The 121,896-nt window shown below is 38.5% G+C and overlaps 2 protein-coding genes and 1 non-coding gene across 11 annotated transcripts; 1 reads left to right on the top strand and 2 right to left on the bottom strand.

Annotated features, from left to right (window-relative positions):
- The first annotated feature begins 377 nt into the window (after window positions 1-377).
- gucd1 (guanylyl cyclase domain containing 1) lies at window positions 378-11,121 on the top strand. 7 transcript variants are annotated; one of them, XR_009204548.1, is made up of 6 exons: window positions 378-518; window positions 1,078-1,195; window positions 1,296-1,461; window positions 1,741-1,832; window positions 8,382-9,380; window positions 9,617-11,121. XR_009204548.1 is itself a non-coding variant. In XM_058389016.1 (6 exons), the coding sequence occupies exons 1-6, from the start codon at window positions 482-484 to the stop codon at window positions 9,706-9,708; spliced, it is 747 nt and encodes a 248-aa protein (XP_058244999.1). In that variant the 5' UTR covers window positions 380-481; the 3' UTR covers window positions 9,709-11,121. The 7 variants fall into 7 exon arrangements, 6 of the variants coding, with proteins under 6 accessions (XP_058244999.1, XP_058245001.1, XP_058245002.1 ...); XM_058389016.1 differs by having other exon boundaries at window positions 380-518; window positions 8,382-8,623; XM_058389018.1 differs by having other exon boundaries at window positions 399-518; window positions 1,114-1,195; window positions 8,382-8,623.
- A 254-nt stretch (window positions 11,122-11,375) lies between these two features.
- On the bottom strand, window positions 11,376-48,345 carry upb1 (ureidopropionase, beta). 3 transcript variants are annotated; one of them, XM_058389013.1, is made up of 10 exons: window positions 48,152-48,341; window positions 42,603-42,774; window positions 42,324-42,411; window positions 40,033-40,127; window positions 37,253-37,414; window positions 31,668-31,837; window positions 31,494-31,575; window positions 25,659-25,701; window positions 11,752-11,906; window positions 11,376-11,607 (listed from the first exon to the last, which is right to left on the bottom strand). In XM_058389013.1, the coding sequence occupies exons 1-10, from the start codon at window positions 48,253-48,255 to the stop codon at window positions 11,524-11,526; spliced, it is 1,155 nt and encodes a 384-aa protein (XP_058244996.1). In that variant the 5' UTR covers window positions 48,256-48,341; the 3' UTR covers window positions 11,376-11,523. The 3 variants fall into 3 exon arrangements, 2 of the variants coding, with proteins under 2 accessions (XP_058244996.1, XP_058244997.1); XR_009204547.1 differs by lacking the exon at window positions 11,376-11,607 and adding an exon at window positions 12,150-12,304 and having other exon boundaries at window positions 11,786-11,906; window positions 48,152-48,344; XM_058389014.1 differs by lacking the exons at window positions 40,033-40,127; window positions 42,324-42,411 and having other exon boundaries at window positions 48,152-48,345.
- Window positions 48,346-59,868: 11,523 nt separating this feature from the next.
- LOC131353621 (U5 spliceosomal RNA) lies at window positions 59,869-59,979 on the bottom strand. Its single transcript, XR_009204643.1, has one exon. It is a non-coding gene; the product is annotated as a U5 spliceosomal RNA (small nuclear RNA).
- Window positions 59,980-121,896: the final 61,917 nt, after the last annotated feature.

Genomic DNA, 121,896 nt, shown 5'->3' with positions numbered 1-121,896 from the left:
GAAAGAGAAGGATGAGTGTGATCTGCCTGTAATTTCAAATGGCAGATCCTGGTGCACCCAAGTGAATCCACGTCAATAGACAAAACGGGATGGAAAAACAGTTTAGCAGGGGAGAACAGGTGGATATTTCCAAAATACAAGGTGTAAACAAGCACATTTCAGTCAGACTGGGCATATCAGAGTTGGTTTTGTGTCAATATTGGATATGTGCAGAGTAGTAGTAGTAGTAGTAATAATAATATGATGATGATGATCTGGGAACAATTAGTGTGTTTCGCATCACAGAATAAAAACATGCTATGATAGCCAATAACCAGTCTGTCCTTTTTCACCATCCATAATGCTTGAAGTTATAAAGACGATGCAATTAAAAGCTCAAAACTCGAAAAAGATGCCCCAAACGACTCCTGCCCTCAGCGTCGCGCCACAGACCGTCCCTTCCTCCGAGGCGAGCCACAGGTGAACCTCTCCAAGGTCGGAAATGACATCATTCCAAGCGCCGAATTCCCACTTCCTAGGTAAGCTGAATGTAGCATTACTCGTAAGTAGAGAACCCACAAATTTCTGTGAGTTTATGCTTAATGCCTCCACTTTGTAAGGTCTTAACTACATTCTTTACGTTGGAATGCACCGATGGAATGAAGAATACACTCGTTTTCGCACGCAATAATTCATCCGATCAAACAGCAACAACAGTTTGTTCATCGCATTTGTCTCTGAAACGAACATCCGTTAAACTACTGCTGTGGTAGCTAACTGGCTAATGCTATTGGAGATATTAACAATGTTGAGCATAAATAAACTGTAAACAGTCGAATGGACTAGATATTTAGCTGGGGAATTTAAAACTACACAATGACGGGTGGGTTATGTTAAATATCTCGAGTACATATAAACTGAAATGTAAAATAATGCATTTTTGTATTATTTGCATTTTTGTATTTGTAATAGCTGGCAGACATAATGACTCAAGTTTTTATATTCGCCTTTTTGTGAGGATACAAATTATGTTAGTGAATTCTTACATAGTCATTTATTAATTTTAAAGTTACTTTAACACGTCTATTTTTTATTAAGGTAAAATGTCAAATGACCTGTCCCCCCACCCAACAGACGTCGTTCTCCTAAACGTACCCATTATCCGGCAGTTGTACCACTGGGACTGCGGTTTGGCGTGCTCGAGAATGGTATTAAAGTAAGTGCTATTTCGTAATATTTTAAGTCAACTTAAATAAGACGTGTATTTCACATGGTTCACTATTCATCACTCTGATAATATTTCCCAAATTTCCCAGATATCTACATCCAGTGAGTGAAGATGAGTTCCAGAGAGCTTGCTGCGAACTGAAATTGACAGAAAGCGTGTGGACTATTGACCTCGCTTATCTCATGTGCCAGCTAGGCGTAAAACACTGTTTCTGCACACAAACATTGGGTGTAGACAAGGGCTTTAAAAACCAGGTATACCAAAATTTATTTGACATAAATGCAGATTACTGAATTGGTCACGTTGCATGAGACATAGTTTTTAATTATATTATAATATATTTTATGCTGTACGAAAAGATGGGAGGGAAGGACAGGCCAATATGGCCGATGTGTTGTCAAGAAAGAGCATTTTGTTTTGATTTTCTATGCATATACAGTGTAAAGGGATCCTTTAACACCATGGCAAAAGCTTTTAAAATTTTAGTGTGACCAAAGCTTAACCAAACATGCATTTGTTTCTTTCTATTGTAGTCTTTCTACAAAAAGCATTTTGATTCTGAAGAGGACAGAGTAAATGAACTCTTTTTGAAAGCAGAGAGCAGAGGCATAGTGGTAAAGAAATGGTAATTAACTTGTTCTTCAGTATATATTATATATAGGATATATATATATATATATATATATATATATATATATATATATATATATATATAGGATATATATATATATATATATATATATATATGTGTTGTTGCATGGTTGTACCAGTTCTATTGTAGGCCCCAGCACATAAATCAGGATTCCCACTGAATCTGGAAAATGGAAGGTTAAGTGTGGTTTTAAACTGCACTAGTTGTAATTTCTTTGGAGTACCAATTTCTAAGTCATCACCTTGTGACTATGACCCCCACATGGCTAGTCAATAAAGATTCATGTTATGTAAATTTTTTCTTATGGCTATTTACAACAACATGAATGACAGGTAATTGGCAGTTAGTCATAGAACTGTGGGTTGTGTACTTTTGACCTAGAGCATTCTGCATATGAAATTTGTGCATTTCTTACATGTCCTATAGTGCACCTCAAAACCTGATTGCACTCATTAAAAGTGCTGATACCATACTTTGCTGAGGTTTACAGTAGCTCAAACTGTTGACATTGAGTGTACTGAGAATAACATTAATGAATCTGCTTCGAAGCAACATTAAGTAAATTATGGCGAAGTTGGAGAGCAAGCTGTAAGTTGCCACAGCAGTGTCTGCAAGTGTTTGTTTCTTTTTTGAACTTTTAGTCTTCTTTAGTTGTTCCTACAGGCATCTGTAATGTGACTGTTGTGGCCAAATACACTATATTGCCAAAAGTATTCGCTCACCCATCCAAATAATCAGAATCAGGTGTTCCAATCACTTCCATGGCCACAGGTGTATAAAATCAAGCACTTAGGCATGCAGACTGTTTTTACAAACATTTGTGAAAGAATGGGTCGCTCTCAGGAGCTCAGTGAATTCCAGCGTGGAACTGTGATAGGATGCCGCCTGTGCAACAAATCCAGTCGTGAAATTTCCTCGCTCCTAAATATTCCACAGTCAACTGTCAGCTGTATTATAAGAATGTGGAAGTGTTTGGGAATGACAGCAACTCAGCCACGAAGTGGTAGGCCACGTAAACTGACAGAGCGGGGTCAGCGGATGCTGAGGTGCATAGTGCGAAGAGGTCGCCAACTTTCAATCGCTACCTCCAAACTTCATGTGGCCTTCAGATTAGCTCAAGAACAGTGCGCAGAGAGCTTCATGGAATGAGTTTCCATGGCCGAGCAGCTGCATCCAAGCCATACATCACCAAGTGCAATGCAAAGCGTTGGATGCAGTGGTGTAAAGCACACCACCACTGGACTCTAGAGCAGTGACTGGAGTGACGAATCATGCTTCTCCAACTGGCAATCTGATGGACGAGTCTGGGTTTGGCGGTTGCCAGGAGAACGGTACTTGTCTGACTGCATTGTGCCAAGTGTAAAGTTTGGTGGAGGGGGGATTATGGTGTGGGGTTGTTTTTCAGGAGCTGGGCTTGGCCCCTTAGTTCCAGTGAAAGGAACTCTGAATGCTTCATCATACCAAGACATTTTGGACAATTCCATGCTCCCAACTTTGTGGGAACAGTTTGGAGCTGGCCCCTTCCTCTTCCAACATGACTGTGCACCAGTGCATAAAGCAAGGTCCATAAAGACATGGATGACAGAGTCTGATATGGATGAACTTGACTGGCCTGCACAGAGTCCTGACCTCAACCCGATAGAACACCTTTGGGATGAATTAGAGCGGAGACTGAGAGCCAGGCCTTCTCGTCCAACATCAGTGTGTGACCTCACAAATGCGCTTCCGGAAGAATGGTCAAAAATTCCCATAAACACACTCCTAAACCTTGTGGACAGCCTTCCCAGAAGAGTTGAAGCTGTTATAGCTGCAAAGGGTGGACCGACGTCATATTGAACCCTATGGATTAGGAATGGGATGTCACTTAAGTTCATATGCGAGTCAAGGCAGGTGAGCGAATACTTTTGGCAATATAGTGTATGTTGCCAGCTCAAAAGAGAATTAATCTAGTGCCCTCTTGGTGGTTAATATAAAAGTCCACACGTCCATACTAGTAACAATATTGCAACGCTACTCAAGCAACTGTCATTACAAGGACTTTCATTTATTGTTATTGGGCAAAATGAGGAATGCTCCACTACTGCTGAAGAAAACCATCCTTGTGGTCCAGAAATTTAGAAAAAAAAATTCAGTTGTGTATATGTTGTATATACACTCACCTTCCACCATGTTCATTCATGCAGTTATTTATTTATGCAATTGTAGCACAATGCATAAAATCGTATAACTACAGGTTAACAGGTATCAGATATAGGCACCAGTTAATGTTAACGTCAAACATGAGAAGTGGGGAAAAATTGACTTTAACTGTGGCATGGTTCTTTCTAGAATTTTACACAGACACATGCAAAAAAAAATGAAGTGCACAAAATGTTACCTTGCAACACATTCAAATGTGAGACATTTATGCTTATTTTCAGCTGGACCAGCATCTGTTTGCCGCAGTGGCCTCAACATATTCCTCATTGTCTCGTTTAGGCTGATCAGAATCACTTGCTGTTTAGAAGAAACTTTTAAGGGTTGACAGTTTCAAATTTGTCTGTTCAGCCATGGGACTGTATAGTGATTTTGCTGGTAGGACTCAGTATCAGCATTGAATTCCACAAAGAAAGAGAACTTTGGATTGAGCAATTTAGTACCTCACTTGAATAGTGTAAACATAAAGAAATTTTTATTCTGTAATTGGTTAGGTAAGATGTGTACTTTTCTAGGTGTCTAATTTTCTCAGATAAAAATGTCAATTTTTTTCTACTCAAGCTATGAAGCTGTGATTTGCTAGAAAATAGTGGATATATGAAATCCAGCAGCAGGTAATAAGGTCCAAGTTATTGATAACCAGTAGCTGTCCAATTTTGAAACCTAGTTGCGCCCCTGAAAGTCGTTACACAGTCTGAAACTTCTGTTGGGCTTTGGGACCACCAGGTCCAGGTGTGTCATTCTTGCAGTTGTCCAGAACACAAATGTGAATTGGTCTACAAACTCTATCAGGTGTTTTAATTTGAAAGCAGTTCATCGTTGTAAGTTGGGTGCTTACTAGGTTCTAGGTGGTAGTTCATTGGGCCCATCCATATGATGAATGTGAAAGGGCCCTGCCAGTGGGCCAGGAACTTGTAGGTTGCCGTTGGGAGCAGGCTGAGCATGCAGTCACCTGTTTGGAACTCACAACGTTGGATCAATTGTTTGTGGACCCGGCTCTGTTCAGTTTATGCTTCCTTCATGTCCTGGATGTATTCAATGATGGTGCCAAATTAGGAAATTTGATGTATGTTCTAAAATGTTTCATAGTTGCTGTTATAAGAACACTTGCTATGCATTATATTACATGTTAAATGATCAAAGCATAATAATGAACTTGCATTTATAGGATGCTACATAAGCAGGACAAAATGCTTTGAAGTTGTACAAACCATAATAAATAATTTTCAGTCATTTTCCTTTTAGGAGCTGTAAAGTAATCTGATGTATGAATCATGCAAGCAGCAGCAATTAACAGGTTTCACAGTGTCTGTGAGTGAGGGTCCATGGTTTAAATGACTCCTGTGGCAAAAGAATTCCTGTCCAGAGCTTTGTTCCTGGAATGTTTTTTTTTTTTTTTTTAATTTCTGTTTGCGTGTTCAGAATCCTACAGGAAGGCCAGGTTCATCAGGAGGTCAGCCTTGGTAGAACCTTCACTAGAAGGTTGCAGGCTTGGTCCCATAGATCTGTGTGGAAGTACAGGTGTCTGCCCTGGATAAGGAAGTAGGACACAGTTAATTCTAGGTTTGGTTGCTGGTTCTCTCCCTGTATTTGTAACACCTGGCCAGCAGTGGGTAGGAGAGGTATTCCCTCCTCTCCCTTTGGCTGATTGTCAGCATGTCTGGGGGTCACCGGGGTAGGTCATGCCAATGGATTTATACCTTTTGGCTGTGAACACTTGTGAATTGACCGAAGCAGACCAGGGGACTCGAAAGTAGTGTTCAGCAGGAATGTTTTGTTGTAGGTCAGAACACACTGCAGTGGAACTGTAGTCACCGAGTCCAGTGAAAAGGAACATGAGTTACAGTTTTAAAGGGCTTGAGTGGGCAGACCTTGACGGTGTGACAATACAAAAGCTTTAAGGTGATACTCCCCTAAGGGGAGGTAGACCTCACAGGTGTCAACTCCCTGGTATGCTAATGCAAAAGCTTAGAGATACTCTTAAACAAAGCATTGAATGGGAGAAAGGTCTCCAGAGTTTACTTCCCAACTGTAGGCTAGTTCAGTTCTGGTGGTGAGAGCTGGGTTATGTAAATTATTATTCAATAAGAAATATGTTACAGTAGATATCAAAATATGTTTTCCTACAATCCCCCCTTTAAGAGTTATAAATAACTCTCACAATTAATAAACTTAGCATTTTTACAGCTTGTTAGGTTATACTCTCATAATAGGTCTTATCATTCAAGGGGTGTAGTTCTTGACCTGATCTATTGCCATGTATTTGTGCTGAAGATTAGTAGTCTGTTATCAATATTAATATAATGAAACAGACTAAAACATCTATTTCGCTAAACCTTGACCATGACTGGCAAAAAAGGCTTCCAAACAATGATGAATTTTCCATGGTAATATACAGTTTTATAGATATAGTGCTAAAATCCTTTTGCAGTTGGTCTAGTCCCTTGACTGGGTCAGCCAGACCTGTGTAACATTCATGGCCAACAACTATGCAGGCACCACGTTGTGAATCAAGAATATAATCCAGTGCTGCTCTGTTCTTCAGTATCTTCCATTAGTCCAGGCAGCATTAAGTTCTCCAGATGGTTCTCTATAAATGTAGATGGTTCAGCTAGCAGGTGCTGCAGTGATGAGTTCATGAAACTGTGCATGGCTACCTGCAAACAAAAGAGGCAAAAATAAGAAGACAAAAAAAAAAAAACAAGCAAGACAAAACAAACAGGACAAAAATGTATGGGGTTTTCGTTTTTCTTTCTTTCTTTTTTTAAATGCTAGGTTAAACTTCATTTGATCGTATAGTGGTTTAATTTGTTGGTGTATTTCCTTGCCCTAATCTACAAATACTGACACCTATGGACCAGTGAGATAGGGATGAACTTAAAAGGGGAAACCTATGTGGAAGTCTTCGCCCTTGGGTTGGCCCCCAAGGCCTATTGCACATCGGTTCTTCCTTGGGCTCCTCACTGGTCTGTGTGTCCTAGTCTGTCCCTATAGGTGGTGGAACTACTTTGCAATGTGAGACCTGAGTCCACGTCTTTTTTTCCATAGCAAAGCAAAAATCTTCCTTTCCGAAGAAGAGGATAAACCAATTTTTTCTTATTAACACAGAGGATAAAGCAAAATTGTTAACCTTCCCTGCCGAAACAGAGGGTAACAAATATTAGCATGTTATGCTAACCTTCATCTCTAAAAATACATTTTTAGAGGATAACCAAACCCTACTCCCCCAACTGTAGGCTAGTTCACAGTTCCTGATCACTGTCTGATTTGATCACCATTTGGTGGTGAGAGCTGGGTTATGTAATTTATTATACAGAAAGGAATGTATTTTACAGTAGATATCAAAATATGTTTTCCTACAACACATAATCATCACAGTATATCACCAAAAAGGGAATTGTTTTGCAGTTGGTGCCACAGACAGTTTTCATGACTGGTTTGTCTCCTGATTTGTTGACTGGTCCTTGTCACTATTTGTGGCATGAGGCAGTGCCTCCAGGATGGCACATCCATATATGCCGTTGCAAGGAGGTTTGGTGTGTCTCCTAACGGGAAACGGACTGTTACACAAGGAGAGCTGGACGGACCTGTAGAAGGAAAACGACCCAGTAGCAGGATGGGCATCAGGTCCTTTGTGCAAGGAAGAGCACTGCCAGAGTCCTACCCAATTCCACACAACCAATTGTGTGAATTGTTTCCCTGAGCCAATCATATGGCAGCAGTGCAATGAGTTTTGTGGTCTTCCTGGCCTTTTGACATTTTTGAGCTCACCAGTGCATTGTTTCCTTTTATGACTAAAGATTGTTCTATCTGTTTAATAGATCTTGGTTTTGTTTGTTCAGCCTAATGATGGCCTCCTTTACTTGCATCAGTGCCTCTTTGGACCACATATTGAGAGTTTCCATGAACAGTTATCAAATGCAAGTTTCAACAGTTGTCAATTCCAGAACTTTGCTTCCTTAATTCGGCATAAGATAACATGGAGTAGGCCACATTTGGCCGTAAAACTGCTTATGAGTCAATTGTCCAATTACTTTTGGGGCTGTAAATATGGTGGAGCTATGAAAAAACAGCTGTATTTGCTAAACAGTTAATGCAGTATTTTTTGTTAAAATCTAGACTTCAGTCACATGTTTATTGCTTCATTTTAAATCAATTGTGGTCATCTACAGAGGCAAAAACAATGAGAGCTGTGTCACTGTCCAAATACTTATGGATCTGACTGAATTTATATTGTATGTATTGTGTTTGGGTGACAGTAGTTAAGCCAAAAATGGTGATACAAATATCTGTTCCATTATCCTGACCAGTTTTTTTTATCTGTAGCTCTGTGACTGTTCAGGAGATCCAGGCTCATCTGAACCATGGACATGTGGCCATTGTGCTGGTAAATGCTGTAGTGTTAGTGTGTGAACTCTGCTCGACTTCAGTCAAGTACTGCTGCTTTCTACCTGTGAATCAGAAGTGTTTCTGCAGTGCACCTGATTACCAAGGTCACTTTGTGGTAGTGTGTGGATTTAATCGTACCGCTGGGTGCATCTTCTATAATAACCCTGCTTATTCTGACCGTAAGTACTGCACATACAACTGATAGAAATATTAAACCATTAACAAAAGATATACTATCAAGTAAAACATTTACCAGTCTAGTGACATCCTTTGTGAATTGCAGTTTTTTTTATGAAATATTTTATATGGGTACATTCAAATCCATTTGTTTGCCAAGACCAAATGTGTGTGAAAAATCATAATTTATATTTATTTACTGTTTGGTTTAGTTTCTTAATTATTCTTGATGAAGTAAAAATTGCTGCGAGGTGTGTGAAGCTGGAAACATAATCCTGAAACACTTAATTCATTGGTCTAATATATAATGATAGAAGAAGTTAATTATTCCTTGACCAAGTCCACACTAGACTAGTTAATTATGCAGATAAATATTTTAAAACATTTGTGTAGCACATTAGCTTTTATTTTCTTTTATTTCTTGTTGACAGAATCACTATAACACATTGCATTTCTGCAGCAATAAAGCCCTGGCCTTTGAATAAGTTTAACATCTTACTCAAGCAATGCCACCCACAATCCAAAACACTTCCTACAGATGCTTTTTTGAACTGTTTTCTCCTGCAGTTCAGAAGATCAAATGAAACATTTACATTTCTGACATTTGGTTGAGACATTTTTTATCTCATTTTATATACCCGAGCAATTGGGGCCTTGCTCAAGGGCCCAGCAGTGGCAGCTTGGTGGACCTGGGATTTTACTAAGCTACCACTTCCCACACCTCCTGTTCATTTGAGTTTGTGGTCTGGCCCAGATAAAGTAATACAACATTTTTTTTACTTTTATTCTTTTTGCTGTTTTAAAACTTGACAAGTTCAATTGTCCTTTATGTAATTTATGTATCATGTTTGCATTTCTTTATAAGCTTAGTATAATATGGTTTACAGCAATATTGTTGATAGACAGATATTTTTATTAATAAAGGGATACTTTGATCCTGTCAATATCGATTTTCATTTGGAAACGCTCAGTGACTAAGACATTTCTTTGAACAGGTGTCTGCTGTACAAGCATTAGCAATTTTGAAGAAGCAAGAATGAGCTATGGTACAGATGAGGACATTCTTTTCATCTTCAAGGAAAGCTGATCACTAGATGGAACTTTTTCTTTTGTTTCATGGTTAGGGCTGTTTTGTAGACATTTAAAATATATAAATATGATTATAATTAATAAACAAATAAGTGCGGAGACCTCCAGAAGCTAGCAAATGTATATAGCCCACATTCATGAGCACACACCTTGACTTCTGAATGAACAAACAAAAAGGCTGAAACTTGGAATCACCTAATGCAAATAGAACAGGTATGGCTGTAATGTGACTTTAGTATTAAGGTAAACCATAATAAAACATAAAAGTGTTAATGCACAAATATATAAGCAGTATAGACCCACATTGTTCTACAGAAAATGGTAAATAAGGTGCACAATAATTAATGCTACAACTACATGCATATACAACTACTGAGCAGCAGTAAGTGGTTAATGGGAGAGAGAAGAATGACCAGACTGATTCTTAAATAAAATAAAAATTTTATAAGATAAAAATGATTGTTCCGGAAAGAGCTTCATGAATTAGAACTGACCGGAAGGCTTTGGTAACTCTAACCATTCTTTACAACTGTTGTAAGCAAAAACGCAGTCCAATATGCGCATGCTGAACCTTGGAGTGGATAGGATATAACCCATCAAGTGGATAATTGAATAAGTGTTCGGGTTGTAACACACAGATATGAGTGGCCTGTCGTGTTCCTGAATAGCAAAAAGTTCTGCCATTTTCTTGTAAGCGTTATTTTATGTTGATTTAATATTCAGTGCCTAAATTGATACAAATTACTGCATTATTTGTAAAAATGTGTTGTGATCATCTGAAACTATATAATTATACACTTGCCATTTACGTCTTTGTGGACTGTTAGGTACTGTATATTTGTGCATTTTATGCTTGTATGTCATTTTGTTACAGTTTACAATTAGATTCAGCCTGTGAGATGAGTTCTGTTCACAGTTTTATTCACTATTTCACAAAATCGTTTCTACAAAATGTATGGCCTGTTTTATAAAATCAGTACACATTTTCCATTTGCCACACTTTATGTAACATCTTGTAACATCTTGCTGAATCAAATCTCTAGAATTAATAATTCCATTAACCATAATTTATGGCCAGTTAGAGCCCCAGTATATATCACTGTTTTTAAGGCATTGTGTTTATCTGCTTGAAATCAGCTCATTTAATCTCTCACAATTTGTAAGTTAAGAAATTAGTACACTCTGAGCAAGTGTTGTTTCTGTGATGTTTACCTGAACAACCAACAAACATCATTGTCTTATTTACTTTAGAAAGCTTTTTGTTTAAAAACAATGCATTAAGCATTATAACAATATATCATTAAGCATTGTATGTCTGCAACTGTTGAATCTGTAAATTTTTTGTTTTTACTTTTTGTGTATTGTGTATTTGTCTTTATTTTTTTCACTAATTAAAAGATGTCTTTGTTAATTGTATTCAGGTACATTAATAATTGTAAAGTGGAGTCAGATATTTATGACTCAAATAAAAAACACATTCAACCTCATATGAGTGCAGCAAACTAAGATAATACCATTTCATATTTTAGTCTTATATCTTTTTTAACATTTCAGCAGATGGTATATTGTGTTTTAAATGTAGTCGTTGAAAAACAGTTAATTTCATCCAGAAACTTTTGATTAAATTAGATTACATTAGATATTTATCCAATCTGTAATACAAAATTCTAAACAGGTATAATTAGATATTTATTTTTTTGTTTAGTTCAAGTGCAGACAATATTTATTTCTGGCTAAAATGAAAATTGTCCTCCACTGAATTTAGGTGCAAAAAGAGAAAAGATTTGTTTCCAGTGGAAGAAAGTAGACGTCTTTACTCCTTGACAATATTGGGCTTGAAGTCATGCTGGACCGCTTGTGCAAGCTCCTTAGCATACAACTCGTATCTTCCTGTCATCTGCAGAAAAACAAAAAACAGCATTTTTATATTTTTCTTTAAACTGTTTTCTCAATTTTAAAAGAAAAATGTATGCATTAGAAATACATTAGGTCTGCAGTTATAGTTCATGTCTATGGAATATTTCATAACCTTATTTCTCACCTTGAAATTCCACTTGTCTGCACTTTGTTGGTTTAGGTTCAAGTCTAGTTCTGCTATTAGTAACCCATCTTGGGTTCTGGATAGACCTGGTGACCGACTGCCATCAGGTGCAGCCACATAGCTGGAGCCATAAAAGTAACCAAAGTCATGATGGGCTGTTTTTTAAAAAAAAAAAAAAGAAAAGAAATGGAAAGTACAATATTTATAATAAATTTTGCATCGATAGAACTTCACACCACCTGTTAATCTCAAAGCCCTTTCCAATTGTAGAAGAAACAGAACTATCGGTATGTTCCCTAGCAGTGTTATCAGTCATATAATGTTTTATAACAATATAATGTATATTTGTAAATTATAACAAAATTTTACAGTCCCCTTCAAACCCCACTGGGCTTCACCCTTCATGAGGTCTTCTCTTCATGAGGTGAAATGCATGCTCATTGGGTAAAGGTCTGGTAATTGAATTGACCAGTCTAAAACTTGAAGTCCTTTGTTGTGTTTTGGGTCACCCATCGCCTCATTCATCTTTTGAGCTCAAACCCAGATGCCTTCACTGTATAGCAAAAACACAAATGTTTAATCAGTTGACCTTGGCTTTCAAAAATGGTAAGGTGTGGCTTCTGCATAGTTGGAATGAAAACCCACACTGGCCCTTTCTGGATAAGACTGGACACCCTGCCTCAACCCAATTAAATATGCAGTTCTCTAAAGAGGAGATTAAAGGGAAAACCCCCCAGTACAAATAGCAACTTCAAGAACAAGACTGAAAAACATTATAAAAGAAGAAATAAATATGTAAATATTGGTAAATGAAAGCTGATATTCTTTTCTATTGATTCATTGTCATTTTCAGTAGTCCAAACTTTAACAGTAGGAGCGCACACATAAAACAGTGGGGTTTTATATCTCAGTCAGTGATCTAGCTAGCTAATGCTCAAAGCCCAATTAGGGAGCTTGGGTTGGTAGCTATCATCATCATGTTTGACATGTTACATTTTGAAAAGCAAACTTGTGTTTAAATGTGAATAATATTATCATTCGTTTTTAGGAACATGAGACACATTAGAAGTCCTGCTTTGACTGATATCCCTGCTGTTATTCAGAATTTGTCTGTTTAGTATTTGAACAAATGAGGGCTTGAAATAGAGATAAGGCATACGGTTGTAAAAAGTGTGGTGAGCAATCAAAAAGTGATGAGCAGAAAAAGATGCATGTTACCCCATTTGGTTGAAATGAGCACTTGATATATCTCATGCTGTGACAGAATACAAATGTCAGTAATTTATTGTAGTTTGCAAACTGTTAATCAATTAAGCCTAGCTAAGAAAGGGTTTTGCAGTACTGTTGATTAAAATGCTGCAAAAACAAATAGTTTTAAAACATTTTGCATTTTATACATTTTATATATTTTATTGTTGCACATGCTAATATTGCACTACTCTGTACACACAATAACACTCACTGTACATCTTCTCTGTACATCTTTGTGTGTGCACTGCACTGTCACTTCACTCCCTGTTAAACTGGACATTATATTTTGCCTCATATACACTTCTACAATATATTTATATATTTATCTTACATATGCGCAATGTACATACTATACTCTTGCAACACCATTCAATGTTGACCATTTTATCTACATATATTCATATACTGTATCTTCTGTACATTATAGAGTCTACACATATATTTATTTATATTGTTTTATTCTTCACATATACTATACATATACTATATTGTACTATATATATACATATATATTTTTTGTTTTTATATTTTTACACTTTTATATTTGTTATATATACATACATAGACATATATTTGCATATGCATATCTGACAGTTGATTTTCAAGTTTACCATTTTAACCTTTTTTTTCCCCCTATTTTTCCCTATACTTCTTAACTATATCCCCTATCTTTTCATGTCCACACATTTTCTTTTTTTACTCTTTCCTCTTTCATGTAAGACAGTCGTAAAAAGCATTTCACTACATGTCGTACTGTGTATGATTTCGTATGTGAATTTGAATTTGACCACCTATGCACCTGCTTCTTATATGTCACTGCCTCTTGGGTTAGGATATTGCCTCCAGGATATTGGATATTGGCGTTGGTATTGGCATTCCCATAGCTTCAGCCATAATGCAGTTTCGAGTTCCTGCTAAAGGGAACAGTGACGAGTTTGCTCAAAAGGGTTCCCTGAGAACTTCCATCAGACAAGTAGAAGGTTCCTTCAGACAAGTAGAAGCTGGAGTAATATGATGTAGATGCTCTTTTATAGTCTAATATACCATAGATTGGCACAATTTGACACAGAGCCTTAGACACAACTTCTGCAAGGAGCATTCCCATAGTGTCAGCCATGATGCAGCATCTCATTCCCTTACATACGTAAACTGGTGTAGTATCCAAAGTTCAGTGTTCTTTAGTGGCCTTACCAGACACTGGATCTGAATCCAGTTGAACTTGGGATGTTGTTTTGGGTTGTTGAAGAATGGGAGCTTTCCAGCATGAAAGTCCACCTGAAATTTCTGCAGTACTTGTGTGATGCAATCAGGTCAACAGTGACACCAACAGTGGAGTGCAAAATGGGGACCTGCCCAGAATTAGTTTAGTGTTCCTCTTCCATGCTCAATGATAAGCAGATGGCAGAGAGGCCTCATGATAGGGTTTTATCTGACTAACGACTGTTTACATTTGTTGGGTTGGACTGTTACAGTCATCTTCATCTTTCTGAACATAAGAGTTGTTCACATTGAAATTGGAACTTCATTAGACAGAATAATTTGTTTATGCATTAAGGTATTTAAGACTCAGGCTGAGGAATCTAAAGGTTAAGATATGAATAAGTTATTAGAGTTCTGACTTTGCTGACTTTTTTGACATTAACTTAGACTTGCCAAGACTGTCAGTTTGACTAATATGTTGACTTTTCTGATCAGATTATGAACTTTTTTTTTTTTGGAGGGAAAAACAAAATTGTATTTTCCTTGCTTACTTTACTCAAATGTTTGTTCTTTCAGCTATTTTTTGCTCGTAATTTAATTGTCACTTTACCGCTTCCATTTTGTTGCTTGTTTGCAAGTTGCATGTTTGCAATTCCAAAAATCACAAGTAGAGTTTTATGCAGATTAGGGGTAGGATAAAAGTCTCCATTGGTCCACTGGTCCTTAACTGACCAAACCCTTTTTCTGTTAGTAAACATAGATTTTCCTGACCACTTCACAAGCGGTAGTTATCAAGTTTTATTAGTTTGTTTTTAAACAATGACTGGTCAAAATCCGAATTTATCTGACTATGTTAGGTCACACTGTCCAGGACCGTGAATGTTATTTGAAAAAATTAACTTTAACGAACGGATGCAAATTGGCCGACCCGTACCAATGTTTTTATGAGTGAGAGAGCGAAGGAATTAATTTAAAAAAAAATAAATAAAAAAAATAAATATATATTTTGTTTGTTTCTTAGATGCAGACATTTGTTAAAGTATGCTGAAATAAGTAGAACAGTTAAGTAGAACATGAAGGAATTAATTCATTTATGAATAAATAAATTCATTTATGAATAAATAAGTATCTTGTGTGTTTCTTAAATGCAGACATTTTTTTAAAGTATGCCAGAATAAGTAGAACATCTTTAGAAAATTTAATTTTGAATGGAAAACACATTTACACTTACACATCTGTATTACCCAAATGAAGTCCAGCAAATGTAAAATATTCCATGTAATTTTTTCATTTATTTAATTTTATTTAATCAATTTAAATTGCCAATTTCAGTTTCAAATCATAAAATGCCATAAATCGTTTCAGCATACTTCACACAGGAAGTAGACGCATTTCCGTGTATGCGCAGTGCAAATTGTGTTTCTGGTACGGATTGAGTGGTGATAGTGATACCTGTGGAAATGTGCGCTTATTCTACCACAGTGAGAATGGGCAATGATTTTCTTATGTCATGTTAACAACAATTATGCTGCCAACTTTGTGGTACCAGCTTTGTGGCACCAACCATACATAAAGTATATAATTGGTACTACAAATCAATATCATCATAACTAGCAGAACAGATTTGATTTTGGAATTGATCCAAATAGGGTCAAGGTCACAGCAACGTAAAATATCTGAAATTTCTCAGTGTTTTTCTCAGTAGTGTTGGATTACAAATTTATAAAATGTTAAATCTAGGTTCCAACGTAATAGTATATAAACTGAAAAAGTTATGTACATTGGGTTTTACATTTTGAGGTAAAGATGATGACAAGAAGATCAAGTCTGGCAGCCCAGGTGTCTGAGACATTAACCTTTTGTCTGTATGTACTTCCTGACCACCGGGCAGGGTCCCAGGTTAAATGTGAATGCTAATCTCAAGCCCAGGCTGTGCCTTTGTCTCTATGATAATGTGAAGGTCTGGGTGATACTGTCAGGCTGATTGGATTAGCACCTGTGCATTTGAATGACACTGTTATGCTGATGAGATCAGGGCTGGGGAAATTCCATTACCGGGCTGATTCCTGTACTGCAGTTGCATGCTTTGTTTAGATTGTCTCCACCTCTATGTATCCCTCCCCCTGGAAAAGTATAAATTCTACAGTGCTGAAACTATAGTCAGACTTGGATGACTACAGCGACGCACAGCAAGTTCTCAATAAAGAGTAACTTCTGCTTGAAAGATATCGCAACATCTCCTGGTCTCTGCTTCGACAAGGAAAAAGTTGCCAACAGTTTGGTGCCATGACCCGGATAAAGCTCCTCACCTGAATTCCGATTGAAACTTCAAGCTGACTTCGTTCCAGACTGAATTTTTCTGTACAACCAAGGATTGGTGAGTGTCACTCTATCCAAAAGAACCGTTAAGACCAGTACAAATTTGGTAGCCTCTGAGCCATCAGAGAAGAGTTAACAGACAGATGTAGGGTTTGGTTAACTAAGTTATCCTCTAAAAATTTCTTTTTTAGAGATGAAGGTTTTCCTCTTTTCAGACAGGGAAGATTAGCATTACGTGCTGATATTTGTGTGTGTTATCCTCTGTTCAGGCAGGGAAGATTAGCATTATGTGCTAATATTTGTGTTTTCCTCTGTTCAGACAGGGAAGATTAGCATTACGTGCTAATATTTGTGTTTTCCTCTGTTCAGGCAGGGAAGATTAGCATTACATGCTAATATTTGTGTTTTCCTCTGTTCAGACAGGGAAGATTAGCATTACGTGCTAATATTTAGGTTTTCCTCTGTTCAGACAGGGAAGATTAGCATTACGTGCTAATATTTAGGTTTCCTCTGTTCAAACAGGGAAGATTAGCATTACGTGCTAATATTTGTGTTTTCCTCTGTTCAAGCAGGGAAGGTTAACAATAGTTTATCTGTGTTAACAAGCGTACCCTCTGTTGATCAGAGAAGTTTTTTTATTTTTTGTTTTTGAGTGTGTGGTAACAAAGAAACTCACAAAATGTTTAGAAAGAATGCTAGACTAATCCCCACTACTGAAAAAGGTGGTCTTGCGACTCCTTTGTGGTCAGATAGCGAATTCAAATCACTGTTAGGAGTGCAAATGAACCTGATAGTCACTGAGAAAGTAAGACAAGAACTAACTCAGAAATATGAGATCCATCCAAACAAGACCTGGTCTGTAGATGAGTGTAAAAAGATACTAGGAGCATGTATTTGCAAGAAAAATGTAAAAGGCATTATCTGCTGCCACAGAGAATTTGGTTTAGCATTAGCTACACAACAGTCTCAGCGTAACTCAGAGCTAGAGGAACAGAACAAAGAGTATCCTCTTTGACTAAGAAATTGAACCGCAACAAAGCTTCAGAAAAAACTGATGTGGAAGAAGTTAGTCAGTCTGATAATGTTTATCCTGACTTGCAAGCTTTCTTTGAAAAAAAAGTAGACATTCAATCAGTAACTGATGTGCCTGTAAATGCAGTGAAGGTATGTGGCGCTAGGAGGAGATCTCAGGGAACTGAGGGAATTGAAAGTGTTCATCCCAACTCTTCTGTTGTCCAAGTACAAACTGTTGCCAAAGTGCTAGGCCCTAGAGATATAGAGAGACTATCCCAAAGCTTACCCTCAGCATGCACAAATTTTTCTGAATTTAGAAGAGCATTGATCAGCAAAATGCGTCTCTACGACATGTTGTTAGCAGAAGTCACACAGCTGATGTCACAAATTCTAACAGAATCTGAATTCAACAGTTTTGAATCTGCTGTTACTTCTGAACTACAACATGCCAGTAAAGGCGATTTGCGAGAAGGAGTTTTGAAAATTCTAAAGAATATCATGGGACCCATGATAGACTGGTCCAAAATCACTAACTGTGTGCAAAGGAAAGAAGAAACTGTGAATGGTTTTGAACACTGAAAGGTTTTGTCAGTCAGTTGTAGCTTACAGTGGAATAGTTGATGATCCTGAAAGTGTGCTAGATGACAAGGGACCCCTAGTCCGCATCTGGTCAGATGGCCTTGTAGCCGAGTACAGAAAAGCATTGCCATTCCTAGATCTAACTTGGTCTAACGGGACTCTCAGAAGTAACCTAGACAGGTTAGCTACATGGGAAAGAGATGCTGATGTTAAGGCAAAAGTGAGAGTAGCAGCAGCTACATTTAGCACAACAAATCAAGACCATAGATGGCCTAAAAGAGAAAGCAAATGTAACTACTGTGGAAAATTGGGACATTGGGAGAAAGCGTGTAGGAAGAACTTGCAAGATAGTAAAAGAAATACTATGCATAATTCTGCTTCTTCTCAGCCCGCCTACAACCCTGAAGTAGTTCCGCCATTGTCTACCGAAACTTTAGGACAGCTAGCTCAGGCTCTTCTAAGAGCACAACAAGAACAGGAAAAAAAACTAATTGTTGGGGCTGTGAGTAGCTACCTTTCCCCTATAATCCATCACAATGACAAAAGAATCTTTGTGAAAGGTAGCATACAAGAGAAAGAGACTGACTTTTTGCTTGATATAGGTACAGAAATTACAGTAATTCCTATAAAATTGGCTAAAGATTTAAACATCCCGTACAAGAAAACTAAACTTTAACTGTTGTAATAGGTGAAGATTCTGTTTTGTATGAAACCCCACCCCTAGAGGTACAATTAGGCCGGAAATCTCTGAATACAAAATTGCTATGTGCTCCATTAAATACAGGTGCAATTCTAGGCATGGATCTACTGAGACAAGTACATCTAACTTTAGACATGTCTTCAGAATCTGCTAGCATAAAAATTTCCTCAGCACAAGTTTCTACCAATAATGCAACCACTCCCGAGTATGCTTTCTTGCAGAATCATCCAATTTGGGCTAAAGCCAAGGATGATTGCGGGCTTCTGACAGGTGTAGAACTAGTCAAATTGACAGGAACTCCACCTCCTGTTACCAAACAATATCCGATCAGTAAGGAAGCTATACAGGGAGTCAAACCTATTGTAGAAAAATTGCTGAAGCAAGGAGTGCTAGCCCATCAAGAAAGCCAATGGAACATGGAGACTCACCATAGACTACAGAGTAGCCAATAAACATATTGATAAAATCACCCTCCTAGTAGCAGATCCATCTACAATTTGTAATGGCTTACCATTAGATTGTAAGGTTTTTTCAGTGATTGATATGTCTAATGGATTCTTTTCTGTACCCTTGCATTCTGACAGCCAGGCATGGTTAGCTTTCACAGTTGACTATAAGCAATACCAGTGGACACGGTTGCCACAGGGATATCAAAATTCTCTGACCATATACCATCAGGCTGTCAGACGTGATTTGTGTGACCCAGAATGTCCAGTCAAACAGTCCACTATGATTCAATATGTCGATGATATTTTGATTGCCTCAACAGATCACAAGGTACATCAAACTGAATTGGCAGCACTGTTAGACTATTTGCATAAAAAAGGACACAAATGCAGCTTTCACAAAGCTCAAATTGGCAAAAACCAAGTCACGTTTCTGGGTCAAACAATTGGTACAGGACATAGATCCATTACACAGGATCGAACCGCTTCTGTCAAAGCAATACCTCCGCCTACGACCATTAAAACACTCCGATCATTTTTAGGAACAGCAGGTTACTGTAGACCTTGGATTGAAGACTATGCCTTGATTGCTCAACCGCTCTATGACTTGTTGAAAAGCCGGAATAAAGATTCTGATACTCTTTGTATGGAAGAAATTCATCTCAAAGCTTTCAATGCTTTGAAGAGAGCACTATGTCAAGCACCAGCATTAGGAACTGCACAATCTGATAGGCCCTTTGTGCTTTATGTTCATGAACACTTAGGCTTTATGACTGCATGTTTAATGCAAGATCATGGGGGCAGTTTATGCCCAATTCATTACTCTTCTGGTAAACTTGACATAGCTGCTCAAGGTATGGGCCCATGTCTTAGAGCAGTGCAGGCAGTTCATCTAGCGCTACAGGCTTCATCACGAACGGTGTTAGGACAGACTGTAAATGTAAGATGCCCTCATGCAGTGTCTGCATTAATGAATCAAGCAAAAGTCACTTGTCACCTCCTCTCGTTGGGGAAATTGGTCAATGACCCTCACAGTCCCGAACATTGTTTTACACCGTGTGTCAGTCACAAACCCATCCTCATGTATGATGTCTGCAATGACTGAAGTTGGGTTAGAGGATGAAGGAGAAATGACTCACGACTGTGTTACGCTTACATACGCACCTATGAGTGAAGTAGCAGAAACTCCCATAGAGAATGCAGAATTGGAGTTGTTTGTTGATGGTTCAGCTCAAGTCATTGAATGCAACAAACGAGCAGGTTATGCAGTAACTTCCATCACTGAAGTGGTCGCTTCAGGTCATCTTCCAGATCATTTTTCAGCTCAAGCTGCAGAACTAGTAGCCTTAAATAGAGCATGCACGCTAGCTTCAGGATCGGTTGCAAATATCTACACTGATTCCAGGTATGCTTTTGGAGTAATTCATGATTTTTGTGTCATTTGGCAAAGTAGACAGTTTCTAACTTCTGCTGAATCCCCCACTAAGCATGCTGGATTAGTGAAAGATCTAATGTTTGCCATGAAACTTCCAAAGAAATTAGCTGTGATCAAAGTGAGAGCACATCTCACAACTAATACTATGGAAGCTAAAGGTAATGCTCTTGCTGATGTAGCTGCTAAACAGGCTTGCTCCTATGCAACTGTACAAGTGTGTTCAGGTAGAACAGCACAGGAGACAATTCTGCCTCCTGAATCAATCATTGATCTGTACAAAGACGTCCTTCTATATGAAGTATGGACATGGTTAGACAAGGGAGCCACCGTGGATTCATCCGGCTGCTGGACCAAAAGGGGAAAGTATGTTGCTCCCAAATCAATGTTGCCATATTTGGCTCAAATCCACAATTTGGGTCACAGTGGTCCAGCAACGATGAATCACAGGTTCTCAAATCAATGGTGGAATCCAAAATTCAGAAATGTAGCCATCGAAACAGTCAAGAGATGCGTTACATGTCAGAAAAATAATGATGTGCCAGCAGCAACTACAGCAGCAACACATACCCCAGCTCCACCAGGACCATTTCGTCACCTGCAAGTTGATTACATATCGTTGCCTCCTTGTAAAGGAAAAACTGACGTTTTGGTAGTAATAGACAAATTCTCAAGATGGATAGAAGCTTATCCAACAGGATGTGCTACAGCTGCTCATACTGCTAAATGTCTTGTCACTGATTTCATTCCCAGATGGGGATTACCAGATTACATTGACTCAGATCAAGGAACACACTTCACAGGACAGGTAGTCAAGGAAGTGTCTAGAATGTTGAAGATTAAGTGGAATCTTCACTGCCCATACAGGCCACAAGCATCAGGACAGGTGGAACGAGCAAACAGAACAATCAAAACCAGGCTAAGCAAAATGCACCAGGAAGGAGTACCATGGGTCGAAGCTCTGCCAGCGGTACTGTGTAGTATGAGAGCATCACCTAATAGATCAGTGGGACTGAGCCCTCATGAGATTATTACTGGACACCCAATGCAGATGCCAGGTGTGATTGATCTTAGAAATGCTGATGTACACATTGCCTCAGATGCCCTGATCACTTACTGTGAAAACCTCACAAAGGCAGTACAAAGTGCCAGAGAGAGAGTTGAGTCATGTTGGCAGACTCCACAATCATCCCGGGTCAGTGGGTCATGATAAAGTCATTTAGAAACAAGCCATTAGAGCCTAAGTGGCATGGACCACATCAAGTGATGTTGATAACAGCAGCTGCAGTGTTGTGTCAGGGAAGGAAAACCTGGACTTATGTGTCACACTGTAAAGTTGTTCCCCCACCTACAGGGATTGGATAGGACACACGGATCAGTGAGGAGCCCAGGGAAGAACTGAAAGCAACAGGCTTCGGGGGCCAACCCTGCGGTGAAGACTCCCTCATAGGCCTTCCCCATCCACTAGTCCATCCTTACCTCACTGTTCTTTAGGTGTCACGGGAATTAAGAAATAGGGAAAGAAGGAACAACAATAGCAGACTCAGATTGAACAGAGGATACAACCCTAGTGTTTGCAGTCTTTTACAACAGATACTGCCCTGTCGTCTTTTATTTTCTTTCTTACTCTGTGCAGATACCACTTGATGGCTGTTCCGAGACCCATAAGCACCGACCTCCTCATCTGCGGATGAAGCCACAACCTCTAGAAAGACAACTAGACCCACTGCCGAGCCAACTGTCACAGAAGATTAAAAAAATACACAACGCAGAGAATCACATATGAGAACTTCAGTCATCCATCAACATGATCAAGATTGCCGTACTAGTAATCATCATGGACATCGCACAAGCTGTAGACTCCAGAACTGCATTCCAGGACTCACTTGTGCACAAACATGGTGGTCAAGAACTCTTGGAGCATTAATTCCGTCTTATGGTGTCATATAGGCCCTTGCTCAAGTCAGAAGTTTATCAAATTCTGTACAGAAACTGGCTAATGATACGGCTTTGGCCCTGGGTAACGTTACAGACACTCTCGCTTCGCAGAAGATAATGATCTTACAGAACAGAGAGGCCTTGGATTACATTCTTGCAACGCAAGGGGGAGCCTGCACCATTATCGGCCCTGAGTGCTGCACCGGGTTAATGGATCCAACAGAGGACTTGAACAAAATCCAACAAGATATTCTTGATCTTTCAACAAAATTACACCAGATGACTGAAGATAATTCTTCATGGTTCGGAAACCTGTTAGGGAAACCCTAGCTGTGGATCAAAGAAATAGCAATTCTGCTGTTGTTTTTCCTACTGGTGTACTATCTATGCGTCCACAGTATCAAGTGTTTCATTCAACAAATAACCCACACCCATCAAGAGGAAATGACAGCTCCAACCAGAAAAGACTATTACCTGTAAGAACTTCACAGACTCTAGCTACATATTTGTTTATATGTCAGCATGCCATTCGTCACTACAGACAGTCAACAACAGAACAAGTGCTATGTGCCTGTAACAATCACAAGTTACAAGAATGAAGTGTTTAAATTTGTTTTTTGTGAGATTTATTAGAATTCTCAAAGGGGGAACTGTTGGATTACAAATTTATAAAATGTTAAATCTAGGTTCCAACGTAATAGTATATAAACTGAAAAAGTTATGTACATTGGGTTTTACATTTTGAGGTAAAGATGATGACATTCTAAGAAGATCAAGTCTGGCAGCCCAGGTGTCTGAGACATCTGAGACTTCCTGACCACCGGGCAGGGTCCCAGGTTAAATGTGAATGCTAATCTCAAGCCCAGGCTGTGCCTTTGTCTCTATGATAATGTGAAGGTCTGGGTGATACTGTCAGACTGATTGGATTAGCACCTATGCATTTGAATGACACTGTTATGCTGATGAGATCAGGGCTGGGGAAATTCCATTACCGGGCTGATTCCTGTACTGCAGTTGCATGCTTTGTTTAGATTGTCTCCACCTCTATGTATCCCACCCCCTGGAAAAGTATAAATTCTACAGTGCTGAAACTGTAGACTTGGATGACTACAGCGATGCACAGTGAGTTCTCAATAAAGAGTAACTTCTGCTTGAAAGATATCCCAACGTCTCCTGGTCTCTGCTTCGACAAGGAAAAAGTTTCCAACAGTAGCTTCTTTCTTATCTAAATTTAAAGTGTATTTGAGTCACACAAATTAGTAACAAAAAGAACCTAGCTTAAATACATCAGATTAATAAAGCTGAAGAATGTGTAAATTACATTAGACACTGGATGCTTTTTAACTTCCTTCTGTTTAATTCTGATAAGATAGAAGTGCCTGTACTAGGACAGCATACAACTAAATGCAGTGCAGCAATAAAAGACCTTGGTGTGATTATTGACTTCAGTCTCTAATTTCAAGATCATGTAGATAACATGACTAAGATCACCTTCTTTTAATATCAGAAATATTGATAAGTTAAGAAATAATATCACTAAACAATGCAGAAAACTATAGAATTACCTATAGACTAGATTATTGTCCAGAATGCAACACCTACAGTCTTTACTAGATACAGAAAACCACACTATCCCCTATCTTATCCAGAGTTTTCTCTCACAAAGCTCCAGTTATTGAATATCCTTCCAATTAGAGTTTGGGACTCAGACACAGTCTCAAGTCTAGGCTGAAAACATATATTTTTTAAAGCCTTTTGAGAACAGTTTTTTAAAAGGTAGCAATTCTGGAGGGTTCACAGCTATAGAATGTTTTGGTGAAATGGATGCTGTTTGGATGCTATTGCCCCCTGACTCTCACCTGTTCACTCAGGTTTGTAGACAGTGGAGTGGCTGGCCGATTTATGTCCCAGGGCAGCCTCATGACTTTTTTACCTAGCGGCTCTCCCATTTAGTTATGATTTCATAGCTTGTCTTGCCAGAGTTTCTTCTTGGAGTTTGCATAACATTATGGGCAGTGGTGGGTTCAAGAGGTTAAAACTCTGAATTGTTGATTGGAAGATTGGGACTCAAGCCCCAGCACCCCAGCAACATAAAGCATCCATTGTTAGGCCCTTGAGCAAGACCCCAAACTCCAAAGCTTGTTCCATAACTTGTGAGGTTTCTTCAGATGCAATTTTGCATGTCATGCTGCATCTTTGAAGACAAAGGGACACATACCTGAGTATTCCAGAACACCAAACTGCCAAATGTTCTGCTTAAACTTAATTAAAATAATTAATTAATCTTATGCATTTCATTAGTAACATCTGGCTGTTAATTAATCTCTTAATGACTGTGAAAATAGGAAGGGTGGACATATTTTTCCAACCTTTCTCTGAATGCTAGGTGTGTGTAATAATTACCACTGTTCTGTGAAGCCCTCAGAGGTTTGTTAGAGAACATTAGTGAACAACCAGCATCATGAATCCCAAGAAAAACACCAGACAGGTTTGGGACAAAGTTGTGGAGAAGTTTAAAGAAGGGTTAGGTTATAAAAAAAATCCCAAGCTTTGAACATCTCATGGAGCACTGTTCAATCCATCATCCGAAAATGGATAGAGTATGGCACAACTGCAAACCTACCGGGCAAACCGACAGGCCGGGCAAGGAGAGCACTGAAATTGGTCTGATTGTGACTCCAAACAATTTAATAATATTAAAATACACTTTCTTCAATAGTTCTAATATTAAATTTAATAATAGCATTATTTAATAACAAGATAGATAAGATAATTGAATGATACAAAAGAGAAAATTGTGAATTTATCTTGTGAACCTCTCTGTAAATCAAGCACCCCCGGTTTAGGAACCCCTGGTCATATTACAATATGATAAATCAAAAGACTACTGAAAAAGTTGATTTGAGCAAAAGAAATATGAGGTGAATGCAAACTGAACAATTATTATTTATGTATCTGAACAGATAGACACGAACTTTAAACAAGAAACACTGACAGACAAAGCACAAAAGTTACTATAGAAAAATACCTTTCTTCCCATCTCCAGATGTGAATTCATTTTTGAAATATTCCTAGGTGGAAACACAAATAACATAATTAGTATATTATTTTATGTATTACATTAGTCTATAGATTAAGATTGAAACAATTTGTTTATATTTGGATGTAATTCCTGTTTTTGAATTGCTTGCCATGAGTTTCTTGGCTGTGTCGCTGTTTAAAATATACCATTTTATTTTCCTTTTTTGTCAATAATTTTTGGTTTGCCACCTGTCTTTTTCAGTTTTTCACTTCCCATTGCAGATAATATTTTCAGAGAACACGTTTGTTTTCTGTCTAAAGACATCAAGCTCAGGAAATCCACATCAGATCTTTTTAATATTCAGCTCATATTCAGCCAAAGGTATAGTCCATCAGGAAAGCATTCACAGCGCTTCACTTTTTCCACATCTTGATCTGTTCTGCCTTATTCCAAAATGGATTAAATTCATTCTTTTCCTCAAAATTCTACAAACAATACTCCATAATGACAACGCCTGTATAGTAGAGTGGCAGGACGGAAGCCACTCCTCAGTAAAAGGCACATGACAGCCCGCCTGGCGTTTGCCGAAAATCACCTGAAGGACTCTCAGACCATAAGAAACAAAATTCTCTGGTCTGATGAAACAAAAATTGAACTCTTTTGCCTGAATGGCAAGCTTCATGTCTGGAGGAAACCAGGCACCACTCATCACCTGGCCAATACCATTCCTACAGTAATACATGGTGGTGACAGCATCATGCTGTGGGGATGTTTACCTATGGCCAGATCTGGTGCACCAACATGAACAGAGGGTGCAAACACAAACTGCCCTAATGATTGATGAAAGGGGCCACCAAAAGTAGCCCCTGAGTTTCAGGAGTAAGTGTTTCAACAATAGAAACACAGCTGCCATCTTCAGCCAATCTGTGTCTGTGCCATGGGCAGGTCGGCCATCTAGGACCACTCCCAAAACTCGTGGAGGGGGGTTCATCGAAAGAATCTTGCGATGATGACTCTCCCTAAGAGTGGAACCCAAGGTTGAAAACTGGGGTCTGTCCACAAAAGAAGGGTACAAAGCTCGTGATATAACCCTTGTGAACCTGAAAAGGGTGTCTGCAGGGCTTAAAGTCAAGTCAAAGTCAAAGAAGCTTTATTGTCACTTCAACCATATATAGGAGATGCAGTACACAGTGAAGTGAAACAACGTTCCTCCTAGACCAGAGGTGCTACAAATAACACAGACAAAGTACAATGACACAGACAAACATAGAGCTATAACAGAGATAAAAAATTAAACTATAATTTAAAAATTAAAATTAAACCAAAAAAATTAAACTATACTTGGTGCAGTCTTTACTAGACATACAACATACAACTAGACATACAACAGAAGTGCACAGGAAGACAAGACAAGACAAGACAGTGCAGACAAACAACATATAGGCCGACTTTGTGCAATGAACAAGACAATGTGCATAGAACAGTGTATACAGTGATTGCAGATATTAAAGCGACACATGTAAACAGGATTAATATAAATATATATAAATGTAAAGTGGCATGTGCGTGCAAACAGGACAATTTAGTGCGTGTGTGTGTCTGACTATGTCCAGCACAGTTCAGTTCTTTTTTGTACGTGTGTGTTATGTATGTGTGTCTGTGTCCGTGTCCAGCACAAGTTCAGTTCTCCTCTGAGATCAGATCTTGGTTGTACGTGTGTGTGTGTGTGCATGTGTGTGTGTGCATGTGTCCAGCTCAGCTCAGTTCTCTGTTGAGATGCCTGATTGCCTGAGGGAAGAAACTGTTTAACAGTCTGGTGTGCGGGTCCGAATGCTTCGGTACCTCTTACCGGATGGCAGAAGGGTGAAGAGTGTGTGTGAGGGGTGTGTGGGATCATCCATAATGCTGTTAGCTTTGCGGATACAGTGTGTGGAGTAAATGTCTGTGATAGAGGGAGGAGAGACTCCGATAATCTTCTCAGCTGTCCTCACTATCCCCTGAAGGGTCTTGCAATCCGAGACGGTGTAATTGCCAAACCAGGCAGTGATGCAGCTGTTCAGGATGCTCTCGATGGTCCCTCTGTAGAAGGTGGTCAGGATGGGAGGTGGAAGATGAGCCTTCCTCAGCCTTTGCAGGAAGTAGAGACACTGCTGGGCTTTCCTGGTGATGGAGCTGGTGTTGCGTGACCAGGTGAGGTCCTCCGCCAGGTGAACACCAAGGAATTTGGTGCTCTTGACGATCTCCACGATGGACCCATCGATGTTCAGTGGAGAATGGTCACTCTTTGCTCTCCTGAAGTCAACAACCATCTCTTTAATCTTGTCAACGTTCAGAGGCAGGTTATTGACTTTACACCAGACTGCTAGTTGTGGCACCTCCTCTCTATATGCTGACTCATCGTTCTTACTAATGAGACCCACCATGGTTGTGCCATCGGCGAAGTTGATGATATGATTAGAGCTGCACAGTCATGAGTCAGCAGAGTGAACAGCAGTGGACTGAGCACACAGCCCTGAGGAGCTCCAGTGTTCAGTGTGGTGGTGCTGGAGATGCTGTTCCCAATCCGGACTGACTGAGGTCTCCCAGTCAGGAAATCCAGGATCTAATTGCAGAGGGAGGTGTTGATGCCTAGCAGACTCAGCTTCTCGATCAGGTGCTGAGGAATGATCGTGTTGAATGCTGAACTGAAGTCAATGAACAGCATTCGTAGGTAAGTGTCTTTATTGTCCAGATGTGTGAGGGCCAGATGGAGGGTTGTGGTGATGGCATTGTCTGTGAAGCGATTTGGACGATACGCAAACTGTATGGGGTCAAGTGAAGGTGGCAGCAGGTTCTTGATGTGCCTCATGACGAGCCTCTCGAAGCACTTCATGATGATGGGTGTGAGTGCAATGGGACGGTAGTCATTGAGACAGGATACTGGAGACTTCTTCGGCACGGGGATGATGGTGGTAGACTTTAGGCACGTTGGGACGATGGCGCTGCTCAGGGAGATGTTGAAGATGTCTGTGAAGACATCCGCTAACTGTTCTGCACACTCCCTGAGTACTCTGCCAGGAATGTTGTCTGGTCCAGCAGCTTTCCGTGGGTTAACTCTGCATAGAGTTTTCCTCACGTCAGCCGTGGTGAGACAGAGCACCTCATCCTCTGAAGAAGGGATGGTCTCCTCCCTGTCACGTCGTTACGTGCCTCAAACCGAGCGTAGAAGCTGTTCAGCACATCTGGAAGGGAGGCATCATTGTCACAGGCTGGTGGAGCTGGCCTGTAGTTGGTGATGGACTGGATGCCTTGCCACATGCGCTGAGTGTCACCGCTGCTCTGGAAGTGGCTGTGAATTCTCTGGGAACGTGCACACTTTGCGTCTCTAATGGCTCGAGACAGTTTAGCCCGTGCTGTTCTTAGGGCGTCCTTGTCTCCAGCTCTGAAGGCAGAGTCTCTGGATCTTAGCAGCGCACACACCTTTGCGGTCATCCACGGCTTCTGGTTGGAGCGTATGGTGATGGACTTGGAGACGGTCACGTCATCAATGCACTTCCCGATGTAGCCGGACACTGATGCCTTGTACTCCTCCAAGTCAATAGAGTCGCCGTTGGTTGCAGCCTCCCTAAACATGTCCCAGTCAGTGCACTCAAAACAGTCCTGAAGAGCAGAGATGGCTCCTGCTGGCCAGGTTTTAACTTGTTTCAGAACCTGTTTTTAAAACCTCTGCTCCTGAACCAGAGTTGAAAAGGTAACAGACCCAAAGGCTATATACAGGGGTTGGACAATGAAACTGAAAGGCCTGGTTTTAGACCACAATAATTCATTAGTATGGTGTAGGGCCTCCTTTTGCAGCCAATACAGCATCAATTTGTCTTGGGAATGACAGATACAAGTCCTGCACAGTGGCCAGAGGGATTTTGAGCCATTCTTCTTGCAGAATAGTGGCCAGGTAACTACGTGATGCTGGTGGAGGAAAACGTTTCCTGACTCGCTCCTCTAAAACACCTCAAAGTGGCTCAATAATATTTAGATCTGGTGACTGTGCAGGCCATGGGAGATGTTCAACTTCACTTTCATGTTCATCAAACCACTCTGTCACCAGTCTTGCTGTGTGTATTGGTGCATTATCATCCTGATACACAGCACCGCCTTCAGGATACAATGTTTGAACCATTGGGTGCACATGGTCCTCCAGAATGGTTCGGTACCCTGGATACCGTGGCTCTTGATTCATCACAAAGACTTGCTGTCTTAGTCACAGATGTGCCAGCGAGACGTGCACCAACGATTTGTCCTCTTTTGAACTCTGATATGTCACCCATAATGTTGTGTGCATTGCAATATTATCAGCAAAACTGTGCTATTACTCTGCTAATTAAACCTTCACAATCTGCTCTTACTGGTGGAATGTGCAATCAATGAAGACTGGCCACCAGGCTGGTCAAATTTAGCCATGAAACCTCCAACACTAAATTGGCCAGTGTTTCAGTTTCATTGTCCAACCCCTGTAGCTTAGGCTGCTACAGTCATGAGCCAAGCACCCTCTAAGCCTGGGTGGCAGAGACGCATTGGCCTAGTTAGATGTCCTTTACTGCAGAAAGGATGGAATCCCCCCAAGCAGGAGACAGGCATGCCTACATCGTGGCTGAATACCAAACTATCCCCAAGAAGGTGGTTCTCAGAGAGAATCCTCCATCCTAGGTTCTCAGAAAGCAAACACTTCACTGGGTTGAGGCCTAAGGACCTCATGTGGGCAAGCACAGCATCTCAATGCCTGGCTGCCGCTTCCCTTGACTGAGCCAAGAGAGGCAAGTCATCTGCATAATTGAGTACCCAGATGCCCCGGGGTGCATTTGATGCCAGAGAAGCCTCCATGCACTTTGTGAGGGTTAGGAGGTTTAGCATTAGGTTTCCAGCTTACCTGGTGGAGATGACCCTGCCCCTGCCCCTGCCCCTATATGCTGCAACTGTAGAGCACTCTAATGTTGCATTTGAGGCAAAGTTGCAACTTGCAATTCCCTGCCTACAATTTGAATGGGATAGTATTAAAAAAAAAACATTTTTCATATCTTTGGGGTGAAATATGGTGCCAAATTATTATATGATTGTTTGTATATTCAAATGCAAAATTTCATAACATGGGCTGGAGAGGTGAAATGCATTATAAAACCACTTAACAAATAAAACCACCTTTACACCATTTTTTATCACTTAGTCAGGTTTCCTATCATGCCTGTGTGTGCTCTTCAAGTCTTTGAATGTCTCTGCTTAGTGTGAATCTGTCTGAACATCTCTAGAGACACAAAAACCATCAGTATGGCAACAATCCCCATTCAACCTAAAATGATTTAAGAAATTAAATGTAGTATTGACACTGGCACTGTAAATTCATCTATATATAATTTCTGTATATTTCTTATTCCGCACATTCATATATATCTGTAAATTTACAATTATTCTGTACATTAATTTATATATTCTATGCACAATATCCTTGCTCACTTTATACTGTATATATATATATATATATATATATATATATATATATATATATGTATATATATGTTCATATTGCACTGCTAACTTGCACTTCTGGTTAGATGCTAACTGCATTTCGTTGCCTTGTAACTATGTGCAATGACAAAGTTGAATCTAATCTAATCTAATATAAAGCTTAACTTCCACTTTCAGTTCATTACATTCCTTGGTTTTCATTAAAGTCCTTGGTTTACTTTCAGTAAAAATATACAATTTTTACTGACTGTGATTAATTATTATTAATCATAGCATAAATCACTGACATGTTTATGGAAATATTTATGCTTCATCCTTTAAAAAAACTTTAATTAATCCTCATACCATGCCCACACGGTTGATGGCACAAGTAAAGCAGTGGTTAGCAATGGCAGCATTTCTAGCTTCAATTGACCACAACGGTTCACTGAAACACAAAGCCACAAAAACATGTGTGAGAAATATTAAAATTAGATAATTTTAATTAATGATGTATAAGAAGAGAAAGGTGCATCTAACCTGAGAGCTCCTACTGTAGCTGAGGGGTTGAAGATAATTTCAGCTCCATGCATGCTGTACATTAACCAGTTAAGTGGGTGGTGGCGGCCATAACAGATGTTCACAGCTATCTTTCCAAACTGTGTCTGAAAGACTCTGTGGTCAGTGTTGCCCTCCATATAGTATGTAGACTAGTTTGCAGAAAGTAGAAAACATTAGATTTGCAAATGACTATGGAGTTAAATGATGGAATGCCAGCTTTATGTCAAATGTACAGTGGAAAAAATCAAGGGTGTTTTTAAAAGGGTCTAACTTAAATAAGGGTCTCCCATTATTACCCATTATTTAATAATAAATTAGGTACAGGGGTTGGACAATGAACCTTAAACACTGGCCAATTTAGTGTTGGAGGTTTAATTAGCAGAGTAATTGCACAGTTTTGCTTAAAATATTGCAATGCACACAACATTATGGGTGACATATCGGAGTTCAAAAGAGGACAAATTGTTGGTGCACGTCTCGCTGGCACATCTGTGACTAAGACAGCAAGTCTTTGTGATGTATCAAGAGCCACGGTATCCAGGGTAATGTCAGCATACCACCAAGTAGGACGAACCACATCCAACAGGGGTAACTGTGGACGCAAGAGGAAGCTGTCTGAAAGGGATGTCCAGGTGCTAACCAGGATTGTATCCAAAAAACATAAAACCACAGCTGCCCAACTCACTGCACAATTAAATGTGCACCTCAACTCTCCTGTTTCCACCAAAACTGTCCGTCGGGAGCTCCACAGGGTCAATGTACATGGCCGGGTTGCTATAGCCAAACCTTTGGTCACTCGTGCCAATGCCAAACGTCAGTTTCAATGGTGCCAGCAGTGAAAATCTTGGGCTGTGGACAATGTGAAACATGTATTGTTCTCTGATGAGTCCACCTTCACTGTCTTTCCCACATTCGGGAGAGTTACGGTGTGGAGAAGCCCCAAAGAAGCGTACCACCCAGACTGTGCATGCCCAGAGTGAAGCATGGGGGTGGATCAGTGATGGTTTGGGCTGCAATATCATGGCATTCCCTAGGCCCAATACTTGTGCTAGATGGGCGCGTCACTGCCAAGGACTACCGAACCATTCTGGAGGACCATGTGCACCCAATGGTTCAAACATTGTATCCTGAAGGCGGTGCCGTGTATCAGGATGATAATGCACCAATACACACAGCAAGACTGGTGACAGAGTGGTTTGATGAACATGAAAGTGAAGTTGAACATCTCCCATGGCCTGCACAGTCACCAGATCTAAATATTATTGAGCCACTTTGGGGTGTTTTGGAGGAGCGAGTCAGGAAACGTTTTCCTCCACCAGCATCACGTAGTGACCTGGCCACTATTCTGCAAGAAGAATGGCTCAAAATCCCTCTGGCCACTGTGCAGGACTTGTATCTGTCATTCCCAAGACGAATTGATGCTGTATTGGCCACAAAAGGAGGCCCTACACCAATGAATTATTGTGGTCTAAAACCAGGCCTTTCAGTTTCATTGTCCAACCCCTGTATATATGTAACCGAACAACTGACTATAAATTGCACCAAGCCTTTGAAGCATGTTAGAATATCCCAAACCTATAACCTTAGCAAGAACAAGAACTGAAGAAACCAAGGCAGAGAATAAACCAAAAATATTTTCAATCATGAAAACTGTTAAACAGCTTAAAAGCACTGTCCAAAATGTTCAAATGTGGCCACCCCTCAAAATCATAAATTTAAGTTTTACATCAAACTGTCAGACTGATTCTGCAAATTGCTCAAGCCAAAATGCATGTAAGACACTCACACTTGAATAGGGGTTAAAATCATAGTTAGGTCAGCGACAGTACAGTATATCACGAGATCCAATCTTATCTGGAAAGGGCCAGTGTGGGTGCAGATTTTCATTCCAACTAAGCAGAAACCACAATCTCTTCAACCTAAGTAAAGATAAAAAATAATTCTACATTTTTTAATACTGTAGCAAACTTAACTAGGAATAAAACCACTGTAGGAAAATGCAAACTTTTGTACTATAGCCCTATCACACCGGCACCAACAAATGTCCAAAAATTGCTACTCACTCAACTCCTGCTGGTGTGCTGAAACAGCACTGTTTCAGTACCATAACCTCAGACATCAACCAGCCAGGCGGCGGCAGAGTGGGCCGTGGATAGTGTAAAGGGTATGGAAAGTGCACTGTTTCATAGCCTAAATGTATAATGTTTAGAATTGCATAAAATGTCCAATTGTATACCTGATGTTCTTGTATGTATTGTGAATAAGATGGGTCACATTGTAAAAAAACTGCTTTATCTTTAATCAGGTATGTTGGTTGTTTCTTTCATTGCTTGAACGTTTCCCTTTCTGCATTATGTCAGGTACCACCTCGACTGCTCTCCGACACCTGCTCTCAAAACTGCCAAAGGACAATGATGTCAAAGCCTATCTTTATATGTTTGAATTCATAGCCCTCAGAGAAAGGTGAGAAAAGAAAGAGTGGGTCTGAATCATCACTCTATTTCTCCCTGGGGGAGGCCCAACTGGCCTACTATGGCCTCCCTCAAGAGGAAGCTGCATACTGTGAGATTCTGGTCTGCTGTGGACAACCCATGTCCACCCTCCTGGATTCTGGAAGTACAGTCTTCTTTGCCCAGCCCGCGGGCCCTGAGACCATGCTGGTGGGGACCTTATCAGTGTCATGTGTTCATGGTGACATCCGTGAAATTCCTGCTGCACAGGTATGGATCTGAAGCCAAAGACAGTGAGCTGCCACTCACTCTGAGTCATCTCTATGTACCCATTCTGCTAGGGAGAGTTTGGCTGGGATTCCCTGCAACACTGGGCAAGTAAGATCCAGGATCTATGACAGAAACCTAGCAGAAACTAGCAGTTATCAAAACCCTGATTAAAAACCTGACACCGGCCCTGTCAGCTGTCCAATTATAGGCCAATATTAAATCTCCCCTTTATCTCCAAGATCCTAGAAAGCACAGCAGTTATGCTCATCCCTACATAGGAAAAACATTCATGAAATGTATCAGCCAGGATTTAGGCCTCATTATAGCACAGAGAAAGCATTTTTAAAGTGGTAAAATATCTACTACTGGCCTCTGATCAGGGTTGTGTATTGATGCTGAAGGTGTTTGACCTTAGTGCAGCTTTTGACACTATTGATCATATTGAAAATATTGTTGTAGTTAAGGAAACAGCTCTCCTGGCTCAGGTCTTATTTGACTGATCTATATCAGTTTGTAGATGTAAATGGTGACTTCTCTATGCATACTAAGGTTAGGTTCTGTGTTCCACAACATTCTGTTTTAGGCTCCCTTTTGGTACAATTATTCATAAACATGGTATTAGCTTCCATAATAATAAAATCAAAGTATAGCAAAGCAGAAGTGTTTGTCTAGGACCACATGCAGCTAATATTTTCTCTCTCTCTCTCTCTTGCTTTGTCGAGCTACACACGCAACCCTGAGCTCCCAGTGTTTAGAGTTTTTATACCCAGAACTGGGTCTGGGAACTCTGAGTGGGAGCCACAGTTGTGCCACTGAGCTCCCATTTATGGAAACTTCTGCCATTGGGTTTCAATGGGGTCTGTATATCTAGTACCCAAAAAGGACAGGGGGCTGTGTGTGCTGAAACACTCTGAAAATGTACAAGTTTAAATTCTGATGTTCAAAACTCAGATCCAAGGATTAATTTGTGACAATAGAGCTTAAGGACACATATTTTAACAAAAGCACCTGGCCAGAACACAGGAGGATTCTCAGGTTATTTTTTGGGTGCGAAGTGAACCAGTATCACATTCTCCCATTTGGCCTAGCTTTGTCTCAATGCAGTTTCAAAAAGTCCTGGCTCCTCTGCATCTCAAGGCCATCCATGTACTTAATTATATATATGACTGGCTTATTTTAGCAGATTTAAAAGATATTGCAGCCAGAAACTGAGATGTTGTGCTTGCCCACATGAGGTACTTGGAAGTCAAATTCAACCCAAAGAAGAGTGTGTTTTCTCCTCCTCAAAGAACCTCTCCACTGGGGGTGATTTGGGATTTAACCACAATACTTTCTGTTGTGAAAGACATCCATCTAGGTCATCAAAACTCTACTGCTCAGGCACAGAGGTTATTGAGGCTCATGGCAGCAGAAGCCAACATCATTACTCTGGGTCTGCTGCACATGAAAGACTTGGGGAGGTCCCCCTGGTCTCTTGATTTCCCCATTTCGTGTTTCCCCTCTTAGGATCTCTTAGTAGTTTGTTAGAAGCCCCCTTGGAGCCCTTGCAGACTTACAGGCCCTGTCAGCCACCCCCTCCTGTTCTGAGTTTCCTCTGGGTATGGTTAAAGGCTATTTTGCATCCCAGGGCAGGGTACGTCCCCAAGGTGTTCACCCCAGGGTCCCATATCCTACAGGGCTAGTTGATGTTCTGCTTCCGGAGATCCCCATGCTGATCTCATGACCCTGCAGGACAGACATCTCCCTACATGTGGTGGTGTTGGTATTGATGTTCCCATAGCATTAAGCCATGACACAGCATTGAGCCTGCAATTTCAGCAGGGATGTGTAGACATTTGTATCCACTGAATGTTGCAGGAAATTAGAGCAATCTCTTTCCAGTTTTTAACAAAGAGGTAAAAAATACTAAAAGCTTACATCCCACAAATTTAATTTGATGTAGAGTGGTAGAGGAGATCTAGCTAGTAGATGTGAGTTGGCAAATGAACAAACTCGGTGTTAAGTAGATAGCATAAGTAGAAAGACATTAAGTAGTAAAAAAAAATAAACAGAAAAAAACAATTTATTTCAAAAGTTTATGATGATCAATTAATTAACTATTATATAAGAACCACTACAAACTATATAGCCTATATAGGCTGAGTTATGAGTGATCTTTTGCATTAATAAGAGCCCTGCAGGGACTTATGCAGATAACCACTTAAAACAAATATTCTGTATAGATTAAATAATATTAAATAATAACCATTTTGTAGGCATGAAGCAGTCTGGATAATTTTGAATCAATTCTGATCTAATTTTACATGAATACCCCAAATAACTTGATGAAATTAATAGATCATTCCCCATTTAAAAGAAAATAAGTAGGCAGAAACAACTAATAATCACACTTTAAAATGCTTTAAAACAGCGAAACTTCTTTGGAAATAAGAAAATTGCTCATTATAGGTTAAAGATTTTAAATAAGAATAGGAGGAGACTATACTATTCTAGTTAGCAATACATAACAATAGTTGTCTTCTTTTGTAGAGGACTGACTTACACCAGACTTAACCCTGGAAGAAACAATATTATCTACTGGTACAATCTATTATTGCAATCATAGTGCCCAAATATAATGCAATATCACCGAAGATGAGTTGTCAGATGATTTGTGATCATTAATGTCACAGAGATGTCACATTATTAGTGTTCTCAGACAGTGGCCAGATGGCTATTGAAGGCACATTATCAAATCAATGAATGGTGCATTGTGCTTCTTCACAGGAATCCCACAAGTATACACCTTTGTCTTTGTGCAACAGGCATTGTGTGACTGAAGGAACAAATGAGAGCCAGACTGACCTCATTGAAGTCTCCCACACGAGGAATATGATTTTTCCGGCTTTTTCCCAGGACAGTCCCTGTATTCGAGACAACAACTGCCGTGTTCCACAGTGTTCCACCATGGATCTCATCCCTCTCCAGAATGGGAGACACTATCACCATGTTGTATTTTTTTGCCAACTACAAATAAAATGAGAATGTTTAGATCATTTATTGTTTATTAAATAAATGAATAATTCACTTTCTCCAAAATGTTTTTCTGTTCTTTATTCATGTTAAAATAGATCATTTAGCCAATTTAGCCAGTAACACAGCATTGGGACATTATATCAACACAAACTGAGAATTCTTTAGACTGAAAACAAGAGTGAACCATAACTGAGAAGACCTGACTTATGCATGTGTATTTGACAATAACACTGAATAACAGTGACTACTGACATTAATAAAAGTTTTACCTATTGTTAGGCTCACCTATATCTTACCTCAGTTTTCAAAACTTAATATAATGATTTTGTCAGCTATCATAGCACTATGTACCCAGACAGGCCAGTTAGATTTTCCAGTGAATGAGAGCCAGCAGACTTAGCTAGCTGATGTTACAAATTCATGAGACTGGTAATCAAGCTAGTTTACAAGAACAAACATGTTATCCTCTAGTTACCAGCTGGAATAAAAAAACAAAACAAAAAAAAAACACAAAAGTAACAAAATAAATAAATAAATAGAAGAACTTACTGCAAGAGCAATCACACTTTACTGCACACATTATTCTATTGTAAATAATTATGTAAATACTGTACTCACAATTAGGGCTTCAGGACAAAACATTTTACTCAAACAATTTATTTTTAAAATGTTTTATTCTAAAGTCAGGTGCCTGTTGCAGCTGAAATGACAAGGTAATCTCATAAAAAATGCATACAGCCTATTTACAGCACCTTGTAGACAATAAATATCAGAAGCACACAATGTATAATATATCAATATTTTACTAGACCACTCTGTGGGTCATGTTCTGCACCATGGTAACCATGTCTACAACTACACTACTGTCACAAATACCTTCAGAGCATAGTGTTCTTTAAGCGAGCCTTTTTATTTAGACAATCATAATTTTTACATCCAGGGCATCTGGCGTAAAACCTGTGCCAAGTTGATGTGCGGACCAGTTGGTCTGCTGTGGCGACCCCTCACACACGTAGGGAGCAGCCGAAAGATCAACTAACTAACATCAGTACTCGGGGAGGGCTCCCTCTGGCGGCTGGGAGAGGGTGTTGCGGTTCTGGACATTACACCCCTAGTGTGCCTATTCTATAGTTACTCCCCAGTTACATTTTATAGTTATATTTTTTTATTACTGTGGATTTGATTGGATCACCATAGATGATACCATGGCCTATATTAGCACTGTTGAGAAAATGGATGCACTGATAAAAATTCACTGCTAGAACAGAGAGAATTCATTTGTTGCTCATCCTGCTAATAAAGCACTTCATGGATCTCCTAAAATTGTGGCAAAAACATCACAGACGTGCGCATCAAGAGTAAATTAAATAATCAGCCTAACAGTGGCAGTCCATTGGAGAAACCAAATGGAGACTCATTTTGTCAAGCACCTTTGTAGCATGAGAATTAAGGATTTTCTTCTTTAGAGTAGGTGAGACAATTTAACAGATAACATTAACCATTAATCTTCTTTTGCAATTATTCTTACGGGAAAAATTAAGTAATTAAATGTAATGCATAACGTACAATTATGCATTACAGTACACTCACTGTCCACTTTAATAGGAGCACATGTAACATATTCATCCAAACATTCATTCAAGTGAAATCAGCACAGTAATTGAAATCATGCAGATACAGATCAAGGGTGTCATTTAATGTTCACATAAAACATCATAATGAAGACAAACACAGTCTGTGACTTTAAATCGTGGCATGGTTAATCTGGTACCAGACAGGCTTTGTGTACTTCAGAAACTGATCTTTTGGGATTTTCACAGACAACAGTGTCTAGAGTTTACATAGAATGGTGCAAAACATAGATGGTCTGAAGGCTAAAACACCTTGCTGCTGACACTTTAGGGGAGCTGCGGGTGCCATAGCATCCAAAATTATATTATCATACAGATACAGCTTAAGGACTTCAGGTAATATTCAATATAAAAAATGTGAATGCAGAACAAAATGTGCTCTCAGTGACATTAACCATGACATAGTTTTTGATGCCACACAGGCTGCTTTAATTATTTCAGAAACTGCTGATTTCCTGGGACTTTTCACACAACAGCCACAGAACTGTGCAAAAAAGCCCAGAAAATATCAAATTAGTGGCAGTTACACTGGTGGAAGGATACAGCAACTCAAAACACCCAACCATTTGGAAGGGTTACAACAGCAGAAGACCAAGCTGGGTTTAAGTCCTGTCAGCCAAGAACAGGAATCTATTCAGGCTATGGTGGGCATCACTATATCTGGACAGTTAGTCCAGACAGACTAGTCTTTTCTTTCTACAAACTAAATAAAAGACTGAAAAAGAGTATAGATAAATGAGTGGTTGTCATGTATATATATTAAAAGGCTGTACTATGTTACGTTGCCATATGATTTGGTAAACTGTTCTTGTGACAGAATGCTGATATTCATAATATAGATGGTGCTGCAAATAAGTTGTACTGGAAATTTTCCATAAGTGAGTTGGATAATGTCATAATTCAGTTATTTACATTGGAGGCACAGCACCTGTCAACCTTTTTACCTAAGACTGATAAATATTACAGACACAAATAGACCTTTTGACAGAAGTGAGTGGTGAAACCATCTTCAGCAGACTCAGCAAACTCTGTCCATGGCTCCCTCTCTCTTGTGCAGAAAGCAAAAGGCATTGCTATAGGCAAAAAAAAAGTAATCTTATTGAAGAAGCATCCAGTTCATCACACAGAGGGTACCATATCATATGGCAATAATGTACAGGTTTCTATGGAAGTCCAGAAAGGCCATGCAGTTTTTTTCTTGTGATCAAGATAAGAAAAGTTATTTTCTCAGGATCACAACTTTTTTTCTCATGAAGTGGAAATTTATGATTATACACACACACATCTTCCATGATAACTTTTTTTTTATTATGGAAGAGTGTACTCATTTTAACATTAATCAGTAGACACAAAAGGCAAACTCATACAATGTTATAGCTGCCGTCTTATAGAGCCAAAGTCCTGGACTCAGTTCTGAGCTTGGGTAACTGTCTAAATCTTGGGTAAGTTTGATCTGTACATTTACCAATCACTTGCATTTGCCTTTACTACTAATACCTGACCAAAAGCTAGACATATGCAGTAGGGTTCTTTGAGGTTCAGCAAGCCTTGCAAAAGCCTTGCAATAAAATGACTAATATAGGAACAACATCAGCTTTGCTGAGGACTCTGCTTACTACTTACCACTCTCTAGTTGCTCAGTTTTACTGATTGTGGATTAGTTGGATGCTTTATGTCCAGGAAGCCCTCATGTCACCTTCTGGCTCTCCCATTTAATTATGCTGTCATAGCTATCTTGCTGTACGTTTTCTTTAAACATTACATGATAACAAGCATATCTAATAATTCTCTCTCTCTCTCTCTCTCTCTCTCTCTCTCACACTCTTTGTTCTCTCACTTTGTTCTCTCACTCTCTCTCTCTCACTCAGACCCATGGGACTACATGCTCCTTGTCATCGATATAGTTAACATTAAGTGAGGGAAGAAACACTAATAGAAATCTTTCGTGTTACAGACATGGATAGAACCACTTGTAGACTATCATCTTTGAACTGCTGTTGTGACGGTCATTTTTGTGTTGGGGTCTTTATCATTGAACATTTGACTTTGGCAGGAAGGAATTAATGTTAAGTCTATAATGAACTCAGAAATTAAGCTAACCTATTAATTGCTCAGGAGCTCTTGGTTGCATAATTTCTCTTGACTATGAACAGTTAAACAGAAAGGACATGACTATAAATAGAAAGGACATTATTTACATTTATTTGGCCCATTTATCCCAGTACAAGGAAAGAGAATGTTGAATACAGAGACTTAGTAATGCACCTGACTGATGCTCTTAACCAAGCTTTTCCAGTAAGAATGGACATGACTAAAATCTCTATGTGCAGACAAGAAGACGATGAAACAGTCTCCAGATATCCTGCAAGATTAACAGAAGTGCATGATGCTCACAGTGGCCTCGAGCGCCCAGCGGACTTGGCCGCAGCGGATATTACACCCTATGAGGCACACTTGAGAAACAGTTTCATGAATGGATTCAAAGAGGACATTGCAAGAAAAGTCAAACAAACATGCATTACTTGGGACACTATAAAGTTATCTCTTATTGAACAACATACTGTGCACGCAGAAAAGTTGTGGAATGCTGAAAGACAAAAAGGGAAAGAAAAAAGAACAGAAATGAAACACCGTCTCACTATGGTTCAATTATCTGAGGCTCAAGGAGATTTTTAGGTAGAGCTGGAGGACGGGGCAAGCCTGGGTTCCAGAGTGGATGTTTCCTGTGTGGAAAACCATGTGAGACATCTCCTGTGCCAACACCACTCTTCCCAGTAAGGAAAATAAGAGCTCCAGGGGAGCCAGAGGAGTGGAGGTTCGTACAAGATTTGAAAGTGGTTAATGATGCTGTGATCCAACAAGCACCTAATGTTCCAAACCCATGATGTACTTTATTGATCCACAAGGGGATATATGTAAATACTTAAGCACATTTAATCTAAACACATTCACTCACATTCACACACTCACAACTTAAACTTAACACTTTCACCCAAGATCAGAATGACACTTAGGACATAGGCATTATAAGGTGGCCTTATTCAATTTAATTCAATAAAATTTTAGCCTCAAAAGCAGGCATTTCAAGTTGATAGTATTTATTCATTTTACATATTAAAATACTTTTAATGTTAAAAGTATTTTAATGTGTAAAATGAATAAATACTATCAACTTGAAATGCCTGCATTTGAGGCTAAAATTTTATTGAATTAAATTATTAAATAATTCTTATAATTACTTTATAAGACGTGTTTGTATATGTACTTACTCCAGGCTTCCTGAAAGCAGACAATATTGACACCACAAATAGCAGCTACTTCGACTATCTCACCCACTCGCTTGTGCAGGGCTATAATCTACAAACAGTAATTTAGGTAATTTTAGATCAGTTAATCGTGTAATGGATAAACTCATAATATGTTCTGGATTTGTAATTGATAGGTAGGCTTTATGTGATGACTGCAGATGCAACACCATGACACTTAATAGATTATTTTGCCAAAGTGAGAGAGTGATACTAAAATATGGTTAAGAACTTCTGTCTTACTTGGTCAAGTACAGGAGCATCAGTTGGAAGAATTATCTTGTTTTGGATGAGTCCCACCCGCACAACCCTAGGTGCCCTTAGCTGCTCTGGTGCTGCCTCAAAGACATAACCCTGCAAAACAAAATCCTTCTCCAATGCAGCATCCAGTGCAGTCTGGGGTAGGGTCAACTTCCTGGGAATAATTTATGCTTTATTAAACAAGTACATTAAATTCATAAAGGATAAAACACATAATACCCTTCTGAAACTACTGGAACAGCAATGCTAATTAATTTTTTTGACATTTAAGTTTCAGATCAAAAGATGTATATGAGAAGCGTGTTTAGGATTTCAGATTTTATTTTCTGGTATTTATTTGTAGATGTGTTAAATGACAGAACATTGCATGTTATTTTCCACAACCCAATATTTAGGCAAGCAAAAACATTGAAACATGATTGAATGGTGTTCCTTGTTACCCAGATGTATCCTAATATCCAGTCATATTAGATTGATGTATTGTATAAACAATAAATAGCTCTGATCATCTACTATTGGATAGGGCCTTCAATTTCACCAAGACTGCATTTGTTAATAGATCAGACAACACAACATGAAGATCATAGAGCTGTCTTTGGGACAAAAACAAGCCATTTTGAAGCTGAGAAAAGACGGAAATCTATCAGCACCATTGCAGAAACACTGGGTATAGCCAGTACAATAATTTGGAATGTCCTGAAAAAGAAAGCAACCATTGGTGTATAGCACAAACAAATTAACTGGCCTTGCCATTCCAGTAGTTCATATGTTTCACATTATGTAAGAAATATTAAAATTACTTTTGCAAATTTTAATATGTTTCTATGTTCATCCATTATCTTGTAAATAATTTACACAAAAGCTGATGTGTTCTCAGTGCTTGCTTTTGTTTTTCCTTACATAGCATTTCCAGGATCTCACACATCAACAACTCAAGTCAAGTCAAGTCAAGAAGCTTTTATTGTCACTTCAACCATATATGGCTGATACAGTACATATTGCAATGAAACAACATTTTTCTCCAGGACCATGGTGCTACATAAAACAACATAGAGCTACATAAGACAACACAGAGCTACAAAGTATTTTGTAGAGCGAAATTGTTTTAACATTGTAATAGATCTTAAATGAAAAGAGACTTCCCTTATATGAAAATAAGTTTCTCTTAACATCAACAGCAATCTACTTATTAAAAAGTAAATCTGAGTCAAAAATAAGTAAATAAGGTTTTTGACATGCTTATGTGTATGAAATGAAAGAGGACCTAACAAGACCTTAAATCTTGTTAGCCTGAAATAATAACTATGTTTTAAATTGTAAGCCGTCCAACACTTAATATCATCAAGACATTTAAGGAGGGTCAAGAGCTTCTGATATTTGACCTAAAATTGGGTAACAAAGGAATAGAACTGTTTAGGAGCACTACAAGGGGCCAGTGTAGAGAAAAAAATTTCCTATGTTTACTAGGTTTCCTAAGTTTACCTACCCTGTCCTATCTTTTAGATGAGAGGCAAACCACTGCAAAGCCAGACCCTGGCTGCCAGCCACTGGCAGGTAATGCATGATGACTCTCACCTTTCTGATAAAACAGATGATTCTCATTTGTATCTTATTATACACACACCCACATGCCATGGAGTTTGAACCTGAACTGTGAAATGGAACAAAAGCTGTGAACTTGTGATGACCACTTTTCAGTTTTGTTTTTAAATTGTTTGATTTAATCAGCTTTGCAAAACAAATAGCATTTCTAAAACAGCAGGAGGTGTATGCAGTGGGGGGTATCTACCAAAAATGGTCCATGGAAGGACAATATAAATATTTTTATAGAACAAAAAGTGTATATTAATCATAATAATAAATTAAATTAAATTAAATATAAAACTAATGCAGGATGTGTTTCAAACAGTGTAAATTGTTATTACTTTGTTCAAAGATCTTATTTTTTCATTTTGTACTACATATGATATTACATGCCTTCATTTTGTACTACATATGATGATTACATGCCTCCAGCTCTGCAGGACCAAAATGATTTTTCTGAAGAGCTGTGGGCAGTTTAACTGCTTTGGACAAACAAGGGACTCATGAAGAACCATTCCAAAACATGAAAACATTGATCATTTTGACATTGATATTGATCATCCAGGTAACAATACACATGTAAACATCCATTATATTAAATAGTTTATTCAGGGCAGAACTAAAAACAAACTGCAATTTATAACATCCCTCTTATTTTTTAGTCCATGACCTAGAGTCCATGAATCAGTATTAATTGATAGAGACTTCAAAGCACTTCTGTAAGTTGCTCTGAAAAATACTGATTTATATATTATATTATATATTATTATTATTACACCTTATTTAATTTGCATATATACTCCTACAATTATCAAGATATCAACACCAAATGAAATATAAATATAGTTTAACCAAGAAAGTGTGCTTGTATAAAGCTCTGGGAAATAATCACCCATTCTCCTGCTACATTCATTTTTTTTTTTTTCCTTTGCTGCCCAAACACTTGATTCTCAAGCTAAGCTACAATGAGGGTCAAACATGGGTGCTTCATGAATTGTCCTGACAAGTTTAAGAATCTATCTTCCCTTTAGTACTGTCCATCGTTTTTTCTTCACCAGATCTATTTCAACATGGGTTTACGTAATGTTGTTCTCTTGTGTTGAGTTTTTTATGGTTACAGCATGGGCACCAGATTCCTTGTACCACTTCTAAACATCTAAACATCTGGAACAACTTTTTATAGACAGATGAGACAAAGATCATTTTGTGCCAGAAGGATGGACATAACACCTAATCATGGGGTGGGCATGACTGTCAATGGAATAGGTTATTATGTATTTATTGATGATGAGACTGCTGGCAGCAAGTCAAATTCTGAAGTGTATAGGGTTATGTTATCTGCTCAGGTCCAACCACATGTTTTAACACACACTGGATGGATTATTAAATTGCAGGCAACTGACTTAACAGCATGTTGTTTGTTAATCCTTTACATGTTTTTATAATGACTTTGTAGTGTAGTCGGATTTCCCAGATGAACTGCTGCATTCAACTGCACGCAAATAACTATTTGTACAAGAAAGCATAGCATATCAATGTTCAAGTAGACTATTCAATTACACACTTCCTAGTCAAATAGCAGTGATAAATAATGGCCTAGTTTATGACTAAGACTGATTTTCAAGGACAAATATTAATGTATTAGCTGTAATTAGCTATATCACCATAGTATTTTGCCTTAGGTAAGCTATCAGACAAAAAAATCCATCAAGATTTAGATAAAGAGCCAACTAACCATTTTCTATAATATACTAATCAGTCCTAACATTAAATCCATATTTTCTGAGCTGGGGCCTCCATGGATTTGACTTGTTTGTCCAGCACATCCCACACATACTCAATTGACTTGATATCTGGGGATCGTTGAGGCAAAGTCAAGAACATGAACTCCTATTTCTTCTTCATGTTCCTCAAGCCATTCTGAAACATTTTTTTTTGGAGTGTGGCAAGGCGACTTGTCCTGCTGAAAGATACCAGTGCCATTAGGGAATACTGTTGCCATAAAAGGGTGGTCTGCAGCAATGATTAGGTAGGTGATACATGTCAAAATAACTCTACAGGAATGCCAGGACCCAAGGATTACCAGCATCACACTACTTCTGCAGATTGTCTTCTTTCCATAGTGCATCCTCAGAATTGAACAAAGTGCTGCGTCAGGGTTTGATGCTATTGGAACTCTTTCCCGAGACCAGTCTCGGAAGCATGTCAGGCTGACAGGATCCCCAGATTCTAATTGTCTCAAGGAAAGCATCAAGAATGCCCGACATATGGCAAGCAGTACAGCATCTTGTTTTATTCTCGGGGAACTGGGTAACATCTATAACCTTTTTAAGGGAACTCAATTCTGCTGCATGGCTTGAGGCTATGAGAATGCCTATACCAACACCTCCACACAAGGAAAAAGGCCTGCCCAATTGAGCCATGTGATTGGCAATGATGACCACTGGGTGTAGATCAACCCCACAGGGCCTGAGACCCTGGGGTCAAAGTCTACACTGTAGAACCTGATAAATGTGTGCAAAGAGGACCAGCCCACTGCAGGACAAACATCATGCAGGGGGGATGTCCCTTGCTAGAGCAACGGATGATGCTACACTCCTAGTGGAGTGGGCCCTGATACCTAGAGGCATTCCACACGCCTCATAGGACCAGATGAGGGCATCTATAACCCAGTCAAGAAGTGTGTGTCAAGCTTAAACCATTTCTTGCTCATTGGACCAATCTAAGTTAAGTTTGACGATCACACATGTCACTGCCTCAAACAGCTCCTCAAATCACTGATATCTTCAGAGCCCGATGAACACAAAACTTCATATGGATCAGAAGCAATTGTGGAGCAAGGTACCAAGTCCAAAATGTTGATTACTGCTCTTTGACTGAGAGAGCACAAGTAGCTTTAAAGATGTAGAGAAACATTGGCCTGTAGACTATTTTGAATTTAGCAATAACTATCGTCTTGTTATGTTAGCTAAATATTATTTTAATAGTTTCCATTATTCTCAACAACAGTAAGGTTATTCACACTAGACTCTGTGTTGTGCCATCTTCTGTTGACAGATGGCCCAAGGGTATTTTTAGTATTTTTGTTGTTGGGTATCTGGATGTTCTGAGGTGGCATGGAGATTTACTGGAATCAAAGATAGATTAGATTAGATGGATGGATGGATGGATGGATGGATGGGTATATAGATAGAAATAGATAGAGTGAAAATATGTAATGATACTGCAGATAAAACAAAGCATGGCCAGTAATGAATTTATTTAATCTTTTAACTAATTAATCAACAAATTAAATATGCATTCACACTTCAACCCTACCAGTGTTATTTCATTTTTAATTAATGTCTTTTTAAACTTACTCTTTGTCTTTTTAAGCAGCCCTCTGAATATCCTGATACAAACAGGTTTCTCAAGAATGAACTTGTTTTTCTTATGTCAACTTGTCCTTGACATGTTACATTTCACATTAAGACATACATTACAAAATGTTGTGCAGAATAAAGTATGTAAAAATATGAACAATAAGAAACAATATCAACTAACAAGCCCTCATGAAATCCAAAATGTGTGACCTTTGGTGACAATTCAGGCTCAGGCTGTTTGGCCAAAGTCCATGAACAATCATTTACACATTATGTCCTGGTTTTAAATACAAGTCTAAAAATACTGGTTTTAAGGTTTTAAGCAGCATAAAATGCATAATCTACATTAAATTTATCGTATTGTATCAGAAATTATACAATAATATATAAAAAGTAATGGCTTTACTTAAGTGTAAAATCATCTATGGGATTTTAGGTCTAATATATTATTAGACTATTATTTACTATAATAGGATACAAGAACGTCAGTCTACTGATTACGTTATGGCAGTGCCTTTGTAAAAATTAGGACAGATTTTTGTCTACCTAACTATTTGTGAAGCCAACATATGGCTGTGCACTTACCTCAGTTCATTTCCATATAAAATGCGTTTAATTTCTCCGAGTTCCGCATCTGGAATATATGTTTCCAACGTATTTTCGAGTGACTCAAATACACATTCAGACATTATGGCTGTGAAGACACTACTTAAAAACTCTCACGTCCTCGAAGCTTCATCGGGCAAATGCTGCACCGTCAGCACTACTGGTTGATTTCAACACTTACTGTTATGCAACACAACATGACCTTTGTTTCCATTAACTTTCCTTACAAATTGCAAGTGACAAGAATTAAATTCACTGGAAATATAAATTTCCAATAAAGATATTCAGCACACCATAAGGCAATGGCACGAGATGCAGTATGCAGATTCATTGGCCTCCCAGTGCTGACATTACTCTCTGTCCTGAATTGTTCTACAAACTATACACCATGCACCATACACTACGGTTTGCACAGGGCTCTTCAATACACTTATATTTGCACAGGACTCGTTGAAAACATACAGTTTTTGCACATACCCGGATTTTGCACATTACCTTATCATTTGTTCCTTTAAATTTCTAGTATTTATTTATTTATTTTTTTATATTAGTATTTATTTATTTTTGTAATAAAAATATTTTTATTTTTATTTTTTTTATTTTATTTTTTGTTTATTACCTTATTACCTACGTTTGTGTATACTGCTGAAAGTATTTCTCACTGGGATGAATAAAGTATCTATCTATACTAGAGAGAGAGAGAGAGAGAGATATATATATTAGGTATGCTTGATATTAGGTATGCTTGTAATCATGTGATGGTTAAAGACAATGTCTTTAACATTAAAATGACGAAAGTTGACTTTATTAAGTGAATTTTGATGGAATATCACTGTTTCCATGTTTCTTATGAATTTTTGCACTTTACTGTAAAAAATCATATTTCACATCAAAGTTCATATTTATTATCACTGTTTCCATGTTTGTGATGAATTTTGGCATTTTAATGTAAACAATCACGTTTCATATCATAGTTCACCCCAAGCATGTGAAAAAAAGTCAGCCTGTTCGATGAAAAATTATGAAAGTTGTAACTTTAATTGGTTTTGACAGCTCAGGTCAAAGGTCAAATATTAATGATGTGTAATAAAAATGATTTATCAAAAAGGTCAAAGATTAATGACTAATGAGTGTTTAATGACTTTCGTATATTGGTCATATAATCACTTAATAATTTGGATTTCCAGCTAAAACGTTGTAGAGGGCCAAAGTCTTTACTTCAATTGGTTTTACAGTCACACACACACACACCAACTCTGGAAGTAAAACCACCCACTCAAATTCCATCAAACCATTAGAGTCTCTGATAGCCATTAGCATTTTAAGGACACACACACAGAGAGACGCACACACACAGACATGTGGACTCTGGAAGTAAACCCCCCCACACTTTATACATGGTGATCAACAGAGTGGCCGAGTGGATTTCCGGCTAAAACGCTGTGGAGGGCGAAAGTCATTACTTAAATTGGTTTTGACAGCCACACACACACGCACACAAAATAAAAAAATACAAAAAATAAAGACACAGCCACCATTTTTCCCTTGAAATACTTTATAATATATAGTAATATATTATATATGTATATATATATAATATTTATAATATATTAAATACTTTATTATATCTCTGCATGTGAAATATTGGTGATTCTTTGAACGCTACTATGGCCACTTGTCCTGATGCACCGAAAAAGTTGAAATCTACTTTGGGGAGATTTTAGAGCATGAAAATATTCACTATTGGTTGTTGTCAAATGGTTGGGCACGCCAACCTCAATCACGCGTATTTAAAGCGCTTACTTGCCGAGGACAGCGGCGAGTATTAAGACTATTTAGTAGTGACATGTGCGTGTTTCAGTTCTGTCTGCCTGCGTCTCTTGTTGCCTAAGTTACGTTTCCTGCATACATATTTGCCTGAGTTTATGTTTGTGTTTCGTTTCTTCCTCTGCAACCTCAATTATTTAAAGAAATAAAAAAAGAAGATTTTGGATTCTCTCTCTGCCTCCCGAGTCTGTGGTTACAGTTGTAGATGGATGACACATATGAAGCCACATACCCTTTCAGTTTTTATACCCTCCAGCGCATCTTCCGATTGGCTGAAACTAAACAAGGAGAGTAGTTATCTCTCTTGCCACACACATTTTATAGCAATAATAACAATAACAACAGCAACAAAAATGACTGAACGAGTCAGTGAACGAATCTGAACTGATCTTTCTAGTAAACAAAAACAAAAGATTCAAGTCACATTTGAGAGAAATCTAAAAAATATAAACATAACAAAGAAGTACTTTTATACACTGCATTTAGTATTTTTTATTACCGGTAGACTGGATTGCATTTATTTGTAAATTATGATGTAGATTCTTTTTTTTAGATTTCTGAAACAAATTTTTATTCACAAATCGCCTTCTGTTTGTTGAGTTTTCCTGTACAGGGTTTGTTTAGCTTAGAGGTTAAAAGTTTGAATCTTGAATTTGGTGGAGATTTTGAACGCACCAGCTAAACTTGCAGTCACTATGTAAAATATAACAAAAATATTTAAAGAAGTAAAACAACTTAAACAACCACATATCATAAATAAAATATTAGTACAGACATTTAAAACAATTATATATATAAATTATGTTAACCCTCCCCCCTCCCTCCTCTCTCCTACATGAAGTGTTATCGCTTATTGGCACACTATGGTATAGCGCGCAATGACTTCACCAGGTTTTTGTTTTAAAATCAGCAAATCTCCTACTGAATTCCACTTTCAGTGTGTTTAATTTGTCATCATACACTTCTGTCAGGATGGTGATTGTGTCGCTGTCTGACTTACAAATAGGAAACAATGCGATGGTTTACTGGTCTGATGAACAGCCAATTTGAGAAGCTGACTCCTCTACAGTAAAGACTAAACAAAAAGATGGAGAAAAGAAAGACGCACACTGGGGAGAAAGCAGTGTGAAGCATTTGGAAAGCACTGTGGATATGGACAGACACTGTAGGACAGACACTGACATCAGAAGCCCAGAGAATTTAGGCAGTTCATATAACGTGAGAGAACAGTACAGTAGTACACATGTCACAAACACAAGTAATGAACCAAAGCAACAAGAAATGACACAAAAAAAACCCTAAAACCTCCAAACCACTTAAAAGGTACTAGATAACGACAACAATTTAAACTAACTCAACAAGGAAGGACAGAAGACGCCTCAACAGACAGTGACACTATTAATAGAAACCTAAACCCCAATTTCCAAATATAAATAAGACCAAACCTGAACTAAATTAAATGAGGAACTTTAGCTTTACAGATAAGGGACCCCTTCAGGAGTTTATTATGTAGTACAAGTGCACAGGGTACATGGATTATACCATACTGCAGAAAACATTAAATAGCAAAGCAAAACAGCACAACCCACAAGATGTGAAATAGCTTTAAAAACCTTCTAAATTAAAGGTTCATCCCCAAACTAAAATACTGGCATATTTATAAAATAAAATATTGATCGATTACACTGTACAGCCAAAGACATTCTACTGACAGACACCAAGCTGATGGAAAGGAGCAATGGTTCCAAATAGAAAGTGAACATAAAAGAGCAGTGAGATCTGGACCAATGTTTCTTTGTGCTGTAAAATGTTTTGTCCTAGTGTTAAAACATTACTTTTTTTAATCTACTGTTTAAAATGATATCAAGAACAACCCTGCAATACATTTTACAGATCATAACAACAAATAAACAAATAAATAAGAATAAAAAATTTAAAGGTTTCACTGTTCAATTTTTCATCAGCTTACCTGGGCAAGTGTCCTGAAAAAAACTGTCATGAACCAAATTTCTACTGTCCCAAACAAATGCATATATTTTAAAGCTCTATTTAAATCTAAACTAATCTCTGTAGTTAATTTATTATTGTTAACGTAAACGCACATTATCAAAATGGAGTTTCTTATACCTTATTTTAACTTTACTGAACTGATGTTTTTTTTTCTTTTAAACTTTATTTATTTACTTCTTCTCAATTCAACATTACATTTCCGTCATATACACATCTGACACTATAAATCTGAATACACTCATACATGGGCACTCATGTATCCACACTCACATTCACATATATGTACATATCTGTATCAGATAACACAGAAGACAAATTTATTCAATAGTTCAACATTTGATCTTCACATTCGCTAATACTGTGTCTCTGGCTTCCTGGAAAACCCGCTCCTGTAGTTAATGGCCTGCCAAAAAGGATTTCAAATGGACTCAGGTTAGCTCTCCCTCTTGGTCATGCTCGCACGTACATCAACACTATTGGGAGGGCTTTGACCCATGACAAACCTGTCTCAGCAGCACAGCATTTTGCCAATTTATTTTTTAATGTGCCATTCTCCCTTTCTACTGTTCCACCACTAGCTGGGTGATAGGCACAGTGCTGTTTCAGGTTGAATCCTAAGTATTCACTGACTTTCTGTAATGCCTAAATCATGAATGGGGTACCATTATCACTACCTGTTCTCTGAGGAATTCCCCACCGTGGAATAATTTCAGTGAGTAGTGCTTCTGCTACTGTACTAGCATCCTGCTTAGATGTAGGAAATGCCTCTACCCATTTAGAGAACATATCTACTATAACCAGACAATACTTCTTACCCTCGCTAGGTGTTAACTCAACTCAAAGTCCATGTGTAAGTGTTCAAATGGCCTTTGTGGTGACGGATATGCACTCTGAGTAATCGGAATGCCTCTCCCAATGTTATTTGTTGCACATATGACACAGCGTTCACAAAATTTTTGGGAGTAGTTAGTAAAGCCTATAACATTCCAGTGTTTCCTTATTTCTGTTACCATCCCTCCTTTTGACACGTGGTCTTTACCATGTGTCAATTTAGCATAAAAAGGAAACAGTTTCTTCGGTAAACACGGTTTTCCTGTGGGTCCGTACCAAACACCTTGTTTTTGGACACATCCCAACTGCCTCCAGCGTTGTTTCTCCTCACGATCAACCATACCCTGTAATTCAGTGAGATTTAGATTAGGAGCAGACAATATAGTCATGATATTTGTATTTCGTTTCTGTTCAGGTTGTTTTGCTGCTGCTTTTGCCGCTGCATCAGCTTTGGCATTACCTGGGAAATAGAGTCATTACAACACGTATGTGCTTCACATTTACATACTGCAATAGCTTTTGGAAGTAGGATTGCATCCAGGAGGTCAGCTATCAGGCCATGGCGCGTGATAAGCTTGCCAGAGGAGGTCAAAAAACCCTATGCTTCCATAATGTTCCAAAATCATGTGTGACGCCAAAGGCGTGTAAATATTGATTGTCTTACCCTCTGCCAATTTGCAGGCCTCTTTGAGGGCGATGAGTTCCGCCACCTGTGCTGAGTAATGAGATGGAAGTTTACCTGAAAGTAGAACTTCATTCTGAGTCACTACTGCAAACCCTATGAAGTTTTGACCAATTTCTGAGCCCCTGTATGCTGATCCGTCCACAAATAGTTCCAGATCAGGGTTGCTCAGTGGTATCTCCTGTAAATCAGGTCTTGGACTACAAACTTCATTAATCACACTCACACAATCATGAGGCTCTCCATCCTGCTCTGTGGGAAGAAGAGTGGCAGGGTTACTGCTGCTACTGGATCTAGCTTTGCAGAGAAGTAAGCCACTGGTTGCAGCCTACCCCCATGCTCTTGAAGTAAAAAAGATGTCATGCACTCCCCTTTTTCGACCACAGTCTGTGTAAATGGTCTCATCAGGTCAGGATTGCCCAATGTGGGTGTGGTCTGTTATGTCTGTTTCAGTCGTTCAAACACAGCGTTTGCAGTCTCAGTCACATCACTTTGCTGTGTGCATTCAGACCTTGTCCGTGAGCAAGAGCGCTCAGCGGTGCCTCTAACACAGCATAATCGGGTATGAACATCTTACAGTATGAACACATACCCAAGAATGACATTACCTTCTGCAGAAATTAAATGTCCTAGGAACTTCACTTCTTGTTGTACAAATTGCAGTTTTGACAGGCTTGCTTTATGTCCTTCTTTAGTGAGGTGACAGAGCAATTTAATGGTGTCTTTTTCACACTGCTCTTTAGTTCATGCGGCCAAAAGAATGTCATCTACATACTGAAGCAACACAGATTTCTCAGTTAGCTGCTAAACTGTTCTTTAATGCTTCAATATAGATTGTAGATGACTCACAATAGCCCTGACATAAGTGTGTGAACGTATAGGCTTTTCCATTAAAGGAAAATGCAAACCAAAATTGACAATCTGGATGTATTGGTACACTAAAGAATTCGTTAGCTATATCGACAACAGAGAACCATGCACTGTCAACTGGAATTTTGGACAACCACTTTCAAAACTTGTATGAATCTCCACTCTTCCGGCTCCCCTGGAGCTCTTATTTTCCTTACTGGGAAGAGTGGTGTTCACACAGAAGACGTCTCACATGGCACTATAACTCCAGATTTTAATAGAGAATTAAACACCGGTGTTATTCCTGCTATAGCTTCTGGTTTTAGGGGATATTGAGCCCTCTTTGGTCTATAATCTGATTTTTGTGTAATGATCACTGGAGGGCAATTTTTAATTAGACCTACATCATTTTACACTCACCCACAATTCCTTGGGCACTTTTCGTAGTCGTACAACTGAAAGTTCCAATTTAGGTAGGGCCAAGTTGGTTTTGTACCATGGGTTGGGATCTGTCCCGTCATCAGGAAGGATCACCATGCCTCTCTCAGCTCTAGCCAGCCAATTTAGTGCTGTGTTATATGCATTTAATTTTGGGCTGTATTTCTCCCAAAGATTCCCACTCGTCATTGACAGATTTGGCTAGAGAGAGATGTAGAGATCCATGATTCATTTGGAATGGGTGTGGATGACCAGCCCGAACTGAAACCCGAGATAAATCTACCTCTACAGCACATTCACATTTGTGTTCATTCCATATCACACGCTTCAATATCAATATGTCTGGCCTATCCAACTTCCTGTACCATTCTTTCTCCTAACTCTCATCTGGTTCGTGCCTGTGTATGTGCGCAGTACAGTGCAGGGTTTTCGGTGTCATGTAGTCTGTGTAAGAAAAGGAGGTGAGAGTTTTTGCTATCTCTACTAGAGAGTGTGTGACATCAGTGATAGAGGAATTACTCAGTTTCCACTCATACACATAGAGCAGGGGTCTGGGATCATATTTTACAAAGCAGAAGTTATCTCCCCATTCTATCTTAAGGCCTAGTGATGTGCTGATCAAATTTAAATTTAGTTTGCACATCAAATCTCGACCCAACAGATTTATTGGGCAACACTCAGAAATTAAAAAAGAGAATTCAAATTGTTTCTGTGTAGTTACTCACATTTGAATGTCTCAATTACTGACATCCCCGATGCTCCTGTAGTACACAGAGAGTGATTGCTCATTCTAGGTGAAATAGAAAATTCACACAATCGTATCACAGAATGTCCTGCTCCTGAGTCAACTAGAAACTGTATCGGTATTTGCTCAACAAGTAATGTAATCACAGGCATTTTCTTAAATTCCGGTTCATGATATTTAGAATAAGTTTCATTCATAGGTGATAGCATCTTCTGATACTTTGCTAGACATTGGATTAGTGACAGGTGGAAATTTAATGGTTAGCTTAAGCTTTTCTTCATTGCATTGCACAAAAAGATCAGACTTACCCTTCCCTGGCTGCTCACCCATCCCTGACCCAACCAAACCTCATGCTTCTGTGCTCCCCCGCGATGTCTCTTCGGACAGTCTCGTATTCAGTGGTCTGTTTTTCCACACAGGAAACATCCACTCTGGAATCCAGGCTTGCCCCTTCCTCGACCTCTACCTCTGCCATGGCCATGGCCACTCCCCCTGTAAAAATCTCCTTGAGCCTCAGATAATTAGTGAGATGATTCATAGTGAGATGATGTTTCATTTCTGTTCTTTTTTCTTTCCCTTTTTGTCTTTCAGCATTCCACAACTTTTCTGCGTGCACAGTATGTTGTTCAATCAGAGATAACTTTCCAGCGTTCCAAGTAATGCATGTTTGTTAGACTTTTCTTGCAATGTCCTCTTTTAATCCATTCATGACACTGTTTCTCAAGTGTGCCTCATAGGGTGTAATATTCGCTGCGGCCAAGTCCGCTGGGCACTCGAGGCCACTGTGAGCATCATACATGTCTGTTAATCTTGCAGGATATCTGGAGACTGTTTTGTCATCTTCTTGTCTGCACATAGAGATTTTAGTCATGTCCATTCTTACTGGAAAAGCTTGGTTAAGAGCATCAGTCAGGTGCATTACTAAGTCTCTGTATTCAGTATTCTCTGCATTATTCCAGTTTACGTGACGAATCTGAATATTTCTCTCTGGCAGGTCAAAATGCAGGCGTGACACATCAACGCTGACTTTTCTCATCATGAGGTGTCGCAGGTGGCTGTGGGTCTGAATTCTCCCTGAATTTTCCCTTTTTTCTTTGAAGCCTCACATTCTTGTAACTTTTCTCTCAACTTTTCTAATTGTCTTTCACTAAAACTACCTTTCTCTGGAAATCCACAATCCATCACCCACATATGATATTGTGATACAGAACCAGGCCCATAATTAGTTTTCATAAGTTGAACATTAGGATGCTTACATGCCCTCAAGAAATCATCACTCTTATCCTTACTTTCCCCAATACCCATTGTCCGTGTTGGGTCCTGTATTCTCTCAACAATCGATCAACAGACAAATGCCTTATTTACCTCTTTTAGCCTGATTTTACCTGCGCAGGTCACTCAGCTGTGCTCGTCAGCACCAGCGACGGCTTTCCTTAAAGTCTGCTGAAAGTAGTTACAACATCAATATATACGACCATAGTATATAGTTAGTTGACAGAACTATTCATGTAACTTTTCCGGTTCCCAGAACCGTTGGCCAAAATCCAAGCTTAAATTCTGCCTACCTGAAGCCGATTATCAGAAGATGGAAAGAGCAAGAGTTTAAATGAATGAAAATCTTACCACCTAATTCCATATCCCTTCGCTGGGGCAGTCTCGTGATTGTCCAGATCTCTCCCCACCAGTAGTCAATTCAGGTTCAATGAAGTAATCGTCTTCGGGTTGATCCGGACCAGGCTGATCAGGGATCAACCCCGAGACTGGCACTCAGACAAGGAATCTCGGTGGGACCTGCAGAAAGTGGGAAGTCTGCACTTTGACTTGAAATAATTAACAAACTACACACGGACACAAGGGTGCAAGTCAAAACAAAGAGATAAGAAAGGAATTTTTATTTTGCGGCGGCAAAAGGCATCTCAAACACAGTGCAGTGAGATTACACAGAATCCTGCGGCATGTGTGAAGGGATCTCGTATTCTACCTTTCCTTTGTGCTTCTGGAAGAATTTGCTTCATTTTTAAAATTTGTATTCATTCTTTGAATTCTGTGTATAATGATAATCTGACTTAATTAATATAAGTATAATTTGATGCTGATCACAATTTAGAGGGTTGACCATTCTTAATTTATTAAGTAGATAGAAAATGATTGAACATAACACTGTTTAAACTTAAACCTGGGTTTCTCCATACAAGTTTAAGTTTCAGTTTGTTCTAATTTAACTTTAAACCGAGGCATTCTCCATTCAAGTTTAAGTCGAGGCTACTCCATTCCAACATAAACCTAGGTTTCTCCATTCCGATTTAAGTTCACAATCTACGATTAAAGAGGTGTATAATAATGATTTTCCATAGGCTCAGAATAAGTCAAAGTTAACAATTTTATTTTGCCAGGCAGGTTCCACTTAAGTCAGTCTATTCAATTAGAAAAATACCAAACACAGTAACAATTAAAAGGATCAGCATAGTAGGAAAAACACAAGTTACAGAGTTAAAGTCATACCTGACAATAGAGACACATAATAATAGTGTAGGAAGTTCTTAATGCAGATGCTTCCCTGAGTCTTTTGCCAATGCACTTTATATACCCAAGAGAGACAAAGGGTCCACAGAAGGCCTGGTTTTGGATGGGTCGTAAGGACACATCTGGCTTTTAGTTTTGGTTCATACCAAATGGGTTGTAAAGGACATAGTTCAGATTGTTGTCTTGTGACCTGCGAGGGGGTTGAATAAGGTCATAAGGACATATCTCCAACAGGAGTACAGACTATGTGTAAACTTTAGTATACTCTGATTTGGAAACTTTCCCTACTTGCTTTATATCAAATATTCTTTCCACTATGCATGTGTTAGTGCTCTTAACTCCAACAACGCTGCTTTCAATCATTCATACATTTCTATATCTCTCTCATTCTCTCTTAATTATAAATTCTCCAGATCTCAGATTTTCAGCCATTTCTGATTGTAGCTCATTTGGTATGGTTAAGAGAGCTAACTGCCACATATCCGTAAGCTCCAGATTATACACTGATGCTTGCAGCATTAAATTATTCCAGTAGGGCTGAAATGGGCCTTTTAGTCTCTAGTTTACAGCCCTCTGTAGAGTACCAGACCAAAGTTGGTCATTAGTCCATGTTAATTCTATTTCTTTTGAGTACAACTGAAAAAGAAGCGGTTTGATTTGTAATGCAAGGGAATCCATTATCTCCTTATCTACACTGCCACTAATATAGTATACTCTGATTTGGAAAGTAGACCTTTTTCACCAATCACACTATAACCTTTAGAATGACATTAAATATCAATAACATCATACAGTAAGTATATCATCAAATTTTGTCAGTATTCCTTGAGATTAGAACCTGTAGGGTAAAAGAATGTACATTCTTGGTGAGATCCCAAAAATAGTCTCTTTTACAAAACATTGCCTCTTGAAGAGGGGAAGGAAAACAGGAAAACCCCCCAAAGTCCCCAACGTTTCTGTTATTGCTTGAAGATATAACGTCATCACACTCAATATTAATTGTTTTTCAGACAAACGCATGTGTGCAGCTGAATGGGGCAGTTTTCTTTGACTTTTTTCACACGTTTGGGGTCAACTATGATATGAAATGTGATTGTTTACATTAAAATGCCAAAATTCATAAGAAACATGGAAACAGTGATATTCCATGAAAATTCACTTAAAAAAGTCAACTTTCATCATTTTTCATCGAACTGGTTCGTTTCCTGCCTCGGCGCAGTGTGCTCTCTGCATTGTGCTTCTCTGGCGCTGAAAATGCGATTCCGCAAGTCTCAGCGCTCTATGAGAAAGGGAAAGCGGTTTTTCAGTCAAACGCGTGTGTGCAGCTGAATGGGGCAGTTTTCTTTGACTTTTTTCACGTTTGGTGTCGACTATGATATGAAATGTGATTGATTACTTTAAAATGCCAGAATTCATAAGAAACATAGGAAAGTGATAAAAATATGAATTTTGGTATTTTTAGTCTGCTCAAGGCCAGACTAAAGATTGTAACGTGAACCCAGACCAAGGCCAAAAAGCCAGACCAGTGAACACAATAGATCCTAGCTAAAAAGCCTGAGAAGCGATCCTACACAAACCCCATTCCATCTATTCTCCTTCTCAAACCCAGTCAAAGCCCAAAAACAGACCAGAGAACACTTGATCTTAGCCAAAAGGCCAAGAAGCAATAAACTTTTATCTCCTCTGCTTAACGGACAGCCTCAGGCCACACCTATACAGGCATGCATAAAGTCACATAAGCAAATAAGACCCAACTCCTGGAAACTACCCATTTAACATTGAAGCATACACAGCTTTGCCAGAGCAAAGCTCATAAAAATACATCAAACTCATTGATGTTCCTCTCCAAGGAAATATTTAGTAAAAAGCAAAAGATTTTTTTTTTTTTATTAAAACCAGTTCGCACAAGAAAAACACACAAAAAAACAAACAAACAAACAAACAAAAATTCAACACATTTCCAATCAGTCCCCAAAAAAAACCCAAAAAAAAGGACAATCCTTCTCTCCATCTCTCCCCACCCCCTCACCAACACCCATACATCCCTACAATAGCAATTGGAACCAAAAAAAACACAGACATTCTATGAAGGAAAAACAAGACATCACACTTACACAATCAGAAACCATACACACACAAAAAAGACAAAAACAAAAAAACAAAAACAAACCCCAAAAAACAAATAAACAGCATAAAGAGAAAATGAAACAGAAAAACAAAACAAAAACAAAAAAAGACCCACCTATCCCGACCCTCCTCCCCCCAACTCCGCTGTCCATCCACCTGGGGCCACCATGGCGCCCCCACCACAGTTACCCCTGAAAACCCTCCCCCCTCTGCTGCCCCGACCCCTGCCCTCACGAAACCTTCCCCCCCTCCTCACTTTCCTGAGTCTGGCCCTAAATACATGTAGCAGGTCAACCTGGTGGACACGTGGAGTTAGACTGCGGATGCACTCGCACCGCGCGCCCCACAGAACACACTTCGCCACCGAGATGGCTTGCCACAAAGGCTTTGCTGTCTCCGGTCCCATGCGCTTCAACCCGCTACCGTACAGCATGAGGTCGCGGTTTATGTCCGCTTCCCCTCCATCCGACCACCACTCCGAGACCCGCCTCCAAAATCGCGCCATGACACGACCAAAGAGCGTGCTTGACCGTCTCCTCGCCCCCGCGTCCGATCGGACACAGGGGCGTGCTGCTTATGCCATGACGGTAGAGGCGCTCCTTGACAGGTAGGTGTCCCCTGGCACTCGGGAGTGGGTCTCACCTGATTGTGCTGCCCAGCAGTCCCTCCATTTCTTATATAGCTTCCGGTGGTCCAGCACGAGGCCATCCACCAGACACCAGGGAACCCCCCTGGGACATCAGATCTTCTGGCCCATGCCCCTGCATACAGGACTGCAGACTTGGCGCGGTTGATGCGAGCCCCAGTGGCCTCAGAAAAGGCTCCCAGGACCCATTCCACCACAACAAAATCCTCGTCCCGGCCAAGGAACAAGGTCGCCTCGTCAGCGTACACTGATACTTTGGCCCTCGTTCCTCCTGCACCTGGGACATGCAGCCCCTGGAATGCAGGTTCCTTTCTCAGCCGCTCAGCCAAAGGCTCCAAGTACAAGACATAGAGTAAAGGCGACAGCGGACAACCCTGTCTCACCCCTCCTCGTTGCTCAATCAGCCCGGAGCAGTGCCCGTTCACGATGACACGGCTGACTGCCCCTGCATACAACAGTCGGACCATAGCAACAAAGACTGGACCAAAACCCATCCGCTCATGAGAAACGCGATCAAAGGCTTTTTCTTGATCCAGGCTCAGCAGTGCCAACGGTACCTGCCGCTGCTCAGCCCACGCCAGCGCGTCTCTGATCAAGGCCAGGTTCATGCCACACATCCTCCTGGGCACCCCACAGGTCTGATCAGGGTGAAGCACCTGGGCCATCACCTCTCTCAGGCGAAGAACCATTACCTTGGCCAAGATCTTATAATCGACTGTCAACAACATGATCAGTCTCCAATTAGCCAAATCAGTCATTTTGCCCTTTTTATATAAGAGGGTGACGTACCCCACCACTGCTGAAGGAGGTAGAGCTCCACCGTCCACGGCTTCCCTGTAGACGGCCAGCAGATCCGGACCTACCAAAGGCCAGAAAGTACGGTACCATTCTACCGGTAAGCCATCTCCACCAGGAACCATACCAGTCTGCAGGGAGAGCATAGCTCTCTCTACCTCCCCTAGGGAGATCTCTCTCTCCAAAGTCGGCGCGCTATCTTTCGGTACCTTGCCGGCGACAGCGTCCAGAAAAGCCCCTGCACTGTCGTCCCTCGTTTCTCTTGCACCGAAGAGATCGCCGTAGAAAGATCTAGCCACTTCTAGCATCTCTTCAGTTGAGGTAACCTCACGAGGGCCCTGTTTCACCTACGCTGGCGGTTCCTCACGCTACTAAAAAAATAGTGTGTCGGACGCTCATCCTGTTCTAGTGCCTCCCTGCAGGCCGTCCGTGGCCTCCCTGAGCTGCCAGTGGTCTCCGTCTTGCCAGGCCTCGTATAAGACCCTGGACCATAATTCAGCCCTCTCCCTCCTCCTCCTCCTCCTCCTCGCCATCTCCTGTCCCCACTAGCGGCACAGGATGGTGATCCTCCTCTTGAGGTCCTCCCACCACTCGATCTGGGTGGTGAACAGGCCTACCCCGGCGTAGAAGTGGCGAAACACTGTACAGAAAGAGGGGTCCTGCAATATGGTTGTATTTAAACACCATAGACCCCTTCCTCTCTGTCCCACCTCGACCTCAATGCAACCGATCACCATACAGTGATCGGAGCCCCAAAAGGGCCTCGACAAGCACGACTGCACCCGAGTCCACTCCGCCACAAAGAGGAAATCGAGCTGCACAGCATCACCCCTGGAGTTCCTCCAGGTATGGCCTGGGGCCAGCGACTTGACGACCCTAAAAACATCTACCAGACCTGCCCCCTCCATGACCTGGGCCAGCTTCCCTCCCCTCTCTGCCTCTATATCTACATTAAAATCCCCTCCCACCAACAGTATCCTGTTAGTGGAGAGGAGCGGCTCCAAGAGTAAAAAAAAACCTCGCCTCTGCCCAACCCTACAAGGTGCATAGACGGCTATGGCTCTGAATTTTGTGCCCCTGAAAGAGCCGTCCACGCAGAACACTCTCCCCGGCACTACCATAACTGCAGCCTCTACGGCCCAGTCAAAGGAGCCAAAAAGAATCCCAACTCCATCTCCCTTCCCATCCCCTACCCCCCAAACTGATGGCCCCAATTTCCAACCCTCATATGGCAAAAACACGCCCCCCCCCTCCTCTGTCCACAGTCGATCTAACCACACACACCCCCCTGTCCACAGTCCATCTACCCCCCCAACCCCCCCCGTCCACAGTCCATCGAACCCCCCCCAGTCCACAGTCCATCTAGCCCACCCACCCGAACGTCCACAGTCCCTCCAACCCCCCCATCCACCCCACCCCCGTCCACAGTCCCTCTAACCCCCCCCATCCAGCCCCCCACCGTCCACAGTCCATCTAACCCCCCCGCCCCACCCCCGTCGACAGTCCATCTAACCCCACCCCACAGTCCATCTAACCCCACCCCCACCCCACCCCACCCCTGTCCACAGTCCATCTAACATAAAAATTCAGTTGACAAGGTCAACTTTCATCATTTTTCATCGAAGTGGCTCTTTTTCCTGCCTCGGCGCAGTGTGCTCTCTGCATTGTGCTTCCCTGGCGCTGAAAATGCGATTCCGCCAGTCTCAGCGCTCTACGAGCAAGGGAAAGCGTTTTTTCAGACAAACTCATTTGTGCAGCTGAATGGGGCAGTTTTCTTTGACTTTTTTCACATGTTTGGGGTCGACTATGATATGAAATGTGGTTGTTTACCTTACATACCAAAATTCATAAGTAACAAAGGAAAGTCATAAAAAATATGAATTTTGATATGAAATATGATTTTTTTCATCAAAGTGCAAAAATTCTTGAGAAACATGGAAAAAGTGATATTTCAAGAAAATTCAGTTGACAAGGTCAACTTTCATCATTTCTCATCGAACTGGCTCTTTTCCTGCCTCGGCGCAGTGTGCTCTCTGCATTGTGCTTCCCTGGCGCTGAAAATGCGATTCCACAAGTATCAGCGATCTTCGAGCAAGGGAAAGCGGTTTTTCAGACAAACTCATTTGTGCAGCTGAATGGGGCAGTTTTCTTTGACGTTGTTCACATGTTTGGGGTCGACTAGGATATGAAATGTGGTTGATTACTTTAAAATCCAAAAATTCATATGAAACATAGGAAATTCATGAAAAATATGAAATTTGATATGAAATATGATTTTTTTCATCAAAGTGCAAAAATTCATAAGAAACATGGAAAACGTGATATTTTATAAAAATTCAGTTGACAAGGTCAACTTTCATCATTTTTCATCGAATTAGCACTTTTCCAGCCTCGGCGCAGTGTGCTCTCTGCATTGTGCTTCTTTGGCGCTGAAAATGCGATTCCGCAAGTCTCAGCGCTCTACGAGCAAGGGAAAGCGGTTTTTCAGACAAACGCATTTGTGCAGCTAAATGGGGCAGTTTTCTTTGACTTTGTTCACATGTTTGGTGTCGACTATAGTATGAATTGTGGTTGTTTACCTTAAAATGCCAAAATTCATAAGAAGCATAGGAAAGTCCTAAAAAATATGAATTTTGATATGAAATATGATTTTTTTCATCAAAGTGCAAAAATTCATAAGAAACAAGGAAAAAGTGATATTTCAAGAAAATTCAGTTGACAAGGTCAACTTTCATCATTTTTCATCGAACTGGCTCTTTTCCTGCCTCGGCGCAGTGTGCTCTCTGCATTGTGCTTCTTGGGCGCTGAAAATGCGATTCCGCAAGTCTCAGCGCTTTACGAACAAGGGAAAGCGGTTTTTCAGACAAACGCATTTGTGCAGCTAAATGGGGCAGTTTTCTTTGACTTTGTTCACATGTTTGGGGTCGTATATGATATGAAATGTGGTTGTTTACTTTAAAATCCCAAAATTCATATGAAACATAGGAAATTCATGAAAAATATGAAATTTGATATGAAATATGATTTTTTTCATCAAAGTGCAAAAATTCATAAGAAACATGCATTAATGTGATATTTCAAGAAAATTCAGTTGACAAGGTCAACTTTCATCATTTTTTATCGAACTGGCTCTTTTCCTGCCTCGGCGCCATGTGCTCTCTGCCTTGTGTTTCTCTGGCGCTGAAAATGCGATTCCGTAAGTCTCAGCGCTCTACGAGCAAGGGAAAGCGGTTTTTCAGAAAAACCTTTTTGTGCAGCTGAATGGGGCAGTTTTCTTTGACTTTGTTCACATATTTGGTGTCGACTATGATATGAAATGTGGTTGTTTACTTTAAAATCCCCAAATTCATAAGAAACATAGGAAAGTTCTAAAAAATTGAATTTTGATATGAAATATTATTTTTTTCATCAAAGTGCAAAAATTCATAAGAAACATGCATAAAGTGATATTTCATAAAAATTCAGTTGACAAGGTCAACTTTCATCATTTTTAATCGAACTGGCTCTTTTCCTCCCTCGGCGCGATGTGCGCTCTGCATTGTGCTTCTCTGGCGCTGAAAATGCGATTCCGCAAGTCTCAGCGCTCTACGAGCAAGGGAAAGCGGTTTTTCAGAAAAACCTTTTTGTGCAGCTGAATGGGGCAGTTTTCTTTGACTTTGTTCACATGTTTGGGGTCGACTATGATATGAAATGTGGTTGTTTACTTTAAAATCCCCAAATTCATAAGAAACATAGGAAAGTTCTAAAAAAATGAATTTTGATATGAAATATGATTTTTTTCATCAAAGTGCAAAAATTCGTAAGAAACTTGGAAAAAGTGATATTTCAATAAAATTCAGTTGACAAGGTCAACTTTCATCATTTTTCATCGAACTGGCTCTTTTCCTGCCTCGGCGCAGTGTGCTCTCTGCATTGTGCTTCTCTGGCGCTGAAAATGCGATTCCGCAAGTCTCAGCGCTCTACGAGCAAGGGAAAGCGGTTTTTCAGACAAAAGCATTTGTGCAGCTAAATGGGGCAGTTTTCTTTGACTTTGTTCACATGTTTGGTGTCGACTATGATATGAAATGTGGTTGTTTACTTTAAAATCCCAAAATTCATAAGAAACATAGGATTGTACTAAAAAATATGAATTTTGATATGAAATATGATTTTTTTCATCAAAGTGCAAAAATTCATAAGAAACAAGGAAAAAGTGATGTTTCAAGAAAATTCAGTTGACAAGGTCAACTTTCATCATTGTTCATCGAACTGGCTCTTTTCCTGCCTCGGCGCAGTGTGCGCTCTGCATTGTGCTTCTCTGGCGCTGAAAATGCGATTCCGCAAGTCTCAGCGCTCTACGAGCAAGGGAAAGCGGTTTTTCAGACAAACGCATTTGTGCAGCTGAATGGGGCAGTTTTCTTTGACTTTGATCACATGTTTGGGGTCGACTATGATATGAAATGTGGTTGTTTACTTTAAAATCCCCAAATTCATAAGAAACATAGGAAAGTTCTAAAAAAATGAATTTTGATATGAAATATGATTTTTTTCATCAAAGTGCAAAAATTCATAAGAAACATGCATAAAGTGATATTTCATAAAAATTCAGTTGACAAGGTCAACTTTCATCATTTTTAATCGAACTGGCTCTTTTCCTCCCTCGGCGCCATGTGCTCTCTGCATTGTGCTTCTCTGGCGCTGAAAATGCGATTCCGCAAGTCTCAGCGCTCTAAGAGCAAGGGACAGCGGTTTTTCAGAAAAACCTTTTTGTGCAGTTGAATGGGCAGTTTTCTTTGACTTTGTTCACATGTTTGGGGTCGACTATGATATGAAATGTGGTTGTTTACTTTAAAATCCACAAATTCATAAGAAACATAGGGAAGTACTAAAAAATATGAATTTTGATATGAAATATGATTTTTTTCATCAAAGTGCAAAAATTCATAGGAAACAAGGAAAAAGTGATATTTCAATAAAATTCAGTTAACAAGGTCAACTTTCATCATTGTTCATCGAACTGGCTCTTTTCTTGCCTCGGCGCAGTGTGCTCTCTGCATTGTGCTTCTCTGGCGCTGAAAATGCGATTCCGCAAGTCTCAGCGCTCTACGAGCAAGGAAAGCGGTTTTTCAGACAAACGCATTTGTGCAGCTCAATGGGGCAGTTTTCTTTGACTTTGTTCACATGTTTGGGGTCGTATATGATATGAAATGTAGTTGTTTACTTAAAATCCCAAAATTCATATGAAACACAGGAAATTCATGAAATATATGAAATTTGATATTAAATATGATTTTTTTTCACCAAAGTGCAAAAATTCATAAGAAACAAGGAAAAAGTGATATTTCAAGAAAATTCAGTTGACAAGGTCAACTTTCATCATTTTTAATCGAACTGGCTCTTTTCCTGCCTCGGCGCAGTGTGCTCTCTGCATTGTGCTTCTTTGGCGCTGAAAATGCGATTCCGCCAGTCTCAGCGCTCTACGAGCAAGGGAAAGCGGTTTTTCAGACAAACGCATTTGTGCAGCTCAATGGGGCAGTTTTCTTTGACTTTGATCACATGTTTGGGGTCGACTATGATATGAAATGTGGTTGTTTACTTTAAAATTCCAAAATTCATAAGAAACATAGGAAAGTCATAAAAAATATGAATTTTGATATGAAATATGATTTTTTTCATCCAAGTGCAAAAATTCATAAGAAACATGGAAAAAGTGATATTTCATAAAAATTCAGTTGATAAGGTCAACTTTCATCATTTTTCATCGAAGTGGCTCTTTTTCCTGCCTCGGCGCAGTGTGCTCTCTGCATTGTGCTTCTTTGGCGCTGAAAATGCGATTCCGCAAGTCTCAGCGCTCTACGAGCAAGGGAAAGCGGTTTTTCAGACAAACGCATTTGTGCAGCCAAATGGGGCAGATTTCTTTGACTTTGTTCACATGTTTGGGGTCGTATATGATATGAAATGTGGTTGTTTACCTTAAACTGCCAAAATTCATAAGAACCATAGGAAAGTCCTAAAAAATATGAATTTTGATATGAAATATGATATTTTTCATTAAAGTGCAAAAATTCATAAGAAACAAGGAAAAAGTGATGTTTCAAGAAAATTTAGTTGACAAGGTCAACTTTCATCATATTTCATCGAACTGGCTCATTTCCTGCCTCGGCACAGTGTGCTCTCTGCATTGTGCTTCTTTGGCGCTGAAAATGCGATTCCGCCAGTCTTAGCGCTCTACGAGCAAGGGAAAGCGGTTTTTCAGATTAACGCATTTGTGCAGCTGAATGGGGCAGTTTTCTTTGACTTTTTTCACATGTTTGGGGTCGACTAAGATATGAAATGTGGTTGTTTACTTTAAAATCCCAAAATTCACAAGAAACATAGGATTTTACTAAAAAATATGAATTTTGATATGAAATATGATTTTTTCATCAAAGTGCAAAAATTCATAAGACACAAGGAAAAAGTGATGTTTCAAGAAAATTCAGTTGACAAGGTCAACTTTCATCATTGTTCATCGAACTGGCTCTTTTCCAGCCTCGGCGCAGTGTGCTCTCTGCATTGTGCTTCTTTGGCGCTGAAAATGCGATTCCGCAAGTCTCAGCGCTCTACGAGCAAGGGAAAGCGGTTTTTCAGACAAACGCATTTGTGCAGCTAAATGGGGCAGTTTTCTTTGACTTTGTTCACATGTTTGGTGTCGACTATAGTATGAAATGTGGTTGTTTACCTTAAAATACCAAAATTCATAAGAAGCATAGGAAAGTCCTAAAAAAATATGAATTTTGATATGAAATATGATTTTTTTCATCAAACTGCAAAAATTCATAAGAAACAAGGAAAAAGTGATATTTCAAGAAAATTCAGTTGACAAGGTCAACTTTCATCATTTTTCATCGAACTGGCTCTTTTCCTGCCTCGGCGCAGTGTGCTCTCTGCATTGTGCTTCTTTGGCGCTGAAAATGCGATTCCGCAAGTCTCAGCGCTTTACGAACAAGGGAAAGCGGTTTTTCAGACAAACGCATTTGTGCAGCTAAATGGAGCAGATTTCTTTGACTTTGTTCACATGTTTGGGGTCGTATATGATATGAAATGTGGTTGTTTACTTTAAAATCCCAAAATTCATATGAAACATAGGAAATTCATGAAAAATATGAAATTTGATATGAAATATGATTTTTTTCATCAAAGTGCAAAAATTCATAAGAAACATGCATTAATGTGATATTTCAAGAAAATTCAGTTGACAAGGTCAACTTTCATCATTTTTTATCGAACTGGCTCTTTTCCTGCCTCGGCGCCATGTGCTCTCTGCCTTGTGTTTCTCTGGCGCTGAAAATGCGATTCAGTAAGTCTCAGCGCTCTACGAGCAAGGGAAAGCGGTTTTTCAGAAAAACCTTTTTGTGCAGCTGAATGGGGCAGTTTTCTTTGACTTTGTTCACATATTTGGTGTCGACTATGATATGAAATGTGGTTGTTTACTTTAAAATCCCCAAATTCATAAGAAACATAGGAAAGTTCTAAAAAATTGAATTTTGATATGAAATATTATTTTTTTCATCAAAGTGCAAAAATTCATAAGAAACATGCATAAAGTGATATTTCATAAAAATTCAGTTGACAAGGTCAACTTTCATCATTTTTAATCGAACTGGCTCTTTTCCTCCCTCGGCGCGATGTGCGCTCTGCATTGTGCTTCTCTGGCGCTGAAAATGCGATTCCGCAAGTCTCAGCGCTCTACGAGCAAGGGAAAGCGGTTTTTCAGAAAAACCTTTTTGTGCAGCTGAATGGGGCAGTTTTCTTTGACTTTGTTCACATGTTTGGGGTCGACTATGATATGAAATGTGGTTGTTTACTTTAAAATCCCAAAATTCATAAGAAACATAGGATTGTACTAAAAAATATGAATTTTGATATGAAATATGATTTTTTTCATCAAAGTGCAAAAATTCATAAGAAACAAGGAAAAAGTGATGTTTCAAGAAAATTCAGTTGACAAGGTCAACTTTCATCATTGTTCATCGAACTGGCTCTTTTCCTGCCTCGGCGCAGTGTGCTCTCTGCATTGTGCTTCTCTGGCGCTGAAAATGCGATTCCGCAAGTCTCAGCGCTCTACGAGCAAGGGAAAGCGGTTTTTCAGACAAACGCATTTGTGCAGCTGAATGGGGCAGTTTTCTTTGACTTTGATCACATGTTTGGGGTCGACTGTGATATGAAATGTGGTTGTTTACTTTAAAATCCCCAAATTCATAAGAAACATAGGAAAGTTCTAAAAAAATGAATTTTGATATGAAATATGATTTTTTTCATCAAAGTGCAAAAATTCATAAGAAACATGCATAAAGTGATATTTCATAAAAATTCAGTTGACAAGGTCAACTTTCATCATTTTTAATCGAACTGGCTCTTTTCCTCCCTCGGCGCAGTGTGCTCTCTGCATTGTGCTTCTCTGGCGCTGAAAATACGATTCCGCAAGTCTCAGCGCTCTAGGAGCCAGGGAAAGCGGTTTTTCAGACAAACGCATTTGTGCAGCTAAATGGGGCAGTTTTCTTTGACTTTGATCACATGTTTGGTGTCGACTATAGTATGAAATGTGGTTGTTTTCCATAAAATGCCAAAATTCATAAGAAGCATAGGAAAGCCCTAAAATACATGAATTTTGATATTAAATATGATTTTGTTCATCAAAGTGCAAAAATTCATAAGAAACAAGGAAAAAGTGATATTTCAAGAAAATTTTGTTGACACGGACAACTTTCATCATTGTTCATCGAACTGGCTCTTTTTCCTGCCTCGGCGCAGTGTGCTCTCTGCATTGTGCTTCTCTGGCGCTGAAAATGCGATTCCGCAAGTCTCAGCGCTCTACGAGCAAGGGAAAGCGGTTTTTCAGACAAAAGCATTTGTGCAGCTAAATGGGGCAGTTTTCTTTGACTTTGTTCACATGTTTGGGGTCGACTATGATATGAAATGTGGTTGTTTACTTTAAAATCCCCAAATTCATATGAAACATAGGAAATTCATGAAAAATATGAATTTTGATATGAAATATGATTTTTTTCATCAAAGTGCAAAAATTCATAAAAAACAAGGAAAAAGTGATGTTTCAAGAAAATTCAGTTGACAAGGTCAACTTTCATCATTTTTCATCGAACTGGCTCTTTTCCTGCCTCGGCGCAGTGTGCTCTCTGCATTGTGCTTCTTTGGCGCTGAAAATGCGATTCCGCCAGTCTCAGCGCTCTACGAGCAAGGGAAAGCGGTTTTTCAGAAAAAACCTTTTTGTGCAACTAAATGGGGCAGTTTTCTTTGACTTTGTTCACATGTTTGGGGTCGAATATGATATGAAATGTGGTTGTTCACTTTAAAATTCCAAAATTCATAAGAAACATAGGAAAGTCATAAAAAATATGAATTTTGATATGAAATATGATTTTTTTCATCCAAGTGCAAAAATTCATAAGAAACATGGAAAAAGTGATATTTCATAAAAATTCAGTTGATAAGGTCAACTTTCATCATTTTTCATCGAAGTGGCTCTTTTTCCTGCCTCGGCGCAGTGTGCTCTCTGCATTGTGCTTCTTTAGCACTGAAAATGCGATTCCGCAAGTCTCAGCGCTCTACGAGCAAGGGAAAGCGGTTTTTCAGACAAACTCATTTGTGCAGCTGAATGGGGCAGTTTTCTTTGACTTTTTTCACATGTTTGGGGTCGACTATGATATGAAATGTGGTTGTTTACTTTAAAATCCCCAAATTCATAAGAAACATAGGAAAGTTCTAAAAAATGAATTTTGATATGAAATATGATTTTTTTTTCATCAAAGTGCAAAAATTCATAAGAAACAAGGACAAAGTGATATTTCAATAAAATTCAGTTGACAAGGTCAACTTTCATCATTTTTAATCGAACTGGCTCTTTTCCTGCCTCGGCGCAGAGTGTTCTCTGCATTGTGCTTCTTTGGCGCTGAAAATGCGATTCCGCCAGTCTCAGCGCTCTACGAGCAAGGGAAAGCGTTTTTTCAGACAAACGCATTTGTGCAGCTGAATGGGGCAGTTTCCTTTGACTTTGATAACATGTTTGGGGTCGACTATGATATGAAATGTGGTTGTTTACTTTAAAATCCCAAAATTCATATGACACATAGGAAAGTCATGAAAAATATTAATTTTGATATGAAATATGGTTTTTTTTCATTAAAGTGCAAAAATTCACAAGAAACATGCATAAATTGATATTTCATAAAAATTCAGTACACAAGGTCAACTTTCATCATTTTTAATCGAAATGGCTCTTTTCCTCCCTCGGCGCCATGTGCTCTCTGCATTGTGCTTCTCTGGCGCTGAAAATGCGATTCCGCAAGTCTCAGCGCTCTACGAGCAAGGGAAAGCGGTTTTTCAGACAAACGCATTTGTGCAGCCAAATGGGGCAGATTTCTTTGACTTTGTTCACATGTTTGGGGTCGACTATAGTATGAAATGTGGTTGTTTACCTTAAAATGCCAAAATTCATAAGAAACATAGGAAAGTCCTAAAAAATACGAATTTTGATATGAAATATGATATTTTTCATCAAAGTGCAAAAATTCATAAGAAACAAGGAAAAAGTGATATTTCAAGAAAATTCAGTTGACAAGGTCAACTTTCATCATTTTTCATCGAACTGGCTCTTTTCCTGCCTCGGCGCAGTGTGCTCTCTGCATTGTGCTTCTTTGGCGCTGAAAATGCGATTCCGCAAGTCTCAGCGCTCTACGAGCAAGGGAAAGCAGTTATTCAGACAAACGCATTTGTGCAGCTGAATGGGGCAGTTTTCTTTGACTTTGATCACATGTTTGGGGTCGACTATGATATGAAATGTGGTTGTTTACTTTAAAATCCCAAAATTCATATGACACATAGGAAAGTCATGAAAAATATGAATTTTGATATGAAATATGATTTTTTTCAACAAAGTGCAAAAATTCATAAGAAACAAGGAAAAAGTGATGTTTCAAGAAAATTCAGTTGACAAGGTCAACTTTCATCATTGTTCATCGAACTGGCTCGTTTCCTGCCTCGGCGCAGTGTGCTCTCTGCATTGTGCTTCTCTGGCGCTGAAAATGCGATTCCGCAAGTCTCAGAGCTCTACGAGCAAGGGAAAGCGGTTTTTCAGACAAACGCATTTGTGCAGCTAAATGGGGCAGTTTTCTTTGACGTTGTTCACATGTTTGGGGTCGTATATGAAATGAAATGTGGTTGTTTACTTTAAAATCCCAAAATTCATATGAAACATAGGAAAGTCATGAAAAATATGAATTTTGATATGAAATATGATTTTTTTCATCAAAGTGCAAAAATTCATAAGAAACAAGGAAAAAGTGATGTTTCAAGAAAATTCAGTTGACAAGGTCAACTTTCATCATTTTTCATCGAACTGGCTCTTTTCCTGCCTCGGCGCAGTGTGCTCTCTGCATTGTGCTTCTTTGGCGCTAAAAATGCGATTCCGCCAGTCTCAGCGCTCTACGAGCAAGGGAATGCGGTTTTTCAGAAAAAACCTTTTTGTGCAGCTGAATGGGGCAGTTTTCTTTGACTTTGTTCACATGTTTGGGGTCGACTATGATATGAAATGTGGTTGTTTACTTTAAAATCCCCAAATTCATAAGAAACATAGGAAAGTTCTAAAAAAATGAATTTTGATATGAAATATGATTTATTTTCATCAAAGTGCAAAAATTCGTAAGAAACTTGGAAAAAGTGATATTTCAATAAAATTAGGTTGACAAGGTCAACTTTCATCATTTTTAATCGAACTGGCTCTTTTCTTGCCTCGGCGCAGTGTGCTCTCTGCATTGTGCTTCTCTGGCGCTGAAAATGCGATTCCGCAAGTCTCAGCGCTCTACGAGCAAGGGAAAGCGGTTTTTCAGACAAACGCATTTGTGCAGCTAAATGGGGCAGTTTTCTTTGACTTTGTTCACATGTTTGGTGTCGACTATGATATGAAATGTGGTTGTTTACTTTAAAATCCCAAAATTCATAAGAAACATAGGATTTTACTAAAAAATATGAATTTTGATATGAAATATGATTTTTTTCATCAAAGTGCAAAAATTCATAAGAAACAAGGAAAAAGTGATATTTCAAGAAAATTCAGTTGACAAGGTCAACTTTCATCATTTTTCATCGAACTGGCTCTTTTCCTGCCTCGGCGCAGTGTGCTCTCTGCATTGTGCTTCTTTGGCGCTGAAAATGCGATTCCGCAAGTCTCAGCGCTCTAAGAGCAAGGGAAAGCGGTTTTTCAGACAAACGCATTTGTGCAGCTAAATGGGGCAGTTTTCTTTGACTTTGATCACATGTTTGGGGTCGACTATGATATGAAATGTGGTTGTTTACTTTAAAATCCCAAAATTCATATGACACATAAGAAAGTCATGAAAAATATGAATTTTGATATGAAATATGATTTTTTTTCATCAAAGTGCAAAAATTCATAAGAAACAAGGAAACAGTGATATTTCATAAAAATTCAGTTGACAAGGTCAACTTTCATCATTGTTCATCGAACTGGCTCTTTCCTGCCTCGGCGCAGTGTGCTCTCTGCATTGTGCTTCTTTGGCGCTGAAAATGCGATTCCGCAAGTCTCAGCGCTCTACGAGCAAGGGAGAGCGGTTTTTCAGACAAACGCATTTGTGCAGCCAAATGGGGCAGATTTCTTTGACATTGTTAACATGTTTGGGGTCGACTATAGTATAAAATGTGGTTGATTACCTTAAAATGCCAAAATTCATAAGAAACATAGGAAAGTCCTAAAAAATATGAATTTTGATATGAAATATGATATTTTTCATTAAAGTGTAAAAATTCATAAGAAACAAGGAAAAAGTGATATTTCAAGAAAATTCAGTTGACAAGGTCAACTTTCATCATTGTTCATCGAACTGGCTCTTTTTCCTGCCTCGGCGAAGTGTGCTCTCTGCATTGTGCTTCTCTGGCGCTGAAAATGCGATTCCGCAAGTCTCAGCGCTCTACGAGCAAGGGAAAGCGGTTTTTCAGACAAACGCAGTTGTGCAGCTGAAAGGGGCAGTTTTCTTTGACTTTGATCACATGTTTGGGGTCGACTATGAAATATGGTTGTTTACATTAAAATCCCAAAATTCATATGAAACATAGGAAATTCATGAAGAATATGAAATTTGATATTAAATATGATTTTTTTCATCAAAGTGCAAAAATTCATAAGAATTAAGGAAAAAGTGATATTTCAAGAAAATTCAGTTGACAAGGTCAACTTTCATCATTTTTAATCGAACTGGCTCTTTTCCTCCCTCGGCGCAGTGTGCTCTCTGCATTGTGCTTCTCTGGCGCTGAAAATACGATTCCGCAAGTCTCAGCGCTCTAGGAGCCAGGGAAAGCGGTTTTTCAGACAAACGCATTTGTGCAGCTAAATGGGGCAGTTTTCTTTGACTTTGATCACATGTTTGGTGTCGACTATAGTATGAAATGTGGTTGTTTTCCATAAAATGCCAAAATTCATAAGAAGCATAGGAAAGCCCTAAAATACATGAATTTTGATATTAAATATGATTTTGTTCATCAAAGTGCAAAAATTCTTAAGAAACAAGGAAAAAGTGATATTTCAAGAAAATTTTGTTGACACGGACAACTTTCATCATTGTTCATCGAACTGGCTCTTTTTCCTGCCTCGGCGCAGTTTGCTCTCTGCACTGTGCTTCTCTGGCGCTGAAAATGCGATTCCGCAAGTCTCAGCGCTCTACGAGCAAGGGAAAGCGGTTTTTCAGACAAAAGCATTTGTGCAGCTAAATGGGGCAGTTTTCTTTGACTTTGTTCACATGTTTGGTGTCGACTATGATATGAAATGTGGTTGTTTACTTTAAAATCCCAAAATTCATAAGAAACATAGGAAATTCATGAAAAATATGAATTTTGATATGAAATATGATTTTTTCATCAAAGTGCAAAAATTCATAAGAAACAAGGAAAAAGTGATGTTTCAAGAAAATTCAGTTGACAAGGTCAACTTTCATCATTTTTCATCGAACTGGCTCTTTTCCTGCCTCGGCGCAGTGTGCTCTCTGCATTGTGCTTCTTTGGCGCTGAAAATGCGATTCCGCCAGTCTCAGCGCTCTACGAGCAAGGGAAAGCGGTTTTTCAGACAAAAACCTTTTGTGCAACTAAATGGGGCAGTTTTCTTTGACTTTGTTCACATGTTTGGGGTCGAATATGATATGAAATGTGGTTGTTCACTTTAAAATTCCAAAATTCATAAGAAACATAGGAAAGTCATAACAAATATGAATTTTGATATGAAATATGATTTTTTCATCCAAGTGCAAAAATTCATAAGAAACATGGAAAAAGTGATATTTCATAAAAATTCAGTTGATAAGGTCAACTTTCATCATTTTTCATCGAAGTGGCTCTTTTTCCTGCCTCGGCGCAGTGTGCTCTCTGCATTGTGCTTCTTTAGCACTGAAAATGCGATTCAAGAAGTCTCAGCGCTCTACGAGCAAGGGAAAGCGGTTTTTCAGACAAACTCATTTGTGCAGCTGAATGGGGCAGTTTTCTTTGACTTTGTTCACATGTTTGGGGTCGACTATGATATGAAATGTGGTTGTTTACTTTAAAATCCCCAAATTCATAAGAAACATAGGAAAGTTCTAAAAATGAATTTTGATATGAAATATGATTTTTTCATCAAAGTGCAAAAATTCATAAGAAACAAGGACAAAGTGATATTTCAATAAAATTCAGTTGACAAGGTCAACTTTCATCATTTTTAATCGAACTGGCTCTTTTCCTGCCTCGGCGCAGAGTGTTCTCTGCATTGTGCTTCTTTGGCGCTGAAAATGCGATTCCGCCAGTCTCAGCGCTCTACGAGCAAGGGAAAGCGTTTTTTCAGACAAACGCATTTGTGCAGTTGAATGGGGCAGTTTCCTTTGACTTTGATAACATGTTTGGGGTCGACTATGATATGAAATGTGGTTGTTTACTTTAAAATCCCAAAATTCATATGACACATAGGAAATTCATGAAAAATATTAATTTTGATATGAAATATGGTTTTTTTCATTAAAGTGCAAAAATTCACAAGAAACATGAATAAAGTGATATTTCATAAAAATTCAGTACACAAGGTCAACTTTCATCATTTTTAATCGAAATGGCTCTTTTCCTCCCTCGGCGCCATGTGCTCTCTGCATTGTGCTTCTCTGGCGCTGAAAATGCGATTCCGCAAGTCTCAGCGCTCTACGAGCAATGGAAAGCGGTTTTTCAGACAAACGCATTTGTGCAGCCAAATGGGGCAGATTTCTTTGACTTTGTTCACATGTTTGGGGTCGACTATAGTATGAAATTTGGTTGTTTACCTTAAAATGCCAAAATTCATAAGAAACATAGGAAAGTCCTAAAAAATACGAATTTTGATATGAAATATGATATTTTTCATCAAATTGCAAAAATTCATAAGAAACAAGGAAAAAGTGATATTTCAAGAAAATTCAGTTGACAAGGTCAACTTTCATCATTTTTCATCGAACTGGCTCTTTTCCTGCCTCGGCGCAGTGTGCTCTCTGCATTGTGCTTCTTTGGCGCTGAAAATGCGATTCCGCAAGTCTCAGAGCTCTACGAGCAAGGGAAAGCGGTTTTTCAGACAAACGCATTTGTGCAGCTAAATGGGGCAGTTTTCTTTGACTTTGTTCACATGTTTGGGGTCGTATATGAAATGAAATGTGGTTGTTTACTTTAAAATCCCAAAATTCATATGAAACATAGGAAAGTCATGAAAAATATGAATTTTGATATGAAATATGATTTTTTTCATCAAAGTGCAAAAATTCATAAGAAACAAGGAAAAAGTGATATTTCAAGAAAATTCAGTTGACAAGGTCAACTTTCATCATTTTTCATCGAACTGGCTCTTTTCCTGCCTCGGCGCAGTGTGCTCTCTGCATTGTGCTTCTCTGGCGCTGAAAATGCGATTCCGCCAGTCTCAGCGCTCTACGAGCAAGGGAAAGCGGTTTTTCAGACAAACGCATTTGTGCAGCTGAATGGGGAAGTTTTCTTTGAATTTGTTCACATGTTTTGGGTCGACTATGATATTTAATTTGGTTGTTTACTTTAAAATCCACAAATTCATAAGAAACATAGGAATGTACTAAAAATACGAATTTTGATAAGAAATATGATTTTTTTCATCAAAGTGCAAAAATTCATAAGAAACAAGGAAAAAGTGATGTTTCAAGAAAATTCAGTTGACAAGGTCAACTTTCATCATTGTTCATCGAACTGGCTCTTTTCCTGCCTCGGCGCAGTGTGCTCTCTGCATTGTGCTTCTCTGGCGCTGAAAATGCGATTCCGCAAGTCTCAGCGCTCTACGAGCAAGGGAAAGCGGTTTTTCAGACAAACGCATTTGTGCAGCTGAATGGGGCAGTTTTCTTTGACTATGATCACATGTTTGGGGTCGACTATGATATGAAATGTGGTTGTTTACTTTAAAATCCCAAAATTCATATGACACATAGTAAAGTCATGAAAAATATGAATTTTGATATGAAATATGATTTTTATCATCAAAGTGCAAAAATTCATAAGAAACATGCATAAAGTGATATTTCATAAAAATTCAGTTGACAAGGTCAACTTTCATCATTTTTAATCGAACTGGCTCTTTTCCTCCCTCGGCGCCATGTGCTCTCTGCATTGTGCTTCTCTGGCGCTGAAAATGCGATTCCGCAAGTCTCAGCGCTCTACGAGCTAGGGAAAGCGGTTTTTCAAACAAACGCATTTGTGCAGCTAAATGGGGCAGTTTTCCTTGACTTTGTTCACATGTTTGGGGTCGACTATGATATGAAATGTGGTTGTTTACTTTAAAATCTAAAAATTCAAAAGAAACATAGGAATGTACTAAAAAATATGAATTTTGATATGAAATATGATTTTTTCATCAAAGTGCAAAAATTCATAAGAAACAAGGAAAAAGTGATGTTTCAAGAAAATTCAGTTGACAAGGTCAACTTTCATCATTCTTCAACGAACTGGCTCTTTTCCTCCCTCGGCGCCATGTGCTCTCTGCATTGTGCTTCTCTGGCGCTGAAAATGCGATTCCGCAAGTCTCAGCGCTCTACGAGCAATGGAAAGCGGTTTTTCAGACAAACGCATTTGTGCAGCTAAATGGGGCAGTTTTCTTTTACTTTGTTCACATGTTTGGTGTCGACTATAGTATGGAATGTGGTTGTTTACCTTAAAATGCCAAAATTCATAAGAAGCATAGGAAAGTCCTAAAATACATGAATTTTGATATTAAATATGATTTTGTTCATCAAAGTGCAAAAATTCATAATAAACAAGGAAAAAGTGATATTTCAAGAAAATTTTGTTGACACGGACAACTTTCATCATTGTTCATCGAACTGGCTCTTTTTCCTGCCTCGGCGCAGTGTGCTCTCTGCATTGTGCTTCTCTGGCGCTGAAAATGCGATTCCGCAAGTCTCAGCGCTCTACGAGCAAGGGATAGCGGTTTTTCAGACAAACGCATTTGTGCAGCTAAATGGGGCAGATTTCTATGACTTTGTTCACATGTTTGGGGTCGACTATAGTATGAAATGTGGTTGTTTACTTTAAAATCCCAAAATTCATAAGAAACATAGGATTGTACTAAAAAATATGAATTTTGATATGAAATATGATTTTTTTCATCAAAGTGCAAAAATTCATAAGAAACAAGGAAAAAGTGATATTTCAAGAAAATTCATTTGACAAGGTCAACTTTCATCATTTTTAATCGAACTGGCTCTTTTCCTGCCTCGGCGCAGTGTGCTCTCTGCATTGTGCTTCTTTGGCGCTGAAAATGCGATTCCGCCAGTCTCAGCGCTCTACGAGCAAGGGAAAGCGGTTTTTCAGACAAATGCATTTGTGCAGCTGAATGGGGCAGTTTTCTTTGACTTTGATCACATGTTTGGGGTCGACTATGATATGAAATGTGGGTGTTTACTTTAAAATCCCAAAATTCATATGACACATAGGAAAGTCATGAAAAATATTAATTTTGATATGAAATATGATTTTTTTCATCAAAGTGTAAAAATTCATAAGAAACAAGGAAAAAGTGATATTTCAAGAAAATTCAGTTGACAAGGTCAACTTTCATCATTGTTCATCGAACTGGCTCTTTTTCCTGCCTCGGCGCAGTGTGCTCTCTGCATTGTGCTTCTCTGGCGCTGAAAATGCGATTCCGCAAGTCTCAGCGCTCTAAGAGCAAGGGAAAGCGGTTTTTCAGACAAACGCATTTGTGCAGCCAAATGGGGCAGATTTCTTTGACTTTGTTCACATGTTTGGGGTCGACTATAGTATGAAATGTGGTTGATTACCTTAAAATGCCAAAATTCATATGAATTTTGATATGAAATATGATATTTTTCATTAAAGTGTAAAAATTCATAAGAAACAAGGAAAAAGTGATATTGCAAGAAAATTCAGTTGACAAGGTCAACTTTCATCATTGTTCATCGAACTGGCTCTTTTTCCTGCCTCGGCGCAGTGTGCTCTCTGCATTGTGCTTCTCTGGCGCTGAAAATGCGATTCCGCAAGTCTCAGCGCTCTAAGAGCAAGGGAAAGCGGTTTTTCAGACAAAAGCATTTGTGCAGCTAAATGGGGCAGTTTTCTTTGACTTTGTTCACATGTTTGGGGTCGACTATGATATGAAATGTGGTTGTTTACTTTAAAATCCCAAAATTCATATAAAACATAGGAAAGTCATGAAAAATATGAATTTTGATTTGAAATATGATTTTTTCATCAAAGTGCAAAAATTCATAAGAAACATTCATAAAGTGATATTTCATAAAAATTCAGTTGACAAGGTCAACTTTCATCATTTTTAATCGAACTAGCTCTTTTCCTCCCTCGGCGCCATGTGCTCTCTGCATTGTGCTTCTCTGGCGCTGAAAATGCGATTCCGCAAGTGTCAGCGCTCTACGAGCAAGGGAAAGCGGTTTTTCAGAAAAACCGTTTTGTGCAGCTGAATGGGGCAGTTTTCTTTGACTTTGTTCACATGTTTGGGGTCGACTATGATATGAAATGTGGTTGTTTACCTTAAAATGCCAAAATTCATAAGAAGCATAGGAAAGTCCTAAAATACATGAATTTTGATATTAAATATGATTTTGTTCATCAAAGTGCAAAAATTCATAATAAACAAGGAAAAAGTGATATTTCAAGAAAATTTTGATGACACGGACAACTTTCATCATTGTTCATCGAACTGGCTCTTTTTCCTGCCTCGGCGCAGTGTGCTCTCTGCATTGTGCTTCTCTGGCGCTGAAAATGCGATTCCGCAAGTCTCAGCGCTCTACGAGCAAGGGAAAGCGGTTTTCAGACAAACGCATTTGTGCAGCTAAATGGGGCAGATTTCTTTGACTTTGTTCACATGTTTGGGGTCGTATATGATATGAAATGTGGTTGTTTACTTTAAAATCCCAAAATTCATATGAAACATAGGAAATTCATGAAAAATATGAAATTTGATATTAAATATGATTTTTTCATCAAAGTGCAAAAATTCATAAGAAACAAGGAAAAAGTGATGTTTCAAGAAAATTCAGTTGACAAGGTAAACTTTCATCATTTTTCATCGAACTGGCTCTTTTCCTGCCTCGGCGCAGTGTGCTCTCTGCATTGTGCTTCTTTGGCGCTGAAAATGCGATTCCGCAAGTCTCAGCGCTCTACGAGCAAGGGAAAGCAGTTATTCAGACAAACGCATTTGTGCAGCTGAATGGGGCAGTTTTCTTTGACTTTGATCACATGTTTGGGGTCGACTATGATATGAAATGTGGTTGTTTACTTTAAAATCCCAAAATTCATATGACATAGGAAAGTCATGAAAAATATGAATTTTGATATGAAATATGATTTTTTTCATCAAAGTGCAAAAATTCATAAGAAACAAGGAAAAAGTGATGTTTCAAGAAAATTCAGTTGACAAGGTCAACTTTCATCATTGTTCATCGAACTGGCTCGTTTCCTGCCTCGGCGCAGTGTGCTCTCTGCATTGTGCTTCTTTGGCGCTGAAAATGCGATTCCGCCAGTCTCAGCGCTCTACGAGCAAGGGAAAGCGGTTTTTCAGACAAACGCATTTGTGCAGCTGAATGGGGAAGTTTTCTTTGAATTTGTTCACATGTTTGGGGTCGACTATGATATTTAATGTGGTTGTTTACTTTAAAATCCACAAATTCATAAGAAACATAGGAATGTACTAAAAATATGAATTTTGATAAGAAATATGATTTTTTTCATCAAAGTGCAAAAATTCATAAGAAACATGGAAAAAGTGATATTTCAAGAAAATTTAGTTGACAAGGTCAACTTTCATCATTTTTAATCGAACTGGCTCTTTTCCTGCCTCGGCGCAGTGTGCTCTCTGCATTGTGCTTCTTTGGCGCTGAAAATGCGATTCCGCCAGTCTCAGCGCTCTACGAGCAAGCGAAAGCGGGTTTTCAGACAAACGCATTTGTGCAGCTAAATGGGGCAGTTTTCTTTGACTTTGTTCACATGTTTGGGGTCGTATATGATATGAAATGTGGTTGTTTACTTTAAAATCCCAAAATTCATATGAAACATAGGAATGTCATGAAAAATATGAATTTTGATATGAAATATGATTTTTTTCATCAAAGTGCAAAAATTCATAAGAAACAAGGAAAAAGTGATATTTCAAGAAAATTTAGTTGACAAGGTCAACTTTCATCATTGTTCATCGAACTGGCTCTTTCCTGCCTCGGCGCAGTGTGCTCTCTGCATTGTGCTTCTTTGGCGCTGAAAATGCGATTCCGCAAGTCTCAGCGCTCTACGAGCAAGGGAAGCGGTTTTCAGACCCACCCATTTGTGCAGCCTCATGGGGCAGATTTCCTGGACTCTGTTCACGTGTCTGTGCTCGACTATAGTATGCAATGTGGTTCTTTACCTCGAAACGCCAAAATGCATAAGAAACATAGGAAAGTCCTAAAAAATATGAATTTTGATATGAAATATGATATTTTTCATTAAAGTGTAAAAATTCATAAGAAACAAGGAAAAATTGATATTTCAAGAAAATTCAGTTGACAAGGTCAACTTTCATCATTGTTCATCGAACTGGCTCTTTTTCCTGCCTCGGCGCAGTGTGCTCTCTGCATTGTGCTTCTCTGGCGCTGAAAATGCGATTACGCAAGTCTCAGCGCTCTAAGAGCAAGGGTAAGCGGTTTTTCAGACAAACGCATTTGTGCAGCCAAATGGGGCAGATTTCTTTGACTTTGTTCACATGTTTGGGGTCGTATATGATATGAAATGTGGTTGTTTACTTTAAAATCCCAAAATTCATATGAAACATAGGAAATTCATGAAAAATATGAAATTTGATATTAAATATGATTTTTTCATCAAAGTGCAAAAATTCATAAGAAACAAGGAAAAAGTGATGTTTCAAGAAAATTCAGTTGACAAGGTCAACTTTCATCATTTTTCATCGAACTGGCTCTTTTCCTGCCTCGGCGCAGTGTGCTCTCTGCATTGTGCTTCTTTGGCGCTGAAAATGCGATTCCGCAAGTCTCAGCGCTCTACGAGCAAGGGAAAGCAGTTATTCAGACAAACGCATTTGTGCAGATGAATGGGGCAGTTTTCTTTGACTTTGATCACATGTTTGGGGTCGACTATGATATGAAATGTGGTTGTTTACTTTAAAATCCCAAAATTCATATGACATAGGAAAGTCATGAAAAATATGAATTTTGATATGAAATATGATTTTTTTCATCAAAGTGCAAAAATTCATAAGAAACAAGGAAAAAGTGATGTTTCAAGAAAATTCAGTTGACAAGGTCAACTTTCATCATTGTTCATCGAACTGGCTCGTTTCCTGCCTCGGCGCAGTGTGCTCTCTGCATTGTGCTTCTTTGGCGCTGAAAATGCGATGCCGCCAGTCTCAGCGCTCTACGAGCAAGGAAAGCGGTTTTTCAGACAAGCGCATTTGTGCAGCTGAATGGGAAGTTTTCTTTGAATTTGTTCACATGTTTGGGGTCGACTATGATATTTAATGTGGTTGTTTACTTTAAAATCCACAAATTCATAAGAAACATAGGAATGTACTAAAAATATGAATTTTGATAAGAAATATGATTTTTTCATCAAAGTGCAAAAATTCATAAGAAACATGGAAAAAGTGATATTTCAAGAAAATTCAGTTGACAAGGTCAACTTTCATCATTTTTAATCGAACTGGCTCTTTTCCTGCCTCGGCGCAGTGTGCTCTCTGCATTGTGCTTCTTTGGCGCTGAAAATGCGATTCCGCCAGTCTCAGCGCTCTACGAGCAAGGGAAAGCGGGTTTTCAGACAAACGCATTTGTGCAGCTAAATGGGGCAGTTTTCTTTGACTTTGTTCACATGTTTGGGGTCGTATATGATATGAAATGTGGTTGTTTACTTTAAAATCCCAAAATTCATATGAAACATAGGAATGTCATGAAAAATATGAATTTTGATATGAAATATGATTCTTTTCATCAAAGTGCAAAAATTCATAAGAAACAAGGAAAAAGTGATATTTCAAGAAAATTCAGTTGACAAGGTCAACTTTCATCATTGTTCATCGAACTGGCTCTTTTTCCTGCCTCGGCGCAGTGTGCTCTCTGCATTGTGCTTCTCTGGCGCTGAAAATGCGATTCCGCAAGTCTCAGCGCTCTAAGAGCAAGGGAAAGCGGTTTTTCAGACAAAAGCATTTGTGCAGCTAAATGGGGCAGTTTTCTTTGACTTTGTTCACATGTTTGGGGTCGACTATGATATGAAATGTGGTTGTTTACTTTAAAATCCCAAAATTCATATAAAACATAGGAAAGTCATGAAAAATATGAATTTTGATTTGAAATATGATTTTTTTCATCAAAGTGCAAAAATTCATAAGAAACATTCATAAAGTGATATTTCATAAAAATTCAGTTGACAAGGTCAACTTTCATCATTTTTAATCGAACTAGCTCTTTTCCTCCCTCGGCGACATGTGCTCTCTGCATTGTGCTTCTCTGGCGCTGAAAATGCGATTCCGCAAGTGTCAGCGCTCTACAAGCAAGGGAAAGCGGTTTTTCAGATAAACCTTTTTGTGCAGCTGAATGGGGCAGTTTTCTTTGACTTTGTTCACATGTTTGGGGTCGACTATGATATGAAATGTGGTTGTTTACTTTAAAATCCACAAATTCATAAGAAACATAGGAATGTACTAAAAAAAATGAATTTTGATATGAAATATGATTTTTTTCATCAAAGTGCAAAAATTCATCAGTAACAAGGAAAAAGTGTTGTTTCAAGAAAATTCAGTTGACAAGGTCAACTTTCATCATTGTTCATCGAACTGGCTCTTTTCCTGCCTCGGCGCAGTGTGCTCTCTGCATTGTGCTTCTCTGGCGCTGAAAATGCGATTCCGCAAGTCTCAGCGGTCTACGAGCAAGGAAAGCGGTTTTCCAGACAAACGCAATTGTGCAGCTAAATGGGGCAGTTTTCTCTGACTTTGTTCACATGTTTGGGGTCGACTATGATATGAAATGTGGTTGTTTACCTTAAAATGCCAAAATTCATAAGAAGCATAGGAAAGTCCTAAAATACATGAATTTTGATATTAAATATGATTTTGTTCATCAAAGTGCAAAAATTCATAATAAACAAGGAAAAAGTGATATTTCAAGAAAATTTTGTTGACACGGACAACTTACATCATTGTTCATCGAACTGGCTCTTTTTCCTGCCTCGGCGCAGTGTGCTCTCTGCATTGTGCTTCTCTGGCGCTGAAAATGCGATTCCGCAAATGTCAGCGCTCTACGAGCAAGGGAAAGCGGTTTTTCAGACAAACGCATTTGTGCAGCTAAATGGGGCAGATTTCTTTGACTTTGTTCACATGTTTGGGGTCGTATATGATATGAAATGTGGTTGTTTACTTTAAAATCCCAAAATTCATATGAAACATAGGAAATTCATGAAAAATATGAAATTTGATATTAAATATGATTTTTTCATCAAAGTGCAAAAATTCATAAGAAACAAGGAAAAAGTGATGTTTCAAGAAAATTCAGTTGACAAGGTCAACTTTCATCATTTCTCACCGACCTGGCTCTTTTCCTGCCTCGGCGCAGTGTGCTCTCTGCATTGTGCTTCTTTGGCGCTGAAAATGCGATTCCGCAAGTCTCAGCGCTCTACGAGCAAGGGAAAGCAGTTATTCAGACAAACGCATTTGTGCAGCTGAATGGGGCAGTTTTCTTTGACTTTGATCACATGTTTGGGGTCGACTATGATATGAAATGTGGTTGTTTACTTTAAAATCCCAAAATTCATATGACATAGGAAAGTCATGAAAAATATGAATTTTGATATGAAATATGATTTTTTTCATCAAAGTGCAAAAATTCATAAGAAACAAGGAAAAAGTGATGTTTCAAGAAAATTCAGTTGACAAGGTCAACTTTCATCATTGTTCATCGAACTGGCTCGTTTCCTGCCTCGGCGCAGTGTGCTCTCTGCATTGTGCTTCTTTGGCGCTGAAAATGCGATTCCGCCAGTCTCAGCGCTCTACGAGCAAGGGAAAGCGGTTTTCAGACAAACGCATTTGTGCAGCTGAATGGGGAAGTTTTCTTTGAATTTGTTCACATGTTTGGGGTCGACTATGATATTTAATGTGGTTGTTTACTTTAAAATCCACAAATTCATAAGAAACATAGGAATGTACTAAAAATATGAATTTTGATAAGAAATATGATTTTTTCATCAAAGTGCAAAAATTCATAAGAAACATGGAAAAAGTGATATTTCAAGAAAATTCAGTTGACAAGGTCAACTTTCATCATTTTTAATCGAACTGGCTCTTTTCCTCCCTCGGCGCAGTGTGCTCTCTGCATTGTGCTTCTTTGGCGCTGAAAATGCGATTCCGCCAGTCTCAGCGCTCTACGAGCAAGGGAAAGCGGGTTTTCAGACAAACGCATTTGTGCAGCTAAATGGGGCAGTTTTCTTTGACTTTGTTCACATGTTTGGGGTCGTATATGATTTGAAATGTGGTTGTTTACTTTAAAATCCCAAAATTCATATGAAACATAGGAATGTCATGAAAAATATGAATTTTGATATGAAATATGATTCTTTTCATCAAAGTGCAAAAATTCATAAGAAACAAGGAAAAAGTGATATTTCAAGAAAATTCAGTTGACAAGGTCAACTTTCATCATGTTCATCGAACTGGCTCTTTTCCTGCCTCGGCGCAGTGTGCTCTCTGCATTGTGCTTCTTTGGCGCTGAAAATGCGATTCCGCAAGTCTCAGCGCTCTACGAGCAAGGGAAAAGCGGTTTTTCAGACAAACGCATTTGTGCAGCCAAATGGGGCAGATTTCTTTGACTTTGTTCACATGTTTGGGGTCGACTATAGTATGAAATGTGGTTGTTTACCTTGAAATGCCAAAATTCATAAGAAACATAGGAAAGTCCTAAAAATTTGAATTTTGATTTGAAATATGATATTTTTCATTAAAGTGTAAAAATTCATAAGAAACAAGGAAAAATTGATATTTCAAGAAAATTCAGTTGACAAGGTCAACTTTCATCATTGTTCATCGAACTGGCTCTTTTTCCTGCCTCGGCGCAGTGTGCTCTCTGCATTGTGCTTCTCTGGCGCTGAAAATGCGATTCCGCAAGTCTCAGCGCTCTACGAGCAAGGGAAAGCGGTTTTTCAGACAAAAGCATTTGTGCAGCTAAATGGGGCAGTTTTCTTTGACTTTGTTCACATGTTTGGGGTCGACTATGATATGAAATGTGGTTGTTTACTTTAAAATCCCAAAATTCATATAAAACATAGGAAAGTCATGAAAAATATGAATTTTGATTTGAAATATGATTTTTTCATCAAAGTGCAAAAATTCATAAGAAACATTCATAAAGTGATATTTCATAAAAATTCAGTTGACAAGGTCAACTTTCATCATTTTTAATCGAACTAGCTCTTTTCCTCCCTCGGCGCCATGTGCTCTCTGCATTGTGCTTCTCTGGCGCTGAAAATGCGATTCCGCAAGTGTCAGCGCTCTACGAGCAAGGGAAAGCGGTTTTTCAGAAAAACCGTTTTGTGCAGCTGAATGGGGCAGTTTTCTTTGACTTTGTTCACATGTTTGGGGTCGACTATGATATGAAATGTGGTTGTTTACCTTAAAATGCCAAAATTCATAAGAAGCATAGGAAAGTCCTAAAATACATGAATTTTGATATTAAATATGATTTTGTTCATCAAAGTGCAAAAATTCATAATAAACAAGGAAAAAGTGATATTTCAAGAAAATTTTGATGACACGGACAACTTTCATCATTGTTCATCGAACTGGCTCTTTTTCCTGCCTCGGCGCAGTGTGCTCTCTGCATTGTGCTTCTCTGGCGCTGAAAATGCGATTCCGCAAGTCTCAGCGCTCTACGAGCAAGGGAAAGCGGTTTTTCAGACAAACGCATTTGTGCAGCTAAATGGGGCAGATTTCTTTGACTTTGTTCACATGTTTGGGGTCGTATATGATATGAAATGTGGTTGTTTACTTTAAAATCCCAAAATTCATATGAAACATAGGAAATTCATGAAAAATATGAAATTTGATATTAAATATGATTTTTTCATCAAAGTGCAAAAATTCATAAGAAACAAGGAAAAAGTGATGTTTCAAGAAAATTCAGTTGACAAGGTAAACTTTCATCATTTTTCATCGAACTGGCTCTTTTCCTGCCTCGGCGCAGTGTGCTCTCTGCATTGTGCTTCTTTGGCGCTGAAAATGCGATTCCGCAAGTCTCAGCGCTCTACGAGCAAGGGAAAGCAGTTATTCAGACAAACGCATTTGTGCAGCTGAATGGGGCAGTTTTCTTTGACTTTGATCACATGTTTGGGGTCGACTATGATATGAAATGTGGTTGTTTACTTTAAAATCCCAAAATTCATATGATACATAGGAAATTCATGAAAAATATGAATTTTGATATGAAATATGATTTTTTCATCAAAGTGCAAAAATTCATAAGAAACAAGGAAAAAGTGATGTTTCAAGAAAATTCAGTTGACAAGGTCAACTTTCATCATTCTTCATCGAACTGGCTCTTTTCCTGCCTCGGCGCAGTGTACTCTCTGCATTGTGCTTCTTTGGCGCTGAAAATGCGATTCCGCCAGTCTCAGCGCTCTACGAGCAAGGGAAAGCGGTTTTTCAGACAAACGCATTTGTGCAGCTGAATGGGGAAGTTTTCTTTGAATTTGTTCACATGTTTGGGGTCGACTATGATAGTTAATGTGGTTGTTTACTTTAAAATCCACAAATTCATAAGAAACATAGGAATGTACTAAAAATATGAATTTTGATAAGAAATATGATTTTTTTCATCAAAGTGCAAAAATTCTTAAGAAACATGGAAAAAGTGATATTTCAAGAAAATTCAGTTGACAAGGTCAACTTTCATCATTTTTAATCGAACTGGCTCTTTTCCTCCCTCGGCGCAGTGTGCTCTCTGCATTGTGCTTCTTTGGCGCTGAAAATGCGATTCCGCCAGTCTCAGCGCTCTACGAGCAAGGGAAAGCGGGTTTTCAGACAAACGCATTTGTGCAGCTAAATGGGGCAGTTTTCTTTGACTTTGTTCACATGTTTGGGGTCGTATATGATTTGAAATGTGGTTGTTTACTTTAAAATCCCAAAATTCATATGAAACATAGGAATGTCATGAAAAATATGAATTTTGATATGAAATATGATTCTTTTCATCAAAGTGCAAAAATTCATAAGAAACAAGGAAAAAGTGATATTTCAAGAAAATTCAGTTGACAAGGTCAACTTTCATCATTGTTCATCGAACTGGCTCTTTTCCTGCCTCGGCGCAGTGTGCTCTCTGCATTGTGCTTCTTTGGCGCTGAAAATGCGATTCCGCAAGTCTCAGCGCTCTACGAGCAAGGGAAAGCGGTTTTTCAGACAAACGCATTTGTGCAGCCAAATGGGGCAGATTTCTTTGACTTTGTTCACATGTTTGGGGTCGACTATAGTATGAAATGTGGTTGTTTACCTTGAAATGCCAAAATTCATAAGAAACATAGGAAAGTCCTAAAAATATGAATTTTGATATGAAATATGATATTTTTCATTAAAGTGTAAAAATTCATAAGAAACAAGGAAAAATTGATATTTCAAGAAAATTCAGTTGACAAGGTCAACTTTCATCATTGTTCATCGAACTGGCTCTTTTCCTGCCTCGGCGCAGTGTGCTCTCTGCATTGTGCTTCTCTGGCGCTGAAAATGCGATTCCGCAAGTCTCAGCGCTCTACGAGCAAGGGAAAGCGGTTTTTCAGACAAAAGCATTTGTGCAGCTAAATGGGGCAGTTTTCTTTGACTTTGTTCACATGTTTGGGGTCGACTATGATATGAAATGTGGTTGTTTACTTTAAAATCCCAAAATTCATATAAAACATAGGAAAGTCATGAAAAATATGAATTTTGATTTGAAATATGATTTTTTTCATCAAAGTGCAAAAATTCATAAGAAACATTCATAAAGTGATATTTCATAAAAATTCAGTTGACAAGGTCAACTTTCATCATTTTTAATCGAACTAGCTCTTTTCCTCCCTCGGCGACATGTGCTCTCTGCATTGTGCTTCTCTGGCGCTGAAAATGCGATTCCGCAAGTGTCAGCGCTCTACAAGCAAGGGAAAGCGGTTTTTCAGATAAACCTTTTTGTGCAGCTGAATGGGGAAGTTTTCTTTGACTTTGTTCACATGTTTGGGGTCGACTATGATATGAAATGTGGTTGTTTACTTTAAAATCCACAAATTCATAAGAAACATAGGAAAGTCCTAAAATACATGAATTTTGATATTAAATATGATTTTGTTCATCAAAGTGCAAAAATTCATAATAAACAAGGAAAAAGTGATATTTCAAGAAAATTTTGTTGACACGGACAACTTTCATCATTGTTCATCGAACTGGCTCTTTTCCTCCCTCGGCGCAGTGTACTCTGCATTGTGCTTCTTTGGCGCTGAAAATGCGATTCCGCAAGTCTCAGCGCACTACGAGCAAGGGAAAGCAGTTATTCAGACAAACGCATTTGTGCAGCTAAATGGGGCAGATTTCTTTGACTTTGTTCACATGTTTGGGGTCGTATATGATATGAAATGTGGTTGTTTACTTTAAAATCCCAAAATTCATATGAAACATAGGAAATTCATGAAAAATATGAAATTTGATATTAAATATGATTTTTTCATCAAAGTGCAAAAATTCATAAGAAACAAGGAAAAAGTGATGTTTCAAGAAAATTCAGTTGACAAGGTCAACTTTCATCATTTTTCATCGAACTGGCTCTTTTCCTGCCTCGGCGCAGTGTGCTCTCTGCATTGTGCTTCTTTGGCGCTGAAAATGCGATTCCGCAAGTCTCAGCGCTCTACGAGCAAGGGAAAGCAGTTATTCAGACAAACGCATTTGTGCAGCTGAATGGGGCAGTTTTCTTTGACTTTGATCACATGTTTGGGGTCGACTATGATATGAAATGTGGTTGTTTACTTTAAAATCCCAAAATTCATATGACACATAGGAAAGTCATGAAAAATATGAATTTTGATATGAAATATGATTTTTTTCATCAAAGTGCAAAAATTCATAAGAAACAAGGAAAAAGTGATGTTTCAAGAAAATTCAGTTGACAAGGTCAACTTTCATCATTGTTCATCGAACTGGCTCGTTTCCTGCCTCGGCGCAGTGTGCTCTCTGCATTGTGCTTCTTTGGCGCTGAAAATGCGATTCCGCCAGTCTCAGCGCTCTACGAGCAAGGGAAAGCGGTTTTTCAGACAAACGCATTTGTGCAGCTGAATGGGGAAGTTTTCTTTGAATTTGTTCACATGTTTGGGGTCGACTATGATATTTAATGTGGTTGTTTACTTTAAAATCCACAAATTCATAAGAAACATAGGAATGTACTAAAAATATGAATTTTGATAAGAAATATGATTTTTTTCATCAAAGTGCAAAAATTCATAAGAAACATGGAAAAAGTGATATTTCAAGAAAATTCAGTTGACAAGGTCAACTTTCATCATTTTTAATCGAACTGGCTCTTTTCCTGCCTCGGCGCAGTGTGCTCTCTGCATTGTGCTTCTTTGGCGCTGAAAATGCGATTCCGCCAGTCTCAGCGCTCTACGAGCAAGGGAAAGCGGGTTTTCAGACAAACGCATTTGTGCAGCTAAATGGGGCAGTTTTCTTTGACTTTGTTCACATGTTTGGGGTCGTATATGATATGAAATGTGGTTGTTTACTTTAAAATCCCAAAATTCATATGAAACATAGGAATGTCATGAAAAATATGAATTTTGATATGAAATATGATTCTTTTCATCAAAGTGCAAAAATTCATAAGAAACAAGGAAAAAGTGATATTTCAAGAAAATTCAGTTGACAAGGTGAACTTTCATCATTGTTCATCGAACTGGCTCTTTTTCCTGCCTCGGCGCAGTGTGCTCTCTGCATTGTGCTTCTTTGGCGCTGAAAATGCGATTCCGCAAGTCTCAGCGCTCTACGAGCAAGGGAAAGCGGTTTTTCAGACAAACGCATTTGTGCAGCCAAATGGGGCAGATTTCTTTGACTTTGTTCACATGTTTGGGGTCGACTATAGTATGAAATGTGGTTGTTTACCTTGAAATGCCAAAATTCATAAGAAACATAGGAAAGTCCTAAAAAATATGAATTTTGATATGAAATATGATATTTTTCATTAAAGTGTAAAAATTCATAAGAAACAAGGAAAAAGTGATATTTCAAGAAAATTCAGTTGACAAGGTCAACTTTCATCATTGTTCATCGAACTGGCTCTTTTTCCTGCCTCGGCGCAGTGTGTTCTCTGCATTGTGCTTCTCTGGCGCTGAAAATGCGATTACGCAAGTCTCAGCGCTCTAAGAGCAAGGGAAAGCGGTTTTTCAGACAAACGCATTTGTGCAGCCAAATGGGGCAGATTTCTTTGACTTTGTTCACATGTTTGGGGTCGACTATAGTATGAAATGTGGTTGTTTACCTTGAAATGCCAAAATTCATAAGAAACATAGGAGAGTCCGAAAAAATATGAATTTTGATATGAAATATGATATTTTTCATTAAAGTGTAAAAATTCATAAGAAACAAGGAAAAAGTGATATTTCAAGAAAATTCAGTTGACAAGGTCAACTTTCATCATTGTTCATCGAACTGGCTCTTTTCCTGCCTCGGCGCAGTGTGCTCTCTGCATTGTGCTTCTCTGGCGCTGAAAATGCGATTCCGCAAGTCTCAGCGCTCTAAGAGCAAGGGAAAGCGGTTTTTCAGACAAAAGCATTTGTGCAGCTAAATGGGGCAGTTTTCTTTGACTTTGTTCACATGTTTGGGGTCGACTATGATATGAAATGTGGTTGTTTACTTTAAAATCCCAAAATTCATATAAAACATAGGAAAGTCATGAAAAATATGAATTTTGATTTGAAATATGATCTTTTTCATCAAAGTGCAAAAATTCATAAGAAACATTCATAAAGTGATATTTCATAAAAATTCAGTTGACAAGGTCAACTTTCATCATTTTTAATCGAACTAGCTCTTTCCTCCCTCGGCGACATGTGCTCTCTGCATTGTGCTTCTCTGGCGCTGAAAATGCGATTCCGCAAGTGTCAGCGCTCTACAAGCAAGGGAAAGCGGTTTTTCAGATAAACCTTTTGTGCAGCTGAATGGGGCAGTTTTCTTTGACTTTGTTCACATGTTTGGGGTCGACTATGATATGAAATGTGGTTGTTTACTTTAAAATCCACAAATTCATAAGAAACATAGGAATGTACTAAAAAAAATGAATTTTGATATGAAATATGATTTTTTTCATCAAAGTGCAAAAATTCATCAGTAACAAGGAAAAAGTGTTGTTTCAAGAAAATTCAGTTGACAAGGTCAACTTTCATCATTGTTCATCGAACTGGCTCTTTTCCTGCCTCGGCGCAGTGTGCTCTCTGCATTGTGCTTCTCTGGCGCTGAAAATGCGATTCCGCAAGTCTCAGCGGTCTACGAGCAAGGGAAAGCGGTTTTTCAGACAAACGCAATTGTGCAGCTAAATGGGGCAGTTTTCTTTGACTTTGTTCACATGTTTGGGGTCGACTATGATATGAAATGTGGTTGTTTACCTTAAAATGCCAAAATTCATAAGAAGCATAGGAAAGTCCTAAAATACATGAATTTTGATATTAAATATGATTTTGTTCATCAAAGTGCAAAAATTCATAATAAACAAGGAAAAAGTGATATTTCAAGAAAATTTTGTTGACACGGACAACTTACATCATTGTTCATCGAACTGGCTCTTTTTCCTGCCTCGGCGCAGTGTGCTCTCTGCATTGTGCTTCTCTGGCGCTGAAAATGCGATTCCGCAAGTCTCAGCGCTCTACGAGCAAGGGAAAGCGGTTTTCAGACAAACGCATTTGTGCAGCTAAATGGGGCAGATTTCTTTGACTTTGTTCACATGTTTGGGGTCGTATATGATATGAAATGTGGTTGTTTACTTTAAAATCCCAAAATTCATATGAAACATAGGAAATTCATGAAAAATATGAAATTTGATATTAAATATGATTTTTTCATCAAAGTGCAAAAATTCATAAGAAACAAGGAAAAAGTGATGTTTCAAGAAAATTCAGTTGACAAGGTCAACTTTCATCATTTTTCATCGAACAGGCTTGTTTCCTGCCTCAGTGCAGTGTGCTCTCTGCATTGTGCTTCTCTCGCGCTGAAAATGCGATTCCACAAGTTTACGAGCAAGGGAAAGCCGTTATTCAGACAAACACGTTTGCAGCTGAATGGGACAGTTTTCTTTGACTTTTATCACATGTTTGGGGTCAACTATGATATGAAATGTGATTGTTTACATTAAAATGCCAATATTCATAAGAAACATGGGAAAGTGATCAAAAATATGAATTTTCATATGAAATATGATTTTTTACATGAAAGTGCAAAAATTCATAAGGAACATGGAAATAGTGATGTTTCAAGAAAATTCAGTTGACAAGGTCAACTTTCATCATTGTTCATCGAACTGGCTCGTTTCCTGCCTCGGCGCAGTGTGCTCTCTGCATTGTGCTTCTTTGGCGCTGAAAATGCGATTCCGCCAGTCTCAGCGCTCTACGAGCAAGGGAAAGCGGTTTTTCAGACAAACGCATTTGTGCAGCTGAATGGGGAAGTTTTCTTTGAATTTGTTCACATGTTTGGGGTCGACTATGATATTTAATGTGGTTGTTTACTTTAAAATCCACAAATTCATAAGAAACATAGGAATGTACTAAAAATATGAATTTTGATAAGAAATATGATTTTTTTCATCAAAGTGCAAAAATTCATAAGAAACATGGAAAAAGTGATATTTCAAGAAAATTCAGTTGACAAGGTCAACTTTCATCATTTTTAATCGAACTGGCTCTTTTCCTGCCTCGGCGCAGTGTGCTCTCTGCATTGTGCTTCTTTGGCGCTGAAAATGCGATTCCGCTAGTCTCAGCGCTCTACGAGCAAGGGAAAGCGGGTTTTCAGACAAACGCATTTGTGCAGCTAAATGGGGCAGTTTTCTTTGACTTTGTTCACATGTTTGGGGTCGTATATGATATGAAATGTGGTTGTTTACTTTAAAATCCCAAAATTCATATGAAACATAGGAATGTCATGAAAAATATGAATTTTGATATGAAATATGATTCTTTTCATCAAAGTGCAAAAATTCATAAGAAACAAGGAAAAAGTGATATTTCAAGAAAATTCAGTTGACAAGGTCAACTTTCATCATTGTTCATCGAACTGGCTCTTTTTCCTGCCTCGGCGCAGTGTGCTCTCTGCATTGTGCTTCTTTGGCGCTGAAAATGCGATTCCGCAAGTCTCAGCGCTCTACGAGCAAGGGAAAGCGGTTTTTCAGACAAACGCATTTGTGCAGCCAAATGGGGCAGATTTCTTTGACTTTGTTCACATGTTTGGGGTCGACTATAGTATGAAATGTGGTTGTTTACCTTGAAATGCCAAAATTCATAAGAAACATAGGAAAGTCCTAAAAAATATGAATTTTGATATGAAATATGATATTTTTCATTAAAGTGTAAAAATTCATAAGAAACAAGGAAAAATTGATATTTCAAGAAAATTCAGTTGACAAGGTCAACTTTCATCATTGTTCATCGAACTGGCTCTTTTTCCTGCCTCGGCGCAGTGTGCTCTCTGCATTGTGCTTCTCTGGCGCTGAAAATGCGATTCCGCAAGTCTCAGCGCTCTACGAGCAAGGGAAAGCGGTTTTTCAGACAAAAGCATTTGTGCAGCTAAATGGGGCAGTTTTCTTTGACTTTGTTCACATGTTTGGGGTCGACTATGATATGAAATGTGGTTGTTTACTTTAAAATCCCAAAATTCATATAAAACATAGGAAAGTCATGAAAAATATGAATTTTGATTTGAAATATGATTTTTTTCATCAAAGTGCAAAAATTCATAAGAAACATTCATAAAGTGATATTTCATAAAAATTCAGTTGACAAGGTCAACTTTCATCATTTTTAATCGAACTAGCTCTTTTCCTCCCTCGGCGCCATGTGCTCTCTGCATTGTGCTTCTCTGGCGCTGAAAATGCGATTCCGCAAGTGTCAGCGCTCTACGAGCAAGGGAAAGCGGTTTTTCAGACAAAAGCATTTGTGCAGCTAAATGGGGCAGTTTTCTTTGACTTTGTTCACATGTTTGGGGTCGACTATGATATGAAATGTGGTTGTTTACCTTAAAATGCCAAAATTCATAAGAAGCATAGGAAAGTCCTAAAATACATGAATTTTGATATTAAATATGATTTTGTTCATCAAAGTGCAAAAATTCATAATAAACAAGGAAAAAGTGATATTTCAAGAAAATTTTGTTGACACGGACAACTTTCATCATTGTTCATCGAACTGGCTCTTTTTCCTGCCTCGGCGCAGTGTGCTCTCTGCATTGTGCTTCTCTGGCGCTGAAAATGCGATTCCGCAAGTCTCAGCGCTCTACGAGCAAGGGAAAGCAGTTATTCAGACAAACGCATTTGTGCAGCTAAATGGGGCAGATTTCTTTGACTTTGTTCACATGTTTGGGGTCGTATATGATATGAAATGTGGTTGTTTACTTTAAAATCCCAAAATTCATATGAAACATAGGAAATTCATGAAAAATATGAAATTTGATATTAAATATGATTTTTTCATCAAAGTGCAAAAATTCATAAGAAACAAGGAAAAAGTGATGTTTCAAGAAAATTCAGTTGACAAGGTCAACTTTCATCATTTTTCATCGAACTGGCTCTTTTCCTGCCTCGGCGCAGTGTGCTCTCTGCATTGTGCTTCTTTGACGCTGAAAATGCGATTCCGCAAGTCTCAGCGCTCTACGAGCAAGGGAAAGCAGTTATTCAGACAAACGCATTTGTGCAGCTGAATGGGGCAGTTTTCTTTGACTTTGATCACATGTTTGGGGTCGACTATGATATGAAATGTGGTTGTTTACTTTAAAATCCCAAAATTCATATGACACATAGGAAAGTCATGAAAAATATGAATTTTGATATGAAATATGATTTTTTTCATCAAAGTGCAAAAATTCATAAGAAACAAGGAAAAAGTGATGTTTCAAGAAAATTCAGTTGACAAGGTCAACTTTCATCATTGTTCATCGAACTGGCTCGTTTCCTGCCTCGGCGCAGTGTGCTCTCTGCATTGTGCTTCTTTGGCGCTGAAAATGCGATTCCGCCAGTCTCAGCGCTCTACGAGCAAGGGAAAGCGGTTTTTCAGACAAACGCATTTGTGCAGCTGAATGGGGAAGTTTTCTTTGAATTTGTTCACATGTTTGGGGTCGACTATGATATTTAATGTGGTTGTTTACTTTAAAATCCACAAATTCATAAGAAACATAGGAATGTACTAAAAATATGAATTTTGATAAGAAATATGATTTTTTTCATCAAAGTGCAAAAATTCATAAGAAACATGGAAAAGTGATATTTCAAGAAAATTCAGTTGACAAGGTCAACTTTCATCATTTTTAATCGAACTGGCTCTTTTCCTGCCTCGGCGCAGTGTGCTCTCTGCATTGTGCTTCTTTGGCGCTGAAAATGCGATTCCGCCAGTCTCAGCGCTCTACGAGCAAGGGAAAGCGGGTTTTCAGACAAACGCATTTGTGCAGCTAAATGGGGCAGTTTTCTTTGACTTTGTTCACATGTTTGGGGTCGTATATGATATGAAATGTGGTTGTTTACTTTAAAATCCCAAAATTCATATGAAACATAGGAATGTCATGAAAAATATGAATTTTGATATGAAATATGATTTTTTTCATCAAAGTGCAAAAATTCATAAGAAACAAGGAAAAAGTGATATTTCAAGAAAATTCAGTTGACAAGGTCAACTTTCATCATTGTTCATCGAACTGGCTCTTTTTCCTGCCTCGGCGCAGTGTGCTCTCTGCATTGTGCTTCTTTGGCGCTGAAAATGCGATTCCGCAAGTCTCAGCGCTCTACGAGCAAGGGAAAGCGGTTTTTCAGAAAAACCTTTTTGTGCAGCTGAATGGGGCAGTTTTCTTTGACTTTGTTCACATGTTTGGGGTCGACTATGATATGAAATGTGGTTGTTTACTTTAAAATCCCAAAATTCATAAGAAACATAGGAATGTACTAAAAAAAATGAATTTTGATATGAAATATGATTTTTTTCATCAAAGTGCAAAAATTCATCAGAAACAAGGAAAAAGTGTTGTTTCAAGAAAATTCAGTTGACAAGGTCAACTTTCATCATTGTTCATCGGACTGGCTCTTTTCCTGCCTCGGCGCAGTGTGCTCTCTGCATTGTGCTTCTCTGGCGCTGAAAATGCGATTCCGCAAGTCTCAGCGCTCTACGAGCAAGGGAAAGCGGTTTTTCAGACAAACGCAATTGTGCAGCTAAATGGGGCAGTTTTCTTTGACTTTGTTCACATGTTTGGGGTCGTATATGATATGAAATGTGGTTGTTAACTTTAAAATCCCAAAATTCATATGAAACATAGGAAATTCATGAAAAATATGAAATTTGATATTAAATATGATTTTTTTCATCAAAGTGCAAAATTTCATAAGAAACAAGGAAAAAGTGATATTTCAAGAAAATTCAGTTGACAAGGTCAACTTTCATCATTTTTAATCGAACTGGCTCTTTTCCTTCCTCGGCGCAGTGTGCTCTCTGCATTGTGCTTCTCTGGCGCTGAAAATGCGAATTCGCAAGTCTCAGCGCTCTACGAGCAAGGGAGAGCGTTATTTCAGACATACGCATTTGTGCAGCTAAATGGGGCAGTTTTCTTTGACTTTGTTCACATGTTTGGGGTCGACTATGATATGAAATGTGGTTGTTTACTTTAAAATCCCAAAATTCATAAGAAACATAGGATTGTACTGAAAAATATGAATTTTGATATGAAATATGATTTTTTTCATCAAAGTGCAAAAATTCATAAGAAACAAGGAAAAAGTGATGTTTCAAAAAAATTCAGTTGACAAGGTCAACTTTCCTCATTTTTCATCGAACTGGCTCTTTTCCTGCCTCGGCGCAGTGTGCTCTCTGCATTGTGCTTCTTTGGCGCTGAAAATGCGATTCCGCAAGTCTCAGCGCTCTACGAGCAAGGGAAAGCGGTTTTTCAGACAAACGCATTTGTGCAGCCAAATGGGGCAGATTTCTTTGACTTTGTTCACATGTTTGGGGTCGACTATAGTATGAAATGTGGTTGTTTACCTTGAAATGCCAAAATTCATAAGAAACATAGGAGAGTCCGAAAAAATATGAATTTTGATATGAAATATGATATTTTTCATTAAAGTGTAAAAATTCATAAGAAACAAGGAAAAAGTGATATTTCAAGAAAATTCAGTTGACAAGGTCAACTTTCATCATTGTTCATCCAACTGGCTCTTTTTCCTGCCCCGGCGCAGTGTGCTCTCTGCATTGTGCTTCTCTGGCGCTGAAAATGCGATTCCGCAAGTCTCAGCACTCTAAGAGCAAGGGAAAGCGGTTTTTCTGACAAAAGCATTTGTGCAGCTAAATGGGGCAGTTTTCTTTGACTTTGTTCACATGTTTGGGGTCGACTATGATATGAAATGTGGTTGTTTACTCTAAAATCCCAAAATTCATTTGAAACATATGAAATTCATGAAAAATATGAAATTTGATATTAAATATGATTTTTTTCATCAAAGTGCAAAAATTCATAAGAAACAAGGAAAAAGTGATATTTCAAGAAAATTTAGTTGACAAGGTCAACTTTCATCATTTTTAATCGAACTGGCTCTTTTCCTGCCTCGGCGCAGTGTGCTCTCTGCATTGTGCTTCTTTGGCGCTGAAAATGCGATTCAACCAGTCTCAGCGCTCTAAGAGCAAGGGAAAGCGGTTTTTCAGACAAACGCATTTGTGCAGCTGAATGGGGCAGTTTTCTTTGACTTTGATCACATGTTTGGGGTCGACTATGATATGAAATGTGGTTGTTTACTTTAAAATCCCAAAATTCATATGACACATAGTAAAATCATGAAAAATATGAATTTTGATATGAAATATGATTTTTATCATCAAAGTGCAAAAATTCATAAGAAACATGCATAAAGTGATATTTCATAAAAATTCAGTTGACAAGGTCAACTTTCATCATTTTTAATCGAACTGGCTCTATTCCTCCCTCGGCGCCATGTGCTCTCTGCATTGTGCTTCTCTGGCGCTGAAAATGCGATTCCGCAAGTCTCAGCGCTCTACGAGCTAGGGAAAGCGTTTTTTCAAACAAACGCATTTGTGCAGTAAATGGGGCAGTTTTCCTTGACTTTGTTCACATGTTTGGGGTCGACTATGATATGAAATGTGGTTGTTTACTTTAAAATCTAAAAATTCATAAGAAACATAGGAATGTACTAAAAAATATGAATTTTGATATGAAATATGATTTTTTCATCAAAGTGCAAAAATTCATAAGAAACAAGGAAAAAGTGATGTTTCAAGAAAATTCAGTTGACAAGGTCAACTTTCATCATTCTTCATCGAACTGGCTCTTTTCCTGCCTCGGCGCAGTGTACTCTCTGCATTGTGCTTCTTTGGCGCTGAAAATGCGATTCCGCAAGTCTCAGCGCACTACGAGCAAGGGAAAGCGGTTTTTCAGACAAACGCATTTGTGCAGCTAAATGGGGCAGATTTCTTTGACTTTGTTCACATGTTTGGGGTCGACTATGATATGAAATGTGGTTCTTTACTTTAAAATCCCAAAATTCATAAGAAACATAGGATTGTACTAAAAAATATGAATTTTGATATGAAATATGATTTCTTTCATCAAAGTGCAAAAATTCATAAGAAACAAGGAAAAAGTGATGTTTCAAGAAAATTCAGTTGACAAGGTCAACTTTCATCATTGTTCATCGAACTGGCTCTTTTCCTGCCTCGGCGCAGTGTGCGCTCTGCATTGTGCTTCTCTGGCGCTGAAAATGCGATTCCGCAAGTCTCAGCGCTCTACGAGCAAGGGAAAGCAGTTTTTCAGACAAACGCATTTGTGCAGCTGAATGGGGCAGTTTTCTTTGACTTTGATCACATGTTTAGGGTCGACTATGATATGAAATGTGGTTGTTTACTTTAAAATCCCAAAATTCATATGACACATAGGAAAGTCATGAAAAATATTATTTTTGATATGAAATATGGTTTTTTTCATTAAAGTGCAAAAATTCACAAGAAACATGCATAAAGTGATATTTCATAAAAGTTCAGTACACAAGGTCAACTTTCATCATTTTTAATCGAACTGGCTCTTTTCCTCCCTCGGCGCCATGTGCTCTCTGCATTGTGCTTCTCTCGCGCTGAAAATGCGATTCCGCAAGTCTCAGCGCTCTACGAGCAAGGGAAATCGGTTTTTCAGACAAACGCATTTTTGCAGGTAAATGGGGCAGTTTTCTTTGACTATGTTCACATGTTTGGTGTCGACTATAGTATGAAATGTGGTTGTTTACCTTAAAATGCCAAAATTCATAAGAAGCATAGGAAAGGCCTAAAATACATGAATTTTTATATTAAATATGATTTTGTTCATCAAAGTGCAAAAATTCATAATAAAGAAGGAAAAAGTGATATTTCAAGAAAATTTTGTTGACACCGACAACTTTCATTATTGTTCATCGAACTGGCCCTATTTCCTGCCTCGGCGCAGTGTGCTCTCTGCATTGTGCTTCTCTGGCGCTGAAAATGCGATTCCGCAAGTCTCAGCGCTCTACGAGCAAGGGAAATCGGTTTTTCAGACAAATGCATTTGTGCAGCTAAATGGGGCAGTTTTCTTTGACTTTGTTCACATGTTTGGTGTCGACTATGATATGAAATGTGGTTGTTTACTTTAAAATCCCAAAATTCATAAGAAACATAGGATTGTACTAAAAAATATGAATTTTGATATGAAATATGATTTTTTTCATCAAAGTGCAAAAATTCATAAGAAACAAGGAAAAAGTGATATTTCAAGAATATTCATTTGACAAGGTCAACTTTCATCATTTTTAATCGAACTGGCTCTTTTCCTGCCTCGGCGCAGTGTGCTCTCTGCATTGTGCTTCTTTGGCGCTGAAAATGCGATTCCGCCAGTCTCAGCGCTCTACGAGCAAGGGAAAGCGGTTTTTCAGACAAATGCATTTGTGCAGCTGAATGGGGCAGTTTTCTTTGACTTTGATCACATGTTTGGGGTCGACTATGATATGAAATGTGGGTGTTTACTTTACAATCCCAAAATTCATATGACACATAGGAAAGTCATGAAAAATATTAATTTTGATATGAAATATGATTTTTTTCATCAAAGTGCAAAAATTCATAAGAAACAAGGAAAAAGTGATGTTTCAAGAAAATTCAGTTGACAAGGTCAACTTTCATCATTTTTCATCGAACTGGCTCTTTTCCTGCCTCGGCGCAGTGTGCTCTCTGCATTGTGCTTCTTTGGCGCTGAAAATGCGATTCCGCAAGTCTCAGCGCTCTACGAGCAAGGGAAAGCGGTTTTTCAGACAAACGCATTTGTGCAGCCAAATGGGGCAGATTTCTTTGACTTTGTTCACATGTTTGGGGTCGACTATAGTATGAAATGTGGTTGTTTACCTTAAAATGCCAAAATTCATAAGAAATATAGGAAAGTCCTAAAAAATATGAATTTTGATATGAAATATGATATTTTTCATTAAAGTGTAAAAATTCATAAGAAACAAGGAAAAAGTGATATTTCAAGAAAATTCAGTTGACAAGGTCAACTTTCATCATTGTTCATCGAACTGGCTCTTTTTCCTGCCTCGGCGCAGTGTGCTCTCTGCATTGTGCTTCTCTGGCGCTGAAAATGCGATTCCGCAAGTCTCAGCGCTCTAAGAGCAAGGGAAAGCGGTTTTTCAGACAAAAGCATTTGTGCAGCTAAATGGGGCAGTTTTCTTTGACTTTGTTCACATGTTTGGGGTCGACTATGATATGAAATGTGGTTGTTTACTTTAAAATCCCAAAATTCATATAAAACATAGGAAAGTCATGAAAAATATGAATTTTGATTTGAAATATGATTTTTTTCATCAAAGTGCAAAAATTCATAAGAAACATTCATAAAGTGATATTTCATAAAAATTCAGTTGACAAGGTCAACTTTCATCATTTTTAATCGAACTAGCTCTTTTCCTCCCTCGGCGCCATGTGCTCTCTGCATTGTGCTTCTCTGGCGCTGAAAATGCGATTCCGCAAGTGTCAGCGCTCTACGAGCAAGGGAAAGCAGTTTTTCAGACAAACGCATTTGTGCAGCTGAATGGGGCAGTTTTCTTTGACTTTGTTCACATGTTTGGGGTCGACTATGATATGAAATGTGGTTGTTTACTTTAAAATCCACAAATTCATAAGAAACATAGGAATGTACTAAAAAAAATGAATTTTGATATGAAATATGATTTTTTTCATCAAAGTGCAAAAATTCATCAGAAACAAGGAAAAAGTGTTGTTTCAAGTAAATTCAGTTGACAAGGTCAACTTTCATCATTGTTCATCGAACTGGCTCTTTTCCTGCCTCGGCGCAGTGTGCTCTCTGCATTGTGCTTCTCTGGCGCTGAAAATGCGATTCCGCAAGTCTCAGCGCTCTACGAGCAAGGGAAAGCGGTTTTTCAGACAAAAGCATTTGTGCAGCTAAATGGGGCAGTTTTCTTTGACTTTGTTCACATGTTTGGCGTCGACTATGATATGAAATGTGGTTGTTTACTTTAAAATCCCAAAATTCATATAAAACATAGGAAAGTCATGAAAAATATGAATTTTGATTTGAAATATGATTTTTTTTCATCAAAGTTCAAAAATTCATAAGAAACATTCATCAAGTGATATTTCATAAAAATTCAGTTGACAAGGTCAACTTTCATCATTTTTAATCGAACTTGCTCTTTTCCTCCCTCGGCGCCATGTGCTCTCTGCATTGTGCTTCTCTGGCGCTGAAAATGCGATTCCGCAAGTCTCAGCGCTCTACGAGCAAGGGAAAGCGGTTTTTCAGAAAAACCTTTTTGTGCAGCTGAATGGGGAAGTTTTCTTTGACTTTGTTCACATGTTTGGGGTCGACTATGATATGAAATGTGGTTGTTTACTTTAAAATCCCAAAATTCATAAGAAACATAGGATTGTACTAAAAAATATGAATTTTGATATGAAATATGATTTCTTTCATCAAAGTGCAAAAATTCATAAGAAACAAGGAAAAAGTGATGTTTCAAGAAAATTCAGTTGACAAGGTCAACTTTCATCATTGTTCATCGAACTGGCTCTTTTCCTGCCTCGGCGCAGTGTGCGCTCTGCATTGTGCTTCTCTGGCGCTGAAAATGCGATTCCGCAAGTCTCAGCGCTCTACGAGCAATGGAAAGCAGTTTTTCAGACAAACGCATTTGTGCAGCTGAATGGGGCAGTTTTCTTTGACTTTGATCACATGTTTAGGGTCGACTATGATATGAAATGTGGTTGTTTACTTTAAAATCCCAAAATTCATATGACACATAGGAAAGTCATGAAAAATATTATTTTTGATATGAAATATGGTTTTTTTCATTAAAGTGCAAAAATTCACAAGAAACATGCATAAAGTGATATTTCATAAAAGTTCAGTACACAAGGTCAACTTTCATCATTTTTAATCGAACTGGCTCTTTTCCTCCCTCGGCGCCATGTGCTCTCTGCATTGTGCTTCTCTCGCGCTGAAAATGCGATTCCGCAAGTCTCAGCGCTCTACGACCAAGGGAAAGCGGTTTTTCAGACAAACGCATTTTTGCAGCTAAATGGGGCAGTTTTCTTTGACTATGTTCACATGTTTGGTGTCGACTATAGTATGAAATGTGGTTGTTTACCTTAAAATGCCAAAATTCATAAGAAGCATAGGAAAGGCCTAAAATACATGAATTTTGATATTAAATATGATTTTGTTCATCAAAGTGCAAAAATTCATAATAAAGAAGGAAATAGTGATATTTCAAGAAAATTTTGTTGACACCGACAACTTTCATTATTGTTCTTCGAACTGGCTCTATTTCCTGCCTCGGCGCAGTGTGCTCTCTGCATTGTGCTTCTCTGGCGCTGAAAATGCGATTCCGCAAGTCTCAGCGCTCTACGAGCAAGGGAAATCGGTTTTTCAGACAAATGCATTTGTGCATTTGTGCATTTGTGCAAATGGGGCAGTTTTCTTTGACTTTGTTCACATGTTTGGTGTCGACTATGATATGAAATGTGGTTGTTTACTTTAAAATCCCAAAATTCATATGACACATAGTAAAGTCATGAAAAATATGAATTTTGATATGAAATATGATTTTTATCATCAAAGTGCAAAAATTCATAAGAAACATGCATAAAGTGATATTTCATAAAAATTCAGTTGACAAGGTCAACTTTCATCATTGTTCATCGAACTGGCTCTTTTCCTTCCTCGGCGCAGTGTGCTCTCTGCATTGTGCTTCTCTGGCGCTGAAAATGCGAATTCGCAAGTCTCAGCGCTCTACGAGCAAGGGAGAGCGTTATTTCAGACATACGCATTTGTGCAGCTAAATGGGGCAGTTTTCTTTGACTTTGTTCACATGTTTGGGGTCGACTATGATATGAAATGTGGTTGTTTACTTTAAAATCCCAAAATTCATAAGAAACATAGGATTGTACTGAAAAATATGAATTTTGATATGAAATATGATTTTTTTCATCAAAGTGCAAAAATTCATAAGAAACAAGGAAAAAGTGATGTTTCAAAAAAATTCAGTTGACAAGGTCAACTTTCCTCATTTTTCATCGAACTGGCTCTTTTCCTGCCTCGGCGCAGTGTGCTCTCTGCATTGTGCTTCTTTGGCGCTGAAAATGCGATTCCGCAAGTCTCAGCGCTCTACGAGCAAGGGAAAGCGGTTTTTCAGACAAACGCATTTGTGCAGCCAAATGGGGCAGATTTCTTTGACTTTGTTCACATGTTTGGGGTCGACTATAGTATGAAATGTGGTTGTTTACCTTGAAATGCCAAAATTCATAAGAAACATAGGAGAGTCCGAAAAAATATGAATTTTGATATGAAATATGATATTTTTCATTAAAGTGTAAAAATTCATAAGAAACAAGGAAAAAGTGATATTTCAAGAAAATTCAGTTGACAAGGTCAACTTTCATCATTGTTCATCGAACTGGCTCTTTTTCCTTCCTCGGCGCAGTGTGCTCTCTGCATTGTGCTTCTTTGGCGCTGAAAATGCGATTCCGCCAGTCTCAGCGCTCTACGAGCAAGGGAAAGCGGGTTTTCAGACAAACGCATTTGTGCAGCTAAATGGGGCAGTTTTCTTTGACTTTGTTCACATGTTTGGGGTCGTATATGATATGAAATGTGGTTGTTAACTTTAAAATCCCAAAATTCATATGAAACATAGGAAATTCATGAAAAATATGAAATTTGATATTAAATATGATTTTTTTCATCAAAGTGCAAAAATTCATAAGAAACAAGGAAAAAGTGATATTTCAAGAAAATTCAGTTGACAAGGTCAACTTTCATCATTTTTAATCGAACTGGCTCTTTTCCTGCCTCGGCGCAGTGTGCTCTCTGCATTGTGCTTCTTTGGCGCTGAAAATGCGATTCCGCCAGTCTCAGCGCTCTACGAGCATGGGAAAGCGGTTTTTCAGACAAACGCATTTGTGTAGCTGAATGGGGCAGTTTTCTTTGACTTTGATCACATGTTTGGGGTCGACTATGATATGAAATGTGGTTGTTTACTTTAAAATCCCAAAATTCATATGACACATAGTAAAGTCATGAAAAATATGAATTTTGATATGAAATGTGATTTTTATCATCAAAGTGCAAAAATTCATAAGAAACATGCATAAAGTGATATTTCATAAAAATTCAGTTGACAAGGTCAACTTTCATCATTGTTCATCGAACTAGCTCTTTTCCTTCCTCGGCGCAGTGTGCTCTCTGCATTGTGCTTCTCTGGCGCTGAAAATGCGAATTCGCAAGTCTCAGCGCTCTACGAGCAAGGGAGAGCGTTATTTCAGACATACGCAATTGTGCAGCTAAATGGGGCAGTTTTCTTTGACTTTGTTCACATGTTTGGGGTCGACTATAGTATGAAATGTGGTTGTTTACCTTGAAATGCCAAAATTCATAAGAAACATAGGAGAGTCCGAAAAAATATGAATTTTGATATGAAATATGATATTTTTCATTAAAGTGTAAAAATTCATAAGAAACAAGGAAAAAGTGATATTTCAAGAAAATTCAGTTGACAAGGTCAACTTTCATCATTGTTCATCGAACTGGCTCTTTTTCCTGCCTCGGCGCAGTGTGCTCTCTGCATTGTGCTTCTCTGGCGCTGAAAATGCGATTCCGCAAGTCTCAGCGCTCTAAGAGCAAGGGAAAGCGGTTTTTCAGACAAAAGCATTTGTGCAGCTAAATGGGGCAGTTTTCTTTGACTTTGTTCACATGTTTGGGGTCGACTATGATATGAAATGTGGTTGTTTACTTTAAAATCCCAAAATTCATATAAAACATAGGAAAGTCATGAAAAATATGAATTTTGATTTGAAATATGATTTTTTTCATCAAAGTGCAAAAATTCATAAGAAACATTCATAAAGTGATATTTCATAAAAATTCAGTTGACAAGGTCAACTTTCATCATTTTTAATCGAACTAGCTCTTTTCCTCCCTCGGCGCCATGTGCTCTCTGCATTGTGCTTCTCTGGCGCTGAAAATACGATTCCGCAAGTGTCAGCGCTCTACGAGCAAGGGAAAGCGGTTTTTCAGATAAACCTTTTTGTGCAGCTGAATGGGGCAGTTTTCTTTGACTTTGTTCACATGTTTGGGGTCGACTATGATATGAAATGTGGTTCTTTACTTTAAAATCCCAAAATTCATAAGAAACATAGGATTGTACTAAAAAATATGAATTTTGATATGAAATATGATATTTTTCATCAAAGTGCAAAAATTCATAAGAAACAAGGAAAAAGTGATGTTTCAAGAAAATTCAGTTGACAAGGTCAACTTTCATCATTGTTCATCGAACTGGCTCTTTTCCTGCCTCGGCGCAGTGTGCGCTCTGCATTGTGCTTCTCTGGCGCTGAAAATGCGATTCCGCAAGTCTCAGCGCTCTACGAGCAAGGGAAAGCAGTTTTTCAGACAAACGCATTTGTGCAGCTGAATGGGGCAGTTTTCTTTGACTTTGATCACATGTTTGGGGTAGACTATGATATGAAATGTGGTTGTTTACTTTAAAATCCCAAAATTCATATAAAACATAGGAAAGTCATGAAAAATAAGAATTTTGATTTGAAATATGATTTTTTTCATCAAAGTTCAAAAATTCATAAGAAACATTCATAAAGTGATATTTCATAAAAATTCAGTTGACAAGGTCAACTTTCATCATTTTTAATCGAACTAGCTCTTTTCCTCCCTCGGCGCCATGTGCTCTCTGCATTGTGCTTCTCTGGCGCTGAAAATGCGATTCCGCAAGTCTCAGGGCTCTACGAGCAAGGGAAAGCGGTTTTTCAGAAAAACCTTTTTGTGCAGCTGAATGGGGCAGTTTTCTTTGACTTTGTTCACATGTTTGGGGTCGACTATGATATGAAATGTGGTTGTTTACTTTAAAATCCCAAAATTCATAAGAAACATAGGAATGTACTAAAAAAAATGAAATTTGATATGAAATATGATTTTTTTCATCAAAGTGCAAAAATTCATAAGAAACAAGGAAAAAGTGATATTTCAAGAAAATTCAGTTGACAAGGTCAACTTTCATCATTTTTAATCGAACTGGCTCTTTTCCTGCCTCGGCGCAGTGTGCTCTCTGCATTGTGCTTCTTTGGCGCTGAAAATGCGATTCCGCCAGTCTCAGCGCTCTACGAGCATGGGAAAGCGGTTTTTCAGACAAACGCATTTGTGTAGCTGAATGGGGCAGTTTTCTTTGACTTTGATCACATGTTTGGGGTCGACTATGATATGAAATGTGGTTGTTTACTTTAAAATCCCAAAATTCATATGACACATAGTAAAGTCATGAAAAATATGAATTTTGATATGAAATATGATTTTTATCATCAAAGTGCAAAAATTCATAAGAAACATGCATAAAGTGATATTTCATAAAAATTCAGTTGACAAGGTCAACTTTCATCATTGTTCATCGAACTGGCTCTTTTCCTTCCTCGGCGCAGTGTGCTCTCTGCATTGTGCTTCTCTGGCGCTGAAAATGCGAATTCGCAAGTCTCAGCGCTCTACGAGCAAGGGAGAGCGTTATTTCAGACATACGCATTTGTGCAGCTAAATGGGGCAGTTTTCTTTGACTTTGTTCACATGTTTGGGGTCGACTATGATATGAAATGTGGTTGTTTACTTTAAAATCCCAAAATTCATAAGAAACATGGGATTGTACTGAAAAATATGAATTTTGATATGAAATATGATTTTTTTCATCAAAGTGCAAAAATTCATAAGAAACAAGGAAAAAGTGATGTTTCAAAAAAATTCAGTTGACAAGGTCAACTTTCATCATTGTTCATCGAACTGGCTCTTTTCCTGCCTCGGCGCAGTGTGCTCTCTGCATTGTGCTTCTCTGGCGCTGAAAATGCGATTCCGCAAGTCTCAGCGCTCTACGAGCAAGGGAAAGCGGTTTTTCAGACAAACGCAATTGTGCAGCTAAATGGGGCAGTTTTCTTTGACTTTGTTCACATGTTTGGGGTCGTATATGATATGAAATGTGGTTGTTTACTTTAAAATCCCAAAATTCATATGAAACATATGAAATTCATGAAAAATATGAAATTTGATATTAAATATGATTTTTTTCATCAAAGTGCAAAAATTCATAAGAAACAAGGAAAAAGTGATATTTCAAGAAAATTTAGTTGACAAGGTCAACTTTCATCATTTTTAATCGAACTGGCTCTTTTCCTGCCTCGGCGCAGTGTGCTCTCTGCATTGTGCTTCTTTGGCGCTGAAAATGCGATTCCGCAAGTCTCAGCGCACTACGAGCAAGGGAAAGCGGTTTTTCAGACAAACGCATTTGTGCAGCTAAATGGGGCAGTTTTCTTTGACTTTGTTCACATGTTTGGGGTCGACTATGATATGAAATGTGGTTCTTTACTTTAAAATCCCAAAATTCATAAGAAACATAGGATTGTACTAAAAAATATGAATTTTGATATGAAATATGATTTCTTTCATCAAAGTGCAAAAATTCATAAGAAACAAGGAAAAAGTGATGTTTCAAGAAAATTCAGTTGACAAGGTCAACTTTCATCATTGTTCATCGAACTGGCTCTTTTCCTGCCTCGGCGCAGTGTGCGCTCTGCATTGTGCTTCTCTGGCGCTGAAAATGCGATTCCGCAAGTCTCAGCGCTCTACGAGCAAGGGAAAGCAGTTTTTCAGACAAACGCATTTGTGCAGCTGAATGGGGCAGTTTTCTTTGACTTTGATCACATGTTTGGGGTAGACTATGATATGAAATGTGGTTGTTTACTTTAAAATCCCAAAATTCATATAAAACATAGGAAAGTCATGAAAAATATGAATTTTGATTTGAAATATGATTTTTTTTCATCAAAGTTCAAAAATTCATAAGAAACATTCATAAAGTGATATTTCATAAAAATTCAGTTGACAAGGTCAACTTTCATCATTTTTAATCGAACTAGCTCTTTTCCTCCCTCGGCGCCATGTGCTCTCTGCATTGTGCTTCTCTGGCGCTGAAAATGCGATTCCGTAAGTCTCAGCGCTCTACGAGCAAGGGAAAGCGGTTTTTCAGAAAAACCTTTTTGTGCAGCTGAATGGGGCAGTTTTCTTTGACTTTGTTCACATGTTTGGGGTCGACTATGATATGAAATGTGGTTGTTAACTTTAAAATCCCAAAATTCATAAGAAACATAGGAATGTACTAAAAAAAATGAATTTTGATATGAAATATGATTTTTTTCATCAAAGTGCAAAAATTCATCAGAAACAAGGAAAAAGTGTTGTTTCAAGAAAATTCAGTTGACAAGGTCAACTTTCATCATTGTTCATCGGACTGGCTCTTTTCCTGCCTCGGCGCAGTGTGCTCTCTGCATTGTGCTTCTCTGGCGCTGAAAATGCGATTCCGCAAGTCTCAGCGCTCTACGAGCAAGGGAAAGCGGTTTTTCAGACAAACGCAATTGTGCAGCTAAATGGGGCAGTTTTCTTTGACTTTGTTCACATGTTTGGGGTCGTATATGATATGAAATGTGGTTGTTAACTTTAAAATCCCAAAATTCATATGAAACATAGGAAATTCATGAAAAATATGAAATTTGATATTAAATATGATTTTTTCATCAAAGTGCAAAAATTCATAAGAAACAAGGAAAAAGTGATATTTCAAGAAAATTCAGTTGACAAGGTCAACTTTCATCATTTTTAATCGAACTGGCTCTTTTCCTGCCTCGGCGCAGTGTGCTCTCTGCATTGTGCTTCTTTGGCGCTGAAAATGCGATTCCGCCAGTCTCAGCGCTCTACGAGCATGGGAAAGCGGTTTTTCAGACAAACGCATTTGTGTAGCTGAATGGGGCAGTTTTCTTTGACTTTGATCACATGTTTGGGGTCGACTATGATATGAAATGTGGTTGTTTACTTTAAAATCCCAAAATTCATATGACACATAGTAAAGTCATGAAAAATATGAATTTTGATATGAAATATGATTTTTATCATCAAAGTGCAAAAATTCATAAGAAACATGCATAAAGTGATATTTCATAAAAATTCAGTTGACAAGGTCAACTTTCATCATTGTTCATCGAACTGGCTCTTTTCCTTCCTCGGCGCAGTGTGCTCTCTGCATTGTGCTTCTCTGGCGCTGAAAATGCGAATTCGCAAGTCTCAGCGCTCTACGAGCAAGGGAGAGCGTTATTTCAGACATACGCATTTGTGCAGCTAAATGGGGCAGTTTTCTTTGACTTTGTTCACATGTTTGGGGTCGACTATGATATGAAATGTGGTTGTTTACTTTAAAATCCCAAAATTCATAAGAAACATAGGATTGTACTGAAAAATATGAATTTTGATATGAAATATGATTTTTTTCATCAAAGTGCAAAAATTCATAAGAAACAAGGAAAAAGTGATGTTTCAAAAAATTCAGTTGACATGGTCAACTTTCCTCATTTTTCATCGAACTGGCTCTTTTCCTGCCTCGGCGCAGTGTGCTCTCTGCATTGTGCTTCTTTGGCGCTGAAAATGCGATTCCGCAAGTCTCAGCGCTCTACGAGCAAGGGAAAGCGGTTTTTCAGACAAACGCATTTGTGCAGCCAAATGGGGCAGATTTCTTTGACTTTGTTCACATGTTTGGGGTCGACTATAGTATGAAATGTGGTTGTTTACCTTGAAATGCCAAAATTCATAAGAAACATAGGAGAGTCCGAAAAAATATGAATTTTGATATGAAATATGATATTTTTCATTAAAGTGTAAAAATTCATAAGAAACAAGGAAAAAGTGATATTTCAAGAAAATTCAGTTGACAAGGTCAACTTTCATCATTGTTCATCGAACTGGCTCTTTTTCCTTCCTCGGCGCAGTGTGCTCTCTGCATTGTGCTTCTTTGGCGCTGAAAATGCGATTCCGCCAGTCTCAGCGCTCTACGAGCAAGGGAAAGCGGGTTTTCAGACAAACGCATTTGTGCAGCTAAATGGGGCAGTTTTCTTTGACTTTGTTCACATGTTTGGGGTCGTATATGATATGAAATGTGGTTGTTAACTTTAAAATCCCAAAATTCATATGAAACATAGGAAATTCATGAAAAATATGAAATTTGATATTAAATATGATTTTTTTCATCAAAGTGCAAAAATTCATAAGAAACAAGGAAAAAGTGATATTTCAAGAAAATTCAGTTGACAAGGTCAACTTTCATCATTTTTAATCGAACTGGCTCTTTTCCTGCCTCGGCGCAGTGTGCTCTCTGCATTGTGCTTCTTTGGCGCTGAAAATGCGATTCCGCCAGTCTCAGCGCTCTACGAGCATGGGAAAGCGGTTTTTCAGACAAACGCATTTGTGTAGCTGAATGGGGCAGTTTTCTTTGACTTTGATCACATGTTTGGGGTCGACTATGATATGAAATGTGGTTGTTTACTTTAAAATCCCAAAATTCATATGACACATAGTAAAGTCATGAAAAATATGAATTTTGATATGAAATGTGATTTTTATCATCAAAGTGCAAAAATTCATAAGAAACATGCATAAAGTGATATTTCATAAAAATTCAGTTGACAAGGTCAACTTTCATCATTGTTCATCGAACTAGCTCTTTTCCTTCCTCGGCGCAGTGTGCTCTCTGCATTGTGCTTCTCTGGCGCTGAAAATGCGAATTCGCAAGTCTCAGCGCTCTACGAGCAAGGGAGAGCGTTATTTCAGGACATACGCAATTGTGCAGCTAAATGGGGCAGTTTTTCTTTGACTTTGTTCACATGTTTGGGGGTCGACTATAGTATGAAATGTGGTTGTTTACCTTGAAATGCCAAAATTCATAAGAAACATAGGAGAGTCCGAAAAAATATGAATTTTGATATGAAATATGATATTTTTCATTAAAGTGTAAAAATTCATAAGAAACAAGGAAAAAGTGATATTTCAAGAAAATTCAGTTGACAAGGTCAACTTTCATCATTGTTCATCGAACTGGCTCTTTTTCCTGCCTCGGCGCAGTGTGCTCTCTGCATTGTGCTTCTCTGGCGCTGAAAATGCGATTCCGCAAGTCTCAGCGCTCTAAGAGCAAGGGAAAGCGGTTTTTCAGACAAAAGCATTTGTGCAGCTAAATGGGGCAGTTTTCTTTGACTTTGTTCACATGTTTGGGGTCGACTATGATATGAAATGTGGTTGTTTACTTTAAAATCCCAAAATTCATATAAAACATAGGAAAGTCATGAAAAATATGAATTTTGATTTGAAATATGATTTTTTTTCATCAAAGTGCAAAAATTCATAAGAAACATTCATAAAGTGATATTTCATAAAAATTCAGTTGACAAGGTCAACTTTCATCATTTTTAATCGAACTAGCTCTTTTCCTCCCTCGGCGCCATGTGCTCTCTGCATTGTGCTTCTCTGGCGCTGAAAATACGATTCCGCAAGTGTCAGCGCTCTACGAGCAAGGGAAAGCGGTTTTTCAGATAAACCTTTTTGTGCAGCTGAATGGGGCAGTTTTCTTTGACTTTGTTCACATGTTTGGGGTCGACTATGATATGAAATGTGGTTCTTTACTTTAAAATCCCAAAATTCATAAGAAACATAGGATTGTACTAAAAAATATGAATTTTGATATGAAATATGATATTTTTCATCAAAGTGCAAAAATTCATAAGAAACAAGGAAAAAGTGATGTTTCAAGAAAATTCAGTTGACAAGGTCAACTTTCATCATTGTTCATCGAACTGGCTCTTTTCCTGCCTCGGCGCAGTGTGCGCTCTGCATTGTGCTTCTCTGGCGCTGAAAATGCGATTCCGCAAGTCTCAGCGCTCTACGAGCAAGGGAAAGCAGTTTTTCAGACAAACGCATTTGTGCAGCTGAATGGGGCAGTTTTCTTTGACTTTGATCACATGTTTGGGGTAGACTATGATATGAAATGTGGTTGTTTACTTTAAAATCCCAAAATTCATATAAAACATAGGAAAGTCATGAAAAATATGAATTTTGATTTGAAATATGATTTTTTTTCATCAAAGTTCAAAAATTCATAAGAAACATTCATAAAGTGATATTTCATAAAAATTCAGTTGACAAGGTCAACTTTCATCATTTTTAATCGAACTAGCTCTTTTCCTCCCTCGGCGCCATGTGCTCTCTGCATTGTGCTTCTCTGGCGCTGAAAATGCGATTCCGCAAGTCTCAGGGCTCTACGAGCAAGGGAAAGCGGTTTTTCAGAAAAACCTTTTTGTGCAGCTGAATGGGGCAGTTTTCTTTGACTTTGTTCACATGTTTGGGGTCGACTATGATATGAAATGTGGTTGTTTACTTTAAAATCCCAAAATTCATAAGAAACATAGGAATGTACTAAAAAAAATGAAATTTGATATGAAATATGATTTTTTTCATCAAAGTGCAAAAATTCATAAGAAACAAGGAAAAAGTGATATTTCAAGAAAATTCAGTTGACAAGGTCAACTTTCATCATTTTTAATCGAACTGGCTCTTTTCCTGCCTCGGCGCAGTGTGCTCTCTGCATTGTGCTTCTTTGGCGCTGAAAATGCGATTCCGCCAGTCTCAGCGCTCTACGAGCATGGGAAAGCGGTTTTTCAGACAAACGCATTTGTGTAGCTGAATGGGGCAGTTTTCTTTGACTTTGATCACATGTTTGGGGTCGACTATGATATGAAATGTGGTTGTTTACTTTAAAATCCCAAAATTCATATGACACATAGTAAAGTCATGAAAAATATGAATTTTGATATGAAATATGATTTTTATCATCAAAGTGCAAAAATTCATAAGAAACATGCATAAAGTGATATTTCATAAAAATTCAGTTGACAAGGTCAACTTTCATCATTGTTCATCGAACTGGCTCTTTTCCTTCCTCGGCGCAGTGTGCTCTCTGCATTGTGCTTCTCTGGCGCTGAAAATGCGAATTCGCAAGTCTCAGCGCTCTACGAGCAAGGGAGAGCGTTATTTCAGACATACGCATTTGTGCAGCTAAATGGGGCAGTTTTCTTTGACTTTGTTCACATGTTTGGGGTCGACTATGATATGAAATGTGGTTGTTTACTTTAAAATCCCAAAATTCATAAGAAACATGGGATTGTACTGAAAAATATGAATTTTGATATGAAATATGATTTTTTTCATCAAAGTGCAAAAATTCATAAGAAACAAGGAAAAAGTGATGTTTCAAAAAAATTCAGTTGACAAGGTCAACTTTCATCATTGTTCATCGAACTGGCTCTTTTCCTGCCTCGGCGCAGTGTGCTCTCTGCATTGTGCTTCTCTGGCGCTGAAAATGCGATTCCGCAAGTCTCAGCGCTCTACGAGCAAGGGAAAGCGGTTTTTCAGACAAACGCAATTGTGCAGCTAAATGGGGCAGTTTTCTTTGACTTTGTTCACATGTTTGGGGTCGTATATGATATGAAATGTGGTTGTTTACTTTAAAATCCCAAAATTCATATGAAACATATGAAATTCATGAAAAATATGAAATTTGATATTAAATATGATTTTTTTCATCAAAGTGCAAAAATTCATAAGAAACAAGGAAAAAGTGATATTTCAAGAAAATTTAGTTGACAAGGTCAACTTTCATCATTTTTAATCGAACTGGCTCTTTTCCTGCCTCGGCGCAGTGTGCTCTCTGCATTGTGCTTCTTTGGCGCTGAAAATGCGATTCCGCAAGTCTCAGCGCACTACGAGCAAGGGAAAGCGGTTTTTCAGACAAACGCATTTGTGCAGCTAAATGGGGCAGTTTTCTTTGACTTTGTTCACATGTTTGGGGTCGACTATGATATGAAATGTGGTTGTTTACTTTAAAATCCCAAAATTCATAAGAAACATAGGATTGTACTAAAAATATGAATTTTGATATGAAATATGATTTCTTTCATCAAAGTGCAAAAATTCATAAGAAACAAGGAAAAAGTGATGTTTCAAGAAAATTCAGTTGACAAGGTCAACTTTCATCATTGTTCATCGAACTGGCTCTTTTCCTGCCTCGGCGCAGTGTGCGCTCTGCATTGTGCTTCTCTGGCGCTGAAAATGCGATTCCGCAAGTCTCAGCGCTCTACGAGCAAGGGAAAGCAGTTTTTCAGACAAACGCATTTGTGCAGCTGAATGGGGCAGTTTTCTTTGACTTTGATCACATGTTTGGGGTAGACTATGATATGAAATGTGGTTGTTTACTTTAAAATCCCAAAATTCATATAAAACATAGGAAAGTCATGAAAAATATGAATTTTGATTTGAAATATGATTTTTTTTCATCAAAGGTCAAAAATTCATAAGAAACATTCATAAAGTGATATTTCATAAAAATTCAGTTGACAAGGTCAACTTTCATCATTTTTAATCGAACTAGCTCTTTTCCTCCCTCGGCGCCATGTGCTCTCTGCATTGTGCTTCTCTGGCGCTGAAAATGCGATTCCGTAAGTCTCAGCGCTCTACGAGCAAGGGAAAGCGGTTTTTCAGAAAAACCTTTTTGTGCAGCTGAATGGGGCAGTTTTCTTTGACTTTGTTCACATGTTTGGGGTCGACTATGATATGAAATGTGGTTGTTAACTTTAAAATCCCAAAATTCATAAGAAACATAGGAATGTACTAAAAAAAATGAATTTTGATATGAAATATGATTTTTTTCATCAAAGTGCAAAAATTCATCAGAAACAAGGAAAAAGTGTTGTTTCAAGAAAATTCAGTTGACAAGGTCAACTTTCATCATTGTTCATCGGACTGGCTCTTTTCCTGCCTCGGCGCAGTGTGCTCTCTGCATTGTGCTTCTCTGGCGCTGAAAATGCGATTCCGCAAGTCTCAGCGCTCTACGAGCAAGGGAAAGCGGTTTTTCAGACAAACGCAATTGTGCAGCTAAATGGGGCAGTTTTCTTTGACTTTGTTCACATGTTTGGGGTCGTATATGATATGAAATGTGGTTGTTAACTTTAAAATCCCAAAATTCATATGAAACATAGGAAATTCATGAAAAATATGAAATTTGATATTAAATATGATTTTTTTCATCAAAGTGCAAAAATTCATAAGAAACAAGGAAAAAGTGATATTTCAAGAAAATTCAGTTGACAAGGTCAACTTTCATCATTTTTAATCGAACTGGCTCTTTTCCTGCCTCGGCGCAGTGTGCTCTCTGCATTGTGCTTCTTTGGCGCTGAAAATGCGATTCCGCCAGTCTCAGCGCTCTACGAGCATGGGAAAGCGGTTTTTCAGACAAACGCATTTGTGTAGCTGAATGGGGCAGTTTTCTTTGACTTTGATCACATGTTTGGGGTCGACTATGATATGAAATGTGGTTGTTTACTTTAAAATCCCAAAATTCATATGACACATAGTAAAGTCATGAAAAATATGAATTTTGATATGAAATATGATTTTTATCATCAAAGTGCAAAAATTCATAAGAAACATGCATAAAGTGATATTTCATAAAAATTCAGTTGACAAGGTCAACTTTCATCATTGTTCATCGAACTGGCTCTTTTCCTTCCTCGGCGCAGTGTGCTCTCTGCATTGTGCTTCTCTGGCGCTGAAAATGCGAATTCGCAAGTCTCAGCGCTCTACGAGCAAGGGAGAGCGTTATTTCAGACATACGCATTTGTGCAGCTAAATGGGGCAGTTTTCTTTGACTTTGTTCACATGTTTGGGGTCGACTATGATATGAAATGTGGTTGTTTACTTTAAAATCCCAAAATTCATAAGAAACATGGGATTGTACTGAAAAATATGAATTTTGATATGAAATATGATTTTTTTCATCAAAGTGCAAAAATTCATAAGAAACAAGGAAAAAGTGATGTTTCAAAAAAATTCAGTTGACAAGGTCAACTTTCATCATTGTTCATCGAACTGGCTCTTTTCCTGCCTCGGCGCAGTGTGCTCTCTGCATTGTGCTTCTCTGGCGCTGAAAATGCGATTCCGCAAGTCTCAGCGCTCTACGAGCAAGGGAAAGCGGTTTTTCAGACAAACGCAATTGTGCAGCTAAATGGGGCAGTTTTCTTTGACTTTGTTCACATGTTTGGGGTCGTATATGATATGAAATGTGGTTGTTTACTTTAAAATCCCAAAATTCATATGAAACATATGAAATTCATGAAAAATATGAAATTTGATATTAAATATGATTTTTTCATCAAAGTGCAAAAATTCATAAGAAACAAGGAAAAAGTGATATTTCAAGAAAATTTAGTTGACAAGGTCAACTTTCATCATTTTTAATCGAACTGGCTCTTTTCCTGCCTCGGCGCAGTGTGCTCTCTGCATTGTGCTTCTTTGGCGCTGAAAATGCGATTCCGCAAGTCTCAGCGCACTACGAGCAAGGGAAAGCGGTTTTTCAGACAAACGCATTTGTGCAGCTAAATGGGGCAGTTTTCTTTGACTTTGTTCACATGTTTGGGGTCGACTATGATATGAAATGTGGTTCTTTACTTTAAAATCCCAAAATTCATAAGAAACATAGGATTGTACTAAAAAATATGAATTTTGATATGAAATATGATTTCTTTCATCAAAGTGCAAAAATTCATAAGAAACAAGGAAAAAGTGATGTTTCAAGAAAATTCAGTTGACAAGGTCAACTTTCATCATTGTTCATCGAACTGGCTCTTTTCCTGCCTCGGCGCAGTGTGCGCTCTGGATTGTGCTTCTCTGGCGCTGAAAAATGCGATTCCGCAAGTCTCAGCGCTCTACGAGCAAGGGAAAGCAGTTTTTCAGACAAACGCATTTGTGCAGCTGAATGGGGCAGTTTTCTTTGACTTTGATCACATGTTTGGGGTAGACTATGATATGAAATGTGGTTGTTTACTTTAAAATCCCAAAATTCATATAAAACATAGGAAAGTCATGAAAAATATGAATTTTGATTTGAAATATGATTTTTTTTCATCAAAGTTCAAAAATTCATAAGAAACATTCATAAAGTGATATTTCATAAAAATTCAGTTGACAAGGTCAACTTTCATCATTTTTAATCGAACTAGCTCTTTTCCTCCCTCGGCGCCATGTGCTCTCTGCATTGTGCTTCTCTGGCGCTGAAAATGCGATTCCGTAAGTCTCAGCGCTCTACGAGCAAGGGAAAGCGGTTTTTCAGAAAAACCTTTTGTGCAGCTGAATGGGGCAGTTTTCTTTGACTTTGTTCACATGTTTGGGGTCGACTATGATATGAAATGTGGTTGTTAACTTTAAAATCCCCAAATTCATAAGAAACATAGGAAAGTTCTAAAAAAATGAATTTTGATATGAAATATGATTTTTTTCATCAAAGTGCAAAAATTCATAAGAAACAAGGAAAAAGTGTTGTTTCAAGAAAATTCAGTTGACAAGGTCAACTTTCATCATTGTTCATCGGACTGGCTCTTTTCCTGCCTCGGCGCAGTGTGCTCTCTGCATTGTGCTTCTCTGGCGCTGAAAATGCGATTCCGCAAGTCTCAGCGCTCTACGAGCAAGGGAAAGCGGTTTTTCAGACAAACGCAATTGTGCAGCTAAATGGGGCAGTTTTCTTTGACTTTGTTCACATGTTTGGGGTCGTATATGATATGAAATGTGGTTGTTAACTTTAAAATCCCAAAATTCATATGAAACATAGGAAATTCATGAAAAATATGAAATTTGATATTAAATATGATTTTTTTCATCAAAGTGCAAAAATTCATAAGAAACAAGGAAAAAGTGATATTTCAAGAAAATTCAGTTGACAAGGTCAACTTTCATCATTTTTAATCGAACTGGCTCTTTTCCTGCCTCGGCGCAGTGTGCTCTCTGCATTGTGCTTCTTTGGCGCTGAAAATGCGATTCCGCCAGTCTCAGCGCTCTACGAGCATGGGAAAGCGGTTTTTCAGACAAACGCATTTGTGTAGCTGAATGGGGCAGTTTTCTTTGACTTTGATCACATGTTTGGGGTCGACTATGATATGAAATGTGGTTGTTTACTTTAAAATCCCAAAATTCATATGACACATAGTAAAGTCATGAAAAATATGAATTTTGATATGAAATATGATTTTTATCATCAAAGTGCAAAAATTCATAAGAAACATGCATAAAGTGATATTTCATAAAAATTCAGTTGACAAGGTCAACTTTCATCATTGTTCATCGAACTGGCTCTTTTCCTTCCTCGGCGCAGTGTGCTCTCTGCATTGTGCTTCTCTGGCGCTGAAAATGCGAATTCGCAAGTCTCAGCGCTCTACGAGCAAGGGAGAGCGTTATTTCAGACATACGCATTTGTGCAGCTAAATGGGGCAGTTTTCTTTGACTTTGTTCACATGTTTGGGAGTCGACTATGATATGAAATGTGGTTGTTTACTTTAAAATCCCAAAATTCATAAGAAACATAGGATTGTACTGAAAAATATGAATTTTGATATGAAATATGATTTTTTTCATCAAAGTGCAAAAATTCATAAGAAACAAGGAAAAAGTGATGTTTCAAAAAAATTCAGTTGACAAGGTCAACTTTCCTCATTTTTCATCGAACTGGCTCTTTTCCTGCCTCGGCGCAGTGTGCTCTCTGCATTGTGCTTCTTTGGCGCTGAAAATGCGATTCCGCAAGTCTCAGCGCTCTACGAGCAAGGGAAAGCGGTTTTTTCAGACAAACGCATTTGTGCAGCCAAATGGGGCAGATTTCTTTGACTTTGTTCACATGTTTGGGGTCGACTATAGTATGAAATGTGGTTGTTTACCTTGAAATGCCAAAATTCATAAGAAACATAGGAGAGTCCGAAAAAATATGAATTTTGATATGAAATATGATATTTTTCATTAAAGTGTAAAAATTCATAAGAAACAAGGAAAAAGTGATATTTCAAGAAAATTCAGTTGACAAGGTCAACTTTCATCATTGTTCATCGAACTGGCTCTTTTTCCTTCCTCGGCGCAGTGTGCTCTCTGCATTGTGCTTCTTTGGCGCTGAAAATGCGATTCCGCCAGTCTCAGCGCTCTACGAGCAAGGGAAAGCGGGTTTTCAGACAAACGCATTTGTGCAGCTAAATGGGGCAGTTTTCTTTGACTTTGTTCACATGTTTGG

Source organism: Hemibagrus wyckioides, linkage group LG05, assembly GCF_019097595.1.
Source record: "Hemibagrus wyckioides isolate EC202008001 linkage group LG05, SWU_Hwy_1.0, whole genome shotgun sequence".
Taxonomy (NCBI): Eukaryota; Metazoa; Chordata; class Actinopteri; order Siluriformes; family Bagridae; genus Hemibagrus; species Hemibagrus wyckioides.
Note: the sequence above shows the minus strand (reverse complement) of the source record. Positions and strands in the feature narration are given on the sequence as shown.

Excerpts from the sequence above, each read along its gene's own strand:
- gucd1 (XM_058389016.1), top strand. The coding sequence starts at position 482 with ATGACATCATTCCAAGCGCCGAATTCCCACTTCCTAG. Across the intron at positions 519-1,077 it reads GCCGAATTCCCACTTCCTAG|GTAAAATGTCAAATGACCTG; the intron begins GTAAGCTGAATG and ends TTTTTTATTAAG. Across the intron at positions 8,624-9,616 it reads TAACCCTGCTTATTCTGACC|GTGTCTGCTGTACAAGCATT; the intron begins GTAAGTACTGCA and ends TTCTTTGAACAG.
- upb1 (XM_058389013.1), bottom strand. The coding sequence starts at position 48,255 with ATGTCTGAATGTGTATTTGAGTCACTCGAAAATACGTTGGAAACATAT. Across the intron at positions 37,415-40,032 it reads CCACTCACTTCTGTCAAAAG|TTGGCAAAAAAATACAACAT; the intron begins GTCTATTTGTGT and ends TTTTATTTGTAG. Across the intron at positions 31,838-37,252 it reads GTGTGGGAGACTTCAATGAG|TCTACATACTATATGGAGGG; the intron begins GTCAGTCTGGCT and ends TCTGCAAACTAG.